This window comes from Chelonus insularis, unplaced genomic scaffold (genome assembly GCF_013357705.1).
Source record: "Chelonus insularis isolate UGA/USDA-ARS -01 unplaced genomic scaffold, ASM1335770v1 contig_311_pilon, whole genome shotgun sequence".
Taxonomy (NCBI): Eukaryota; Metazoa; Arthropoda; class Insecta; order Hymenoptera; family Braconidae; genus Chelonus; species Chelonus insularis.
Genome location: NW_023276484.1, coordinates 43,983 through 187,061, shown reverse-complemented (window position 1 = coordinate 187,061; position 143,079 = coordinate 43,983). Strand labels below are relative to the sequence as shown.

At 30.2% G+C, this 143,079-nt stretch overlaps 15 protein-coding genes and 1 long non-coding RNA gene across 22 annotated transcripts; 10 read left to right on the top strand and 6 right to left on the bottom strand.

The window, feature by feature from the left end:
- The first annotated feature begins 56,713 nt into the window (after positions 1-56,713).
- Positions 56,714-71,430, top strand: CycD (cyclin D). The gene is made up of 5 exons (XM_035080777.1): positions 56,714-57,593; positions 60,472-60,687; positions 67,480-67,645; positions 68,560-68,705; positions 69,446-71,430. Exons 1-5 carry the CDS (start codon positions 57,396-57,398, stop codon positions 69,641-69,643), a joined length of 924 nt encoding a protein of 307 aa, XP_034936668.1. The 5' UTR covers positions 56,714-57,395; the 3' UTR covers positions 69,644-71,430.
- LOC118065478 (uncharacterized) lies at positions 62,884-64,064 on the bottom strand. The gene is made up of 3 exons (XR_004690167.1): positions 63,700-64,064; positions 63,330-63,625; positions 62,884-63,220 (listed from the first exon to the last, which is right to left on the bottom strand). It is a non-coding gene; the product is annotated as an uncharacterized lncRNA (long non-coding RNA).
- Positions 71,431-72,038: 608 nt separating the features above from the next.
- pns (pinstripe) lies at positions 72,039-85,383 on the bottom strand. 5 transcript variants are annotated; one of them, XM_035080774.1, is made up of 16 exons: positions 85,079-85,383; positions 80,508-80,617; positions 80,038-80,258; positions 79,656-79,850; positions 78,336-78,807; positions 78,125-78,261; positions 77,643-78,006; positions 77,331-77,542; positions 77,030-77,236; positions 76,880-76,888; positions 76,491-76,665; positions 76,082-76,346; positions 75,867-75,902; positions 74,788-75,049; positions 73,643-74,611; positions 72,039-73,516 (listed from the first exon to the last, which is right to left on the bottom strand). In XM_035080774.1, exons 1-16 carry the CDS (start codon positions 85,194-85,196, stop codon positions 73,327-73,329), a joined length of 3,942 nt encoding a protein of 1,313 aa, XP_034936665.1. In that variant the 5' UTR covers positions 85,197-85,383; the 3' UTR covers positions 72,039-73,326. The 5 variants fall into 5 exon arrangements, with proteins under 5 accessions (XP_034936665.1, XP_034936662.1, XP_034936666.1 ...); XM_035080771.1 differs by lacking the exon at positions 75,867-75,902 and adding an exon at positions 75,401-75,517; XM_035080775.1 differs by lacking the exon at positions 75,867-75,902 and having other exon boundaries at positions 72,044-73,516.
- Positions 85,384-85,530: 147 nt separating this feature from the next.
- Positions 85,531-87,885, top strand: LOC118065450 (TBC1 domain family member 23-like). Its single transcript, XM_035080744.1, has 4 exons — positions 85,531-85,957; positions 86,018-86,459; positions 86,532-87,443; positions 87,552-87,885. The coding sequence occupies exons 1-4, from the start codon at positions 85,708-85,710 to the stop codon at positions 87,856-87,858; spliced, it is 1,911 nt and encodes a 636-aa protein (XP_034936635.1). The 5' UTR covers positions 85,531-85,707; the 3' UTR covers positions 87,859-87,885.
- A 293-nt stretch (positions 87,886-88,178) lies between these two features.
- On the top strand, positions 88,179-93,570 carry Ac13E (Adenylyl cyclase 13E). Its single transcript, XM_035080748.1, has 6 exons — positions 88,179-88,898; positions 89,014-90,290; positions 90,365-90,789; positions 90,869-91,024; positions 91,106-91,305; positions 91,385-93,570. Exons 1-6 carry the CDS (start codon positions 88,612-88,614, stop codon positions 93,147-93,149), a joined length of 4,110 nt encoding a protein of 1,369 aa, XP_034936639.1. The 5' UTR covers positions 88,179-88,611; the 3' UTR covers positions 93,150-93,570.
- A 1,609-nt stretch (positions 93,571-95,179) lies between these two features.
- On the bottom strand, positions 95,180-101,010 carry Ranbp21 (exportin-5-like protein Ranbp21). Its single transcript, XM_035080746.1, has 7 exons — positions 100,505-101,010; positions 99,387-100,085; positions 97,254-99,224; positions 97,043-97,166; positions 96,540-96,876; positions 96,058-96,427; positions 95,180-95,968 (listed from the first exon to the last, which is right to left on the bottom strand). Exons 2-7 carry the CDS (start codon positions 100,071-100,073, stop codon positions 95,807-95,809), a joined length of 3,651 nt encoding a protein of 1,216 aa, XP_034936637.1. The 5' UTR covers positions 100,074-100,085; positions 100,505-101,010; the 3' UTR covers positions 95,180-95,806.
- Nup37 (nuclear pore complex protein Nup37) lies at positions 100,593-102,215 on the top strand. Its single transcript, XM_035080747.1, has 5 exons — positions 100,593-100,809; positions 100,895-101,063; positions 101,203-101,400; positions 101,502-101,869; positions 101,940-102,215. Exons 2-5 carry the CDS (start codon positions 100,914-100,916, stop codon positions 102,190-102,192), a joined length of 969 nt encoding a protein of 322 aa, XP_034936638.1. The 5' UTR covers positions 100,593-100,809; positions 100,895-100,913; the 3' UTR covers positions 102,193-102,215.
- A 129-nt stretch (positions 102,216-102,344) lies between these two features.
- On the bottom strand, positions 102,345-106,719 carry rig (rigor mortis). Its single transcript, XM_035080745.1, has 2 exons — positions 106,583-106,719; positions 102,345-106,468 (listed from the first exon to the last, which is right to left on the bottom strand). The coding sequence occupies exon 2, from the start codon at positions 106,445-106,447 to the stop codon at positions 102,386-102,388; it is 4,062 nt and encodes a 1,353-aa protein (XP_034936636.1). The 5' UTR covers positions 106,448-106,468; positions 106,583-106,719; the 3' UTR covers positions 102,345-102,385.
- Positions 106,720-106,885: 166 nt separating this feature from the next.
- Positions 106,886-108,945, top strand: Sou (required for meiotic nuclear division 5 protein souji). Of its 2 annotated transcripts, none has more exons than XM_035080766.1 (6): positions 106,886-107,045; positions 107,135-107,418; positions 107,812-108,248; positions 108,325-108,427; positions 108,517-108,671; positions 108,732-108,945. In XM_035080766.1, the coding sequence occupies exons 1-6, from the start codon at positions 106,910-106,912 to the stop codon at positions 108,811-108,813; spliced, it is 1,197 nt and encodes a 398-aa protein (XP_034936657.1). In that variant the 5' UTR covers positions 106,886-106,909; the 3' UTR covers positions 108,814-108,945. The 2 variants fall into 2 exon arrangements, with proteins under 2 accessions (XP_034936657.1, XP_034936658.1); XM_035080767.1 differs by having other exon boundaries at positions 108,750-108,848.
- Positions 108,946-109,139: 194 nt separating this feature from the next.
- Positions 109,140-110,136, top strand: LOC118065475 (uncharacterized). The gene is made up of 3 exons (XM_035080770.1): positions 109,140-109,550; positions 109,678-109,879; positions 110,004-110,136. Exons 1-3 carry the CDS (start codon positions 109,242-109,244, stop codon positions 110,096-110,098), a joined length of 606 nt encoding a protein of 201 aa, XP_034936661.1. The 5' UTR covers positions 109,140-109,241; the 3' UTR covers positions 110,099-110,136.
- A 266-nt stretch (positions 110,137-110,402) lies between these two features.
- On the top strand, positions 110,403-116,112 carry LOC118065470 (soluble guanylate cyclase 89Da-like). 2 transcript variants are annotated; one of them, XM_035080762.1, is made up of 12 exons: positions 110,403-110,541; positions 112,036-112,235; positions 112,602-112,795; positions 112,884-113,017; positions 113,379-113,615; positions 113,702-113,904; positions 114,086-114,362; positions 114,479-114,622; positions 115,064-115,217; positions 115,300-115,409; positions 115,750-115,839; positions 115,918-116,112. In XM_035080762.1, exons 1-12 carry the CDS (start codon positions 110,500-110,502, stop codon positions 115,993-115,995), a joined length of 1,863 nt encoding a protein of 620 aa, XP_034936653.1. In that variant the 5' UTR covers positions 110,403-110,499; the 3' UTR covers positions 115,996-116,112. The 2 variants fall into 2 exon arrangements, with proteins under 2 accessions (XP_034936653.1, XP_034936654.1); XM_035080763.1 differs by lacking the exon at positions 110,403-110,541 and adding an exon at positions 111,924-111,960.
- On the bottom strand, positions 116,023-120,779 carry LOC118065473 (trypsin-1-like). Its single transcript, XM_035080768.1, has 6 exons — positions 120,279-120,779; positions 119,779-119,953; positions 118,489-118,651; positions 117,992-118,400; positions 116,384-116,438; positions 116,023-116,255 (listed from the first exon to the last, which is right to left on the bottom strand). Exons 1-6 carry the CDS (start codon positions 120,459-120,461, stop codon positions 116,140-116,142), a joined length of 1,101 nt encoding a protein of 366 aa, XP_034936659.1. The 5' UTR covers positions 120,462-120,779; the 3' UTR covers positions 116,023-116,139.
- Positions 120,780-121,762: 983 nt separating this feature from the next.
- On the top strand, positions 121,763-126,307 carry LOC118065467 (transmembrane protease serine 9-like). Its single transcript, XM_035080760.1, has 13 exons — positions 121,763-121,905; positions 122,263-122,425; positions 122,513-122,672; positions 122,752-122,957; positions 123,046-123,251; positions 123,330-123,387; positions 123,464-123,590; positions 124,558-124,672; positions 124,935-125,037; positions 125,120-125,282; positions 125,492-125,700; positions 125,838-126,089; positions 126,180-126,307. Exons 1-13 carry the CDS (start codon positions 121,834-121,836, stop codon positions 126,296-126,298), a joined length of 1,953 nt encoding a protein of 650 aa, XP_034936651.1. The 5' UTR covers positions 121,763-121,833; the 3' UTR covers positions 126,299-126,307.
- Positions 126,308-132,791: 6,484 nt separating this feature from the next.
- Positions 132,792-139,567, top strand: LOC118065466 (transmembrane protease serine 9-like). Its single transcript, XM_035080759.1, has 19 exons — positions 132,792-133,046; positions 133,110-133,206; positions 133,300-133,462; positions 133,525-133,742; positions 134,333-134,535; positions 134,705-134,880; positions 135,273-135,294; positions 135,437-135,509; positions 135,606-135,771; positions 135,860-136,065; positions 136,571-136,776; positions 136,863-136,960; positions 137,750-137,843; positions 137,924-137,969; positions 138,174-138,342; positions 138,420-138,628; positions 138,773-138,966; positions 139,047-139,104; positions 139,179-139,567. Exons 1-19 carry the CDS (start codon positions 132,987-132,989, stop codon positions 139,301-139,303), a joined length of 2,583 nt encoding a protein of 860 aa, XP_034936650.1. The 5' UTR covers positions 132,792-132,986; the 3' UTR covers positions 139,304-139,567.
- On the top strand, positions 135,199-137,196 carry LOC118065474 (serine proteinase stubble-like). Its single transcript, XM_035080769.1, has 7 exons — positions 135,199-135,294; positions 135,437-135,509; positions 135,606-135,771; positions 135,860-136,065; positions 136,571-136,776; positions 136,863-136,920; positions 137,003-137,196. Exons 1-7 carry the CDS (start codon positions 135,214-135,216, stop codon positions 137,125-137,127), a joined length of 915 nt encoding a protein of 304 aa, XP_034936660.1. The 5' UTR covers positions 135,199-135,213; the 3' UTR covers positions 137,128-137,196.
- Positions 139,568-139,724: 157 nt separating the features above from the next.
- LOC118065471 (trans-Golgi network integral membrane protein 1-like) lies at positions 139,725-141,971 on the bottom strand. The gene is made up of 4 exons (XM_035080765.1): positions 140,700-141,971; positions 140,582-140,617; positions 140,323-140,483; positions 139,725-140,213 (listed from the first exon to the last, which is right to left on the bottom strand). Exons 1-4 carry the CDS (start codon positions 141,691-141,693, stop codon positions 140,064-140,066), a joined length of 1,341 nt encoding a protein of 446 aa, XP_034936656.1. The 5' UTR covers positions 141,694-141,971; the 3' UTR covers positions 139,725-140,063.
- Between the last annotated feature and the right edge of the window lie 1,108 nt (positions 141,972-143,079).

Sequence of the window (143,079 nt, the reverse complement as noted above, 5' to 3'; positions counted from 1 at the left end):
ACAAATTCTTTCAACTTTTTCTGAATGTTATCAATGTTTATTTCTAATTATCAATGCTAGAATTCATTTACCAAAATCTTTATTATCTGATCTGATTTAATAGATTTACTCTAATTACAGTTATCTTAAAATGTGCTTTTTTTATTATTTAGATAACTTTCTTGAAAACAATGGAATCAAGAGTGATCAAAATTTCCAAACTCTAAGTTGATGAAGAAACTGATGGAATGCAGTTGAAATAACTGCACGGAAGTATTGGTAACTCCTACCACGGTATTACCACGAGTTTGAGTATATCAAAGAGGAACAGAGTGATGAAAAAGAAGCATATATATATATATTATGTACATATATATATATACATATATATGTAAGATGATGGTAAAGAAAAAGCAGAGTTATAGCATTCATAGTGACTTCGTGGTATTCATCCCTTCTGTAGCTCAAATGGTTTTGCTTCATTCTCTTTCTCTCTTTACAAATAACTCGGCATCGGCACTTAATATCGTAATTGCAATGCCAAGTACTTTACACACTGACTGATCGTCATTCTGACCGAAAGATTCGTTAACTCTTAACCGGAATATGACAGCATTATTCGAATTACACATTTGTTTGAAATTAATTAACTTTAACTTCAACTATGACTTTCAATAAAAAATGGAATTCGTCTTCTAACTTTTTACGCTCAAGTCATACCTTTCAACAACCGCCGACACTCTTTTGTGTAGTTTTCTCGTTGTTTATTACACCATTGAAGTTGAACTTTTTAAAAAAATTTACTTGTTTGTTTGTTTTTTTTTCTTGGTGTATTTATTTTGGTATCGAAGAAGTGGAGACACTTCATGATACTTTATGGATTTTATTTGAAGTTGTGTAGAGGAAAAAATATCCAGCCCTTATTTGAAACTTTCAGGAATGTTATTAACGATGTAGTAAATTATAAATTAAAGAAGATTCCTAACATTGTTTATATGACATATTTATGACAGAAAAAAATTCTAAAATATTTTTAAAAGCATGTTTTTAAGATAGAACTTTCCTTGAACATAATCATTTTCTTGGCAAATTTATTTTAGGGTAAAAAAAAATAAAAAAAAGATCAAATAATTACTTGTTTACAAATTCTTAATTTTAAAAAAAATTTAATTAAATCTCAATTATAATTGATCAATTACATTGAACCATGTATAGCTTAGTGATATAAAAAAATGAAAGGTTTCAAATACTTCTTTACCAGAAAGACGTTTTAAAAGAAGCGACAGAGAGTAAGATAATTTGATAAAAATATTAGCACAATGAATGAAAATGTTAAAAATTAAAAATGACGTCAAGTAGGTTATTGAGCCAGACTAAGTGATCACAGCACTTGAAAATTGATCCTGTGTTCCACAACAATACCTAGGCAGAAGGACATTAATCGTGATACTGTGAGAGAGAGACATTGAGTGTATGACTGAAATATTATAAGGGTCAATAATGTGTGTTTTATGATGCTGAAATATGTAGCATGGAGAGAATTTGAGTGAGGTGAAGTAGAAGATGGATGTCAGTGAGGGTAACAAGGGGGTTTTCTTGATATGAGGGAGAAAACAAATTTTAGCCGCCGTGAAATATACGAACTATACTCTCCAGTGTCACACAAGACTGCCGCGCAAATGTCTCGTGTTTCGCTTTTCGGATTTCCAAGAATCATCTCTTCAGTTTTTGCTTCTGCTTCTCTATATGAGCTGCTTCTCTTCCCAGACTAGTAGATTTGTCTTGTTCTAACCAACCGATCCCCAGCTAGCTTCATCAAACTAACATTGTCTACGTCTGGAACAATACACTTCAGCTTCTTTTACTTCATCTCCAGCTCTTTAATATCACATCTCCGGACTTCAAGGAGGTATCCTTCATCATGTGAAGTATATTAAATTAGGTAGAGGACTAAGTTTCTTTAGAAATAAAGAAAAAACGACTTTTTATTTAAATTTTATTTAATATGTCAGGTCGAGTCATTTGCCGACAAAAAAACCATTTCATCCTAAACACTTCAAATAAGGATATAAATTAGGATATTATAAATACAGTGCTTTCAATAAAAAGGCTAAATTATTTCAACAATTTCTACTGAAATTTCAACCGTTACTTTATTTATTTATTTTCATATTTAAATACCAAAATATTTTTGAATTTATTTAATTAAAATAGAATTAAAAACGTAAAAAATCCTGCTAGAAAAATTAACGAAATAATTACATTAAATAAATCAATTGTTTTGTTTGAATAAGAACAGCAATTATTATTTTTAATGTTTCATTAATATATTAATAGATACATGATAATCCTTGAAGTATTTTTATCATAAATAATAAAAACATAATTCCTTATCATGCAAAAATTCTAAATTCCCTTTGACTCCAAGATTTTCATTAGAACATCAGTGCTAAGCTTATAATATTAATGTTATGCATTAATTTCAAACTCTTCTGACTCATTGCAATAACAGATGCATCAAGTGATAGTACATCATTTATATTCTATCAAATATTCAAAATAACGCATTTATTGAATATTTGCAAACTTTTTAAAAGCGTATCTTTAAATTATGTCATAACAGATATTTTTGAATATTTTCTCAAATTTTTAATTCGAAAAAATTTTAAAAGCACTCATTTATTTAATTGGTACAAAAAAAATGGTTCTTTTATAATAAATATATTCTCATTTAGGTAAATTAATTTTATTAATACTCAAGAAATTTAATTTCCAGTGTTCATCTGTGCACGTGCGTACGCTTATGGACGCATAAACGGGTATGAATTTTTCATCAGTGGTATTCTGACAACAATTTAAAGAATCTCACTTTTTTTACAATTTATTTCTCTTTAAGATAATGTTTAAAAATCATATACATAATAGCAATTAAAAAAAAAAGTAATCAATAAATTAAACTTATTCAATACTTCTTTTTCTTAGAGAAAAACAATTAAACTCTCATAAACAATTAAAAAGCGAAATGAAAGTCAGAATGGATAGTTAAAGATAAGATGAGCAAAATATGACTACTCTAACTTGATTTCAGAGCAAAATGAAATTTCTCGTTATTTTATTTTTTTTTTACCAATGCTACATTATCAGTCATATTTTTCGTTATCTTAAACAGATTAAGTTGCGGACCTAAATAAATAACTTTTAAAAATCGTGAGAACGTAGAGTATAAGATACTTACTTGAGCAATTTATTCAGTGACAATCAACATAATGTACTTTTAAACTTTTTCATCGTCTTTTAAAAGATAAGCAAAAGAGTCTGAGAAAATATATTTATAAATGATTATATAAAATAGTCATTTATATTTTTATGCACATCACCAAGTGCATTGACCTATTTTTCTTAGCTACATAATATTATTCCGTAAACTCATAATGTCAAGACTATCGCAAAATTATTGCTCATCGTTTGAGTACCTACGGGCGGTATTTCTTTCTGATATGTTGTCATTTTTCATGTTTCCGTAAAACGATAAGGAGCGAGAGCGATAGTATGACCAATCGCTTTGTTTCCTCAATATAACGATGAAAAGGAGGAATAAATAAAAAATTACAACTACTTGAGAGACAATTGGCTAAGAAAAATGACAAAATGATGACAGTGGAAGTAACAGGATAAATAGCTTAAGATCCTTTAACAGCCGTCAACAGGATTTCTTCTTCATTCTCTAGAGGCTGTTTGACTATTTAATTATTATGGTCAAAAGACCTCTTCTAATGACTTGGAAAAAATTCTTAAAAACAAAGTGTCTTTAGTTTCAGCTATTGGTCGGGCAAAATGTTTGATCCTACGACGATGGTTAAAGCAGAAAGATTTTGAAAAAGGATTCTAACAATAAAAGAGATAAAAGGTAGAAAGTAGATATTGCAATCCGGTCAAACGAGCAGCCACATAATAAGAATCACTACTAACTAGATTAACCAGTAAGGGAGAGAGACTTGTTGTAAAATACCACGATGCTATGCACCAGCTTTAAAGGATAATTTTAGTCTGGTCTTCGTCAGACAATTAATAATACTACTTAACTGCTGATCACGTAAATAAAAACAAAGTAAAAAAATAATTTAGATTGTTAGCTGTTGTCATTAGCAGTCAGTTGAAATATTCTTTTCTTCAGTTCACATGTAAATTCAGCAAAAGAATGAGTTTGTAGCGCGTCATTTAACAGCAATGAGGAAGGTGTGATATGGAAGAAAGAAGAAAAAGGAAAAAAATTAAGTGAGACATACGAATAACAAAAGTAAAGGAGACTCAGTTCCGAGTGTTGCAGAATTCCAAGGTCAAGGATGCGTCTCTTCTGTTACTTGACTATAGAGTAGAAAGGACCTGTTACCTCCCGCATCGCTAGATTCCAGATAAACCAGCGAAGCTACATCCCATCAGTAACAGCCGCCAAGTTCCGTAGCCGGTTCCTCCTTCTCTCGCTCCTTTCGCCGGTCCTTTAACCGCGATCCTGCTCGCGGAAATTAACGTGGTTAAAGGGGCAGACTGCCAACAGCCGGGAATCTCGAGAGAGAAACATCTTACAGATGGGAATTAAATGCTAACGTCATCTCCACACCAACCAGTAATCCCCAATGTAGGCAAAAGATCTTGACAAAAAATAAAACAAAAAGGCTACATAGTAACACTAATTGTATAATCATGGTCTAAACTTATCTTGACATTAAGTTCATGATAAATGATTAACTTATGTTGTAAAGTTTCATGAGAATGTTAATAAGATCTGTCTGGATTCCCTTTAATTAATTTTCGTAAGCCATTTTTTTTGTTTTATTAATTGATTTTATTTATAAAATGTTATGTGAATATGACAGATTTAAGATGTAGATGAAGAGGAGAATCAAAAATGAGAGATGAATTTGTGAATATAGAAAAATGTCGTTACTTAGTTGGTTATATGTATATAAATATTTCATACAAGTTATATCCTGTATAATCTTGATCTTTATAACTGTCAGGTGTAATTAATTCAAATAAATATTTCAATCAATCAAAAATGAGTGAACAAATTGTCAATGAAAAATTTCAAATAATAAAAAAAGTGAGAGGATATTTTTTAAATTCCATCAGTTGAAAAAAGAATCAATAAATATAATTTTTATGATTTAATTAAATTTTATTCATCTTGGCATAAAATTTTACACTTTCCATCAAGAATAAAATATACACATCCATGATAAACCTCAAGGATCATCCAACATGAAAAATATTTTTTCCAATTTGATAAACTACTTGTAATTTAAAAGTCATCTACACTATTTCGATTTCAACAAATTATTTCAATTCCAACAATTTATCAAACCCTTTGAAAATATTTATTATCCTATTTATTTCAATGTAAAAGCTCAGCTCGTTAAACCAAAATAATAAATCATCATAATTTAAATGCACTCATAAAATAGTTTTATTCGATTCTCCAGCATTTAATTACAAAGAAAATATAACTAAAATTCCATAATTAACAAACAATTTTAAAATGACGATTAAATGCTGTTAATAATGAATTTATTTTTGCCTGATCATTTATAATGATGGCAAATTGATATTCATGATGTTTTACTTGATGAGTATACTCAGTATATTCATGTTGGTATTACAGCATAGAAAATGGCAGGTAAAGCAGGCGAGAAGTGTCTACTTGCAAAGTCGTTCGCCTCTTGTATACGTGGAAAGATGACCAAGTCTGTAGGATGTTTCTCAGTGTGGCTCGTGATGGAATTGCCGAAGAAGAGTGATGGTAAAAACAAAGAAGAAGAAGAGGGATAAGCAATGAGAAGAAGCCGATGAGACACGACGATATACCTCTTCTTGCATCAGGACCTGAGAGTCATGTGCTGTACTCTGTCTGCCTCGTGATCTGAAATCGAGAGTGAGGCGTCGTTGTTAATCTCTCTCATGTGCATTCCAACGAAGGATCATCGTGAATCACCTGTTGAATAAAGAAAAATTAAAATATTACCGTTATTCTAATACTAATGAATTTGAGTAACAAACATATGCAATATGTAATATAAATAATTTCAATAAAATAAATAATGATTACATATCATTCTTGATTCTGTCTATCAGTTTTATTCTGGCAATTTATTGGAGCGCTTCCTCTTTGGACTACTCTCTTACATCCTGTTGATATGGTGGTCCAGTAAGTTTGGCATGCCTCAAAACCTTGGCTGTAAGTTGAAGGCCACAGTAAGGCTGGTTTACACTAGTTGCACAGACGATCCTGGAACGACAAAAAGGGAGAGGTCTGGATCTGGCAAGTGTAGATGGGCCTCGCATACCAGACGTACTCAATGAACTGAGAGCAAAGGGGAACGAGGGAAGAGCCTTGCCAAGAGAGTATTAATGAACCAGCGTCATCTCTCTCACACTCTTCTTCTTTTTCTTCTTCTTCTTTTCCTCCACTTTTGCTTCTTCCTCTTCAATACGAAATCTCTTTCGGATTAAGTGATGACGATGTTTGTTACTTTTATTTTTTATTTCTTTTTAATTTTGCCTCAAAAGCATCATGACACACCTGCAGACCACCTTCAGAATCATCTTGATCCTCGTTAAAAATTTAGTCCTCGTTAATTGGCCCAAGGAATTTCGTGAAATATTTTTGTGAATCATTTAAATGTCAAAACAATTTTTACTTTTCTACCTAATTATGCATTCTAATCTGCTTATTGATTCAATAGACTATTTTCTCCTTCTTTTTTGGCTTCATCTCTAGACCAATTCAGAAAGTTAATGGGAATTTTTTAAATCATTCAGCTGCATTTGTGAGTGAATTCAAATTTATTTTAAAATATTTGTTTTTTTTATTTACAAAGCTTTCTAAATGTATGTAATTTTAATTTAGTTAAATTCATTGAAAAAATATTCGCTGGATGTTGATCATCAACATAGAACACAACAATGTGATGAATGATAAAAAAAAAATAGTTGGAGTTGCTAAATAAGAATGTTAGAAGAAATAAAATAACTTTGATCATACAGATAATGGCAATTTCATAGACTATGATCACAAAAGATACAGTAACCAAAACGGTAAATCTACTTTACTTTCTAGTCATAGTCGAGATTGCCTAATTTTACGGGGGAAGTGAAGAGAGGAGGGTGGAAAGGCTGATTTAGAATAAGATTACTGAGTAGGAAAAACTAGGACAAAGTAGATTTAATTCTCGTAAAGAATCCAACCAACAATTTTTATTTAAAAAAAAAAAAAAAAACTACTTGCAAAATTATATTTATTATTTAATGATCTATATCCCATAATTCATTGGATTACTTTTGAAAATAAACAATTGGCTTAATGAATCAGGATTTAAATTTTCAATGGTATAATAAATTTTGCAATTTTTCAAGAGAAGTCATCTTGTCCTAGAAGGTCATCCTGTTTTCATTTTTTCTAAATTAATAAAACTTCTCTTTATATATTTATTACAGTCGATTATTATCATTACTTATAAAAATATTTAGCTACAAATAATCTAAAAGAATTGATAACATAAAATTAATTAACTTTATTATTCAACTCTTATTATGAGCTTCAATAACTTTGTGTAATTTGTTATGGGCTGTTGACAATAAAAATTTATTAAAATTATAATAATAAAATGATTGAGTAACTTAGTCAACCTTGATCTTCCCTGGTAATAAAATTGTCTCGAGTTAAACTGAAATAGAAGTAAATTTTGCCAGACTTGTAATTCTGTTCCTATTTGTAATTCTCAAGAAATAGAAAAATAAGGAGGATTGAAATGATTTAAGATTTTAAATCTTGAGTAGTAAAATGAAGAATCTTTTTCTTCGACTCCCTCAATAAATATTTTACATTCAAAAAATTCATAGTCTCATAAATTCTAATAAATTACTCATTAGCATAAATAATATATAATTTAAAAAATAATTAAAATCAAATTTTTAAGAAAAAAAATTTTGAAAAAATTTGATCTTTGATTATTTCTATTCATTTGGCAATTTAAATCAATCAAATAAATCCAATGAACAACAACAACAACAACAACACAATAAATAGCTAAGTTTATTGATAATTTTAGATTAAAATGAAATAAAGAAAAACGCAGAATTGACAATAGAATATTCAGCATTATATGTACTTCCGGGAATACAGTTATGTTGGAATTGTAAGAAACACGTGCTACAACAACAGGACAACAGTGATTTTTTTTACCTATTGAAAGAGCTGTTTCTTGGACTTTCTCTCTTTTGACCCGAAGATGAATGTCCCCTTTTTTGATAATATCATGGCATTTCTTCCTTTACTAATTGAACGCCATATGGTGTTCCTCTTTTGTTCAATTGCGGATGTGACAAAGGCACCGCGAGGTAAATTTCATTAAATAAAATTACTTTTTTATGCAAGGAACAAAATTCCTTCAAAAGTTAGCAACACCCGTATCAAATTGCAATTCTTCCAGGATCATTAACAAATTAATTAATTATTTCCTCAACATTATCCAGCTTTGTTCAATGCCAAATTGAAATGAGCTCAATACAAAGATATATTGCGGAAGTAACGAGGAAAGTATAAAGTTCTGGTTGAGTGCTTGAGCGTCTTGACCATCACCCCAATTGTGGTCAAGCTTGTTCGTGTCTATAGATACCACTAATTCTTGAAGGAAGTGCGGTAAGACATAGGAATCGTGGCTAATTACTCACTAATTTTAAATCTCCACCTGTTGCATCCTTTTCATGACGCGTCAAAGTCTTGGTACTTTAATCAATCTTGAAATTTTTTTCAATCATTTCCTTCTGTTACAACTAACTCTTGAGTTCCTTTGGCGTGGCAATGATTTGCAGGAACCTTGAGAATAAACAGCCAACATTATTATTCTTAACTTTCTAGCAGGTTTAAAAGACCCTTATAGTGTACATACATTGTTGCATTCTCAAGCTTTAACGAACACCATACATATGAAATCATAATCTTTGATCATACCGATTCAAAAAGTTTAATTAAACTGCAATTAATCGGGCAATATATGATGTTGGATATAAATCATATCATACAAGACATGAGTGCTTATGTCACTCAACACTCATTTCTTTCATTGGAATACCGTACACCCTATAAAGCATACTGCCAATTCTCCATGTTAAAAAAATGTATGTGTGTATCACTGTTAAGCTTTTTGCTGCTACAGATCAGAGAACTAATGGCACAAGTTCTTGCTGAAGCTCCCAAGACTCCATACGTCCTTGTCCCGGTGGAAAATACTCGTAAACGTGAGGAGTAAACTTCATCGTAAACTATATATATTCTCACGCAATAAAATAAACGACAGGGATAAAAGATGACATGAGTTTTAACTTAACAGATGATGTCAATTGATGGTTGGACACTCTCACCACTATTATCTTTAGCAACATCTATCGGGGCTATTTTTCTTGGTATTTTTCCACCCTCTTCTAATTATTTCTTGGTCACCTCACACTTTTTTTCAAGATAAAATACTATTGAAGTGTTTTAGGAGAAAATGTTGGTTTCCCTTATTTCACGTTCTAATTGGTTTATCGGTTTCTATTTTCCACCTATTTCGGGGTTAACTGACAAAAAATTTCGTTATATGCTTTCGTTGAATTATCTGATGAATCAACAGTTCTTCCAAGTGGTTATAATTATTGTCTTATTCGAAAATTGCCTGGTAAGGTGGAAAGTGTCTTGGTATTTTTACTTATTACTTAATTATTGATGTTATTAACAGAAAAAAATTATGACTTATTTTATTGTGGGAGAAAAGTCTTAGAAAAAAGAACATATGGCTTTTTCGTTTACCTAAAAAACTTTTCTATATCAAAATAGTAAAAATATAACTATTGTTTATAATACATAAATATTTTATATACTCCAAAACTTGAGAACTCCAAAGTTTTTTTCAATTAACTAAATATTATTCTCATGGTTAAGAATGACTAGCATTATTTACATCAAGATCTCATTACCTCAATTTTGTTCTGCATCTTATTTAATTATTACATTTAATTAAGTAATGTGCTAAATAATTTCATCATCTCTATAATGCTAATATTTATTGTTTTTATATTTAAATCCATTAATAGAAACATTTGTTCAGTATATTATACTGAAAATATGCCATTGAAAAATTAAATTACATTGTTTTGATTACAGAAGGAAACAATTTTTATAATTACAATAATTTGTTATCTTTCTCCACATGAAAAATATTCCATTGAAGACAACAAAGGACTAAGAATGTTTACTTTGAAAGTAAAAACATGCGAATGAGACAAGATGAAAGTTATGATGAAGAAGACTTGATTAGTGACATACATATTCTTGAGGCTCAGTTGTACATAAAGGCTACCGGTAAACTCGACCGGAAGAAATTTCAATGGCGCTTGTTTCGGTTCGTCTTCAAGGACTATCCCACGCAAGCACGCGAGAAATGGCTTCGTTTATATATATCTTTCTCACAACAACGGTTGATTTTTCTATGGTCCTGCCACCAAAGTGAAGGATCAAAATCAAGCTCGATATTCTCTGGAATCCATAGCAGTTTCCTTTTTCATCTACGCTTCATTGACGTCTTATGAAGCATCTACGAAGTCGGAGAAGTACGTGGGAATCTCATTCGAGTCCTCTTGTGTACTTTATAATCGGGCCTGAGAAATTTTGGCGGGTCTCAAGGTAACCTGACTCTTATTTCCTCAAGATCTTCAAATTCTCTTCCTGTTCAATACTACGGTTAATTTTCTAGATTCAATTAAATACATTTAAATGCTTCCTCTATTAACATTTCAACAGTATAGATAAACATTTACCCAAGATGCTAAAATATATCTAGACCTTAGTTTGACTATTCATTTTTTAAAAAATTATTTTAGTTTACATAAACTGTGGACGACAATCATTTACATATAATGACGGCTTTTGGGCGGATGTTGGCACTCCTATAGAATTAAATATATCTGTGCATGACTCTTTGTAAAAATTACCAATTACATACTCTTTAAGAATACACATGAAATGCTTCTTCTAGGATTATTTCTGCGAAGTGTACGTGGTGTCAAAGACTGTCATGTATGAGAACAATACGAAAGCATTTAAAAACCTTCAAATGATAACCATACACTTGAAGAAGGGGTAAACTGTAAAGGTTCTACAATCTAGACCTTCAACCCTGCACAGTCTATCACGTCCATCAAGACAATGTGCTTTGAAATATAATGATCATTTTTGCACTTGACAAATAAAACAATAGAATATCGAGAATGATTCCCCATGTTAGGTAGACCATGTGGTTTTATCCATTTAAAATCTCTTTAATCATTAAGGGTTTCTGCAAAATTGTTTTTTACAAGTAATTTCCCTTTTTGCAGTGGTAATGATACAGTGTGATAAAAAAAAAACGGTGTGAATTCGAGACCATATGGTGCTGAATTAAGCTACCGATTTTACACCACTGTTACCACTACTAAATTTTTGCTGAGAAAAAAAAAGTTATCAAAGATTTTCGAAAGTATCACAGGATATCAACAGAGGGTTCTTTTTTGCATTTGTATCCGTTTTCAGTTGCAAATTGAAAATATACAAAGACTACGGGAGGTAACGGAAGGCAAAATAACATACCTGAAATACGGAAACAGTGATGAATAAAACGGACTTTTGAACTCAGAAGTGTGGTTTGTAGTGAAAGTGGATTACTTTACCTGCTGGGGCTGCTTTGATTTGCTTCTTCAGTATTACCTTCAGTTTCACAACAGATTTAATTAAGTTTATTATCAATTCTTACTGATATTAACATTCTAGTTATATTCCAATAACAATAAAAAAAATTGCATTACTTTATTTAGTTAAAAAAATAAAATGGAAAGACCTCATCAAGGAAAATATATTGGATGATATTTCATTACACAGCCTAGACTATTGATAAACATGACAAGTTTATCAAGCAATCCATCCTTCTGATGATTAAAAAATAATTTTGCTAGTTATTCAATATAATAAATAACATTTTATTATTATGAGGAAACTAATGATGTGGCCTTTCAATAGCACACCTTGATCATGGTCTGCGAACAATTTAATAAGTTTTCAATGTAAAGTAAGAAATTCATTAGTCTTCAACAGTTGACAGAAGGGCGTGATAGTCAGATGTTCCTGGATCCATGAAATATATATTATCTTTTCCTCAACGAAAGCTACAAGCATCGTTACATCTGTAAGTTTAACACCAGTCCCTGCTTCCCTAATATACAGATGAATTCCTACATTGGTTTTAACGTAGATGAGATTTATTAACTATTAAGAAATGGAACGTGTTTAAACAAGCACCGAATCATTGCTGTTTTGGCAAACGTTAAATGTAGTGTGGTAACAAGAATAATGATTGAGCATCTAATATTGGGCTAGAGTAACTATTTGAGTAATAACACACCTCACAGACTTGTAAACACCCGAATTTACAACATGACAAATAATGTAATAACGGACATTTGTTAGGGTCAAGTGGGGTAAATGTGAGGCATAGGTGAAACATAATTGGTACCTATCAAATCATTTTTATTTTTATGGTTAATAGTTTTTTTATTTAGTAAAGTAGTAGAAAATAATTTAATTAAAATCAATAAATGATCAAAATATTGTTATGTTTATTTATTTTATCTGAATGATAAATATTATTTATTGTTGAAAAAATGTTTTATTTTATGTATGAATAATTTTAATGCTAAGTTATAGTGTTGAAGAGAATGAAATGCAAGAAAAATTGAATGAATGTTTTGAGTGCGAAATTAAATGCACAGTCATTAATGCAGATGCATCAATATTTTGATTTCTTCATCCAGATGCCAGGTGGTGAATATTGAATTATTATTTTACAATTATTTAGTTTATTATGCATTTGTAAATGTATTTATTCAATAAAAACTTCAGAGATTGTTTTAAAAATTTATTTTAAATTTTTTTCTTTTAATTTTAAAAAATATTATAATGAATTATGTAGGGAATTTGAAATTTACAGCAAAAAACATTGTATGAATTTTGATTTGGTATAAACAACAAGTAGCTGATGTATAAAATATTTTAAGAATGTACTTGCACCATAGTTATATGTAAAAAAAACCCTTTAAAAAGTTAAGTCCTGATAGTGTTGATAGAATCAACCCTTGAATAATTAAATTATTATCAGCCCATCAATTAAAAAAAAACATTTATCTCATTAAAATCCTATCATGCACGAATTTCACTGAAATTACAACTTTTTTATGCAAACGTGTTAGGGAATTTATTAGAAGTAAGTGAGAATTAACTGTACCAGAGTCAACCCTAATAAAAACTTGTAGAGAGAACTTTTTATAATAGACTTCAGATGTTGTGTAAAAAATTTTCAGTTACTTTTTTTCAACCGACAAAAATCTGTGCTTTTCTGTATACATGAGATCAAATGTATCTCGTGACCCTTTTCAAAGCTAATATTTACTTTAATTCACTACTGAACAATTTTTTTTTCTATCTTATAGAGTATCGTAAGCTCTTTTTCTTATTTGCCAAGTGGTAAAAGTCGACAAAATATTCCCACCGCATTCTTGTCATGCACGCAAATAAAATACCCGCACTATGATAGATTAGATGGATAAATAAAACCAAGATCGAAGAGGTAAACAGACAGACAGGCGAGGAGAGGAGAAGTAAAATACCAACTAGCTCCATGGGGTACACACTCAACATCTAAGATAATTCTCAATACATTAGGGTGACTGTGAGCTTGTAATTGCGTATATGCAGGAACCAAATAAAAGCAGATGCTTGCACGACTCTGCTCATCCCTAATGTCAAACGATGCGTAACTTCTGTGAAAGTATTTTTTTTTGTTACCGTAGGGCTGAACTTGACAAAACGACTGTGCAGCATGCACATTCTGGACTGCAATATGGGAATTTGAGGGACCCAATCCAATTGTCATGGTCATTTTCTCTGGTCGTTATAGATGCCTGTGACCTATGACTCGCCTGTTGATCATTCCAAAAAGTGATAATGAGCTTGTTTATTTAAAATTTTAAGTGCATGATGATTTGACAGCATCGTTGATTATTATTTGGTACGCTTCATGTCAATTGACTGACAGTTTTATTGAATTTTAATTTCCAGCTGGAAAATAAAAACGTATCTCCCATTCATTCTTGTAGATATTTACATTTAAAAACGAAATAATTGTTACATAATAACAAATCAGTGGATATTAATGAATATATTGAGTATGAATATTAAATAACAACTTTATTCTCAATAAAATTAATTAAAATATTTCTATTAATTTTTTAAGGATCAAATTAGTGAGCTAATGATGAATATGAAGAAATTTTTAATAGAAATATGAATAAATGTCATTCAAACTAAATTAAAAGATTGCCTCTTCATAGATTAATGTAATAAAAAAATAATCAAGATAAAGTTTGTACCAAATGAATATTTAATTTAATTTTATAATATCAAAAATGATTATTTTAGAAAGTCTAGACTCTAGACATTAGAAATGAGCAAAGATATTGAGAATATCTCAGCAGAAATTCCCATAAAATGATAACAAAATTTATTCGTTGCAAATAAGCGTAATAGAATGTTATGAGATTTCTTAATTAAATTAAATTATCACAGCTAAGTAAATTCTTTGATGTTTAAAATAATCCCACCGTCTCAAGAAAAAAATTTGATTATTATTTATAGTAAATTTTAAAAAAATCCATAAAAGCAATTAATCATTATGTAATTCACGTAGAAATCTTCTGATGTCTAGATAGTATCGCTGTCAGTGTATTTTTTATGTATCCACAAATTTCATTTATAACATACGATCTAATCTCTATTGGTTGAACCTACATATTTTTTTCAGACCAAATGAAAAGATCATATTTTTTCGACCGTTTAGGATAATCTAACGCAATTACTGTAATCACCCCTAAAATCAAAAATTCAATGTCTTGTACTTTTTACGCTTCAAGGTCCTAGAACATTCTTAGATTTTAAAAAAACTGTACGTATAGGTAAATAAGTATGTACGTATGTGTGTATAGGAGGGGAAGGAGCCAAGGTAAAGTGAGACACTGGGACACGATTAACCAAACATGACTAAATTCGTAGTCATTTCAGGTGAAGCGAAACATCTACTTTTATAAACGCATTTTTTTTATTAAAAAGAAATGTTCGTGATATTTTTAACTTTGTATTTTCACACTTGATTTCTACTGTGATAACACAGGTATTCTTCGATGAAGGTAAACCATATTTTAATTTAAATATTTTCAAAGAATGACCAATAAATCCTAATTTTTTGAATGAGCGATAACTGAAAAGGCAGACATTGTCTGGTAAAAAATAATTTCTTGTTGACAAATTTTGAATTTTTTTTCTCATTTGTAGACGTTAAACTGTGATATCTTGATAAATAATTTTATAAAATATATCTTAGATGAACATCGGAAAATAAAATCTATTATTATTATTGAGAGTTTGATCTACATCCTTTCAAAAAAAAAACTCAAAAAATTCAGGTTAGTAAAATATGGAAAAAATATTATAAAATTAATAAATGGATTTTTAGCCAATTTTTCTCCCTCATTAATTTAAAAGATACTTTTTCAAGTCAACAAATTATTCATGAAGCTTGAAGGTCATATGATCGTCCTTGATTGTTTAATATTAAAATGACGATGAAATACTATTAATTATTAATAGCAGCATAAAAGCTAATTTAATAGCAAACAATTTCTGTGAATTGATTGAAATAAAATTCAACAATCCAATTAAAGCTCATTGTAAAATACCTTGATGATCAGAGTAGAATCAAAGGTATCAAATACCTCCATAAAACCCTAAAAAAAATTGCTCAATTTTTTATTTCCCAAAACATTCATTCTGATGCTCCAACATAATTGTCCGTCTTCCAATGTTCCTTGATGCATAATTTCCCATCTCTTCATCCGATGATTCTTCCTTACAACCCACTCAACCTCTTTATATTACTTCTAACTCACCATAACAACCACATCCATAATTATCCATCTCCCTTATGACCCTAGTGTTCAAAAAAATACTCTTCTAATTTTAGCTTCTTCCTACTGTCCTAACATTGCCAAAGACATGATACATTATGAGTCGTGTGTCTATTGAGACAATTGGCAATTTTCACTACCGAATATCCGTCGGAAGTGATGTAGCATCTACGGTCAACTCTCTCTTTGCCCTCTCAGAGTCCAAATTGTTCACCCAGACGATAAATTGCAAACGTTGTGAGCTAAGTTAGTTGAGGATGGTACGTATGATGGTGACGAATCTCTAAGGACCGCACGCAGTAACATTACATTTGGTCGCAGACGAATTCATTGAGTATGCCACGAGCGTCTTCCGTTCACAGGCAGAACAGTTGCGGTCAAGTTCAACCTACTAGATATCGTTGTCCAGAGGCAAATGAGAGAGGAGAGAACGTTGACAATCGTCATGGACTTTGCTCTTTGTTTCATTGACTCATAACTTATAAAATCAATGAATGTGTGACTATGTATATTACTTTTTCCTCAACAATTTGAAGAATTATTAGCATAAATATCATTAATTCTGACTCTAAAACAGCACCGCATTATTTGCCACTGCCAAAAGCATCATTCAGTCAAAGAATGAAAAAGATACAAGTAAAAATTGTGGTTGCCGTCACGAGATCGGTAAAAATTGCCAGAAATCCATGGGAACCAACGAAAGCTGGGGAATTATTGTAAGAGTCTGTGGTTGTTGGAAAGATTTTACTGCCTGTCTAATATATAATCCACAATTTGAATAATATACATGTACTTCGGAGATACCCGAAATATAAAAGATGTTACTTTCGCTTACAATGTAAACGAAATTGAAATTTTTATTCCTACAAATATTTTTAAATTACTCATATATATATACGCGTGATAGAGAGAAGCAATTATTGATTAATAAAAATTTATGATTTTAAAAAGAATTTAACTTGAATTTTAATACTTTCAATGATAGAAGGATCTTTTTTTCTTATCATCAATTACGATATTTATTTGATGTTATTTTTTTAACTTATTTTTGTAAGTGTCAAGTATTTGGTAAACTTGAATTATGAATTCTCTTGATAATTATTTTTTCGTAGTTTTAATTCCAGCGAAAGGTATTTTGATGAGACAACTTTACGCGCAGGTTTAAACGTCGAACGGACAGCCGGTTACAAAGGGCTAATAATTTTTTAAGACACGCGACGATTATTTTAACGCTTATCCATAATTTCTCAAAGAGATTTTTATTTTATTTTGTTAAGTTTAAGACATCAAATAAATTACTCATTGCTCGCTTTATTACATGCTGCGAAGTATGTATGAGAAAATTTGGAAAAGAAACTGGATAAAATTTTTTTATTTATTGTCTAATGAAGTAAAAAATTTCTTTCGGGAAGAGTTAAATAGCCTATAATTAATACATACTTATATAAGGCTTTTAATTTTGTAATTTGCTTGAAGAGTTCTACGATAAGATTTGCCCAAGGAGGAGGTATTAAAAAATTTATCAATGTCATTGATTGAGATTTATTTGACATAGAGTGTGGTAATTAGTTAACAAAAGAAATGATATTTAAATTATTGGAGAACAGGATTTGTAAATATTTTAAATGATAAAAAATTTTTATAAACCAAGCAGTAAAGTATAATTTAAACAGAATGGAATATCTATGCTGATGATATTCTCGTTTTTATTTCATTTTATGCATAAAAATTTATTTATTTATTATTTTTTTATTTTGATAAACCTTTAGAGTATCAATTGAAGTGACTTGTTTTTAGAATTTCGGTTGCAAAATACCCCATTTCTTAAATCCACTACACCTTCTTATTCATTTTTTAATTGCAATTTCACACAAGGTTCTTTGAGTTTCACTCTTCATCATCCAGAATAATTTTCCAAAATAAATAAATCAATAAAAATCTCCAAAAAACGATTTTTTATTACAACACCTTTGAAACTCTTTTGTTTACTCCATTATTTTCACAACACCAAATTTATTATTTTTTTATTACACCTAGCTTACAAAGCTGCAGTCAAAAGATAATTTTATGAATTCTTCTCAACTAAAATAAACATAAACAATTTATTATAAGAATGAAGTTTCTCTTTGCCTACATTCAGGTTTATTTTCACTAGTAAACATAAAATAAATTACTAAAGCATGACTGGTTATGTTGTGTGTATGAACAAATCTGCACAAGCTACATTAAAAACAAAGGAAACAATTTACAGTTTGCTCAAGAGGAAATGACTGAATATATTTGTGAATTTCTATGTATTTACATTTTTATTAGCATAAAACCACTCTTTTATGATCACGAGCCTTCAAGTATTCTGATTGACTATTTTCAATTAAACCACAAAGGTACCGCAGCAATTATGAACCCTTGTTGATGGATAAGATCAAGTGCATATATAAAGATGCTGAAAGGAAATCACGTATGTACTGATGAAATGAAACTTGTATTATATTATACCCTCAAAAATATTTATTCTCATGGGCTCGTACGCTTTTCTTCAATCAATTAATCAACTTCCACAGCTACTCTGATGCATCATTAAGCCTGTACAAGTAACGAATTATTTCAGCAGGATACATAAAGCAACAAGAAGGCCAAGTTAGCCTCGAGAGGTTGAATGGTCTACAGCCAATACAATACAATTTTTATGTGGGCTCAGGGCACCCACATGCACAAATTCACGGTCATACAAGTCACAAAAGTTCATGTGCTATCCATAATTGATTTTCACTATATGTGTAAAAATAAAAAACAACTATCTAGAAATGTTTTTTCACACGATAAAAACTGTGATATTTCAGGTTTAAGAATAGATGAGAATAACTATCAATTATTGGTTAATTGTTTTTTATTTATAAATTTAGTGAGAAAAGGTAATTAAATATTGTTCACTAAATAATTTATGGGAGTTAGAAAATTTATTTTATTGACAACTTCTACTGGACAATGAACTTTATTTCATCTATTTTAATATCTGCCATATTTTATTGAGGTATAATTGAGGGTCTCTTTGGTAATAAAATTTTAATTTATTTTTTTTTTAATCACGTAAAATTAATTTAGTGGAAAGAAAAATATTTCAACCCTTTTTTATTATGCTAAGTACGAAAATTATGACTTAATTTGATTGAGATAACTTATTATTCAGACTAATTAGGATTATTCATTTTTATTTAAATATATAGAGAAAAAAATTTTTGATTTTCAACACAATCATCAACTTCATTCTAAATAATGCAAAAAATTTTTCTCATTTCTCACTTAATTTATTGATAATAAACTCTACCATTATTTTTTACAAAGTTTTTTTACTGCTCTTCAAAAGTAAGTCACTGATAATTGCTAAAAGCAGTGTAAAGATAGTACCATGTATGTCACCGATTCATATGGCATGTAAAGAAAAATAGCATTTCAGAGACATCAACATTTTAACACATATATTTGTTGTTGATTTATTTTTGTCATGTTAATCTTGGTAACTTTTTCTAGTATTTAGGTGTATTTTATTTTTTCAAATTTAAAGTAACAATAACCCAAGCTTTAAGTAGTTATAATTTCATTTTAAATTCGAATCTGATATTTGTAGCACAAAACAATGTACTTTTATGAATTACTATATAGTAATTTAACATATGTTAAATAATCTAAAAAATTTCATCTGACCTTTCAAAACCATGAAATCATTAAAAAGTTTTTAGCTGGATTTTATATCTATTGTTTTGATATACAATAGTTGCTGATTGATAAAAATCCACACCAAGCATAAAAAATCAAATTTAATGGTTTCGACTGATCTTAAAGGTCTCTAATTTATATTTTCAACATAACTAAAAAAAATCGCATTAAAAACAGCTGATTATTAAGAAGAATAAGGAACAGCTTTCATCCATGGAAATAGTCTTCTATTCTTTTTATGTTTTTAGTTTCGTTTTGCATTGAAACTCAAATGATTAATAAACAGATAGTCATTTCCTGTAATAATTTTGCCGACAAACCGTCAGAGAATTTAGAACTCTGCGTGGGGTAAACAGCTGAGTTTATAACGATAAGGAAGCACGAATGGTACTTAAAGACTCTTGAAGAAAACTGATCAGAGAATATACGATTAAAGATAACTTTTTTTTATCTTAGTTTCTCCTGTACATTAGTCAACCTTGAATTTTCTTTCTCATTAAATCAAGTACTTTTTTAACCTGACCTGGGTTATTTTGAGTAAACTTTGATGACATCTACTTGTTTTACAGACACTCAAATACGGAGAATTTATTGAAAAAGTCTTCTCCATGTGCTATTTCTCCTGTCAACTTACATCTCGTGGTCTAAAGTTAACCGATCTATGCGCATAATTTTTTCACTCACTTTGTCGGTGTATTCAATCGTTTGAATATTAAACGAGCCCTATTCAATGACTAGCTCTATGAGGAATATATTTGTGTGAATAGAAATCAAATTTGACGAAAGAATTCGATTCATTTTTTCTTGGAACACCCAAAGAAACACCTTTTAGATTATTTATTAAGTAGTAAAAATTACTTTTAATGACTTATAACACACACTTATACTTGTGTCTCTGATCAGTGAATGGAATTATGGATATTTCATTAAAATTAATTAGGATGATAAACACAATCATCATTACAAATTCATTCACCATTTTTAAAACTGTTGGGTTTTATTTTATTCAATATTTTAAAAACAATATTTTTTTTTTGTGATTTTAAAGATTCTTGAAGGAAGAAAAAGCAATAAATATTCCTGTAAGAGTAGGGACTGATTATTTATTTGACATTTCTATCAATTTTATGCTACTATTAGCATTGATATTAAAGTGATTGAGTCTGATAAAGTGATAAAAAAATCAAATAGATTTTTTGCAGAATTTTTTTATTCCTTGATAGACATCTAAGTTATAGCTATTGTTGGAGACTTTGATGACAATCAGGGATGATCAGGTTGAAGAAAGTCCAAAATGTCAGCAGTGGTTTTTTAGATAAAATAAATAATATAGAAAAAAAATTATTGAATGAACAGATGAGAGGTTGAGCTGTGTGGGTACAATAAAGCTTTAAGCGTATCAGAATTTAATAATCGCTCCAGAGGGATCATCTTTTCTCAAGAGGCTATTTTGGTCCGATTTATTCTCCTTTTTAACACTTTAGTTATGAAGAAGTGTTGATTTGGTGAAAAATTGATTCTCAGTGGTTTTTAAATTCTAAGATCTATTGAATAGTGAAAAATAGTTTCTCGAGTGTCATCTATATATCTAAGAATGTCAGACAATCTGGTGCATGAGTCAGCAACCACCCTGCAAAATTGGTTATTCAAAATAAATCAAAAATTGGTCAAGATTTTATGGTTGGATGATTTAATGATCTAAAAAGTCAGCTGATTAGACTTCTCATTAAAAAGAAAATACAACTAATTTTTTTTAAATTTAAAACGAAAAAAATTTTTATTAACATACTGAAGAAGATAACATCAATATGAATACAAAATACTCCTCATTATTGTTACTTCAATGATTTTTGTATTTTTCATGAATGTTTATGAACCATCTGGTGAACTTATGGACATTTAAATAGCATTTAAATAAAAAGATGTCATACGGTTTTTAAACTCATTTCCATTGTTATGCTCGATTTAATTCAAAATTAAAAAACACAACTTTTTTTTTAAAATAAAAATTTGTTCATTTTTAATAATAAGCTTCATAGCTGATTTAATTTATCAAAAGACGATTTTGCAACGATTTTCTCCATTTTAATCTCATATCTCAATAAATCCTTATAAAAGAGGGGCTTAATTCGAACTGTAGGGGATTTTTTCTTTCAACACCTCGAAAGATTAAAATACGTTATATCAAAGCAAAAAAAATGTTATTGTAAGCTATCAGATATTTCTATAATTCATATGAATATGTTGGTGTTACATCACTGGAAAGAGGCAAGTCATTTGAAAAATTGTCAGGTAATAATTATACTTGTTGCTTATCATTTTAACAACTAAAACCAGAAATGCCTTAGCAACGAGCTGATGTAAAACGTCGTCATCTGGTGAAGGTGAGAGTTAGCCACGCGAACAGCACGTGCCTTATGCCGTCAACTTGGTAATGATACTTATATGCACCCTAAGTACAAGTAGACTGCCTTATGTCGAAGACGGTTTGACTGACTGGGTTGTTGAGACCCTATTGAACGTTGTAACGAGAGGGGTCTCTTAACGGACAGCGAATTCAGGAACCAAAAGCTGTGCTGAGGTGTGCCGAATGAAAGAAAAGAAACCATCTCCGCAGGTTTTCACTTTCGAACATAACTTACCCAGGGGACAATTGCTTGCCAACGACCGTTGCGAAATATTCAAGTTTGCTTTTCATAATAGGGGTTGCAGTTTTTTTTTCTCTTTTAGGAAACTATTTTAAACTGATATTCATAAAATGAAGATTTTTATTATCTATGAGCTTTGCAATTTTATGGAAATAACTTGTAATAAAATGAATAATTTATTCTTTAATAAATACTTTATTATATTTAAAATAAATTTCTACATGTTGTTTTAATATTACAATTTTTTAATTTTAATTTTTTTCTTTACATTCTTCTTCTTCTTCTTCAACCCTTTTCGCTCCAATATTTTTTTTGAACATATTTACACACTTTAAATAATTTATAAATAATATTCCAATTTGTTGAGGTAAATTTTTCTTTCTATTTAGCATGGTTTCTAAAAAACGCCATAAAAAAATCATAAGATATAGTGTCCTCAAAAATATGTTTCTTTCTCCGAAAACATATATTTTATGGAAGTCGTGAAAATAATTGTGGTCACCCTGAAATATTGTTAAAATTTCCTCTAATATTCTTGTAATGTCTATTCTAGATCGTAGTAAAAAATCCTCTGCTGGAGGGTAAATATGAGTGTTGTCCTACAATTATCCTGAATTGCAGGGTAGTCCAATTTTTAATAGATAATTTGACTCATGTGGTAAAGTCAAGCTTAAATAGTACCTCATCATTTTTTCATGCATGAGTGTTATTAATAGATATTAACTTTAATCCTCACTTTAAAACAATTTTCTAAAATTCCCTTAAACAACAAAAAATACCTCAATAATTTTTATTCATGACTTTTGAAAAAACAACCATCATTAAAATCAGCATAAATATTTTATCATTCAATTTTTTTTCGTTATTTTTATTTTATTATAATTTTTTTTACAATTTAGTTTTTATTCAATTCAAAAATCAAGGTATTTTGCAAGTATAAGAATGATTGGGTTTAATTAATCAACAAATCAAAACGCATTTATCTCGAATAAAATGTAAAAAATAGATAAAAAAGATGAAATGTATTCTCATCAAAATATCTGCTGGCCAATGCAAGCTCAAAGTCGCGTGCCAAAACACCTGCATGTTTATATGACCGAGGAATGAGCAAAGGAGACGAGCGTCTTGAAGGGGGTTTGAAGACTTCAGGATATGCTCCTCGACACCTGGCTGCGGGTTCTTGGTCATATGCCTCAAGAAAAAACTTCAAGGAGTGTGTACTAGAATTAAGTGAAAATTAAAAACTTTTTTTTTCAAATATTTATTTTTTTTTCTTCATTTAAGAATACACTAAAAAAACGTCACGTGTAAAGGCATTCAATAGATTAACAAGAAGAAGTGAATAGGGAGAGTCAGTTGCAGGGTAGAATGGTCAAACCCTCTAAAGAATAGGAATAAATAGTATGTATGTAGTACCAACGGCCAACGAACTTGCAGTCATTAAACGGTTCTTAGACGACACCCGCGATGTAGACAATACACAAGACACCTGGCAGCCATGCCAACGGATAGGATCCTAAGGACTTCGTAGTGCAGCTGCACATTTTGCTCCGGTGATAATAATGTTTGTAGAAATAAATGACGAGAATTCAAAGTTAAATGACATATAATTTAATTTTTCTGTTTTCTTAGGCTTCCGCTTCTCAATATTTTGAAAATTTCCTGCTCCAGGATATTTATCATCTGGTCTTTTGTTATTCATCTATCTTACCTTTCTACATCTTTTCAATATTCAAATATTATTCAAAAAATTTGTATAATATTATTATTATCGATACAGAGATCTGAATACTTATTTTGATAGCTTTATTAAAAAAAATAATAACATTAAGCACTTTTAGTTACAACACCAAATTGAATGCTAAACTATTTTCAGAATGTAAAAATTTATTATTAAGCCAATTTTTTTTATAAATGAAAGGACTAATTAGTTGTGTATTTATTTGAATGACTAGAAAAATTGGAATAAAGAATATTAATTTTTTTTTAATTTATAAACGAGTGCTCTCATCAAAATAATATTCCTTCGATGAAATTTATGACAGGTAGGTGGATGCTAATAAAATTCTAAATTTACGATTTTTAAAATAGAGGAAAAGAGCTCTTGAAGGTTCTTTGGTTCATTTAACTCGATAATTTTAACGAAAGTGAAGACCCCTGAAAAGAAATTCATTAAATTTACTTCCAAGTGATTTTAAAATTTCTATTAATTTTCAATGTTTAAATGATTTTTTAAAAACCCTGTGCTATGATTTCTTTAAATTATCATTGTTTCAGAATAAATCATAAATAAAAATTGATTGGCAGACACGTTTGAGAAGTCATTGAACTACTTATTTTTAAACGATGGGAATTTTTCAAAAATTTTTACAACTCATGCAACCCCATCATTTAAGTCTTTAAAAAAATTGCTTCAGGTAATCTGTAACCCTTGCTTTCTTTATAAATTGTGATACAATTTTCTACCCTTTTACTGCAGCCGCCCTAAATATTACTGGAGCAGGTCGTTGTTGGATTTCAATAAATTTTACAGGAAACTATCTCAACAGATCTCATGACATAATTATAATATCACACATATATTAATAATTTATAACTAATTAAAATATTGAAAGGAAAAATTTGAATGATGCAATATATTTTTTTAATTTCATAACCCGATGTACTATATAAGATTTTACACAAAAGACCTCGTCAAGCAACAAAAGTCTAGCCCGTGCCTAAAGAAATAATGGATCCAACTACTTGCAAGGGGAAGAAGTAAAACGACAGCTGCGAATATTTTTTTCAGTACTTTTACTCTCAAGATCTCTTATGAAAAGTTTGTAGTTTTACCATAGAATAAGATAAAATATATACTTTGTAGCTATTATTTTTTTACTTATCAAATGAAATTTAATTCAAGGGAATAAATGAGTGTCATTTTTGACGAGAAAATTTCAAGGAAAATATCCATTTGATGACGACAGAAATGAAAAGTAAGTCAACACGACACCTGGATACGTAACGGATCTCCAAGGGTGTACAGTCGCGTGAAATGACGTGGGCAGTAGTTACCTAATACTTATACACCAGAGAAGCAGACGGTGATATAGCAAAAGACGTTACACGTTGGGGCCCAACGTGGTTTGATCCCTTAACATGACAATAAGGACATCTGCTTGGCACGAGCTTCTCAGCGAAGGGTAGTAAGGCGTTTCTGTAACAGCTATTACGTCTACCAACCCCTCGACCTACCTTCGATCACTTCTTCTTGCACCCAACATCGATCGCCTCCAAGTAATCTGTAATAGAATAAAAAGCTACTCGGTGTAAAGAAAAGATAGACACCACCTGGATGATCTTGCTCGACTAATCGAATTTCCTTTACCTTCTGACGACCTTCCGATTTATTTTTGAAAATCAAATTTATGTAATAAAGCAGAAAATCTGATTTGAGCTTTTTTTAAAAGATTTGATAAGGTTTTTATCATCACTGGTGTTATGGTCATGACCAACTGGCTGGTTGGAGTGATTGTTAGGATTTATGATTAATGGAGGAATGAGAGGATCTAGGATTTAGAGGGATGATGGTTTGAAATGTCTTTAAAAAGTAATCTTTTTTAGGGATTTTTGATCTTTGTGTATTTTGGAGTTATTTATTGTCAATTTTCCCATTGACAAAAGGTCAAAATATGAAAATACTAGATTCGTTATGATTTAGACTAATTCATCATGTTTTAAATTGAAAGTCTGTGAAGAGAATAAGATTCTTTATTTTTTTTTATTCTAAAAGTGAAGACTTATTACGTGGTGGTCTAAATATTGATCAAGTGAAACAAACCAATAAATAGAACAACAAATCTTAAGTGAATAATAAAAAGTGTATTTCAAAGAAAAAAATTAAATACTTTGAATCCAGAAATAATTTTATAGTCATTATATCAAAATGAGATTCCATCCCAACTTCAAAGTATAATAATTTTACAAATATAATAGTAAATAATTTTTTTATAAATAATGATCTAAAATACTTTCCTCTATCTTGAATTTACTATCAATAAATGGTATGAACTGATCTTAATTGTTGGCGTGGATTAAAATTAAAAAATTACTAATCCCTGTTAATTTTCAACCAAACTCTCACTAGATAATTAACAGATTGCAAATGATTGTTAAACTACTAATTATCAATGATAACTTATATTTTGAATTCAATTATTAGATAAAAATCATCTAAATAAATTCTCCAAATGAATTGATGTTATTAAAGCTCTACTCGTGCACAATCGATCGAAGATTTATGTTATAGACTTGGTAATATGGAGTCTCATACCTATGTAAATATTTTCCCTCCATCGTTAGAGGGAGACTCAGGTAGGCCAACATTCAAAGGAATTTCATGTATTGTTTTTTCACAATGACTTTTAGAATTGCAAAAAGAAAAATAGTTTATTATTACAATGGTAATAATGATAATATAATAGACCATTTTGAACAACTCAATTTGTATAACAACAGATAGTTAGTAACATCATTACTGGATGACATAAAAATATTTTTGTTTTCAATACAATTAATAAATAAATAATTTGATTATCTAATCATGACCTTTATTGAAGGAATGTTTGCAAGAGTAAATGATTTAGTATATGCAATAATACCTTCAATAAGTTAGACATGTCTTGATATGTTAATTAATTAATATTATACTGTTAATATTTTTTATAATACTCTAATACCTTTAGTCAATATTAAATTGCAAATTTACTTTACTTTTCATCAAACATTTTTCCCCATCTCAATTAACGACATCATCTTCTATACTTTGTTACAGGTTTTATGTAAACTGTGTTCATTTTCAATGTTATCCCAAAAATGCCACCAAAAGCAACAAAAAGGGCGATTAATAAATTTTTATTTGCAATTTAAAACCAGAGAAATAGCAGCATGATCAAGTTTTTGGAGTATATTTTGAGTTATCATCCTTCATGAACTTGAAAATTATCTGAAATAACAAGTCTTTGATCATCATCCATGTCTTTGCGCATTCTCAAACACCATCGTAAATTTAAATGGATTCGAGTGCAGCATCCAAAAGATGAGATTAATTAACAACATGCCTATACAACAGAACTGATTACATATCATCACATTTCTGTCAAATAAAAAATAAACTAAACACTTTTTATATGATAAATGAGACCAGCTGCAACAAATGTCTGCTATTACTTTTTATTTATGTACTTTAGGCGTTCCCACACTTGTCTATAGTCTCGTTGACAATCAACCCTTTGATCTAACTTTGTTCAGTAGCAGATTATCAACCAACTATTATCAATACCGACACGGAAATTATCTCTAATTCCTGCAACAGAATTATTTCATGTTTAGGAGAAAAAATTAATCCTTCATGTTTGTCAGTTAATAGTCAGTTGTGAGCAATTTTTTTTAAATTCAAGCACAGCTGGAGCAAAAAAATTGGTGTGAAAAAACTGTCAAGTGATAATTAAACTATTTTTTAATTCTCTAACCCTCATAAAGTGAAAAGAGATTTGAAAAAAAAAATTTCCCTTCAAATTTCTCCAAAGAATTTCACCCTCCCTGGAGTGCATGTAAGATAGTTAGCATTTCAAGAAGCAACATTTCCATAGACGTTACAAGAATTTCAATGAAATTTTTTTTTTTAGTTGGAACAAACGTCAAGCTTCAACCAAACATTGCTCATGTCTTCAAACATCATTGTAACCCTTTTGCAAGCACAGAAGTGAACAAAAAAAAAGGTGGTGTGACCTTAAATCAAGTTTTTGAAACTTGATTATACACATTAACATATTCGTATTACACAAATACATAGACAAGCTTATATTGAATAAATGAAATGAAAAAAATATGTTTAAAACGTGATGCATGCGGCTGTTACGGTTCATATCGTTGGAGAATGTGCCCGACGGTGCAAATATTTTTTTTTCTACGAATCAACTCAAAGAGGCGTCAGTTTCCAAGAAAATACATGTAACAATCATTTCTTTGAAGTGGAAAAAAAATATTTATTCTCAGTTGATTGACTGTTAAAAAATTGACTATTATAAATAATATTTCAAAAAATTATAATGACAATATATATTAACTTTTTTCAAGTTGTTTTTCTCTAACAATAGAATACCATATCAACGTAACAAGCCGCAGTCCCGTAGCCGACCTCTAATCATGCCTGAGAATTTACAGCCTCCACTGACCAAACCAACGGATCCACTTTCTCCCTTCTCTTCCCTGTTCTTTTGCACAAACACAGGCAGAAGGGACCATCTCCTCAGCGTTTCGAATCGGCGCCTTTTCTCCTGCTTTCAACCGACATTCGCACTATAATCACATCCCAAAGGGGTTACCCACGAGGATTTCATATCATTTGGATGTCTTATCCAAGAATCTAAATTAATTCCTATACTCAACACTTTGTTTTTTCACATTCTGGAATATTATATGCTACACACGTCCGCATTTTTTCAAGTTTCAAAAGGTTGTTTTTAATTTTGTTGGAGGATTTATGTGATATTGAGCAATTAATTTACGTTATACTTTTATTTCTTTTGAAGGAAAAAGATCTGTTTTGGTACTGCATACAAAGAACTCTGAGAAAAACAGGGCTGTTGATTTTTAATTTCATAGGTTGGTTATTAATTAGGAAATTGTAATGTATTTATAGAAGATACCAAGAAATTATCATTCATTGAAAATAGTTATGAATAATTTCAATTAAACATCCAATAATAGCTTGGTAGCATTGGAGATGTTCAGTAACATATGCTGATTTAATTTATGCAAAAATTCCAAAACGTTCAGAAAAAGTTGCTGCATTGTTGTGTTGCATGATAATTTAATTTCACATCAAATTCTTGGGAAAATATATTTTCTTTTCTGTTGAGTAGTCAACGAGATGTTATTAATTTTTAATGAACTGAAAATACTTTTGATGATAGTAAGAAAAATGTAATTTTTTAAATGCTTATAGTTAATGTTGACGTAAGATGAATATTAATTTCTTTTATTCTCTTCTGACTTGGATTAAATTTCAGAGAAATAATTTCTCTTTAACTGTGTCAATTGTAGTAATTTAATAGTTGTCAGGTAAGATTTTTCCCACATGATTCAATATCAATGAAATCAAAATATCACTCGTTGAAATTTCAAAATTAAAACTGCTGTTTTAGATATTTCTCTTGTGTCAGAGAATCGTATTTCTTCTGGAGTAAATAGTACAATTATCAGCAGGTGTATAATTGTTGACATTTTAACTGTAGAATCTGCAAAATAAAATAAGACAAAATGAATGCCAACAAGTGTTCTGAACATGCGAATTATTATGTAACTTACTGCTCTAATATTTATTCAACAATAATATTAATAAATAATTATTACTTACAATTAATTGAATATTGAAAACAATTTTATAGATAAAAATTCTATAAATACAACTAATGAAATGTAATAATAATTTTTTGCAAGATGGATTTAAAGTTTGATTTTAATTGATAATATTTTTTATTAAACGTTTCTTAGTTCTTGATCATCAAGTGGAATTCATGTAATTAAAATGTTTAACATTTTTCCACAATGTTCATAATAACACTCCAAAATTAATTATATTACACAAAGTAATTAAATGATGAATCATGTAAATACTAATTAAGATCACTAAAATGGTCATCATTTGAATCATGAAAAAAATTAAAAATGGATTTTTTTAAAGGATCAATTACATTATAGTCTCACTACTCTCACGTGTCTTTAAATATATAATTATTTTAATTAACAACGTAAATTTTATGTGTAAATTTATAAACTTTGTTGTTACAAACCTTCTTCTAAAGCTTATCTTTCTTTAATTCAGTAAATATTAGCAACAAGATATGTACGACATAAAAACGTTGGAAGAAAATGTACATTACATTTTAAATAACACCTCTGTCATCTGCTTGTCCAACTTTTTGACTTAATTATTACCCTACAACCATGCAAAAAAATAAAAATTAAAAAATATTTTTCTTGCCACCCACCTTACATTGTTGTACAGAACTTTTTTAGGATACAATCGCATACTTATACTCACCTTTTTTCTTGGAGCACCATAAATCTGGTTTTGCTTTTCGGCGAGGACACACCTACGATTCCCAAAGGAAAAAGTATCCTGCGACCGTTGAGATTCCACAAGCAAACCCCATTAAAATCGTGCATTGGATGGAAATCTTAGGACTTACAAGAGAGTCCTTATGAAAATCGGCAGGTTTTGTGGTCCTCTTGTTGTTAAAATTGTGTAGCATAGTTTTCAAGATTTTTCTTTTCTTTCATTTTTCTGAGAACTCCTTCTCATCCCCACTATAACCTCTATCTTGACTAAGCTATCTTCCCTCTCTTCACTTCTTGACCAACATCTCCAAGTTTTTCCTCACTGATCTCACGTCGACATGGGACCTTGCGGACGCGGTTGAATCCAATCATGCGGGAGTTTGGCTTTGAGCTTCGTCGTTGAAGGATACAATGTCAGCTCTCTTCCAACAAAACAGTTTTCTTTTTCATTATGCACTGTTCTTTCTTTCAATAAAACCAAATCGTTCCATCATCTGGAGACTTCTTGATTCACGTAAGTATTCATTCTGTTTTCCTGTTTCTCAATATAACCTGGAAAGTAAAAAAATAGTAATTGAACTTCCAGAAAACAATGATACTTTGACTTAACAAAATATTAAATAGAAGCAAGTTGAAGTATCCACCTGAAAGATGAGATTGAAATAATGACAATCAATAAGCTTCTCTCTTGTTGACCCGCGAGAGATTTAGCGTCTACGGAGTCACGTATAGGTTCTGGAACACACTGAAAGAATGGCCAGGAACAAGTGAGAGGAGAGAAAGAGAGAATCGCGAACGAAAAAGCACAAAAGAGGAGTTGAGCCGACAATGCGGCAGGTACCTATCCTGCAGGCATTCCATCAAGATGCTATCGAGGGTGGAGGGTGAAGAGGAGGCGAGTCGGACGGCGAGAGATATTAAAGGATGTTGTGCCGCCGTGGAGTAAGGGTGGGAGAGAAAGAGAAAAGAATCCTGTGGTGTGGTGGGTCCTGGGACCAACGAAAATCTCCAAGGCCCAAAATGCCACTTCAGGCACTATAAACCCGATCCAAATTATTTCAACACAATAACTATTTTATTGCTCGTTAAATGTATCTATAATTAGAGTAATCTATGCTTTATTCCCTTCTTATTAATTGCCAGAATTTTGCCATATGTTGGATCGACTGAAATTTTAGCTCTTTTCACTGGAATGTCTTCCTACTTTGAATATGCTAAAAAAATAATTACTTCATTAAATATTAAATAGCCCTAATCGCTAGAAAAAAAATCACAGAATGCATGTGTGTCTTTATTAGAAGTCATGGAGACTTTCGTGAGATAATTTTATCTTAGGACAAAATTACTTTCGATCACACTATAGTATTGTTGCAGATATTGTATTGAAAACTGTATTCTCACTCGCCAATTTTTTTTTTAGCGGTGTTTAAAGTTTTTGTAAATAAAAAAAGGAAATTATGGGCTTTTAAATGATGAAGAACTTGATATTTATCATCTTATATAGCGTGAAATAGACGAATTTCAATAATTAGTAGCTTGTCATGATGAAAGTGAGACTATATTGTCTTCATCTTAATTAAAATTTTTTACATTTTTTACAAAAATATAAATTTAATTAACAAATAAAAATTGCCAATTAATTTATTGCTATTTAAATTTTAATTAAACTAAAAAAAAATTTTGTCATAATTGTGATTAAACATAAGAGACTAAAAAGGTCGATAAACAATACTGTTTACAATGCTTTATATTTTAAACAATTAAACATTTATTAACAACTTTAATTGCATTCTCTTATTTTTTTAATTATTAAATTTAATAATAATTATTTGGATGGAAAAAGAAACAATAGTTTTTTTAGTGATAAAAACTGAAATTTTATGTTGATCATTGTTGATTAATTTTGACTTTTGTTAGAAAAATTTTTGTTATGATTCATTTTCCTGAATAATGCCAAGAAATGGATATTCGGCTTCACTGAAATGACTAGACATTTTCTCTTCATGAGAAAATTCTTACGCCTTTGATACACTTGAGTAAATATTGCTATGATTAACAAAAATATTTCTGTTCAAAAGAAAATTATTCTACCATGAATTAAAAATATAATGAAAGTCAGAAAAAATTGTTTCAAAAATTAATGCAAATAAAAAAAAGTACATTCCACCTGTTTTGGTATTTTCAGCAAAATTCCCGCACTCGAATCATGATGAAAGTAAAAAAAAGAAATACTCTTCAAATCAAACGCAAATATTTTACCATGATGGATTGACCAAGCGAACAGATCAATTACAAAATATAGCGGTATTTAATTCTAAGATTGATTGAGGAATACAAGTACAAGTGCAAGTGATGCACTGCTAGACATAATATAATGGTTAAAGGGCCCGCACGCAAGAAGGATCGGATTAAAGGTCTGTTGGCATCGTCTGGGCACGTAGGGCGGGGCGAATGGTTTCGGGTGAGACAAGAAGAGAGGAGGCCAGAGGTATGCGACTTGTTCATGTGTACCACGCAACTTGGCCTTGTCTGTGTTGCATATAAGCCAACTACTCTTTTTTTGGTAGATGTGTAGAGGTGCTCACATTGCAACGTAACCCTGGGACCTGTCGGGGCCCACCTTCGCAAGGTGATTCACTGTCCACTTCCAGGCGTGCTCAACCGTTAAAATCAATGTTTTTAATTATACCTGTAGGACCAATCAATAAATACATTTTTTACTTGACTTTATTTTTCAAAATTCCTTTTTTAATCTTCCATTTCAATTTCTATTTTTCTTTTACGTCATTTTCTTCGGGCTTTTATCAATGTTTTTTTTTAAAATTCAACACCTACCAATAAGGAACTTATTTAGCTACATTTATTGTTATTAACAACAAAAACAAGTGAATAATTAATTTCTTAATGAAAATTGTTATTCAGTATTTGAATGAAGGAATAATTTTTGGTTAATTTGTTTGAATGGAAAATATTACAGTTGAAAATGTCTTTAAAAAAAAAACGAAAAATAAGATGGAGATAAAGCAGCAGTAGTTTTTACAGTCATTGATAAAGGACTTTAATTATTTATCTGACGAGTAAAATTCGCAAGGACAGCGCAAGGACCCCCGGTGGAATGTGCAAGTTGAAAAACGATACCCAGGCGGTTGTTAGTGGGTTCTTGGTAGGGATTTAATTTATTCGAAGGTGCCTGCGAACACACCGCGCACTGATCTCGTGACCCAAGCCTGCTACGGACCTTTAAAAAGCACCGCCGAAAATCTCCTTCGGATGAAAAATGACCGTGGTTTTTAATCCTTACGATGGCAATTAAATTGCAAAACTTACATAATCAAAAATATTTCAATAATAATGAAATAAAATATATATCAACATGATATTTTTTTTAAATATTTGAATATTTTTATATTCTGAGAATGTTTGTAGTATCACTCATGAATTCTTCGAGGTCGTTAATTGCTTAAGAAGTTTCATTAACGAGAAGACAAGAGAGTCCTGTTATTTTAAAGCTCTGACAATGATCGCTTGTTATCGACATAGTCGTTTTCAGAGTCAACTTGTTAAGAGTGAGAAGCAATGAGAGATGCAAACTTTGGTACTTGTTCTTTCATCCCTATATACGAGTCGTAACCTTTTGGTGATAATTATCAGTGTGAGAAACATCATGAATCATCTGACAGTATTCAAGAGAGTTGGAGAGAGACTTGATGAAAAAAAATGTAGGAAATAAAATAAAAAATAGTCAGCTGAGAAATGAAGGTGTTAAAGTGGAGAATGATGAGAGCAAGACGTGATTTACACATCGGTCATTAAATCGTACTGTTGGAATGACTTTTAAGAATTTTCTTAATAAGAACTTAATTATAGAGGATTTGAAAAATATCAAATCATTTAATAAAAAGATTTAAAATAAAATATAAAAATTTAAAGCCCTTTTGAAGGTCATTTTAATCAAAGATCTATCGAATATGTTGGCCTCGCTTCTTTCTCGAGCTCATTCTCTCTCTTCTTGCGTCTGCGAAACAGCGATTGTATTGGCGCGCATCTCTCGGGTTGCAGCCGACATGGAATGTGGTCCTGGTAGGGCCGACGGGATTGCGTGGTCCTGTGGTCGTGGTGCCGCTGTTACCACGAGACTCTCGGGAGGATCCTGGAGTAGAAGTTGGTCCAATGGACATGACGATGCCAAGAGAGTAGTGTAGAGAGCTACACACGCGGTATGTTGAAGAAAGGAACATCCTGGAGTAAGAGTAGAAAGAGAACGATTTCCTACTGGTTTATTTTGGCCTGTTGCTCTGGCTCTTTTGGCACTCCCAATCTTCAAGGATCAAGGGAAGGGAGAATAGGACCTCCGTCGTGAGTCCAGGGAGGTCCTTTGAAGCCGCCAAACAAGAGTTCAGAACTGAGAGAAGCTTGCAGGACGCGGGAAAAGGAGGTACCAAAGAATAGACATCAAAGGTTTGCATTTTTGCAGTTTCTCTTTTTCTTCTATTATTCAATTGATGCTAATGTTTTGCTTTTTCTTCTCAGAAGTGCAGTTTTTTTGGTGTTGTTTTTAAAACCTTTCTTATTGACAGTGAATAAAAATAATTAGGTCTTTTAATTCTTGGAAGATCCAACCCAAAACTTCCTGCCTTCAGTGTCATAACAATTGGGTAGAAAAGGTACTGAATAGTGAGATTTTTAAGATGTTTTTAACAACACCAAGTTTGTCTAGAGTAATCTAAATCAAACGACTACATTCAGATACACATTTATTGCATATTAGCTATCATTAGCTAGCATAATTAATTTAAATTGTTTTCTATGTTTGATGACTTGAAGTTAAATAAAAAAAATCAATACCCTAATTGATGACATGTCGTTGTTTTTTTTAAACATGACAGATAATCAAAAATAATCAATTATTTATAAATAAATTAAAAGAAACAATGAAGTTAAAAAAGGAATAAAATATTTCCGTCATCAGCTATGCCTCTCTTCTTTTATTCTTCTTGTGTATCTCTCGGTTGCGACGAGGTTGAATTTCGGCCGCGCCTGTTTCTCTCCCGTCGATCTGACGCCGCAATCGAAAAATTTTATCGATCGATCAGCATACCCTGTTCTTGTTCGGCACATTCTATTTCGTCCGTGGGAGTCTTTGGTCAAGGGTCAGACTGGCATAATGTATCTGGAAGTGTTTGAGTTCACTGCATGAGTTTTATCACTTTTATATGTTTAAATTCACTGTAAGATCTTTGATGAATGAAGCAGTCCATTTGACAGTTATCGCTGTATGCAATCATCGCTGGAGGTCTTCAACGCCTTTTTGTTGTCTTTAGTAAATGCTTATGATCATGAGAAATAAAGTTCAATGATAAATTTAAAAAATGAACAAGAAACTTTACAATTGCTCGTCATGTATTAATTGTTTTCTTGATTGAATAAAAATGACTTTGACAGGTTTTTAACGAAAAAAATATTGCGTGCACATCAGCCCATGGGTATTCGAACCACCACCACGATCATGTTTGGACCACCAGCATTTAGAAACTCTTTCTCTTTCATTCGCGGCGGTTTTTCGCACGATCTCCATCTTCAAGCCTCTGGCAAATCATTTCGCGACGATTCTCTTATATTTTTTCTAATACTTTTTTTTTCACCTTTTCAACAGTTTTTACAAAGTCATCCAGACCATTGTAATTCATGTGTCCATTTACTTTAACTGCTTGAATTTATGTAAGAAGTGTAATTGAGTAGATGAACCATATACCCTTTCCAAAATTACGATAATCAGAAGCTTCGAAAGTATATTAAATGTTGTCCTGCAGCGGAAAAGGGAGATAAATCAGAGATAATTTTATGAGAAGATTCAAAATTGCACGTATACCATATGGGGGAGGGCAATGTATGTATCATAACAGAAGATTAGGCTCTGGTTACTTCCGTTGTGTTTGATCCGACAATAAGAGTTTGTTTTTGAAATAATAAAATTAAGATTGAGGTTTAAATTCCTTCTTGAAGTCTCCTTGATTGGATATGGCAGATTTATCTGTAGATATAATCGTGGTGTATCACCATATCAGTTTACTATTTCAAACAGAGGTTATATTATTATAATTACATACTTCATATAAATAATCTCATAAATATGCATTGGAGCAATATATTTATGTGAATGTTAACATGGACAGTGCCCACAGCAAAGCACAGGAAGGTATTAAGTTTCTTTGTGAAATATTTATATTAACAAATTCATAAAAAATTATTGGATGGATAAAACTACTTAATATTTCTGAAGGTGATTTATTTTTATTTGATATTAAGTTTATTTTTATATAAATTTAAAAATTATTTATTAAAAAGAGAATTACTTTCATCTGATATTGAGTTCACTCTTCCAAAACCACAAAATAAATTTACAAAAAATCTCACTATTGATCCAGTTATGAATATAATTTCATTTTAAATGGATTACTCATGTGTAAAAAAATAATAAATAAATTCAAATATCAAAAATCAATTGAAGTAATATATATATATATTTTTAAGAACAAATATCTAATTTAAAAAGAATTTAAATAATGTTTATGAATTCCATTTAATCATTTTGTTTTATTTTTAAAAATTAATTTAATTAATAAGTAAAGAAAAAATACCAAAAGATTATTTTTAGTATCAAAACATTTTGGTATCATGAGTACAAGCATTAATTTTCTCACATGACTTAATTACAACTGTAGCAAAATCATCCCTCCACTAAATGAAAACGTCTGAAGATGATTCCCGAGAGCATCCCTAAGTAATGAGTCAACAATTAAAGCATTGGGCAGTGTATTTACAGAATGAATAAACTGACAATTAGTAAGTGGTCAAAATGAGCAAGCGACCGAAATAAGTTGGCATAATTACTTAATCCGACCAAGTCGCTGGAGAAATCGCTGGGTGATGACACAGGAGAAGAAAGAGAAAAGGACAGTAAGATGAAAGACATAAGAATAAAAGAGATGTAAGTGCGCATTTCACCAAGCATCGGTTTAAAAGCAAGGGAAACGATTTGTTTAAGGTTCATAAAACAGACGCGCGTCTCAGAGAGTTAAGCTTAATGGAACAATGGAGTCGGTGTCGAGACCTTCGCGCCATGCCAGACTCGAGTCAATGAATAATCTGCTGGCCTTTTCCCATATACTTTAGTCGAGCTTCTTCATTACTACTTTTTTCCTACACACATGCTATTGTTTATTCGCTTGTCTAATAACTCATTCTGCTATCTTGAAAGTCAGGTGAAAAATTTAGGTGATAATTTAGAAGATGAAAAGTCAAGAAACAAAATCAACTCACACTTTTTTTTCTATTTCATTCTTGACATACTAGAGAACTCTTAGTAATTCATCGTATAAATCTTAATTTATTATCTATTATAATAAGGTATTTAATGTATTTTTTGTTCAATAAAGCAAATTAAGTCATAGTTTTCTGAGAAAAATTTAAAGAGGAAATTCCAAGACTCGAAGGTTGAAGAATGATCAACTGATAGACAAACTAAACGTTCACTAAACTGTCGTCGTTGGCTTCCCATCAACTAAAAAAAGTGTTAAATTTATTTATCTCCAGGATAGCTAATAATTCAAGATTATTTTTGGATGTTTTTCTTTATAGTCATGCTACTGTCTAGTGTCTACAAGTTACAACTGATCAAAGACAATGTCAAAGTTGATAACAAAGTGTTTTATGCACAATTCCAATATTCTGAATAACATGAGGTTTTAAACTAATCAAATGATCAACAAGGTCAGGATCTTGATTTAAAAGTCTCATCAATATAATATTAAAAGTAGGATCTTTTTTTAAATCAGCTCTTCTATTTGTCTTGACGCAGTACCAAATTAAATATTAACCGTTTACTTTTTAGTTGCTGTGTGATATTTCAGAATGCGCTTAAAATATTGAAATAAAACAAGCGCCCGGTCTTCGGCATGACTGAACGTCTTTTCATTCTCCTGTTCTCTTGTTCGTCTTCTCAATAAGGAACGCAAGAAGATGAAACCTTTTGTAGGCCATAGAGCGTGAGAGATTTGGTTTTTTGAGCTTGTTCATATGCCATTGGACATGAAGGTATAGCTCAAGTGAAAATAATGAATTCTTTTTTACCAAATTTTTCATTTGCTAATGAAAAATCTCCAGATAGCAGATGGTTTTGAATTTAAATGATGCGTTTTAATGGTTTGATTAATACAAACTTCATCATGTAAAGTCTATTCATGAAAATCTCTCTTCATATCAATGGAAGATTATGAAGTGAAATCATAAGAAATTCAATAGAGATTTATGCAGAATTCTTTAATGAAATGAGGTAATACAGGTCACTGGTTTCAAAATCCATACCTTTATAATACTAGAATATCAGGCTGTATATTTTGTTGACAATCAATAGCATGCATTGGATTCAATTGTCCAATTATTTATCTGTTGTGCTCGTAAAATCTTTGTCCAGCTGTAGACAAGATGTTTTGGTTCATTTTTATTACAGGAAAATTCTCCATGAATTGTTAATAATTCTTAGCTTATGTTAGCTTTCGATATTTGTAGTTGGTATTCATTCAAAATTTATTGGGATTCGAATTTTCCCAACCTTTTCTATCCTAAATTAGTTTATTACTCTCGTCCTTTATTTTGGTTAACATGGGTTAACCATGGAATTTCCCATTAATTGATTTTATTGTAGGACAATAAATAAACCAATCAAATGAAATGGTCAATTTTCAGCTTTTTAGTAGTGAAAGTTTGAAGTTATCACGTCTTTGAAATATTTTATTTAATTCACCTTATAACTTTTTTATGATTACAGCTTGTGAGAGTTTATAATTTAGTATATTAATTTATTTAACTGTATAGGGAAGCATAGTCTCCAAAAAATAGATTTACATTTTGAAGAATTAAGCATTCAGAACTGCATCATCATTAATCAATGGAACAGAACTTGAAAAAGTCTTTCTTCTTGTAAAAAATTTTTACATTATTATTATTATTATTATTTAAATGTTCATACACTTCATGCATACGCTATGTACCTGAAACAATAATTAAATTTTACCAATTAGCATTTTTACAAAATTGAAAATTCCATTTTTATCAGATTAATCGAAAATATTTTTTACATACTTTTCAAAAATGTGTAGATGTCGACTTTTTCTGATAAAGTTTTTAGCTTTATTCTGAAGAGTTTATTTACCAACCAAAAATTCAGCCTTGCATTATATTATTCGAAATATTTTTAATATTTAAAAACTTCCGAGAATATCTTTCCAGATGAAACATCAAAGCGAAAAATTAGCATGAGGCCCTCGAGGGTCAGTAAAGAAGGTGTGTCGATAAGCCCAGTGTAGTCAAACTTTATCTGTATTTCAGTACACACCCAAAATGTTGTCTGCATGTACGCGCATATGTAAAGCTCTCTACAGGTATTCCTTTTGCATCATTCCGGGTCCGTCGACCGATTCACTGTTGGGCGTGAGAGAGCCCAAAATTCTTTGCAGTTCTTTCTTCCTTACATGATCCTCACATCCTTGAAGATAAGCTCGATCCTGATACTTACTTTTATTCACAGAAAAAGAAATGAGTTCTTATAAATAAGAATGAATGAATGGATGATGTTCAAATAATGAAGAAAGTGAGAAGGTTGTTAATGAAATAAAATTTTACATATGGGACCAACGCTGAGAGGATGATGATTCCTATTGCCATAAGCACACGTGTCCAGACTTGCAAAAATGCAGCTCTTGATCTTTTTTACAGGAACGGTATCAGAAAGAAGAAGAAATAAGTCATAAGAAAGCCACATTTTCGTTGGAGCTGCAGTCCAATCTTGCTAAGATGATAAAGTGGATTAAGTAGCACGTGTTGGTAAAAGGAAGAGACACTGACAAAACCACCGGATGCTTCATTTTTGTCCTTGGGTATTAGCCGCAACCTCGATTTTTTTCTAACTATTTAACTAAACATGAGAAGTATCAAATAAAACTATCATCGATCATTGCATCAATTATAATTTATAAAATAATTTTAACAGCATCATAGACGCTGGACTAATTTGTAATTCAAAATTTCCTTGAGATAACATTTCATTGCAGCAACATGAATGATCAATATTAGTTTATGCATAATAACATTTCATGAAATTCTAAATCAACAAGTTTGCAGCTGTAAATAAATCCACACTCATCAGTACATCAAAAATGATAACTGTAATTGGAACAAGAACTAAGTATCAAGTGTAGTCTCATCATTATTATAATTATTGTCAATTACTCTAACAAAATGAATCACATAGTTTAAAAAAGAAAAACCTTTTATCAGGAAAATTTTTCAGTGAATCATCATTCAACTTTTCGGTTTTATCAACAAATCAACTTACATATTCTTGGAGAACCAACAATTTCTTTTTCACTGAACAATATTATTTCCTTGAATTTAAAATTCTCTCTGTTTTCAATTATTCATCAATTTAATGAGAGACGTAAGTATTTTTGCTCATTTATATTCTATCGCTGAAGCATGCTGCAATTATTTAACAATATGGGATATAATGTGTGAACCAATCCATGCAAGCAATCCATCCATACTACCTGCTCCATTTAATTAACAAATTATTTATGGCAAAAATTTTTGTTTCTTATAATTTATATTTTTAATGGATGATTTCTATAAATTATTAAAGTACTCATCAGAATGAAATATAATAGATCAGTCAGTTGCAATTTCAAGGATCCTTTTTGGCAAATCTTGAAATGAATTTTTATCTTTTTTTTTTGTCAATTGACACTATTAATTTACTGATAAAAAATTGATAGAACGATAAATGTTACGCTTCGAAGAAAAAGAGTGTTATAAAAGAGCTTAAGTAACATAAAAATAGAAAGAATTATTTATTTTTTATCATTTTTAACATTATAAGTAAGCCTAATAAAGTTATCTTAGAAAATAGAGTTATTGAAGTGGAAATAAAATACATATCTAATACCAATGGAGAAGCAACAGGTGAATTTTATGCCATCGAAAATACCTCAAGTATGACGTCAAAAAAGTACGTTTAAATGTCCCAACCAGAGAAAATTATTTAAGCAATACTAATAATTAATTAATTGGTTCAACTGATCAAACAAGATTTATTTTATTTTGTAGAGTCAAGTGGGATAGATTCAACTGGTAGGATAACACTTGTTGCCATTATAACTTGTTAAAAATTATTTTTACAAACATACCAATGGAAAGCCGTATCAAAAAAAGCACATTATTTTAATAATAAGTATTCGCTATGTTAAAATTAATTTAATATCAAATTACTAATAGTCTAGTAAAAATATTGAAAGAGCTGGACTACTTCTTGGATCAGTTTTAAAAACTGTAAGTCCATCATGAATATGAATTTAAAATACATCTGTACCAAATGATTATCTTTATAATACGTCACTCTTATCGTATGATTTCTGGGAATAATTGACTATACAAACTCGCTTATTATTAGCAACCGGACGTGCCGGAGTTATCTCTCTGCGTGCACTACGTCTCTCGTTTCATTCGAATGATTAGGGGATTTTCGGCTGGCTTAAAGTTTAAACTTTAAACGCATCCATGTCTTGATTGCACTCAGCAGTAGACGTAGTGTACTATACAGTTCGTTAGAGAAAGAAACAAAAAGAGAGTGAGAAAGAAAAAATTGAAGCAGGCGAGGGAGGGATGTACAGACACGCTGGTCTGTAGGAAGGGGCTTCATTCATAAATGCTTTCTGGTGAGGCGTCAATGGATGCGCCTGTAAGCGAGTGAGACAGACTTCCCCGCTCTCTTCTCCGCCAACTTTAACAACAGCCGTTCTTTCATCTTCTTTTTCTCTCCCTACCCTTGTCCTTTCTCTCTTCCTTCGGTACCCAAGGATTCTCAGGCAAATCCTTCACAGGTTCTCAAAGAAACCAGGATATTAAATGTATATCGTCTTTTTATGAATGAATTTTCAGAGGCCTCTTCAATTTTTGCTAGCTATTTCTCTCTTAGGATTCTTCTTTAAATTAAATTCCTGAAAAAAATATCATTAATATTTTTTTCTTACATTTTAGAAAATTTAAATGATTTATATCAAGTTAATAAGTTGAATAAAAACTTACTTGTTGAAAAATTTTGCATACTGTAATCCTGATAGTACTTATAATGATTAGAAAAAGTCTAAGGACTCCATGGTAAGCAACTACGTCGGCGGCAAAACACGATAAGTGTGTGCCGCGAAAAACGAGACACCGGATGTGACATCATCTGCATGTTATGACCAAAGGCTGGTTAAAAGAAACATGTTCAGGTCCATACAGAGACATTTAAAGAATTAAAGGACATGGGTATGAATATTCATGATTTAAATGATAAAGATCGTAAGACACACTCTATTATTAGAGTATAGTGCTATTCTTTTCTTTTGTACGTAGCTGGGTGGTAAGGATATTAAACCAACATTCATATCATAAAAAATTTCATTTTATGCAAATATGCATACATGAATAAAGATTTAACAGTCAGCTGAGGAACATATTGTCAAAGCAAACCTGAGAAAATTTATTTTTTTTAAAAAAAAACAATTATTTATATTATTTTTTTTACTGATCAGCTCTATAAAATTACTATTTTTATAGAGTTTTGAATTTTAAGTTTTGCATGATTCCTCCATGATCATAAGAACTCTGAAATTAAACCATCCTGAGCAGTTCTGGGAATCAGTCAGATAAGATAATCACATGACATAATTGGGAAGAGATAATTCACTGACACAAATCAAATAGCTAATTAAGAAAAAATATTATTGTACAAATAAATGGAGAATGTGAAGAAATTATTGAAATATTGTATCTTATTCAGTCTTATTTAAATTTAATCAACACTTCCAACTAGAAATGATAATAATGATTATTTTAAATTTAATAATTGATGAAAGTTAAAATGAAAGTATGTAATTATAAAAACAAATATCAATAGTTGATATTGAAAATTCTAACAACATTACTAATAATCAATTAACATTTTTGTCAGTTTATCAAGCAATGATGTATGCTTTATAATTAGGCATTGTTTATCTTCAAACCTTTTCTATAAATATCGCTACTTCTATGAATATATAAAACGTTCAACGAATGAATAAAAAACACTATAAAAGTCAATCTTGACAAAATTCTTTTATTGCTTCCTGTTTTTAAACTAAATTTTTCGAAATTCCTTTCTTTCAACTGTTAATGCGTAAAAAGCAATTAGCAATTAAATTCAATAATCAACTAAAAATAATTTTAATTATTTCTCAAGCTTTTATCCAATATCCAATGTATGTGTATTCAACAAAAAATTATTAATAAATTTATAAAAAATTTTTAAAATCAATTCTTGATCAGAACTCATACTTTGCTTATCATTGTAGTTATGAGAAGTAAAAATAATGTTCTGCTTAAGTTCAAATTTATTTAATATAGTGATTGGTTTAGATAAGTAAACCTAATGAATTTTGAATATAAGAAAGTTAGCAAAAGAATTTCTGATGCCATGTGTGAGGCCTCTATATATTTATCCTGACATTGTGGCGCGCGAGTTGGCATTACATCTTCTCTCTTCTTTCATCACTAAGCTAACGTTCTTTAGCTGTCCTCTGAAGCAGTGTAAGAACGTGAACCAGAAGAACATCCAAGGTGCTCGCGTGTATAAGGTATGTGCTTGTGTATACATGTCTTATGTACCTACTGTAGAAAAAAGAAACGAAAACGAGGTGCAAAAAAAAGAAAAAAAGACCCAAAGCGAGACAGAGAAGATCAGTGGACCCGCGAGGGACTCGTGGGTGTGGGAATGCAATGCGCCTTTACTCTTCTCTTTTTTTTTCTTCTTATTCTTCACACACATGGACATTCAAATCCATCAGTCACACACTTTGATATCTCCAGGTACACACGCAGTGTGAAAACAATTCCAATTTGTTGTTTAGTAATTTTATACTTTTTAATCCGTTGACGATGGAGATGATTTTTTTCAGAATTAAACAGACAGACAGAAAGGCATTAACATGCATGAGTCGATATAGACAATGAGATTGAATCGTGAATAAATTACAATACTATCGCTTACACGTTTTCCACGTGAAGAGACATTTCACTTGGTAATTGCATTATCAGTAAAGGCGCCTGGTAATTCCAAATGATCTGGCACACGTCGACAGTTTTCCTGTCATTAAAAATTATTCCACGATTAACTTAACGATCGTAAATTTAAAAAACTGCCGTAATTACGGTGTTACTGTTAAGAAGGAAGCCCTTTAAATTTTGCGCTCCAATACACACCAGTACTATAACAAAACAATTCTCATTTCAATTTACTAAAGTGGATTCTACCTACTTTAAAGGGTTGCAATATTCATTATTAATAGTGTTATTACAACTAAACAAACTTATTTATTTTTAATTGCAAGAAAATATAATTTCTCTAAAATTGAATTACGCTTTTATATTCTCTTCATGCTATGGTGTTAATGATGTGAATGAAAATATTTTTTTATCATCAAAACTAAATTATAGGACTTTTTTAAGTCACTTGACATCACAGACATTTTTTATTAAGTGAATAAAATTTACTATTTTTCGATCATGTATTTGTTAATAAAATATCACTTACTAGTTTATCAAAGTTGGTTAGTTTTTATCACATGGATTTTTTTAATTAATAAAATTTCTCAAGAATGAAATAATCTAGCTTTATGCCACCACAGTATGACCATAAAAATTAACAGTAATCAAATAGTGCTTAAAATAGCAACATCTATTATCCGATAAACCATACATAATCACAACATAGTTTCCAGGATATTTTCAATCTTCAGAATGGTGTGAGAGTTCAGTTGTTAAGCTCACCACTTCCTCAAAGTAAATATGATTAAATTTATTGTAAAATATAGTTATTGAATAAATATCAAATGTATGAATGACTTATTCTAAGAATGAATGACAGACTCATGTTTTCGGAGTGCTTAGTACTTACCGAAAGGATCTGCGTTGAGTTTTGCGAGCATGTAAGGTGAAGCCACTGCATATTTTAAATCTTACACCCAACTTTAAAACTCCTGGCGGTGGAATGGCGAATGTACGTGTGTAGTAATCAAAGTTCTCCACGTCTATTTAACTTTGAGCTTATGCCTGGACAAGAAAACAAGAGTCATTTTAAATCTTTAAAGCAATAAAATTTTTCAGGAAATCTTACGCAGTAAATCAGCACATGTATTTTTTTTGGATCGCCTTTACCTTTTTGCCCATGTTAAGCAATAAACTTTCTAGAAAGAGTAAAAGTTGAAAAAAAATATACAAAACTTCAACATATGCTGATCAGAACTAACATTTGAAAAAGTTTATCTTCCTAAACTAATACAACAAATTTTTGAACTCTCTATTGATTTGTTGATTTTGGGAAACAGTGAATTTAAATATTTTTCTTATTGGATTGTATTTTTCAAAATATTTTAAAGAATTGAACCGAAGGTTGGAGATGGTTTTATGTGAATGGAGGAAATTCTTGGATTAATATAAGATCACACCTGATAAGAGTCTGATCGTAGTGAAAAAATATAGTCTGATCAAAAATCCAGGAAACCGATAACATAAATTTGAACTTACAGAAGTACTTAAATTCTTTTAGATAGAATGATTACATTTTTCTTCTGTATATGGAGATTCTTTAATTACGCTGGTTTATAAATTGAATGAATGAAAATATATTCGATGAGGTGATGATAAAATGGCTTTTTGCCTTTATGATTCTGATTTTATGGTTCAAAGTCAACAAAGAATATAAAAAACAGTAAATTCTCTGCATTTAAGTATAAAAAAGAATTATTCAAATATAATAAAATCAAACTGATACCAGGTCATTTTTCCTCATTAAAAATGGGACTTTTCAGAATCACACAACTAGAAAATTTACAATTGATGACTTAAGTAGTAATTTCACCCATGTTACGATACCATCATATGTTCCATTTCTTCTAAAATTTCCACATCGATCTCAACTCATAATGAAGGACGTGTGGCTTACGTTACGTCAGCATCTGTCCCACATGTACTCCTACACTTTTGGTGACAATTAGATGACCCACGCAATAAATCAGCACATGTTTTTTACCATCTCCTTTACCTTGTTCACTCATGTGGAATAGTAGACTTTGGAGATAAAGTAAAGCAAAAATAATAGAGTCTTACCAGCTGGTACTTGTGTTGGAAGTTTAAATAGTCTTCCTGAACTCTAGTATTGACATCACATGGCGCTAAACGTATGGCCAAATTCTCAGGCATTTTTAAGGCAGCGAGGAAACGTAGCAAAACCTGAAAAAGAGAAAGAATGAGAAGATGAAAAAAAGAAAAGGCTCGAGCAATAACCGAAAGCTACGGGCAAATAAACAATAAGAAAGACAGACGAGAGAGAATGGAATCGGCGGCAACCTCTCGGCGGGTTTCTCTGCCTGGCCTTTGCCCGGTCTTCTTAGCCATAAGGATTTCTCGGAAGTGCCGACCGTCCGAAAAGTTCGTTGGAGTCTCTCTAGCTAGGATGGGCGGCTGTTTAGCAGTTAGCTTAGGCTATATAGAGTGACTGCTCCCTTCGCCAAAGCGAGAGATCGCGGTGGGATTTTAACTGGAGCCGGTTCTATCGCTCGATCTCGCATGTAATTTTACTAACACAGAAACCTCGTTTAGGATCCTTAGCTCGTGGATTTAGTTTAGAGCAACCCTTTGGATTGGTCCCAGTCACTACCAGTTTGTTTCACCACAATTTACTAAATAACTATCAGTTGGAATAGAAGCTAGTCTAAACCAGCTACGCTAAATCTTTGCCAATGACGTAATTGATCATCTGGAGAAAAAAATAAAGATATTTTTCTTGTTCATATTTGATTTTGCTTACTTTTCTCTATCTCACGGCCAACGGAAATTCTTATCAATCGATAGTAGAAGCTTGATAACTTGATTTGAGGAAAATATCCAAAGGGTGTGGTTACAATTATGAATTAAAAAATAATTTTTAATCTTAGATTGTTAATTATAATGATTAAAGTAGATACATCATTTATTAACTATTTTGATAAATTTTTATCAGATTATTTTATTATATGCATTTATCTCACATATTGAGGAAAAATTTTATCAAGACCATAAAAATCTAGCTAGATTATAAATGTTAATACATGGAGACAATTCGTTACTTTTAATAATAACTATTGAATATTCATATGTTAAAAATAATCATATCTATGTACATATTTGAACGATAAGTTTAAAATATTTATGAAAAACATATTTGCAAAAAATTCTCATAGTTGAAACATTTTAATCAAGTAAATTTAACTTCCATAATGTCAATGGATAGTATATCAGATAATATTAATAATAAGTCATTTGAAGAATGATAATACCCGTACATAGACAGAGAATAAACGATAAATTTGTTAAAAATAATTAAATCTTTCTTTCTCCAATTAACATTCTCAAGTAATTAAAAAGTTTTCAATTTATTATCAATTAAAATAAATCTTTACTTATACTGAACAAAAAATTTTTTCGGGCTTTATAAACTATTTTATCTTTCATCAAAATTGATTAATTTTCATCTAGCATCAATAAAAAATTTATTTACATTTCTCTGTACAATAACAGTTAAAAATTTTGTTCAACTTTGACATTTTTTGGCAAATATTACTCAAAAGCTACCGAAAGCCAAAATAAATAGATGTTAAATTAATTAAGAATTCAACAAGTATTGCAAAAGTGTTGATTTATACAAATTCTTTTCAAATTATTCCATCATCATTATTTACATCTTTCTTATTTGTGGCAACTCAATAATGAATGGCATAATTGATTTGCCTCAAGGCAAATGAATAAAGTTAAAGAAATCCGCGCGAAAATCACGATGACGTCTGATTGTCAGTAAGATAGACACACGTCAATGTAAAAGGGAAAAAGGGGAAACAGAGATGCCATGCATTTAATAGCCGTCGAAGACGTTCTGCCAGCAGAGGAACGCGCGGTTGCGTTGTTTGAAAGCGAGATTCCATGGCGAACACCGGCTTGCATCCCAAGCAACCGGACCAAAAACTTATTTGCCTCACAGCATCATTTAGACACGAAAACTGAAGACGATGTCATTACTTTACAAGTAATGGTTTACTGTATTTGTTAGGTTGTTTTAATGCATTCAACTCTGTATTTACATGTTTATCAAGGTGACACATTTCTGAATGAGTTGACACATTGATGATAAAATTTTCCTGACATTTAAATTATTTAAAACAAGCGTGAGAACCAACACTTCCGCATTTCTGTATTGCCACTTGGAATGTTAGAAATTGAATGTCTTGGATTCCGAAAGATTGTTCAAAAAACTTGAATGCAACAACATTTAAAGGACCGCACACTGGGAATGAGAAAGAAGATTAAAGAAAGAAGGATATATTTGAACGATGATTGAATTTGGTATTAAATTCACAACGAGATTCCAGTATTGGCGACCAAATGTGGCCCGATCAACTCAACGACTATCTTTCTTCTGATCAAGGATTTCACAAAATTAATTATACTCAAGTATTTACTTAATACTAAGAAATGAATGTTGCAAATTAAATCCTACGTTCAAATATACCATCATGAATATCACTAATACCATCAATTGTTTAAACAAACCATTTTTTAAATAACCTTTGAGAGTTTTTTTATCTGATAGAATCTGAAAATCAATATAAAATATCTTATCTTTATTTTTAGATTTCATCAAGTACAAAACAACATTAATATTAATGTTGTTTTGTTAATAAATTTAAAAACTGAGAACTTGCTTTATTAGTTCCAAATGAATCACTATTTTTGCAACAGTGTCCCTAGGTCAAGAAAACAAGTATTTATAAGAACTCCAGTTGTCCTTCCATATATAATTTACAACATAAATAAAATGTAAAACTTACCCTCATACTAGTTAGTGTTTACATAAAAGTCATCTCTTGAATACTTTAATTATCTTATTTAAACGATAGCCAGTCGAAAGCATCCTGCTGAAGACTAAAGTCAGTGGAGATTAGCAAATATTGAGGGTTCAGGTGATATATAAATAGGAAATACCTGCCATTTGGTAAACAAACACATAATAGAGGTTAGACCACTTGAGTGCAGGCACATTGTTTACCACATTTTGAACAATGTGACCTCGAGTGGAATATAAAGGGAATTTTATGTACGTAGACTTGAAACTTGAAGAATTACTTCAAAACTTCTTGCTAAGTCTTAAAGTTTAGGACTTATACCATTCAATGGTTATTCCGGATGCTAACACTACCTGTGGTGCTTCAGATTGTCCAAAAAAGTACCTGATTCGTCTCAATGAATTTGAGGGTTTGGTAGGTTGGCACAACTTCATTATAATCGACAATACGCGTCCGTGAATATTTTCTAGTTGAGGACCTACAGGATTGTATTTCATATGCTTCTTCGATCATCTTGTTCTCCTTTCCAAGAAGAATCAAAACTAACCACTTTGTCAAAGAAACATCTCGTTTGCCGCCACTAACAATTGATATATTGTATATGAATCGAACATATATGGACAATCGTAATTGTTATTTTCATTCTATTCTTATAACATTTAGTATCACATCCGATTTATTGTGGCTTATATCCATTCTACGATTTTTTTGTCGTTACTTTTTCTTGTTAAATTCCTTCTGCAGCTGACTTCTTGAGAATTTACCAATTTACTGGTGCAAAAGTTGAAAAGTCTTTTTTAAAAAATACTGTTAATATTTGGATACATTTTTTGATCTGGGAAAATTCGTCCACTAAAGACATTTAAAAGTATTTATTAGATATATTTACATTTTTAAAGATCTGTTAACAATAGACAGAATTAGTAGATACGGTATAACTATTGTAGATATGTTTGGATATGAACTCTGTGGAAACTATATTATTTTTATTACGACACGTGGTTTTGTCAATTGATGATCTAACTTCTTTTCTTTTTAAAAGATAGCCAACAGGTTCAAGGTACTTGAGTTTTATTTTTATGGAATTTTAACTTTTTCAAAACTTTTGTATCAGTTTCTGGTTTTTTGAAGAATGCCTTCTATTCAAAATTTATATATTTACTGCTCCAAGTTCCTGATAAAGAACTTTTGAAATACTAATGTAGAGTTTACGTTGGCTGGTGCTGGCAAAAACTAACCTAATATTAGGATAAATTTGGTCCTTTCGTTAATCTTAGCTACTTTTTTCAGGATTTGTCAGTCATCTTTTCAATATTATGAGAAAAAAACTGTTCTCATTTTAAGCTGATTTTTGGAAGCTTTTAAATAGTGTATTTTAATATATATAATAAATAAAGTTCTGTAGCATAATTTCTACAAATAAATCATGATTTTGATCTTTAATAGATTTAACAATGACGTAACAATTCAAGAAAATGTTAATGATTTCTTAATAATGTACTCAAAATGTACTCGTAAGATGGTGAATATTAGAATGCATTTAGTCGTTCCCTGATCTTTTCTAATCCAGGATGGCTGGTAGAATTAGATTAGATTCTTAGCAGGGTTCGATCTATTGATAATCAGATTTCTTTTTAATCCACTTGTATATTGTGTGAAACTATCGTAAAAAAAATATAGTATTTTAAAAAGTTTCATTTGTAAAAGATATAAAAATAGTTATTGTTGGTTTAGAAGGCTTTCCAAGTAGCTGAGATGTTCATTCTTGAGTGTATGTTGAGATAATAATGATCCTGAGATCCATCAGGTAATTTAGAAACACTTTTCTCTTATGTGAATATTTTTCACAGGGTTCTTTACAGAAAGTTTTAAAACTTTTAAACCCTACCAAGTGATTTGAAATCATGTTTTTTAATTTTAGGTTCGAAGAAAAAATTTCTGAATCATGCCGACCAACTTATAGGCATCAGTAGTTAGGACTAAGTCCAAGGAGAATATCTCTACGTTACTTGATGACTTTTAAAAATATTTTCCGTGCAGTATATACTCAGAATATATATGAAATTTACCTTAGAGATAGCTGAAGTTTACGTCAATTATTTTGACATATTTTTGATTGTTATGGTAAGTTGATAAAGTCTTGATATAAACAACATTGTAAACAATCGCTAGAATTATTATCGATCTTGATATAAATTCCATAAAAATAATATTTAAAGTTAAAAATAAACTGTCAATCTGTCTAATATCTACGAAAGCTAATTTCTGGTAAAAGTGAAAAATAACAAAAGTTGAAACTTTCAGATTTAGCCCCCGAGGGCCAAGTAGTTAATATCTAATTTTTCTTATCATGATAAAAATCGTTAACCACAAGACTTTTTTGGTAATGAACTTTTCGTATACAACACATAGGAAATTATTACTTTCTTGGTATCTAAAACCCGTGTGGAATTTTGCACTGGAAAATGCCTTTCTTTGCTTGGGGCATACACCTCTCGAGGAGACAGTTCCCACCCTTGAGACCTAAAGACCTGCGATCTTCCTCTCATGACCAAATACAGAGGCTCGCCCTCCACGGAAAGAGCCCAGTCGCTAGTGTTTTTGCACTGGTCCAACCCGCTCTCTTCCTTCTTCTTCATCTCTTTCTCTTCTTCATCAAGCTTCCAACGCAATATACTTATGGAGCCAGCCCACTTCACATGCTCTTTCTTTTCATGCTCACCGTTTCTTTCTGCGTTCCAGGGGTCTAAGAGCCCAAGAATCTCATCAGGATCCAGCCAAGACCATTTCTGCTCTTTTAAATCAACTGTTTGATGAGAAATTTTCATTAAATCATGGAAATATCATCGACAATGATTTAATTGATGGAAAAATTATATTTTGCACTCGTGAAAACATATAATGGTGTATGTCAATGGCGGATATGGAAGTCGCAAGGTCAGACGACTCCGAAAGGCGAGACTGTAAAGGTGCAGTTTATTATAGCAAATACTCACGTTGGAATTGTTGATGTTCTGCGACCAGTAATTTCAACTTACAATCATCATAAGGGGTAATAACACTCGAAGCTGTAACTATACCCTATTACTGACGCTTCTTGACTTTTCGTTCAAGCACTTGATGCTTTAATACACTACTCACCAACTCTCTCTTCAGTATTTCATCAGAATTCAAATATACTGGCTTATATAGCTTTTGAGGCATTTCTCCATAACACTGCGATGATCATTTAACACTTGTTCGACACCTGTCTGTCAATGAACCTCTTTAAACTTTATAGTCATAATTAAAATTTTTTTTTTAAAACTCAAAAAAATTAATTTTCACTAAATGTCATCATAAAATTAACAGTGAACGAACGAAAAAAAAATACTCAGTCATTTAATGTGACCTAAAAAAATTTTGCAAAGATTAATTGTTAAGTTATTTGGTAAATAGTTTTGAAAAACTTACACATATAGAAGAGTTTTTAGGATATTTAGCGATTCAGAAAAAAATAAAAATTGTAGGTCAATGAATAAAGAATTAAATGAATGTTTAAGTGATACAATAATGTATGACTGGTTAAGAATTTATTTTTTATAAGTAAAATGAAACCCTTTAGCTCTTTTTTATCATCACTGCCGTGTTATCTAATATTTGTAATGAATATCTAAAGAATTTTCCATACTTCCTGCACAAAAATGTATTACAAGTTGACTTGGATACCTCTATATTCAGCAATATATTCTACAACTCCATACGTGATATTAGTTCCTGTATACTTAGGCCATATCGGCGCCAGTTTGAAAATCTTGACTGACGTGACACAGGCCCTGATGTTCCAGCTAATTCAAAACACTTCTTGGTGGTCTAGATGACTGAGAATTTAGTCTACTAATATTACACTTTTTTCTCATTTTGTTCATTCTTGTTCTTCATGCTAAAGTCAAAAAATAATAACAACAGATTAAATTTATAAATATGAAATCATAAATTATAAACTTTCACCTATTAAACTTACCTACCTGACAAAAGGCAAAAGTTAACAAGAAGCATTAAAAGCGAAACAATAAAATTTTATTTCAATAATTTTAGATTACTGTGAAAATCCAAATTGTACTGAATATTTATGACAAACTTATTACTTAGGCGTGAAAGTATTAAAGACCCGGGACTTTTGAAGGCAATTTAGGTCAACAATGATCGATTGTTTCCAACATGGTAATAATTTTTTGCTTTACAAATGAAACTTCTTCACATGTTTCAATGAGCTACAATAAAAAAAATGCCACATTTTCTTGCATCAAAATAATACGAATTTGTGTCATAAACAATTTCACAAATCTCTGCCTGCGAAATTTAAATGAAAATAATTTTTTTCAAATTATATACAGCACAGTAGGACTGTAATTTTGTAATGTTTTACTTGCATAACTTGTAAAATAATCACTTGTCATTTTTAAGTTGAGTATGGTCCATCTCTTTAGCACTTTAGAGAAGCCAAATGGACCTATTTCAGCAGCTTGTAAATTGTGTGATAATAAAAACAAGTGACTACTTTACTCTAGAGAGATATTAAATTGAGGGGCGTGAATAGAAAAAAAAAATTTGTATTAAACTAAACGCAAGAACGAAGTCGAAGTGGAATATTCAATTGCACCGTCTGGGCTCTTGGAAATGAAACGGAAACGAGGAGTGTGGGAGGTCAGAGGCTACGTGCTGATAATGACGTCACCGAGTTTAAGAGCCTGCTTGACTTTTCTCACTTATCATAAAATTATTAGGTCCAAAAGGAGTTGTTCATGAAGACTTTGAGGTAGCTTGCTTTAAAATCACAGATTTTCCATTTAATTGATGATAAAAAGCAACTTGTGATCATTAGATGCTTGAAACATTCATATTTTAAAGCACTAGAACACATCCTTATTTCAATATCTTAATTCCGGAAACTTTGATAATTTTGTGATACACCTTCATGATTTCCTCATTATTTAAATGATTAATTTTTATCAATTTTGCTGAAATATATTCATACATAAAAATTTTGGATTGTTCTAATAAATGATTATATTTAACTTCGTTATCATTTGAAAGTTCTTATCATAAAGGGTATCTTAGTTCCAAAAACGTTTTCGATTAAAGAATTAATTTTTTCACGCTTCTCAGCTTATCATAAAATGAACATTCTAGTGCGTTGGAGGTTGAAACTGTTAAGTGGCTTGAAACGGAAAGTTCTCAGGACTTTTGAGGACGATAAAAAGTAAGTTTGTCATCATGCAGATGATGCTTAAAAATATAATTTCAAACAGCTTCGAAGGTATCTTATAATTCCAAGACTGGGTATCCTTGATGTCTGAGGTTCTGATAAAGTTTCATACAAATGAAACATCCAGGTAGCATAACGAAGTGCGGCTTCCTTGAACGAAGACGATCTTCGAAGCGTATCGTCGTAGTGGGTAAGCACCATCCAGAACATTCACGGTCTAGTGGAATTAAATACGAGAGCGTAAATTTGCTCCAGTTGTTTGTGGTATTTAAATAAGTAGATTTTTATATTGCGACCTTCGAAATTATTTCGAGGATGTCCTTGATCTTGTAGAGCATCATGACATCATCGCACATCTGGAAGAAGCAATCTTAGTTGAATAGTCATAGATGTAACAGCATCAATAAGGGCTTATTCACAATTGGAGGTCCGAAATTGGGGACATGGATTGCACGCACATCCGGTGGAGGGTCTGCCTTAAGAATCGCGTGGTTACTATCATAAATGTAGTACAATAACTTGTCATAGTAGGAATAACGCAAGCCACCCATGAGTTTCCAACACGATAAAGTACCTCTTTTGCTGCACTTTTTTTTATCTTTATCTTTATCTTTATTTATTTGATAGAAAACATAAGGGAGAACACTTAATGATAAAATTACCTGACGGAAATCCTCGTTTTCCTTGGACAACTTGTCATCTTTTGCGGTGTTATTCATTTTTATTTCTTGTTGTATTTTTGATTAACTTCTCCATAATCCAGCACCAGAACGACTTCTAGATTTGAATTAACTTTATTGTTATTTCCTTTGTTTGATTTTAATTCTAAAAATAATATTTTTAATCTTAAGAACTTTTACAAAGAATATGACTAAATAAATAGAGAATTCATTGATATTTTAAAAGACATTACATACCAAAGGCACTTGTTAGACAGATCCATCATACTTTGACTTGCTTCCTCATTGAACTGATGATGGAAAGTAAACGTGCTTTTGTCCAAACTATCAATGAAAAGTAAGGACACTTTTATGAAATTAAGAATGAAATGAAAGAAGATCCTGGTTGGTACTAGCGGTATTATAAGGATGCTCTGAAGCCCAACGGGATTTTCCGCTTTTTCAAAAAGACCTCCGAGGTACCAAGCATTTGAAATGGTTCTTCGAAAGCCTACAAAATGCTTCGTCATTAGGATATAGGCTACACGGCTGACAGTTTGCTTTTGTTTAGAGTTGAACAAGTTTGCTAGATCTTCCCACCAGTCATCAGAACATTGGATGCTGAGTACAATTTTTTCCATAGCATCAAAGGTTTCACAGGAAGCGCATAAAGTGGCAAAACAATGAAATGGAAAGCTTTCCAGTTGATTTCCGAAAGAAATTAAATTCATCAGTCGTCAATAAAACAATAAAATACTTTTTATTACAAGAAAAGCTTCTATAACAGCTTTCAGGGTTATCATTAAACTCAATTTTATCACTTTTCTCATGACAACTTCAATTCCTCATGCTTCAATAAATTCAGGATCGAGCAAAAAGTTTAATACTTTTTATCAAATAATTGAAAAAAAGGTTATTTTTTCATTTATGTGAATTGAATAGACACTGATAAATACAATTTATAGCAAACAATGTATAGAATGTTATTCACTTCTTGTAATCCATCTGTTTTTGCAGACACTGTCGATTTGAAGTCAACAGTTGTCATAGTTGTAGAAAACAGTCTAATATAGGTGAGTTAAATTTGACAAAATTGCTATTAAATAGTTTCAAAGCTTCAAGTCTAGGCTCTAGAGCGGCAGCAGCAGGCGCCCCTCAAATTTCTCCGTCTTTAGAATCTTCAGACTTCATTCGAAGGTCGAAAGAGTGGGGATCAAGTCGGTTCATATCACGTGGCACTAAGCTGGCGCCTGGATGGTGGGGAGATCCCAAATGTGAACAGTACGTTTAGTTTGATCGACGAAGGACAGCATTCTGACCTGGTAAGCCGCCAGTGTCTGATCGTGTAGAAGTGCACGAAGACTCAAATCATATGTTAGAATAAACAATAACTGTTATCATATCTCCAAAGGATACAAATTACGCTTATTTATTAAAAATTTTCCGCAATTTAATTTATTTCTTTAGTGATTTATAATTTAAAAAAAAATCAGTTAATAAGTCGTGCATTTATCAATTAAACCGATTAAAAATTATCAGGAATAATAATCTATCAAAGAGCCACAAAGAAAAACCCAAAAAAAAAAAATGTTTGTGCACGTGAAGCTCATGAGATAAAATTACTATAATAAACATCTTATGAAATACAACAAGAAGGTGAAGGTGTTGAAAATATTAATAGTTGCAAAAATATTTTGTTTGTGAACAAGTGTTTAGTGTGGTCTTTAGTCATTTTTATAAATTGAAAATTCAAGTCCACTGTCAGTGAGCTGAAATCGTTATACGAATAAAGTCGTGAGTGAAAGAAATTCCGAGCTGAGCCACGTGGAAAACAATCTCTTCGGCGTAATAGATTTAGCTATTGCGTGTTTTTAAATAATTTTTTAAACATTCGAAATAATTTCGAATCCATTCAAGTCTATTTAAGACTTTGAATAACGATAATTGAAATAAAATGGATCTTCTGTGTTGCGAAACAACGGAACTCGAGTGTAGAGCGTATCCAGATCCAGCACTTCTTGGAGATGAAAGGGTTCTACAAAATCTACTCAAGACCGAAGAACGATACGCTCCTAGCAGTTCCTACTTCGATTGTGTACAGAGAGACATTACGCCGCTCATGCGCAAGATCGTTGCCGAGTGGATGTTGGAGGTGAGTCTCGCTGATTTCCGGTACACGTGTCGATTAAATACAATCGGTGCATTGTCCTCCTAATCATGTCTGAATAAAGAATAGCAAAAGAAAGAGATTATCAACATCTCTCGAGACTAAAAGTCTAAAACATTCCAACGTTATTCCTTTTAACTCACGTCATCATCGTCAGCCTAGTCGGATTGAGGATCAAGCACGTGCGCGTATATTTCCAAGATCAACTGGTAACGTTATGTTCCCCTGCTATTTGACTCTACCAACTACTTGTCGCTTCGCTTTTGTTTTATTTCGACCACCTATCGTTATTTCGAAAGTTCCATATCAAAATTTACCAGTTATTTCTAGTTTAAATTTTAGCACTGACGTCATGATTGGCATATTAAATATCCAACTCCACAAATGCTAAAGAAACAGCTGAAATTATTGTTAAACCATTTTTGTTGACATTTCTATCAGTTTTTATCTCTAGAAACAGCTAAACTTCTTCTTTATCTTTTCGGTAAATCCAATTAATAAAGACTTTTGTATCAAATTACGTTCTTTAATTTACAAATATCCTGTTTGGATTAATAACAAAAAATCAGGCTGTGATAAAAAATATGAAAAGGATCCTTTTAATTCATTTTTCTTTCACGACGACGACCTTCGATGTTTTTTTTTTACCTCTTTGAGAATTCCTCAGGGTCCGCAGGTATGAAACTGCGAGTCAGCAAGTTGAAAATTCCATCGTACTGTGTTTCTTCTTCATCTCTTTACATTTCTTATTTTGTATTTCATTGCCTGGAGACAGTCTCCAGTCTTTTGCTGTTATATTCGTACAACATAATCAACTAGTGCCAGACTTCCTTCTCTACTCACTATGGTAATGAGTTCCGGACGTTTCCGGACGGATTGTGTCGACTGAGTGAGAAAAAAAAAATCGTCTACAACATCCGCATTTCCTTTTATATACCGGGAAATCTTTTATCATTTTTATTCTCAATAATCATTTTGATTCTCTCTTATTTATTACTTGTCAACTTTTCTCTAATTTTTTGATTAATTGATTTGCCAGAAATGAAATGTGTATTAATGAGAAATTGAATGAAATCAAATGGTGAATTAAAAAGCTGCTAAACGAGTATTTAACTTAAGTAAGATGAAGAGGGATATAGAGAAAAAAAAGGACATTATTTTTTGTGAAAGTGTCTTTGAAGTTGGCTGAATTGACGAAAATTCTCTACTCGTCTTCGTCGGCAAACGTGGTGTAATTATGATTCCTGCTGCTAGAAATGTTTGTAAGGATGACCTTGGACTGTAGAAATAGAGATAGAATTGGTAAGACTTGTAGAGAGAGAAAGAAAGGGAAAGATAAGATGAAAGAGCTGGAAAACGTGACGAGATTATTTAAGCTAAAGGTTTATTGGCATCAATTCCTGACGTTTTGCGTCAACTTCTTTAAGCTATTTGTTATAAATATTCCAGTCACGTTATTTTATTCCTTGTAAATAAAAAGAAAGATTTACAAATGAATTTTTGTTGCTATATCGATCTTGTCGACACATACGTTACGTCTCATCATCGTGTAATCATTATAACAGAGAGACATACTGATATAAGACAACCTTTAAGACATTTAATCAACTCAACTGTCAGTATTACTTATCTATTGATGTGTGACTAATTCCAATGAACATTTTTTTAGCTGCTTCTTTTTATTAATCAAATCATTTTATTCATTATTTAATTAATGTTACAATTTTTTATTCATATATAAATAAGAGAATTTAAACTCAATAAGTTATTGATGAAAAAAGCAAGATAAAGATTCATTTGAAAAGTTTTTGAAAATTAAAATAAACTTTTTCTTTATTTAGACTACATATAATATTGTCGATAAGCCATTATTTTTAATTAAAGTACTTTAATATCAGTATTTCAATGCACTTGATTTCAAAACACGTAAGCGATATGAATCCAATCTACGAACTATTCTATCGTTGCTCAAGCTAATTGCCAAGATATTTTTGTCCAGTATAATTACTATGAAAGGGTGCGAGGAAACTTGGTCACGCTCATTACCCACCCCTGTATTCATTTTTACCTTCTTCGGACATTCCACCCTCATTGCAAAAATAGAACATGATAAAGAATATAATTCCACTTGATAGCATGATAAGTTATGAAACTTTTGAGGATTTATCACGGAATAAATCCGATTTCAAGTTAAATCAATATCAAGCGCCATCAAGACTCGAGATTGAATGATAAAGTTGATAAAATTTACTACTTGTTGCATTGTGATTCCCATATTTTTATTATATATGTACAATTAATATAAAATATAATTCCTGTGTTCATGATGTGTAAAGTTTGTCGGAAATGGTAACAGTGATTTTACGCTTTACTCTTAGTTTAGTCTGAATTTCTTTTGAATATAAGATCCTTTAGGAACACATCAGTGTTCGTAAAGCAAAACTAATGGATTGAGAATAAAAATTATGTAGGAATGTTGACTCTATTCAATGAGATTACAGAAGACATACAGAAGAAAAAGATGATGAAGGTGAAGGTGAAGAGATGGAATGAATGATGTTTGCAATTGCTAGGCGGAACTTCAAAGCTTGTTAAAAATACTATTTCATTTCTGTTAAAAAAGAATTCTCCTTTTTCATTTTTATTTATCAATATTTTTTTTGGTAGATTAACTCACTAAATAAATAAAAAATTTACCATTTGACTTCATTATAAAATATTGCATTTTAGTTTAGTTAGGTCCTGTGGTAGGTGGAATAAATAAACCACTTTGAGGTCAGAATATTTTGGTAGCTTGAATAAGAATCTATAAGTAATCCACAAATATTAATTGAAAACTAATATTTGTCTTTTTGTTTAACAGCTTTGTGAAGATCGAAAGTGTCAAGAAGAAGTATTTCCCTTGTCGATGAACTACCTCGACAGATTTCTGTCCATATGTCCAATTAGAAAGACACAACTCCAACTTCTAGGAACAGCATGTCTTTTGATTGCCTCAAAACTCAGAGAAACAAGGCCACTTACTGCAGAACGTCTTGTTTTCTACACTGACAATTCAATCACACTAGATGATCTCTGGGTAAGTCTGAAAAAAAATTAATAAAATTCATCCTAATATTCAGTAAAATAAAAAAAAGAGACAGAAGATTGTATTAAAGAGATTGTAGAAGGTATTGGAGTGGATTTTAAAATTTAAAAAGCATGTGTACCACTTGGTTAGGTACCGCTAGTTTAGAAAAGAAACAAAATTTTGCAAGGCCGATAGTATCTCTCTATAATGAAAAGACTATATAAGATACGATGAGTTGGGTGGCATAGATATATGTATATTTTGCGCAACAAGGCTTCATTGATTATCTCTTATACCGATAGTTGTATTCTAATCGTCAATCGATCGTTTTAATACCATGAAATTTTTATAGGAGAAATTGTCAACCTTCTTAGGAATTTTTTATGCTAATTTATGAGAATAAGAATTTATTTTTTCATTCAATTTTTCATGAAAAAAAAATAGATTTAATTTATGTGAACACTAAATAGTTTGGATATTTGGTGACAATTTTTTATATAAATAGACTGGAATCAATTTAAATTTAAACTCTTTTAATAAAACAGTGATAGAATGTGAGTTATAACTTTCTAAATAATAAAGTGAACTAAATAAAATAAATAAAATAAAGTTTAAATACCAGCGCATGGAATCAGTAATGTAATACCAGCAAGTTTAATCATTAGATTTATTGTTTTGTAATCTGAATCTTGCTCTTTGTCGCCCCACATATGACCTCATGTTCATATAGCTTTAGTGTGTACGAACTCACACGTTCATTTAGACTTTATGAATTATGATGTGAATGACGAATAAGCATTCCTAGCTAAAGAAATGAAGAAATTAATGAACGAAAAATCTACCTCTAAAAAGTCATTAGACATTTAGAAATCATAATTGATGGAATTTAAACAAATGTCTGGATAATAAAGCTTTTTCATTTAAGATTAATGATTATACACCTGATATTACCTTATAGAGTTGGCAGAACTTTTAAACAAATTTCTAAGAACTTTAAAGCGCCAGCACTTGGGTGCTGAATAAACATAACATGCGATAGCCCGTATAAGACTAAATAGATAAGAATTGTGATATGGCAACATTATTTAATATCCTCAAGACAAATCTACACTCGCGGAGAAATACTATGGAATTTTTAGTATTTATTTTATCATCAAACAACTTAATTGCAAATATTAATGCTACATTTAATAAAATGATACTTACGTGAAGCAATATAACAAGCTATTGTTTTTACTTGCAATAAAATTAATCTTATCATTAGTTTTTGTAAACTTTATTATGATTTCCAAGTCTTAACTTCTCTGATGGATTTAAATCATTTTCAAAAGTTGATTCATTGTTTTTATACAATTATTTACAACCTAGTGATGGAATGTTCAAAGAAAGAATTATTTAATCAAGAGCTGATGATCAACAAACAAAGAATAACTAAATAACATTTGGATAATGACAGACTTTTGAAAGAATGAAGGAAGGTCAGCCTTCAAATAAACAATTAAGAGACCTGACGGATAGAAATGACGTAGAAAGTGAAAATGCTCTAAAAGGTGCTTCCGAAGTCTATTTTTAGTTGATGCATCAAGTTGTCATTACTACGTAGTATGGAAAAATGTTAGTGCGTATGAATAGTGGCCCGGTGGGTCTTCATCACATAGATCTACAGGAGCTAGAAGTGGAAGCAGGGAAGCAGGTGAGAGCCAGGTGGTGTCTTCTAGAAGGGTGGTGCACCGGGCCCGTGCTCAAAGTTAGCAGCTGCTGCATCAGACATTTTACACTACACCCCTTCTTTTTCTCACTCACTTAGATTCTCTTTCTCCGTCGCATTCTTTTTATTATTTCTCTTGGGAAACGAAGGAGTCGAAGGCTCGCGGGGTCGTGACAAGTCGAAGCGTGCCTTGCTATTCTTCTCGACAGCTGCACTTCCTTTATCATCTCCATCCACATCATCCACACATAAAAGTAGTTTTCCTACATGCAACCATCACAATGAAAACCTTAAATCTTCATGTAAATCAATAGAAGATGTGTGGAAATTGTAATTTTTTGCTCTCAATAATTAAACAGATGTTGATATAAATATTCCTTTTACAATGTTAAACATATTTCTATAACACTTGAACATTTTTTCAACAATGAATTTCTGATATTTTTTTGAAAAAGAAATCTTGGTACAAAAAAGCATTTAAAAAAGGATTTAAATTTTAAATGGTGAATCATTCAATGGAATGAATAACTTTTTATTTTTATCTGGCAAAAAAAAACCATTCAAACTCTTTTTTTAGTGAGCAGGACTATTACCCACCTGCCCCCGCAATTAAAGAGCAGCACGTGACACGAGAATATTTCCAGTCGACAGTCTAATTTAGAAACAAGTCGACGTATCTCCTCACCTGCTCTTTATGTTCTTTACCTCTCCACATAAAGCTTACAATCAGTCATCTGCTCTCGTTTCCTCCCTGCTTTTTTTCCAATTTACAAAGATAATAACATCCTGGCATGCTACAAAGTTCAAAAATTTTTGACCTGTTGCTAAAAATTCCTGCAATTAAATAAAATCTATTTAAATGACTAGAATAATTATTGGAGCAAGGGTACGCTAAGCAGCTGAGAGGGTGAATGAGAAAACATTGGAAAAAATATTTATTTACCTGATGAGGATGAAGAAAAGTCAGAGATAAGAGGATATAAGTAGGATGCACCTTAAAAGTTGTAATACTGCACCTGTCGGTGATGTATAAAGGTACCTCAAGGTGCAACAGGTGCATTCATTTATGTTGTGGTTCAATTACAAACTAATCTTCTCGTGTAAGAAAACATATGGTGGCCGGAACTTGGTATTTTTGAAGATATGTCCAATATTGAATACACCAATGTGCCAAAGCGGAAATGCGCAAAATATAGTATTGATCCAAAATATTCCAAACTTGACTTGAACTGAAAAGATCTGAAATCGAAGAAGGGGAATAATCAAACATCATGTTATTTTTGACTTTGATCAATATTATTAAAGAAAAGGACCTGTAGTTTAATTAATTCTTGACTCCACGTGTGGCTTGAAAGATGTTGAAAAGTTCTAGTTCCAATTGTGTCAAGTAATTCTTATTCAAATTTTCCATTTTACAAAATAATTGAGAGTTTATTGATTCAATTTTTATATTTAATGGTAATTGATCTTCTTGATGAATGAAAGTTGTCATCATTCAAGTGGTTTTTAACAAAGCGATTTAAATTCAATAAGGTCGAACGTTTCTCTCGAAACGTCACATCCGCACCAGAGAGCTAATGTTAGAAAGCCCATAGTCAATATGTATATGTATCTACGAGCAAATTTGTGGCCTCGTGGCCGGTCAACACTCCCACTCTTGTTGAGAATAGTCAGGGCCACTCACATGATGATGGCCTCATAGCCAAACTATTCCTAATATCATAGGAATGAATGTTAACTTGTGTTAGATTCTCTCACGTTAACGATAATCAAGCTAATTGATTGATGAATTTCATTATGTTTCCTTGCAAAAAAAAATTACCTTTAAATTTATTTATATTTATAAAAAAAAAATTTCTCATATCTATTCCTATTTCTATTATATTATATACCACGTTTTCCTTGAAACATTAGTATGCCTAATGTCTTCTTTCTAATGGTCAAAAATTTCATGCGAAAGCCTTGAGGGCATTTTAACTGCGAAATTCCATCCGGTTTTACGATCCTTGGTGTGGTGTCCAAATCCATGATACAATAAAGACCCTGAGAACACGATGGAGTTGACTGATGACGAGTGTTTCATCGGTTAGCGGTCTCTCATGTGTATCTCTTCAATACAATTTTTAAAACATGAGTGAGTATAATCGAATACGTTTCGCACGACGTAGTAGAACGGGATTCGTTGGAATAAATGTGTATTAGAAAGTTTCAGTGATACCTCACCAAATTTTTCTCATATTTTACCATTGGTTTTATCAACAGGAATCATTAACAAATTTGAACAATTTTAATGCCAGTTTACTTTTATAATGTACCATGTAATTAATTTATGATGACATTCAGCAAATAAATAAATTAATTCAGGCATGTTATGGCTGACTTAGAAGGCAATTACATGGAGTTACAAAAAAGCATATCGATGAATAACAAACGAAATCCAGTTAGTTTATTAATGTTGATCATCAGTCTTAAAGTGAATTTATCATTTATTATCTTGTTCTTCAAACTAGTAAGACTTATTTTTATTAAAAATTACTTTCCTCGAAATAGTTAATATTATAATTGGGAAATATATAAAAAGCTTCTTACAAAATACCTGTTGCCATAAAAGTAAACATCAGTGAGTTACAAAGTACAAAAACCCAACCACAAAATGATTATTTGTGATAAACATTTCATTTCTCATGGGATTAAAATGAGGATAAAAAAAGAGCAAAGCAACTGCGAGAAACGGTAACAACAAGAGCAGATGTGTCACCAAGGTAGTTCTTAGAAGAAAGGATAATCAAGCGGGAAAGAAAAATATTAGTACCTATTTCATCTAAGACGGAAGAGGAATAGAGAAGGAGAAAGAGAATTTCCCTTCACTGTTACATCTATGGAGAATTACTGGCAAAGAATGTGCACAAGCGAATCTGGTTTTTGTTAGCAACTACGTCCGTGTTCTTGCTTTGTACTTTATTTTTGGCTAAAATGGTAAACACCTTGCTCACAGGCGCCGCCCTATGACTATCTTTGTCTTCAGCTTTTATATTTGTTCCTCCTTCTCTTGCTCCCAATGCTATACCACATATTCACAGGTATAAATTTACTTTTTTTTTTATTTTTTCCTCATCCAAAATACTCTCTTCCTCTTTTTCTCATACGAAATCCTATCGATTGCTCGTCGCTGGAACCAGATAAAAGGATCTTCATTTCTTGGAACTGCTTCTCAGGTAGAAGCGTTAAATTTTTGCCAGACTTCGTAATCTCACGCGAAAGTTTTGCAAGTAACTTTGTAGTCAAGAATTATTTTAATAGATGGTCAATTAATGTAAATATTTCAATGGATTTTATCATGGACTTTAATTGTATTAGAAATATGTAATTCAATAAATAAAGGATGTTTTAAATATCTAAAAAATGATATAACACGAAATATTTCTGTACATGACCAATAATATAATCTTGTAAGTATTGATAGTAGTTTAAAAGTAGACATGATGATTCATGGACTTGGATTACATTGCCATTTTTGTGTCGTAAAAGAAATAACATTTTGTCGCCCACATGTCTGGCAAATCTCGTAGACTTGGAGAAAGACATTTCAAGCATTGTCATATAAACTGCGTGAATCAAGCTCTTCCTTAACAGCTACTCAATTTAGACTTCCAACTTGCTCCATGTCTTGTCCAGATTTATAACTTGACGAACTTCTAGGTTCCAACACGTGCAGGAGGACTAGTTATACTGGAGTTCTTTGAAGAGGAACCGTGTTGAATATGTAAAGATATAAAATCGGCCTCGTGCGAACCGATCTACTTACATTTTACCACGCATGTGACTTCTACAACCTGCTCATACACTTTTACTACTTCAGATACAGTCATGGGCAAAAATATTACAGCCATAACTCTAAAAATTCATCATTCCAAACCCACATAACCTCCATCTTCTTTTAAAAGGATGACCTATAAAATACATGCATTTATTTAAAAATGAGAAAATTTTTTTCGAGATAAAATTAGGTATTAAAATTTTTCGCTTTCAAATTATAAATAATGTTCGAATAAAGAAGTCAATGGAAATAATCTAAAAATTATATTTTAGTCGACTTTAAATTATACCATAGGAAGATTTGAGGTAATTTGTAAGCAAATGATGATAATTCAAAGTCATGGTAATTTTAATTGAATCCACATTAATAGGCTTCTTAATTTCAAGGTGTATTCTTTATTAAGACTTGGATGATTGTTATAAATACCTCGGTGTTGAAGAAAATGTGTAGATATGTGGTAACCACAGCCAAGGTGTATAATAGCCCAGTGCCCTCGAGCTAGATCGTCGACTCGAGTTAAGATCAAGCGTTTTACTCGAGCGTACGCAGTGTACCGTGCCTTCATGAGTAAAAAGGAAGCAAGAGGGACAGAAAAGAAGTACGCGTAGGCACCGTTGTGTCGAGCGTGACGATCCCGTATCCTTTCCCTCTCTAACCTCTCTTTACATGCCTTTGTTTCATTCACCTGAAGTTACACTTACTACTCATCCACGTACGCACATCAACTTCTGTCTCTTTTTTAGACTTTGCGTACGCTCGAGTATCGGAACGTATACTACAAAGGCTCGTATATTGCGATTCGCTGATTATTTTATGGGAATAATAATATAATGAAACAATTGTCACGCATGTATCTACACGTCCCTTTAATTATGTGCGATAAAATTCTTGATAAAATATGTTATTTCATATTTTCATCGTATCGACGAGCGGTTTCATTATACATACAAAGGAAAAGATAAACTCCAGTTCTTTTTTAGGTAGATACAGTATTGAACAAAATTAACCTCCGGGTTGTGACTTTTAAATAACTACGCCTTTTAAGATTATTAAGTGAAATTAATGACCTAAAAATTGCTTAATCTTCGTATCCATAGGTTAAATATGAAAAAACAGAAATTATTCAGCGCTAATAAAACTCTAAAAGGCAATAAATGTCGATTTTACAAAAAACATTGACTATTGTTTGCAAAAAAATGTTTACTGTTAATTAGAAATTAAAATGAAGTCTGTTGAATATTTGGTCAATTTAAATAACTATCGATTTTTTTTTTAGAGGTGGGAACAGCTAGTGGTGTCGAAATTGAAGTGGGAATTATCAGCAGTAACGCCAGGCGATTATATTTTGCACATTCTCACACGTCTACCAGTTGATCCACGCACATGGGACTGTCTGATGATCAAGAGACATGCGCAAACTTTTATTGCACTGAGCGCAAGAGGTAAGGATTGATAACACCGGTTTCACTGATTTTTATTCCTTCTTTTCCTCCTTATATTTCAAGTTATTTAAAATACAGCTAGAATACCAGGTGCTTTTATTTTCATAGTTGCCACGACATTTCAAGTGATCGGTTGATAAAATAAATCATTCTAATTGCAGAAAATTTTTTATTTAATGAACACTTTTATGTGATAAAAGAATATTACTTTTGTTGTTAAAATGCTGAAGGGAGAATTTAAAAAAAATTTTTTCGTTAAATATAAAAGCACAATCAATCAATTTTATGATAAACAATAAAGTCGAACAGAATGGAAAATTGTTAAGGATAACAAAGCGAGACTTACTGAGCTTTAAAAATGAAGGATATAAATGTCTCGATGTCTAAAGTGACCGCAGAATGACGGTTAAACATCTACTGTCTTGCCCAACACCCTTTTAGATGCTCCGGCGGTTATTATTACAGCCACGGTGGCAAAAACAAGCCAGGACCCGCGGTCTCTCCGAGATGATTGCTTCTCACGGGTCTGAGGATCTACAAGACCAAGTCATTCTTCTTTATGAACACTTGGACTCTTTTCTACCCTTTGAACTGACGCCATGTAGATGTCAAACCAGTCTTGAATCCTTGGCGTTAAAGAAGTCGCGATAGATAATTGCAATTTGAGACGGTCTATCGGCTAAGTCGAAGGCCAGACTCGACGTAAGGGGAATGCAGACACCGTCTGGTGCTCAACCGGTTAAACATACATCTTTCCATATGAATACAAATTTTCTCGGCTTATCGGCCTCCCGACTTATCTCGTCTTGTTTTAAATACCTTCATATGAAAACTTGCTTGCTTCTCTCGACTCTGAACCCACAAAAATTATCGACGTAGACGTTGCTAATTTGTGTCTATTTATTTTGTTACAGAATACAAGTTCTCCATGTACACGCCGAGTATGATTGCAGCTGCGAGTGTCGCGGCTGCTCTTCATGGACTTGATTGGACTGGAAAAAGTGGTTATGGGCTTTCTGGTCTCCTTGATCAACTCACCCGCATCACTGCTATCGAACAGGTTGGTAAATCTAGATTTTTTACAGCATCATAGTTCAGTAGTCACACGAAAATTTTTATCATTTTATATCATTAAGAAATGTACTAAAAAATCTGATAAAAAGTCATAAAGCAGAAAATTAAAAAAATTGGGAAGATAAAAAAATAGGGTTGATGATAAATAAATCAGGAAAAAAGCTACTCATATCAGATGTTGAACATAAGTGAATTAGGATAGATTCTCGGTAATTTATTCGGTATTGGGATGTAAATCGCATCCGCAGGAAAAGATATCTAACAAAAAATGTCATGGGATATTAAAGAGCAGCAGGTGCCGGGCATATGTTTTCGCATAAGAACATCTTCTTGGAGACAAACGATATTCAAAGAATATGAAAGTAGATGTAAGCTTTAAGATAGTATATATAAACTGATATATGAATGACTCGGCATGAGGTCCAAGTATTCAATCATCGTTTTTGAAAATTAACTTTTTAATCAAATTGATGACATTCTTCATTTTTTGCACATCTTATACAATATTTCAAACTTCATGAGCCAGTTATATTTCTGAAATATTCACTTTATTCAAAAAAGTGAACATTTAAAAATGATTATCATTTATTATTTTTATGATAAGCTTATTTAAACAAATCTTATTTGCATTTACTTTCAATTAAAATATTTAAAAGGCTAATTCTAGTACATCTTGAACCAAAATCGTACAATTAATAAATAAGATTCGTTTTGTTTTTTGTTCAGGACTACTTGCAAGGATGTTACGAGCAAGTTGAAGACATGGTATCACAAGCAAGAATCAGCAGTCTTCAATCGGCAGGTTTGGGTAGTGGAATAGATGCACATACAAGACCTTTGGGGGACTACAACACGAGCCAGGACAAGATAATGGAGCATGAGAAAGCGGGCACGCCCACTGACGTCAGGGATGTTCACTTTTAAGGCTGGCTCGTATGAAAATTGACGTCTATTTCAAATCATTGGTTGATGATTACAACAATCATAAAAAAAAACAATTTTGATAGTGAAAGATAGCACATCGTTCGTGCTCTACAGCAAAATAATTTTTGCTAATGATCCAAAGATCACAAATGACTTTGGAACTTGAGAGAAGAAGATTCAATGTCTCCTACTGATTGTAAACAAAAATAACGACATTGTATCAAAAAAGATTGTAAACGGGGGACGTTTCAGGGGAAGGCTATGCAATACGCTTTACACATTAATTAATAAGTACACTTAATTTTTAGTTGGCGATACTAGTTACTGTATAAGAAAAAAATACATCATATGATGTCCGACACTAAAAGATAATTATAATAATAATTATAAATATAGTCATACCCAGTCATTTAGGATTTGTATATACGTGAAACACAGAAGAGAAGCGAATAATTTTGATATTTTATGTATCGCTACTAGTGTTTAATTAGATGTTTTTTTGTCTTATCAGGAGTGGTGTAGAAATTGAGAGTATCGACTTTGTAGTCGGCTAATGGTATACGAGAATGTGTGATTGTTAATCGAATGTATTGTATGAATGTATTTTGTTAAAAAATTCATATAAAAAAAGTTAAAAAAAATCCAAGAAAAAGACAAAGTTGTCTGATTTTTTTTACGTCGTTTTTCATTGTTGAAAAAACGTTGTATGCAATTTATCTTAATGTTTATTTTGAAAAAAAAAACGGGAAAAACAAAAAAAAAAAAGAAGAAAGTTACGTTTAGATATTTAAATATTCCCGGTTGTACATATTTAAAGTATATAGCATGTTCTTATAACTAAGAATTTGTTCTAAGTATGTATGCTGTTATGAAAATAATAAAAAAAATTCTTATTATTCCGGCAAAGTTAATCGGTCAAGAATGTTCAGTGTATATTGTTATAAATTGAGAGTGAAAGTATTTTAAGATATTAAAAGATACAGGCGAGATCTGAATGATTTTAATTCATTAAATAAAAACAGAATAATAATGAATAGCCGTGAGAATTGGTTAGTACTTAATGAATAAAAATAGACAGGCACGAGAAAAACAAGATTTCGAAAATTGAATTGAAATGCAAAGATATTTTTTTAGAAATAAACACCAGATTGATGCGATAAATTTTTTAACATTTTTTTATAAAGAAGCCAATTTCTTTTCTTCTTTTAAAATAAATTCTAAATTTATTGCAGGATTTATCATTTGAAATTTTCCCACAGGAAAAAAATAACAGTCGTGCCGATAAAAGAAAAGTTAGCTCATACTTTTTATAACCAAATTGTAGTACAATTTAGAATGTGAAGTAATATAAATATTTCGGAATGAAACGAAGATGTACTATGGATATTTCAGAATACATCTTGAATGATAATTAGTTGTGTTGTATAAATAATATTATCATAAAGTATGCTTTATAACTGCCGAAAAATCGAGTTCAATTATTATTCATAGACTCGTTAAAAATAAAATTTATTTATTATTTATTTAAGATTTTTATTATATTAAAATTCTTTCAATATTTTTTGTGAAATTAGCTAAACGAAAACTAATAGGTTGCAAAATATATAATATATTATCTAATTTCGCAATAAAGTCTTTAAAAGATTGTACTAATTAAACAAGCCAAAATTTATGCATGAATCTAGGGATTATTTTTTACGAGTCCATGAATATTATGAATATCGAGAGAACATATATAATGATCTAATATACGATCTAGTGCCTCATTAAATACAAAGTTAAAAAAAGTTATAAATAAATATTGTCCGTCAAAGCTATGTAAAAATCGCAGCGAAACATTTATTTTATTAAATTATAGTCCATAGCACACTGGCTATAAAATATAGGACAATTATTTAAATTATTCGTTGTTTTTTAATTACAGTGTCATAGGTTTTCAGTTTATATATGGCACTGATTCATCACCATATACAAAATTTTTTTCTACGATACATGATTATCTCACTTGATCAGTTTTTTCACGCAATAGAACCGCTGATATACCTCAAATTGCACAAAATACACGATTCTGTTAAAAACTTGATTGTTTTACTATTCGAATCATCAAGTTATTTTTAAATTTAGTCTACATAAATATTTTTGTTTTTTTAGTAGTAATCGAAAACTTGTAATATGTAAATCAGAAAACTTTTTTGTACATATCATGTGCGCTACAATACGCATAGTCGGTGAAAAATAAAGTATTGGTATTTTATACAAATACTTAAACCATGTTTTATTATTCAACTTCAACCCTAACTTTTACAGTTTACTTTACTTTTTTCATTAAAATTAAAAATGATTAATACTTATGATCAATAATTTTTTTATTCATTTCATTTTTTTATAATCATTACCTACTGTACAATAAAATGTTACATCTACTTTTATGTACATTTAATATATATATATATGAGTTATTCTCTTAAAAAAAATTACGTTTATATTCCACTTTTACGGTATTTATATACATATTATTGAATTATTGACAAGAATGGCGACAAAAATTTCTAAATATCAGAAATTTTGTTTAAATGTATGTGTCAAATACATTAATTTAACTATTGGAATTTACTGAATAACTGATAGTCCATTTGGCATTCAAAACATTAAAATTGCACTTTGTAATCATTGTGCTCATAAAATATTTAATTATTAAAATGAAGCTATTGAAAAAGAAATCCATTATGAATTTTAACTATATAAAAAACTTAACTAAGTTCAATATCAATTGCCTATCTTTAACTATTAACTATGTATTGTGCATTTGACTCACTCACTTTCACTTAATTGATGAGAAAATTATACTATCACACATCATTTAAATTATTGCTAAACATTTTCTGTATAATTAAATAGCTTTACAGCAACTGTATTATAGTTTAAATTTTATTGATTACTTCATTTATATAAATTTTTATTGTTCATTTGTAGTTATATGTCAACACAATGAATATAATATACATATGGCGTGTGAAAATTGGTTTTTTTTTGTATTATGTTGAGAAATATTATTGTTTTTAAGAGATTACTCATTATTTTAATTAATTCAAAAGTCCAGTCTAACTGAAGTCTACAACTAATTAATTATTTAATGTCATGTGAACATTTTCTAAATCACAATTATTGGCGAAGTAATATAATTTTTTAAAAATAATAAGTTTTATTATTGCTAGAATCTAACTATCAATTCGACGAGTATCATTATAAATATTTATCTTTGGTTTTAATTCAAAATTAATTAAAAACTCATTAAAATTCATTACAATTATATGTTGTGACAAGTTTGGTCGGGTTTGGTCGTTAACATTGTTGAAATTTTCAAACGCCATTTTATAAAAAAGTTAGAGTCAGAATTTTTTACGACTGACAATGTTTCTATATTATTACTATTTTAAATATTTATTGGACAGTCTTTGTTTTCAACGATTCATGCCATTAGATTGCATTTAACTCGTTTCAACAGATTTTTCTTTCAACATAATCTTTTTTATTTACGACACAAATTTCAATATTTTAGGACTTTTCTGATATATAGTTATATATTTTTTCATTTTTTTCTATAGAAGAAACACTTGCTTCCTCAGGTAACGATTGTTTATAATCATTTAGAAATTATATTTAGTTTTTTATGCTTACTTATTTTAACATATACTCGAGATTCCATGAGTTAAACTTTTTTCAAGGACTATATGGAATTCACTGAGTGGTTCAAGAATGTGAATAAGGAAATTCAACAATGTAGGATTTCTCAAGAAGGATGATTCTTCATACATTTCAATTGTAGACCGTGCATCACTCATGGGACGTAACATGGGGTGAAGAAGTTGTTCCCTAATTAACATTTAAAATTCTATTAACTCTTACTTAATTAATTATGTGGTAGAAATGAGTATTGACTTTCGTCTTAAGATCTTAATAATTAAAAACTTTTGATATATTGATGAGAATTAATCTTACCTTGCTGCAAGACAAATGAACAGTTGGAATTTCCCATCCTTCCCTAGCGTATGACTGAAGGTATTGATTTGATCAATAAGATGACAGTAACACCGAAAAATAGTGAACCTTTGATTATTTTCAGCATTAAATCGTCTATCTCTATTTAATCTTTTTGAATATTCATCCATTTCTTCTAATAAAGACATCTCGAAATTTTCTTTTACTCTTAAGAGATAATCCCAAACGTAAAAGTTTCTTCCAAATATCCGTTGATTTTTAAATCCATATAAAAATGTCTGTTCTAACGATGGTACCAGTCCACCTTCACCACATAAAAGAGCAGTTAATGAACCATCTTGAGGATCTCGTCTATAGTGAAATTTAACAATTGCATTTACAGCTTCTCCAAGCATGTGTTGAAGTTCATCTGGAGAAAGTGTGGGTTTGCGCGGTATACTTGGAGACCTACATCTTGGCGGAGTTGAACAAGTTTCAACTAATTCTTCACTATCAATACTACGAGGAACAAGAGCTCCAACTAATAATCTCTCAGTTGAGCCATCATCGATTCCTCGGCCAAGCCAACGTCCGCAAGGGAACTTGAATGTATGTCCTGTGACTTCGTTTCTCACAACTACATGCTCTACCATCCACTTGGGAGATAAACCGGAGTTATCGTGACCAATTCGTAATGTTGATAAGACACCAAGATTTTTATGATGGAAAACAAACTCCAAGGCGCCTTTTGGTATCGGAACTGGGTTAGTTTCACATAACGTTCCTGAAATCACTACCCAACCATTCGCAGAAGTCGTTGCAGCACTGGCTTTTCTACTTGGAAAAATGATAACTCGATACGGCAGTTTAGTCGTGGGATAATTGTTGGTAAAGCAAAAATAATCCACAGCATTCAAGGTCAATAAGTGATATAAAAACTGCTCTTTTTCTTCTTCACATCGGAGAAATGCTGACCTTTTATATTGGCTCCTATTAAAAGATATTTTTTTAATCAACTAAAAAATATTATAAAAAAATGTGAATAATTTTCTTTTCAATATTTTAAATAGTAAACTAAACAAATATTTATTAACAAAGATAATTTATACAATAGTCAACTTAATAATAAGAGATACACTAATTGTAGAAAATATCTAAATAAATACCTTAACAATGTAGTATTCGATAATAATGTCTTGAGGTGTCTGGAAAGAAGTTTCTTTTCAAGGGCGAGCCTAACCCATGCTCTTGCATAACCAATATGCGTTTTTATTTCTGTCATGGCTTGAACATTTCTTATGTCAAACGTCAATGAATCTGGTAAAGGTCTCAAATGCTCTGGTCCAATTGATTTTTTTTCACCAGTTGCACGTTTCTCATTTCCTCTTGTAGGAGATACATCCGTTTCCAAAGCTAAATTTGATAAATCTGCAGAAAGAAAAATTTATTAAAACCTTCCATTATTATATTCTTTCCATCCAAATCCTTCAGTCATTTTTTAAGCAAAAGTTGCATGGCACATCACGATAATTTAAATATCAAGTCATTCAAATTTTTACACAGACGAAGACAAAACAAAGCATCTTATATTTACAATAAAACATGCTTCGTGCATTTTACATTCCAAAGAAAACTTATCATTGTTGTAAATAAACTTTAATAAAAAGTCATCTTTTTAATTTTTTAAAACCCCGTTTGCATAGCTTCTGATGCATTAAAGTATTATTACTTATGTAAGTTTTTACTGCATCTAATGGCAGAAAGCCAAAATAACTTTACCATGAAGATTTTCCTTGATACAAGAAGCTATTTCATAAATATTTCTCGTCTTAATCGATGATACCAGACGATCCCTCAATGTATAAGATTTATTTGTTTTTATCGATGGTTTTGGAGCTATTTATATAAAACATTAAAAAAATATACATAAAAATAATAATAATCTAGCCAAAAAAATATTTGTTTTTAAAATATTCATAAAATATCGTAGTTTAAAAGAACAGTAACAACTATTTACTCCACTCATGCGATAATATCAGAAAAATAATTTCGAGTGATAACATAGATCAATAATAAATAAATAACAACATTGTGCTAATAAATACGCTCAAGACTTGTGCAATTTAGAAAGTTGCTACGTTTCATGTCTTAAATAAATATAAATTAAATAAAAATGAAGTCACAACAGTGCTTAACATAATCATTGCTACGTAAATTATGTATTTCAATTACATAAATCACGTACAGTCAAGCCGCTTCCGTAGCACGCACCAAGCGAGCGCTGCATTTTAAATGTGAAGTACAATTATTAAAAACAAAATCAATTCGTGTTATAATAGTTGACATATGTTTCGTTTAGAATAATTTATTTTACTTTCATTGTTGTAATAGACTTGCCTAAATTGAATATAAGACATCCGATTTGCGAATTATGAATTCATAAAGTGTTGTGAAACTTACCAGGTGAGAGGAAATGAGGATCTATGGATTTAGCGGAGTCATTGCATTCATCTAGTTCTTGATACATCGATAAGTGTGACCAAAGCGCACTTTTCCCTTGTTTATTTTGTAGTCCATGACTCCAGACTCGCTCTAATAAATCACATAAACTAGCTACTAGCGTATTTTCTTCAAGATCTACGAGAGATTCTGTTCCATGACCAAGAGCAACTGCTTCTGACCCCATTTTCTCGACTAGCATTCGTTTTGTTTTAGACTTGCAGTCCTATAATCAATAAATTACATCGGTTTTTGTTACTTTGGAATTGAAAGTATTTAATAACAGTTTTTTATTTGAAAATGAATGATGATAAAAATTAACTTTCTTAAAAAAAAAACTGATCAGCTAAAAAAATTGTCAATTTATTACCTTGAGCAATTTTTCAACAAAGGTCCAATTTGCCTGAGCAATAAGAGCAGGACTCATATCTGCAGATAGTTTCGCTTGTGGCCTCGGAGATTGTGTTTCTTGTGGTGTCGGTGGTTTTCCGTTGGTTTCCATAGATTTCATTTTATATTTCCATTGCGTTTGGCCTTTCCGACTACTGTAAATCAAATTAAAATATTTTTTATGCGCCTCCATTATTCTTTATGATTGAATATCTTATTTCACAAGGTTAAGCTCAAGGAATAAACCTTGACTGTTTACTTAAATGAAATGATACTTTATATTATCCTCACCAAAATTTATTCGATTGACAAAGAAAGTTAAACAGAAAGTTAAATTATAAAATAATGTTAAGACGGCTCATTACTTACCGTAATATACTATCCGTCAAGCGTAATAAATGAAAATGAAAATTATTAGTATAATTTATTGGTTACGATGTATGGATAGATTTGTAATGGATATGAAAAGGTTCGTAATTATGAAAGCAATTAATTATAAATGGAAAAAAAATGTTTTACCTTTGGGCAGGCTCTTTATTAAGTGCAACTGAATCAAGAAGCGGAAAACTTCTAAAATATGCAGCACGATGAGGTACTATTTCTATTGGGGGACTGGCTTCAAAGTCTACATTATTCAACTTGTGCTCTAATGCCTTTTGAGTCTCTATTGTATGATTTGAAATTTCATAGCGTGTTGATCGTATTATTCCATCCCCGACCTTTTTCCTGCAAAATTATAATTATTTTAATTAGTATGTATAAAAGAAATGTTTATCTATCTTTCAATAATAGTGAACAATTATGAATAAAATGTACTGACTTTATTAATGCAATCCTTTGATCGAATATCTTAATGTTTGAATCTAACCCACTCCATGAAGACATCACTTTATTATCAACAAGAGACGCAAACATTTGAGTTTCAAGAAATCGTGACAAAAATGGCAGATGTTGGGCGGGTTGATCAGACAAAAATGTTGCTTTGTCAAACACATGCATGCTATCACGATTATTTAACCATTCATCTTTATCCTGGAAATATCGATAATAATAAGAATAATTTAAAAACTTTATTTATTGTACTAAAAATGAGAGCAAATAAATATAATCGAAAAAATATGCTGATATTTACTTGATTCGGATGAATAACAAAATTTTCATATCCAGCGAATAATTGTACAAAACGATTTAAGAAAATTTCTCTGACAGCATTGTTGAATATAAGCGTCTTTTGGTATTCTTCTTTTGGTGTAAGTATTTCGTCTTTGGTCATATTTTCTATCGTATCCATATCTTCTAAACTGATCTCGGTTTTCTTGACAATATCTACGATCCTCTGTATTGCATCAGATTGAGGTACAGAATCAGATTTATCCCAATCTAATACATCGTGCAACGAATGTTTTCTTCGAGGCATATAAAAGCCAGAACCAGGTAGCGTTAAACTACTTGTCATGATATCTGAGTTTATATAATTTATGACCATATTGTCAGTCCTGAATAGATATAAAACCAAGAAAATTGTATAGTTAATAAAATCTTTATAAAAATACTGAGAATTATAAATTAGCAATAAATTTAAAACTCATCGAAATCCAAAAGACTTTCACTTACTTTTCTGAATGGGATATTTTGTACTTATTCAAAAGCGTTCGAATCTCGGCAAGAAATTGCATTTTTCGTGGAAAAACTGGTAACTCTTCTGGAAATTGACTAGACTGTTTATCAATATCTACGTAACAAAGATTTGCCTGTAAAAAAAAAATTCGTCAATACCACTTAAGGAAAAAATACTTCAATGAACAGAAAGGAAGTAATTACTTACTTCACTAGCTATTTTTAAATTACTTCCTTCACTTTGTGCATGTAAGCCCATAATAAAAGGTACAGGAGCATCCAAGAAGTGATGAAGACTCGCTGGTAGAATAGGTACATACACATGTTGCCAAGTAAACGGAAAAAGAAGAGCAGTTATACATTCAGCAACAACCATAAGTTTGTGAAAGTCTCGGCTTTGAAGAAGTACTTGATTCTCTAACAGCACACACGTGAACAACTGGATTACGGTCTCTGGTCCAAGCCAAGTAAACACGTCTTTCAGAGGGTAGTCAAGAAGAGGAAGTTCTGTTGAAGGGGATGGGTAAAGGATAACAAGCTCCAGGGGTGATTTGGCCGGCTCATCATTCGGAACAAAAAACTTCAACGACTTTCCAGGCAGAGGAACTGGTACGTTGTATAAGAGGTTGTACACGTAGGATTCTAAACTTAATCCTGGTCCTGGATGTCTTGGAACACATCTGGAATTGTTCAAAAATACAATACATATTATTAGCATATTTATTGTTATTCTAATTTACCCGTAAATTATAATATAATATTAGTTCATTGAGAAATAAAATTTTTATTAATTCAGAAACACTTGTGAGAGGTCTAGAAATAAGTCAAAGTTTCCTAACTTTTCTTATTCTTCCTATAGATTCATTTCTATGAATACATTTGATGGATAAAAGTAACAATAAAAAAAAAAGTTTTTGATTGCTTTGTTACATTTCAAGACAAACTTATCTAGAGAATAGGCTTAATATTTTGAAGAAAGGATATATTATTCAATCAAAATGAAAACTTTGTAAATATAAGTAAACTTTCAATTGTTTGTAAATATTTGATTCGACATATAATTAACATAATTTTATGAATTCACTGATAAGTTGATTTATGTAATATTGATAGATGTATTTAACACGAGTAAATATGTTTTTGGTAACTTGCAATATTTATGAAGTCAATCTACAGTTGAGTAATCAATGCTTCATATTACAAATTATTATTACTAAAATTTATAAACATTACAATAGTAATGTTGTTTACTAAATTAATTAACTCTTCATAAAAAATAAATCACAAAATCCCAACTTTTTCTCATAAAAGTTTACGATTTAATCCAAGAATAAGAGGATGAACGTAAGAACAAAAATTTATTTTAGTATATATATTCGAGAAATAATACTTTCAATTTCTTAATTATCCTTTCAAATTGCTCCAATCGTTCACTTAGCATGCACACTCAAGTAACTTCGATAGCTTTATTCTTAACTGAGTTAAGACTTGGTTTGAATAAACCATAATTATGTTCTATATCACTTACTTATATAGATTAGTGAGAAAGGTTCGAGCAGCGTGAAGATAAGGCTGCTGACAAAGGAGAGATATTGATTTGGTAACTAGTAATTTATCTTTGGTAGAATCATAATAGGCCATTGCAGCTCCAGGAGAGTGGGCAGACAATTTAAAATGCCTGGGTAGAGATCGTGTGTTGTGAGGATCCTGTCCCCTTCTTGGTCTAATAAAACAGAACATTACATTGCTTATTATTTACAGTAATCGAAATGTAGAAGTCATAATTCATCATTTATATTTATTGACATCATCCTGCTCAAGTAAATAATTGAATAAAAGCTTAATACTTAAATAAAAGACGTTTGAGCTCTTCTAGTGTTTAGATTTAGAGAGATTGAAAAACCACTTACGCTGGTGGGGTACCATTCTGTCCACTACTAAGCTCAGTGATAAACATAGCTTGGAGGGTTTGCATTGCTGCACAGATCTTTCGATTTCGGCATTCTTCGAAGAACACCAAGCTAAATCCGTAGGTTCTGTGGCCATCTTCTTTTGTGAGGACAAATGAGTGGAAGGACGGTTCAACTGAATGTTTTTGAGTACGGAATCGGAGTCCACTAGGTAAACATAGCTAAAATAGAAAATTTTTATAAAAAGATTACTACAGAAAAATATCATTTTTATGTATATATTAAAAATACGTTTTAAAAGCATTTACTTTATAAAATTGTAGAATATAGATAAAAATTCAATATCAATTAATTTTTGTTTACCATTATTACTCTTTTTTTTAAATAATAAATTATTTTTTAATGTACTCGTTAGCATTGTTATTGAATTATTCTATCATTATGACGAGTTATAGTTAAAGATTAGTTACCATACAAACTGCATGCTCATCAAATGGATTCCAAGGAACTGAATCAGGGTAATGTCCCAAAACCTTACTTTTATAGGCACGATCTAGTGGAGTACATTGCAATGAATCCCCTTGAAATAGAAGAAATAATATAAGATTAGTTGATTACATGGATATTTAAATGAAATATTATATATAAATTAAATAAGTTATTTCTTGGAGATATTAAAATGATAATTATTCAATATACTTTGAAATACAAATCGACTGCTCTGATTGTTATCCAATTAAATCTATAATAGACATATCTAACTTTAAATGTAATATCCATTTGAAATTAAGTTCTCAGAATGGAATCAAGTACATTAACTTCATACTTTGAGCTGAATCGATTTAATAGAGGGAATAATTAGCTGAATACTGATAATCGTAGATTTTCTAACTTTCTATATGTTTTTTTTTCTATTTCTTCAGATCACATTTATAAAACAACTAATAAATTAAATTAGTTAGAAAATTGCGAAAAAAATAGTTTTGCTTCAGAATTATATGAACTTTTGTACTATAATGACATGTGAGCTTTTCAATGTAACAACTTCATGCACTAATAAGTTGATAAAACACATATATTATGTTGTTTAAGTTTTTTCATTTGATTAATACTTAGCATCAAACAATCTAGCAATGATATGAATAATTATGATATGGCTCATGAATACAATAGAACTATAATTGTAGCAATTGAGAGTTTATTTACTCCATGTTTAAGATAACAGTCTGTTAAAATAGCTTTTAATTTAGCAAGTTTCATGTCGATTCTATAGTTGAAGAATAAAATTAAAAAGATTGAAGGGTAAACTTTTAAGAATAAAGTATAACTCTTAGTTATTTATAGCTAATTATGAATATTTATTATAATCATTGACATTGAAAAAACTCTCTTTACTGCATTAAAGATTCAGAATATAAGTTTTTTTAGAGAACAGATATCAGTATATCAAAACGAAGAAGATCACTTTAATTTTTCGAAATGAGAACAATTTCTCTAGAAGAATCACATTGATGTGATCATGAAATAAAACGAAATTAGATCTTGTATCAACCAATCTTTTATTTGAAGTTTCTTTCAGTTGTTGAAAGAAAACAACGGTAATATAGAAGCAGCTGAAGTAAGATTGAACCCTGAGGCAAAATGGCTCATATCTGAAAAATGCCAAAATCAATAAAAAGTTCTTTTTTGGATTAGCTTTCATCTAGGAAACCTATTTGTTTTTGAAACCATGAAGATTAAATATCAAATGAAAAAAAATATATTTTTGAATCAGATATAAAATTTAGCAAATGATTTCGTTGTAAGTTGATAAAATCTTCAGGGGTAACACCTTGCACTTGTTTCCCCTAAAAAATTATTGTGCATTTTGAATGATAGTTGTTTTCATACCACATATCAGTTTATATCAGTTAATGGTGATTCATTCTATTTGATTAATTAAATTCATTTTTCAATCCAATTTTTCATTTATTGATTTAATTTATCAATCTTTAACCAACCCATGTTTTTTAATTTATTCTGAAAGTTTTTTTTATCGAATAAATGATTAAACTTGGATTGAACAGTAAAAGGAATTTTACTGAATAAATTAAGATTAAATGGAATACTTTATTTAATTTTTTGATCAAACAAAAATTTGTTCAATGAATCACTTGAAATACTTCCAATGCCTAGAAATTATTGGCTATTTTATTTTTTTCATAAACTGTTTTAAGATCGAGTTGGAAGCGCAATTAAAGGTTCTTCCGCATGAGTAATGAGGGAGGAAGTTGAATGCTCAAAGGGGAAGCCTTTTATTTCTGAAGACTGCAAGTCCACTGTCATCACATATACATAAATAAATTATTTACATACATATAAAATACGGTATAAAAGCAGCTTATGAGTTTATTTTAATAAGACAAGAATAAAATACAAATCAGAAAAATAAAATTTCATTTGTGAAAGCGAAAGGACATTTAGTTACACATGCACACTAATTTCTTTTCAAATTGTGATTAGTTCCATTTGGATCAATCTCCGTTTAGAAATTGAATTGGATTCCCTGAAGTTGTAGGCTCATACATATGTTCTTTTTTGTTTTAATAACAAACATTGCTGATTGATATCTCTGTAGGAGAAGGATAGTTATATCACACAACAAACAATGATAGGTGAAACGAGTACGTAACGTGTGTATTCTTGGGACAATAGATTGCTTCCTTAAGAAAATTACATTGTCGTCAGGGGAATTAATTGACCATGGACAATAGCTATGCAATTTTGTGGTTAAGCTCCATACTTGTTTGATCATCAGGAACTAAAATCATTCACTACGAGCCTTTTCAATCTATCACATAAACCATTAAAGAAAAGTTCATCATACATGTTGACCTATGGACTTTTAGAAAACTGAGATAAACAAGTGAAGAACGTAAACTTTTATCTCCCACATTTTTTTTTTGTTACAGTAAAGCACTTACATGTTATTTCAAAAATAAAAAGAATTTTATCAGAAAAAATACCATAGTATTTATCTGTCTTTTCAATAATAATAAAAAAAAATCATGTACTCAAAGCGTAATAAACTCAATAGATTAATTTAATTGCTAACTAAACCATTATCTCATTTATTAGCTATTTTATTTTTATTATATCAATGACCTTTAGAAAACTGTTATATATTTTTATCATTAATTACTAATTAAAAATAAATTAAACAATAATCAACAATAAAAAAAAAATGTGGTTTACATGAATCTAATCAATAATAAGTATCATAAGCTCAACTTCATGATTATGCTCTAAATTATAAAGATAACAATGTATTATGCAGACAAAAATATGTAAAAACTTTTAAATGAGTAAAGAATATTAAAACGACAAAGTTTTAGTTCACATGTAGATGATTACCATGTATTCGATATGACTCAGCTTAGGGCACTTCCCTACTGGTTCCATATATACAACATATCGTCCCTGAGTCTTTGAGGGAGTTCTTGAACACATTTTAAGGGACGATATTGAAAGAATTATCACCTAAAGACCATTTAGTCTAGATGGACAGCATTTAAGGAGTGGAAGAAATAAATACTTGCCATCAATAGCATGATAAAATTGAGAAGGGAATTATTTTGACCTTCTTTAGAACTCATCGATGTGAATCAGAGGAAATAAAAGTGGATACTGAGTAAAGAGGTCAGATTTTTAAAGGACAGATGTGCCTAATAGACCAGGAGAATAACAACACTCTATAGTATAACTAGTATAGTAGAAGTAGTAAGGTGATCCTTTTTGAAAAATGTTCATTCTCAGAAAAAATACACCAACACCCGTCTAGGAAGTTTCATCTCAGCAAGATCTGTTGCTTCCTGCATGCACATTGTTCACGCATGTTTCAAGCATCATAAATAACGGAACAAAGATACTTCACTACCTGAGTATTAAAAAGGATTTTTATTTCAGCAGAAGTTGAAAAAAAATTTAATCTTCAAATTTGATTTGCAACAAAAGTATCAAAAAGAGACGTTTTTATATAAAAGCTACATCCTGTTTACTTGAATACAATTTCAAATTGTATGAATTCATAGAAGTCAAGTTAAAATTGAATTTATTAGTTAATTATTAAAAATATTTATTATTGATCTATTATTAATAATAGTTAACAATAAATCAATAAGTAAAAATGCCTTGAAGACATTTTATTAACAGGGATTATTAATGATAAATAATAAAGATTAGTCAAATTCAAGGTTTCTTTTGTCTGAATTACTTCTTTTTAGTTAAAAATATCTGATGATACATTAAGTAGATTATCGTAAAATTTTATTTAAAATATATTGAATAACTAATTCTTTTTTCCGGATAGTAAATAAGAATACTAAATTTATTCATGTAGATAGTTTTTTATGTTTAATAAAAAAAAGCATTGATATTCGATAGAAGCATAGTTTAAAAATAATAATAGTGTTATTATTTCCATTATTCCAATAATCAATATAAAAAATAAAATCACAAATAAAAAATTAATAATATTCTTCAACTTGACGAAATATGCGGTGAAAAATAAACAAAGAATTTATTTCAATGTACATTTTCACTAAGAAGTTCTCAAAGTTGTAGTCATTGTTTACTGACAGTTTTGGAATTATTTTTACTCCAAATATTTTTTCTATTGTTAATTTTAGGCAATGTGCTTTGTTAAAGGATCAATCATTGTTACTTGAAACGTGTTTTAATTTATCTTTAGTAGAGATTTTATTTTGTTTTTTCATGAATGATTGAATCAATCGATTTGCTCTGAATAAACACGACACTGAAGCTTCTCCTTTTTTTTATCCGATTCTCCCTCTCTCACAAAATTGACAAATTCATCGTTAAATTTTCATCTGCGCAATCTCCATCTTACAAATTATGCAATGAATTCATTTGCTTTCTCTCAATGTTCTGCGATTTGAGTACGTTTCAAAATATTTCACATAGAATCAATAATTTCAGTAAAACAATGACAAGTGAAAAAATAAACCCTGGACTTAGGTTATGCAGTAATTAATAAATTTACCGAAATAACTGTCAGGTTCTAGACCAGAATCCTTGTCAAGACCACAAATGACAAAATAATCTGCGAATCTCGCTGGATGTTGGTCTGGACCACGATGCCCTCCAAAACTTCCATTCATTTTATTTCACTTAACTCACATGAATAATCAACGAAACTTATTTAGCTGTTGCAGCTCACGATTCTCAAGACATTATGTTGTATGTCGAACACATTTTCCTTTCAACTGTCATTTCACGCGGTTGCAAAACAACAGCTGATGTCAATGTGAACAAGACAAGCTTTCACTACGAATTACTCCAGATTACTCTGAGCGATTGGAAAAATTGATCTTTACTCACAAACATGAAGTCAGCTGCAAACGTTTATATCAAGAATTTACGATAATAAAGCATAGATGGAGACTCTACAAAATTCTACTATTACGCATTTGAAGATACGCGGCCAGCTGACAGCCTAGATTTCACAATATCGCTATTTTCATATTTTTTCTAGAGTTATCCACACTTTGAAAAAATGTCATTTACTCTAGAGATATATTTTACAAAATGTTAAAGCTTCTAGAATTTCAGTCACCTTGACACACACTTTTTTGAGTTTTCTTGAGGAAAGTTTATTTTTGGATTGTATCGATGAGTACACCATGTCAACGTTCATCTACGTCTTCAACCAACTCTTCATCAAGTCTACCAGAAAGTAATTCAACTAAATGTCCAATTGTATCAAGTGAAATAATACCTGATGATAAAAGATTAGATGTTTGGATGGCATGTTTAAATATTCCATGTGACAATAATAAGCCTCTTGAACGTCTAGATTCTGAAGAAATGGATACGGTGCCCAATTTAGGAGAAATTGTAGATTTTGCTACTGGGGTTGCTGGTCAGTATTATAATACAGTTTCTTAAAAAAGTTAATAAATACTCTGTTTTCTCATTTTAGATCGAATTGAACTCGCTGAACATATGAAAGCATCAATGAGATTCGAAATCATTAGGATTATAAGCTACCACTGTGGAGAAACACAACAAAAATTTAATCCAATAGATGGTTGGCATGATTTATTAGAACCAATTATTTACCTAGCAGGTTCAGAAGTTTTAAAATATAAAATATTCAAAGCTATATTAAAACGTTATATTCCACAACATGATTACTATGAATCAATAATAAGATTTCTAGTGATTTATCATGATCCACAATTACATACGTTTTTGAAATCAAAAGAAATGACACTCCGAAATTATCCTTTTATTTGGATTAATAGACTTTTTGCTGGCCTTGTATCACCACCAGTGATATTCACCATGTGGGATCGTTATTTTATTGAAAAAAATCGATTTTTAATTTTTTTCTTATCAGCAGCATTAATGATAACTTTTCGGTAAAAATGTTTCTACGACTATTAAATATTAGAATGAAAGAATATTAATAAATTATTATTTAAAATTTTCAGTGATGACATCATGAGTTACAAGAATGAAGATAAAGATACTTTAATATTCGCACTATGGGCACTTCCAACTAATATAAATGCTGAAAATCTTTCTGATTTTTTTGCTTTAGCTGACCGTTTAAAAAATACTACTCCCCCTTCTTTTATTAACAGATTGTGTCCAGTGATATTTGATGATAAAAAAGATGAAAATTCATTATTCGATACTATATGTTGGTCTGTAACTGTTGAAGAATTAGTAAAATCTATGGAAAAAACTTCCATATTATCAGCTGTATCAAAAAATATCCGGTTTTTCATTATTGATTGTAGATCTCAAGAAGAATTTGATGCTGGACATTTACCCACAGCATATTTTCTAGATTATAACTTGAGAATTACTAACCCCATAAAGTTTTCTGATAATATTGAAAAATTACGTGATTTACAAACAAGTTTATTGAAAAATGATATAAAAGCAAGACACTTTTGTTTTATAGATAGTGGTCGTGAAGAACATAAGAATTATACAGATATGGTGATCAGATCATGCCAACGAAGAGACATTAAATATATAAATTTACTCGTGGGTGGATATAAAGCATTGCACGAATATGTTGGAAATGATGTTGATAATTTTTTTGCTAGCCATAATGCTCAACGATGTGCAGTTTGTAAAGAGAATGCTCCTCCTGTAACGATGAATAGATTAGAAAGATTGAAGAGTCAAGGAGAAGAATTTGTTAATCGTTTAAGAACTTCAAAAAGTACGTATAGTGTGGAAGAAGAGACTCCTGGTCCTTCAAGGATGGCTAGAAGTAAATCTATGTATGAAAATCCACATACATCTATTTCGAAATGGTTGGAAGATCCCAATTTAGTTACGTATTTTGAGTGTAAAGAATTAGATAATTCTAATAAGCATCATGATTGGTAAATTTATTTGTTTTTTATACATATATTAAATTATTAATCAACGAACAAATTATAATTACAAAAAATTCTTAAAAATTATGAATTTCTGATTAATTTTATTTTCAGTGACCTAGTAATTACGAAAGATCATTTAATTGCTTTACGAAAAATGCGTAATCGAGAAGATGCAGCCGAAATATCAGTCAGACGACCCTTGACAAGCATTATAAGCATAAAGGCAAAAAAAAAGAATAAAAATGTCATTGTAATTAAATATGATGAAGCATCAAAAGCAGATGACTTTGTTGTAAATAATGCAAGTGAATTTTTATTTTCTGATTCAGCAAAAGCAATGCGGTTCTTTTCTGGAGAATATTTCAGAACACTTTTAATACCGTATTCCACTGAAAGATTTTTTAACCAAAATAACTAATAAGATTATGAATCTTTGAAAAATTAATTATTTGAGTATAATTTTATAAATTATTATGATGAATGATTGACGATTGAATCGAATATCAATAAATAAATTTACTTTATATAAATAAATGTGTTAATTTCTTTTTCATTATTATAATTATACTTAGAAAAATTAATTTATTGTTTATTATTGTTGATAAATGAAGCAAATTTTTAAACAAAAATTTGCTTAGAACGTCGATATATTACCATTAGTTGATAACAAATCTGACAGTTTTTCTGTATTGAAATTTATTTTAATTTTACTCCAATCCTTAACCTATATTTTTTAATAGCAAGTCTACTTTTGGTTTGGATATAAGCAGTTTATTGAAGTTTTACCCTTAGTTTTACCTGCAAGATTTAACCAAGATGGTCGTCAATTAATTCGAATATTTTTAAAAATTTTATAATTAATGATTTTAAAATTACTTATTACATTTTAAATATGTTTTTAAATCTTTTAATAGTGTTTTATACAATAAAAATAAATTAGTGCAATACTTAATTTTACCACAATATTTCCAACTCTAAGTATGGAAATTACTGAGATCAGATCATTTTTTAACAATTCTATCGACGATCTTCAAAATGATGGCATTTCAATTTTTTAATAATCACGAACAAGTTTTTTAAACTCAAAATTTAAACATTGTGGATTTTGCTCGTAAACACCATATCAAGGATTTTTTATTTTTCTAAATCTTCAGAGAAATAGAATACTTTTATGATCACAATGACTTCATCAATGGATAGAAAACGAAGTTCATCAGTCAGTTATACACCTGGAAAAGATGATGATAATGATAAAGATGAAATTCACATATCATTAGCACCGTATATTCAAAATTATTTAGTGCACAGTAGTCAAGGATTGGGATGTTGTGGTATTGGTCTACCAGTACCATTTGAAAGAGCAGCACGAGGATCTTGGTGGAATCCTAAATTTGATTCTGAAATTCTTGAAGAGCAATACAAGAGAAGTGCCTTTCCACAATTGCGTTTAAGATTCAGGTATATAACTCTTATTCAAAGCATTTATTAATTAAATTCCTAGAAAAAATTTTTTTATTATATTTAAATAAAAAGTAATCATTTTTAACTTGCTATAATCAAATTTTTATTTCAGATATGCACTTTTTTACATTTTGACGATTTCTTTATCCTGGTTAATTTATTTTTTAATAATGAGAACAGAAAATGAGACATCAGCATGGCCAACAATAGTGATAATATTCAGTACTCTCATCATAGTAATGTCGTCAGCATTATATTTAACATATACAGAATACTACAGATCATATATTGTTCCAACGTCTTTGGCAGTTGCAACGCTTTTATGTGTCCTGTCATTATTATTTCTTCTCTTAGTTCCACCTCACACCGATGGATTAACATTAGTTGGACACTTTGCATTATGTTCTGAAATTTTATTATTGATTTATACAGTAATTCCATTACCATTGTATGCGTGCATTGGTCTTTGTACTGTATATTCTATTTTATTTGAATACTTGACAGTATATATTTACGATAGACGTCAATATTCAATTGGATTATCAACTCATTCTTCTTCAGCAATTGCAGATGTTAATTTTGGAACAACTTTAACGATAAGAATACTTATGCAGATGTCAATTCATATTATTGGAGTACATATTTTAATAATGACATTCGTAAGAATGAGAGGAACTTTTATGAAAGTGGGACAATCATTATTAGTTCGTCGTCAATTAGAAATGGAGAAACAATTAAAGGAAAAAATGATTCATTCAGTGATGCCACCTAAAGTAGCAGATTGGTTAATGGAAGAAAGTGAAAAAGAAAGAGAACGTGAGGATTCTTTAAAGAAAGGATCTATTCCGTCCAATAACACGGATATTAGATCATTATTTCGCCCGTTTAATATGCACTCTATGGAAGACGTAAGCATATTATTTGCTGATATTGTTGGTTTTACTCGAATGAGCTCAAATAAAACAGCAGAAGAACTTGTAGATATTTTAAATGATCTTTTCGAAAGGTTTGATGATCTCTGTGTACAGCATGGATGCGAAAAAATATCGACTCTTGGAGATTGTTATTATTGTGTATCTGGATGTCCAGAACCGAGATCTGATCATGCTAAGTGCTGTATAGAAATGGGATTAGCAATGATAGAAGCTATTAAACAGTTTGATATTGAACGAAATGAAGGAGTAAATATGAGAGTTGGCGTTCATACTGGAACTGTACTTTGTGGAATTGTTGGAACGAAAAGATTTAAATTTGATGTTTGGTCTAACGATGTAACGTTTGCAAATAAACTTGAGAGTACAGGGAAACCGGGCCGGGTACATTTTAGTGAGAAAACTTTAAGTTTTTTGGATGATCAGTATTTAGTTGAAGAAGGAGAAACTATCAATGGTTAGTAAATAAAAAGTATGTTAAAATATTATAGAATATTTTTGAGTTCTAATGAAAATGATTTTGTTATTTAGGTGTAAAAACTTATTTTATTAGAACTCGAAGGAAAGATTTTATTAATGAATTTATAACAAACGTAACTGCTCCTGTAAGTATTTCTCCATTAATGAATACTCGTCATCGACTTGCCTCTTGTAGTAATCAATCAAAACCGCGACAGCATTATCTTCATATGGTTACGAATATTAATAATTATCGCATGAAGGCTAATTCACTGCCAAGTATTTTAGACTCTGAGCATGAGGAGGATGAATCTGCTGAGAAGAAGGAAGATATAAATAAAAGTCCTTCTTCTACTGCAAGTCATGGGAAAAAGAAAGTGAGAAATAGACCTTGGAGATATTTGCAGCGCCAAAGAACAACCGATGAGATGATGCCATTAGATATGAATGAGAGAAGAGATATCGGAGATTTTGACACAGCCAACAGATACAATGGAGTAAATATTAATTAATTAATAACCCAATAAATTTTGCTTTTTTAATTCTATAAATTAATATGACTATAATATTTTTAAGGTTCCATTAATGAATGGTATTGAAACGGATCCAAATCCTATTCCTTCAAGTCCGTTATTAGCCGGAGACGATATGCTGAGTCATGCGTCATCAATTTGCAGCAGAAAAGACTCTGGAATCAAAAGTAATAGTAGACGAAGCAGTATACAACAACAGGTTTCTAAAATCATTCATTAATTTTATGCTATACTTTTCAACTCATTCGATTCTTATAAATGACACAATATTTTTTTATAGTTATATTTTATGAATGGCATGGTCCAAGGTGATTTATTGGGCCACCGAGTCAGTGGATATTATACGTCAAGTTCAACCTTGAATTCTATGCAAGAACCTTCGTCTTCAGGACCACCTTACCCTTTCCCTCCAGTAATTACTGATACTTTTGGAGCTTGTTTTCATAAACTTCGAAAACAGTCAGATCTTCAACTTATAAGGTAAATCAATTTTATCGTAAACCTGAGTTAAGAATTGCAATTTCAATTATATAATAAAAATAATGAATGTTTTTTCCAGGTGTGTTCAAGATAACGTCAGTTCCCAAAGCTCTTATTTCGTAACACCTCCACTATCTAGTGTAACTTTATTTTTCAAAAACAAAGAGATAGAAAAAGAGTATCGAGAAAATGCTCACAAAGCAAATGAAAGTTCTGGAGATAGTCCACCAACTCTTGCTACAGCTAGATTTAATACTTACTTTGATATTTTAGTATCCGCAATAGTTTACTCCGCAATAACTGCATCTTTATTTTTACTTTGCAAACCAACAACTTCTTTCATTGTATTCTGTGCAATAGCAACAACAATTCAGGTATCTGTTGTATCTTTATGCATTCGTCAGCTAGTGGATCCTCATTCTATGTACGCAACTTATACTCAGAAGATCTTTAAATTTTTCACAAGGTGGTATCCTTGGCATGTTTGTGGTGCTGTTTTGGTTGGTTTGCCAATAATGTCGATATTAATGAACCTCACGTGTAACAGCTTTAAAACAACGTTGAACAATTTCGAATATTATTACAGCTACCTCATTTTTGTCGGTCTCGTACACTTCTGTAACTTTACTCAATTAAATTGCTGGATGAAGAACTTTCTCGTGACAATCACCGCGATCTTTTTTATCTGCTTAGTTGCAAGTAATATTTCGAATCATGATAATCTTTCATTTAAAACAGCAATGAATGTTACAGAGTCTATGAATCAACCACAAGTTAATCTTAAAGTCATCGAACCAATTTTTCTAAACAGAACTCGAAGGAATATTGATCCTTCTGTGCCAGCCAATTCTCAAACTGATGAAGAAGACAGTAAACCATATGTGCCTGCTGATATTATTCATCAAATTGATGGAAAATCATCTGCAACTGCATTCATTTCTTCAACAACGAGTACAATCACTAACGATGATATTAAAGAACATACACAAAAACGATACAATGAACGATTATATGATACAGAAATATTTCTTGATATGATTTTACTGCTTCTACTTGTCTGGTTTTTAAACCGAGAATTTGAAATCAGCTATAGACTGAGCTTTCATGGAAATGCAGTCGCTGCAAATGACAAAACACGGGTCCAAGCTATGAAAAACCAAGCAGACTGGCTTCTACATAATATCATACCTAAATATGTAGCAGATCAATTAAAAACAACTGCAAAATATTCTCAAAATCATAAATCTGTAGGAATTATTTTTGCAAGTATTGTAAACTTTAATGAACTCTATGATGAATCTTATTTAGGAGGAAAAGAATATCTTAGAGTATTAAACGAATTAATTGGAGACTTTGATGAATTATTAGAGAAACCAGAGTTTTCCAATGTTGAGAAAATAAAAACGATCGGTAGTACTTTTATGGCAGCCTCTGGATTAAATCCACAAGTTAGACAACAGAATCATCACGAACACTATCACCTATTTCAACTTTTAGATTTTGCAATGGCAATGCAGAAGGTGATATATGATTTTAATAGAGACTTGTTAGGCTTTAAATTGATTTTGCGAGTGGGTTTCAATTATGGAGATGTAACAGCTGGAGTTATTGGAGCCACAAAGTTGTATTATGACATCTGGGGCGACGCTGTTAACATTGCTTCAAGAATGGACTCAACAGGTGTACCTGGAAGAATACAATTACCAAGTAGTTGTATTGATGTATTATCTGAAAGATATGAATTTGAACCACGCGGCCAAGTTTACGTAAAAGGCAAAGATAATATGGATGTTTTCTTATTAATTGGAAAGAAGGCATCCACTATAAATGAGCCAGTTATTTGAGGTTCGGTTAATCGAGCAAGTTATTTATCAAGCCAAGTTTTCTATTATACTCGAAAAAAACTTGGGTGGGCTCGATATTTAATTTATTTCTGTTTTGGTAGAAAAATTTTTAGACGGGAGGATTATATCTAATTAAATGCTTCACAATGAGCATGCCTTAAATAAATGTCTACTCACAGAGAAAAACTGTAACAAAGTGTTTATTTAATGATATTTATTCCGAGATATTGTATTTTTGTAAATATCTAATTTGTAATTTATTAAGTGGGTTAGTGAGAATAATTAAATAATTGAAGCCTTCTTTTGCCAAGTACAAAATACGAGAAGATTTTGTTCCAATCTTCTCGTCTCAATTGTGTTGTGCACAAGCTAACGAATATTTTATAATTATAATAAAAAGTTTCTCAATTATGAAAAAAAAGATATATTTAAAATTATTGTAATAAGTATTTTATATTAATTTTAATATCAAATTATATATAAAAAAATGCTGTTTAGATATCAATTAATATTCTAAATGCTTATAATAATTTAAATTAAATAAGCTATGTGAAATAAAATAAAATTGTGGATAATTGTTTTATTATAACAAAACATTCCAGTAATGTTACGTGTGAAATACTAAAAAAAAGATTACTGTGCCATATTTATAATCAATAGATATGTATAAATATATAATCACTTGTTAATTATAAATCGATAATTACATAGGTATAATTTATATCATTTGTTTAATTAGGAAATGCCTGCTTCGCAGAGCAAAGTATAATATTTATAAAAATACATCTTGCAGTTACTTTAATCACACATTGACGAATTTTAAAAAATCAGTATTTAAATTATTAAAAACATTATTGCATTTTATTTCTCTAAACAAAAAAGCAAATATGAATTTTAATATACTAATTAACAATGCGTATAAAACAATCACAAGAATTTTAAATAATATTTTATAATTAAATAAGTATTTTTCAATCATTTGGACAAAAAAAAATTTTTAAAAAAAATAATGATAAAAAACTTTATATGACAAAAATGCGTATTTTTCAATTCAATATGTCAACACTCCAAAGAATATTATAATTGCATTTTTGATACATTCATTATACATATTTATAGGAGATAAATGGAAAAATAAATAAAGTTAAAATGTTTAGCGATAAGTAGTAATAATGAATAATTGTCTCCGCCGATATTTGTTTGGATATTATGACTTGTAATGTTATGAACTAATGAATGGAAAATAATTGATAACTATGATATGCACATAAAAATCTAATTAAGAAAATATTACTCATAATTGTTAACTGATGTAAATTTATTATTATTGAAATGGTTAAATGTATAAAATGAATATTTATGGAAAAATATATTATATATATACATAAACTTACTTAAACTAATCGATTGATGTGGTAATTAATTTTCAATATTTTCATTTTATTTTTTTATTTTTTACATTACAATATATACAAGAGTTTTGCTTTTGTATCGCTTTATAATCGAATAACGATGTTTAAAAATTGGCAGCTTATCAGACATTCACTTTAGCAAGTATTAACGTTAAAAAATGGTCTTATCATTTTTAGTTTATTAATTACTACTAACTAATAATTAATAAAGTCTTCTAATACTCCGCTGTTTATATATACAATGTGTAAAAAATGTGAGAACGAGCAGCCGTTCTATTTCTTAATCGATGTATAATTACAACAGTGGGAATTGTAAATTATTACAATTTGTTTCATTTTTTTCTTTTAAAAAATTGATTTTTTTAACGCCTATTTCAAAACGAATCTGGTAACAGAAAATTTAAATCGATGAACGTATAAAAATCTAAGGTTCTTGAAATTTCATTATTTATTTGTGATTTTTATAAATCAAAATTCACCAACTAATTTTAATAGAATTTAGAAGATTGAGAATACGTTAAAAATATATTTAACAAATATTTAAATGCATTAATTATAATTATTGAACGAAATAATCACAAAAATTTAATCATAAATATTTTTTTGTTTGCTGTATAACGAAATTAGAATATAAAAATGTAATTTTTTATAAAGTTTTATAAACAGCATATTGAAAAAAAAAAATCACTTCGTAATAATTTTCATCGTGAATTGAAGTTATTAGCGTTAATATCGCTAATGTTTTTACATTTTCATTGTACAGTATTTGAACTATTAATCAATAATAATTTATAAAATTTCTAAATGATTTAGATCTTGAGATAATCAACTTCTTCATCGAGCTTTAGTTACAAAATAAATAAAAGTAAAAGTCTAAATATCATGGGATTGCTTTTCCTTTTTCAATTATTTTCACTTATGATAACCATAAAATGGATATATATCTCAATTTACTACCAATTTTTTGTTGAAAATAATTTTAAATACCAAAAATTATTTGAATAATTAAATTAAAAAATTTTGAGCCGTTCGTCGACCAGCAGCGAAAGAGGCTCGCATGGCATTATCAGAAATGGATGAAATTTTAATAATAATTATTATTTTTATCATACATATTGATTATGAGCATCTTTCCTGCGATTGAATTTCACGTATTTTTTTCGATATTATAGACTTTTATAATAGCTTATAATTATTTATTGAATCGGACCAACCGTATAAAGTACGGTTGTCAATCTCTCTTTGCTACGTAGGGCCAGCAAACAATGCAGTCAAACCTGTATCAGCAGAATTTTTTGAAATTTCATCAACTCGTGGGGTTTGAGACTTCCCAATTACTTCTAGTTGTGGTAAATTATCAATTTTCACTTCTTTACGGAATAATTGTCCGATACTTCTGCCAATTAACTGAAAAAGAATAGAATTTTCACGTATAAAGTTATTTTTTAAGTCATAAACCGATATGCATGAATTTTTTAAAATGTATAAGTATTTACCTGATTTGTAATTTTCTTGAAAAGTTCTTTCTTGCCTTTTTCAACTTTATTTCCTTTCGTACTAGTCATAGTCATTTTTTCATCAAAACGTTGAAGATCTGCTGGGTTAACACCCGGTACCTGTTGCATCACTTCGATGATATTTGGGAATCTTGGTCGTAAACATTCATAAACTTGAGCTCCAAGAGTGATTAAGGAGCCTTGGTTAGCTTCATGTTGTCCATGAAGCTGAAGACCTTGAAGAATAGCAACCATGATGTGTGATGCCATTGCTGGAGTTAAGCTACCATCCGCTGCAAGAGCTCTTACAATTGGTCCAGTCAACATGGTTGCTCTTAAGCTGGCGTTTGAATCATTCCAAGCTAGAGCACTAGAGAACAAAATAACATAATATTAACTTTTACTCATAATGATTTTTTGACAATTAATAAATATTGATTCCATTAGCATAATAATTAGGTATAGGTTAAAGAATTGCCTACCCAAGAACACATAAAACCACGCTATGGCAAGTAGAAGAATGTCGAAGAATAAATGCACCAAGTTCACTAACAACCTCAGCAACTATACTACTTCCTCTGACTGGAGTTTGATCAACAGCCATGCCTGTATTATCCTGATCCATCGAGTCAGGTGGTGAAGCATCACTTGCTGTTCCTCCGACCAGGGTAACTTTGAGGACATCAACGAAATCCCTAGTCAAGTTTCGGTTGAGCATATCATCAATTACTTCTTGAGCATTTGTATTCTCTTCATCTAGTCCCCCGGATTCATAAAGTGCGGTCATATATTGCCATTTTGTACTCAATCTGTGGCACACTATAATAAGGTAATTTAATTAAATTACTTAACATGCAGCTAAAAGCCTTAGGGTGATTGCCAATTTTGGGATCCCCAAAGGCATAGTAACAAACACATTCAAATAAAGAAATAACGTTTATCAAAGAATAATTTAGAAACTGTCGATAATAATCTGAATACTTACTATGTGTTGAAACATGAGTAATTATTGGTACCAAAACACTTTCGTAAAATGCTGGCGGACATGAATAAATAAATGGCTTCAAAAAAACACGGATGATTGGTCGTAATCTATGATCAGGAAGAACCTGAAAAATTATAATAATACATAGTAATTACTAATATAACTTGATAAATATACCATAGATGTCTCAATTGTATAGAATTTATTTTACCTCTAAATTAGAAAAAACAGAGTTTAGAAGTGCTGGAGCTAAACCAGGAAGTTGGTAAAAGTCTCGTCCAATTGTATGACATCCGCTTCCCAACATATGATAGCAATTATCATGAATAGTTGTTAAAAAGTGTTGCATACGAAGCAGTGGAGCATGCGAGAGTTGATCAAACTCAGGAGTGTGATCACCATTATTACTGATATGTAGTCCCATTAAATGAGCTTTATCAGATTCTAACAAGTCATGAGCTTTTTTAAAATCTTCCGATAATAAACTTAATGCTGCAGGAGTAAATAGAGCATTCATTGCTCTCATTAAAGCAAAAAGGGTAGGTAAAGCTGGAATAACATGAGGAGTGGCAGGATTTCTATATACTGGATTTCCGCTTTCACTCAAGGCTGCAACGAATCCACCTCTTGCAGCACGATCTGGATCTTCTGGAATAGAGCATCGTTTTACGACACTTAAAATATTTGAAATGCAGTACATTAAATTAGCACGATTTTTTCCAGGAGGATCATCAGCTCCAATAGGTACTGCTCCATGATCTAATCCGATAAATCTCATCAATTCTAATGGTCCTTTGAAAGCTTCTTGCCCTAATGAAATTAATTTTGCGGATCCTTCGTTTATTGTTTCAGCAATAAACCTCGTTTGTCGATCATAATCACAGAAATGATTAGAAATCAACAAGAGAGCTTCATATAAAGTTACACTCTCCATTTTCGTAAGTTGGCTAGGTTCTCTCATTAATCCTTTCACAGTTGTATGAATTTGTTCAAAGACAGGTAACAGAATTAAAGGATACTTCAATCCTATTTTAACCATCAAACTAGCAGCATGTCGACGAACACATTTGGTACCTTTAGATCTATTTCTTTTAGACTCTCCAGGAGTTTCATAGACAAGAGCTGCAAATATTTTTTCGAGAACTCTGGGAAGTATTGCAACTCCAGGCATTGCCATAGAACCTGTGCTCATTGACAGAAAAACAAAAAGGGCACTTATACATGAAAGAAGGGCTGAGAGTAACCATGGGTCTTCTGGAGAATATCCGAGACATAATTCTAGTAATTGTAATCCGTTTTGGACATTTGGCCGCTCATTAACAAGAAGGATTCGAGACACAACGGAATCCAAAGCTTGAGCTAAAGCTTCCCATTCTAAATACTCAGCATCATTTGGATCACTTTTGTAATGAATGTTTGTCATGCCTTTAGTAATTTTTGCCGTAAGCCACTGTTGAACATAAGCAAATGTAACTAATGGGGCGACCATTGTTGCATGTCTTAAACCTTCTAAAAGATCCATGCGTAGACGATGACGAAATACAGCAAACTCTTCTTCAGAGTCATAATCACTAAGACAATAAGCAGTCATTCCATTGGCATTTTGTCCATTCGGATAAGCTACCTTTATTAATTTAGGTGCTGTACTTTCAATGTATTTTGGAACATAACTGAGAAGTAGACTATCAACTTTCGCATGTTCATGTCTGAATAACATAATCCAAATAGCATTAGCTAAATGATTCAAAGTCAAACTTGAGTGCATTGTAAATGACAACACTGTGTCTAAGAAAAAGTTAAAGTGAGTTGGCCGTGTCATACTCAGATCTTCTTTACCCCAGAGCATGCATAACTGAGTTGCCATTCCTGTCAATATTTGAGTAAGTTTCTTTAGAAACAAATAATGGCTCTCGTGTAACTCATGAGAAGTAGCATGTGGTGCTGGAGCTATTGCTGATGAGTAAATACACCGCAGTGCATCTTCAGTAAACAAAATCATTAATTGTTTTCTATCACTTTTGTTTTTGCGATTTACAACTTGAAGAAGACATTCTGCTGCAGCACATTGGAATGTACGATCTCCCAAGAGTACACAGAGGATTTGAAGGAGGCGTCCATCATCGGCCATTATGTGGTTTATGGATACCCACTCCACAAAACCAGTTAGAGTTAGTAGAACCACCTGATGTAATAAAATGCAACATTAAGTTTTGTTAGGTTAAAAAAACTTTAATAGCAAATTATAATCTACTATGATGGTAAAAATGTAAATAATAATACTTTTAAATAAATTGAGAATTTTAATAATATTTCGAAATTAAAATTTGATATTTTTATAGCTTACCTGAACTACTTTACTATGTGCGGCAGCTTCAGTAACATTACCAAGAGCACTTTTCTTTTGAAATTCTGAAAAATGTTGCTCCATTAATTTCAAAAAGAATGCAAAAATCTCAGCCATGTTAGTTGTCAAAGCTTGATAGATGTCTTTCCTTCTTTGATTTGATTCTAAAGTTTGTAGCAATGCTACATCTTCAACCAGTCGTAAAAATACTAATAAAACAACCTCAGTTTGGCTCTCACCACGAGTACAGGCTTGACTGAGTTCTGCTAATAGTGTTGGCCATTGCTGTGGCCATTCTCTTTTAATCATTTCTACAATTACACGCGAAAGTGCATCTTTGATATGTGTCTCTTCTTGCATCATTGGTTCTGTACCTTCTTGAAGAAGTTTCATTGCATTTTCTTTAATAAATACTTTCTCTGTTTGAGATATTTGTGGCCAGCGGTATTTTATAAAATGCTCCATTAGTTGGAGACCGAAATGACGAACAATTGAACTTCTATTAGGTGATTTTTGTGCTAGATAAAGCCCACATTGTGCACAAAGTGGTGATGTTTCTTTGAATCTTTCACAAGCATTATAAACATCTAGACGTTGCTGATGAGGTACATCAGGAGACATCATAATTTCAACAACTCGAGCAAGCTCCGCAGATATTTGGGCAACATCGCCCGCACCAAAATCCATCTCTGCGTTATGCTGAAAAATAATCAAAAAAATGATTTCAAAAATCTTATTGTAATTAAAAACTAAAGATACTTGACAAAAAGTTGACAAACAATTGATAAATCCTATATATTATAAATGAGTTGATAATTTTATATTTGTAGCTACTTAATTATTTTAAAAATAAATCCTAATGTTTTGATATAACTTTAGATCTTTTTAATGACTCTATAAATTCAAAAGTTACACAAGAATTCAAAGCAGCTTGGAAGATTCAGAATGATAGAGAACACGCTGACCATGCCTTGACAGAAACTATTTTCTTTCGTTTACTAATATGGGTCTCGGTGTTTTATCAATATTAATTAATCAATACATACTTTAGAAAATGTGTAATTATTCATAGATTATTATATTGCTAAAGAAACTCTTAAATAAATAGTAAAATTTACCCGAGCTCGTTTTTCAGAGAGATGCGGCACGTTGGACAATCGCGTACAAAGATCCGTAGAGATGTGGTGCCCTCTTGAAACGTTTTGATCACGTTCTCATGCACACATACGATTTCAATGGAAAAGTGTAAAAAAACTCGAATCACCGCCTTTTTTTTACTATTTTCACTGTTTTTGTTTTTATTTACAACGTTTATATGAGATTATTTAAGACATATCAATGTTTAAATAATTTGAATGATCAAAATTTTAATTAAAAATTATTTAAGGTTGGATCTTTTACTATTTTTCTAGGCTAAATAGTGGTAAGTAGCCTTTTATTTACCTGAAAATAGTTTAGGTTATGCCGGTTGAATACTTATAAATGAATCTTGTGTTTGGTGCTTTCAGATAAGCAAAAACAACTAGAATGGATGAAGCAGTTCACTGTCCACCTACTTTTAAGCTTAGTTTTACGGAACAGGTTTACGCCGTGGAATTTTCACCATTTGAATGGTTACAAGATTTAATTTGTGTTGCTTTTGGTGAGGAAATAGTAGTTGGAACTGTCAAATTTCAAGTAAGTCTAGACAAATTAACTTGATCGTTGCTTGTTTTATTCATTTTTAAACAAAAGAACAATTCTAGAGTACTTATTTAAATTTCAATGATACTCAATGAATTTTTAATAAAATTAAATTTTTTAATTTTAAATACAGGATGATGACGACGTAGAAGACAATATTACTTATACTCCAATAAAAACATTTCATCATGACACTCGAGTACAATCTATAAGTTGGAGTCCAGAAACTTCTTTGAGTGTTGTTCCAAAGATTGTTGCATTTTGTGTAGCAGGAGCTGATTTTAAAATTAGATTATATCATAGTAATTTAAATGATGTAAATATTTACGAAGTGAGTTGATCATTTGTTTAGATATATCGAACTATTGAAATTTATAAGAATAAATACCTGATTAATGTATTGTAAAATGCTTATAAAAATGTTTTTTTAAGATTTTAGAAGGCCATAAAGATTATATCAACGCAATAGCCTATGAAGCTGAAGGAGAGCTTGTTGCATCAGTTTCTGATGATCATACCTGTAAGCTTTGGGCTATCAAGGAAGATAATAAATCTGTCTCAACATTTTATTTGACTTCTCCAGGAGTAAGTGTTTGTTGGCATAATGAGGAATCTGGAAAATTATTAGTCGCTGAAAAGAATGGATTAATTCATTTATACAATGTAAGAAGTCAACAAGCTATCATGTCATTGGATGCCAATATCGTACCTTTAGTATCGGCTGACTGGAGCCCTAATCCACTAAAAGTTGCCTGTGTAGCAGCTGGAGAGTTACTCGTATGGGATGTATCAAGACCTAGGTAAGTTATAAACATAATTGTATTTTATAGATGACTATTTTTTTTTTTTATTAATTATAAATTTTTTTAGCCGACCAATACTAAATCACACAGTTTATGTGGAAGGTGGATCAGTGATGAAATTTTCAAATGGAAATGAGAACCTCATTGCCTGTATTGGTCGTCCAGACAATGCATTAAAAGTAGTTAATTTAAAAAATAAACAAGTTATATTGAGTGGGAATGTGAAATTAATTGGTGGACTTACTTGGCATCATAAACTGCCTTACGTTTGTGCAGGAAGTGATAGAGAAGTATTTTTCTGGCGAATTAATTCCAAATAAATAATATTATATACAATATTTAATTATGTATTTTTTATTTTCACGAATTGATAAAGTTCAAACCATTTTTACAAAATAAAATACGAAACTTTTTTATAAGAAAAAAAATAAGTTTTTTTTTATGAATTTCATTCAATAAACATGTAGAAAAATAAAAAAAATTAGTATTATTTATTGTTCATGTACAGAAAATTTAATATGTAAACATTGCTGAAACGTTATTGTTCCATAATTCTTGAACACGTTTTTCCAAATTTGTCTTTATATTTTGGCCCTGCAAAATATTCGACAGTTCATTGGCTTTTCCATAAACCATCATTGGAGAAGGAGCAGTGACTCGTTCGTCAATAAATTTCTTTCTTTCTGTACGAATTTTTTCTAACCTTTTAGACAACTCATCGTGATCAGTTACTTCTTCTTCAGTCTTGTCACATTCTTTTTCGTCTTCTGTACACTGCATATCATTTTTAATACCAGCAATCATATTTTCTAGTTTTGTCATTTCTGTTGGTGCTGTCCAATACTGAATAGCTTCAAAATCAAACGCATCTTCTAGACATCGTTCAATAATTTCAATAACTAAATCTACAACAATACTATCTTCACTTTCATTTTGTTGCTTTGTTAATGTATCAACTAACCATTGTACTATGGCAAAACAAAAATAAGCTCGTAGGCTTTTGTGAAGACCATTATTGACTTCACTTTCATTGGGATTAATAAAAAAATAAATATTTGGAAATGTAACTAATAATAAACGAACTAAATAACTGATACGTAATTCATCCGTTTTAAAGTGACTTATCATTTCATATTGAGATATAATACCACATGCAGACACAATATGACGTAATTGTTGTTCTTCACTAGGAGCAGATGCAGCTAATGCTATTTGATGACTAATTATCAACCAAAGCATTTCATCATTATCTGGAAGATTAGGATAATGAATAGTATTCAATTTACTGTATACAGAGAAATCATTCAATCCCAACTCACTAAAACGAGTCTTTAAGGACGTTATTAAATCATGTGATAGCTCATTACCAATCCAGGCACTAACAGGAACATTGATTTTTCGAATTTTAATAATATTTTTGTAAGTTTCTACATGGGCCAATCGAAATCTTACACTCGGGAGTTTTTGAATAAAATACTCAGCTCTATCAGGATGATTTTTACGAAGTGATTCTGTCACTGCTTCGTTAGCAATTGATTGACTTAATTCTTCGTTATTACTCCATTTTGCTAATATTGCTGCGGTTCCTAAAAAGTAACTGTCCTTTCTCTTTGCTAATATTTTAGCAGCTTTTTCAAAATTTTCAAGAATAATATAACATTGAGTAGCGTCTTCATAATTTCCAGTTTGTAATGCATGAGCTCCCCATTCTGTCAAAATATTATTTAAAATAGCATCTTGAGAATCTAACTTACATTTACCAAGTACATAAGCTTCTCTGAACATCTTTGCTTCTGTTAAGACTTCAATTGCTCGATAAATTTTATGAATACATAGAAAATAATTTACAGCTTTACTAATGTTGGATTCGATCACAAGCTGATTACCATAAGCTTCACACATTTCTTGCCATGTTTTTACTGATAGCATTGGAGCTAAGGAAACCATGAAATCATTCAATCGTCGTTCTTTTGCAGCATCTTGGAGCTGTTGACGGAGGTTATTTGTCCAAATACTTAATTCAACAGCCGCAGTATAATTATTTTGTTCTTTGTAAGCAGATTGTTCTTCACTTAATATGGTTAAAATATCGGATTTATTTCCAAATATTGAAACAAATTCGGGGTCAGTTTCTTGAATTTCTCCTTGCTCTTTAACTTTTTTTGCTAACTTTAAACAAGAATCTAAGAAAACATCAGTTCTATTCATCTTTTTTCGATAAAGTGGTAAAAATGATTTTTTATTTTTATTCTTCTTCTCTTTATTACCTTCCTTCTTTTCTTCGTCGTTAATTTTACCATTTACATTGTTCTGTAAAGTAACTATACCATTATCATGTCCATTCATCATTAGTTCTTCTAATGTGCTATCAGCCTCACAAGTTTCAATTTTGAAAGATTCAGATGATTGATGTAGAACTATAGCTTTACTAGCTTTTGATTTCTTTTTTTTATTTTTATTTGTTTTAATGTGTTCCACCGGAATCACTATTTTTTGATCAGAAAGTTTCCAAACTCGAAGAGTGTGATCTCCAGATCCTGTCATGATATAATCTGCATTCAATGGGCTCCACATGCAAGAATAAACTGCTCCACAATGCTCGGCATATGATGCAATAAGTTGAAGCGTATCGATTCTCCATACATGAGCTACTCTATCAAATCCACCGCTGACCAATTGTCCCGTGATGTGAGGATTCCAAGCAAGACAGTAAACTGATCCTACATGACCTTTCAATGTTCCTACAATTCTATATCCAATTTTATCATCATTTTCTGTATTAACTTCCGATGAGGTATCTTTTTCCAACTGTTCTATCATTGGCGTCATATCAAAAATAGTAATATCCGGATCATTTATAGCTACAGCAAGGTAATTTCTCATTAGAGATAAGTCTTGATCTGATGTTGTGCTTTCTGGATGCCATATCAAACGTGTAATAGATTTTTTTAATAAATGAATAGGTTTACCACAAGGTTCCAATTTACGATTAACAAATGAAATAGTACCATCCTCAAATCCTAGAGCTAAGCATTTAAAACTTGGATGCCAAGAAAATTCGGTACAATTTTTTGCAGCAACAGTAGGATTCTCATCAGGTTTACTATAATTGTAGTAAAAAAATTCATTACCAGTAGAAGCGTAAATAGTATATGAATCATTCAATGGATTTGGACCCCAACCAAGAGAGTAAATAGTTCTACAATAATGATGACGGAATAATAAAGGAGGTTTCGAAGAACAATTCGTATCAAGTATACCAACTCGACCTTCTCCAGTACCGAAAGCTAATATATTTTCTAATTCTGGGTGCCAAGCCATTTTAGTAACTTTTGCTTTTATGCCCTGCCAGAAAAAAGTTGTATGATATTTTGAATCGTGCGGTTCTGAAAGATTCCAGAGTCTAATGTTAGCATCACCACCTCCATAAGCTACTAGAGACGTTTCCAATGGACACGCTTCTATACTATAAATATATCCTGCGTGAGTTGGAATGCAATAATCTATCTCACTATGTCCATTTTCAATAGTACAACAGACAATTTTTCTGTCTTGAGCTGTAGTCCATACTCGATGTTTGGTAGGAATTCTCCAATTGTCTTGATCATCAACTGTAAGTTTTGGAACTTGAGTGATTGTAAATATTCCTCTATAATGTACACCATGAATAAAACGCCAATTTGGTTTTTTCATCGATTGCATTATATCAAGAGATAATAATTCTCCATAAAGTGAATTAACTAATAATATTTTAGGTTCTAACCAGCAAACTATAGTAAATAACTCCGTTTTTGGGCCCAACTTAGATCTGTGATGGTCAGAATTCAACGGATTTGGGGGTAAAGTAAATTGATTTTCAAATTTGCCATCACTAGCTCGACAAATAGAAATAGATTTGCCTTTTGATCCAGCAGCGAATAAAAGATGATTTTGAGATTCATCGGTTGAACTGTCTTTAAAAATATTAGTATTTGTTGGACACCAAGATATATTAGTAATATCCATATCACTTGTGCGAATTTTATAGGATATTGAACCTTGACCTTTAAGATTTACAATATAAGTTAAGCCAAGTTTTAATCCAACAGCTACTATGTTTGATTGATGAGGACAGCACGAAAGACAAGAAGCTGTTACTTTGCCTAGAGGAATCTTATGACAATAATTCACATTCAAATTCCATGTTAAAAGAGTTCCATCCATAGTAACGCTACAAATTAGATTTGAATCACATTTAGACCAATCAACTCCAATAACTGTTTGAGTAGGATTCGAGTAGCTTTGTGTAAGCACAGTTTCATAAGTATCTAAATTCCATATTTTAATATTGTCACTACCTCCAGAGACTAGAAAATTTTTTTCCGGTTTACCGTATTCTGGAGAAAATGCTATTGAATTGGCGCTATTTGCATGTGTATCAAGAATAAAATGAAAATCACGGATCTTACTGTCTTTGCGTGGTTTAGATATTGTAATAATTGCTTTTGTTAACCATGCAATCGTTCCATCGTTGGCACAAGCAAATGCTGTACTTCTAAACCAATTTGGTGCTGGTGGTAAGACTACTTCATTCATTCTTACTTTAAAGATTGAATTCTGTAAAATAATGAGATGGAAAGGTTAACGTTTGCCGGCTTGACAAAAAAAAGGTTTTTTGTGATTAATTGGATATAAATTATTAAATAATAATTGATTATGGAGTACAATTACCTTAACAACGTATCAAAACGTATTCTAAGTACTTTATAACAAAATGGAACTCCAATTCGTTATGCTACGCATTGATATAAATGCCAAAATGAATGTAAACAAACTGACATACCTATCAGAAGCGAATTGGAGATGGGAGATAGGATGAATTCTTGGAAACTCATTTTTTTGTTGAAAATTAGCGCGGCAATCGCAACACACAAAGTCCCTATTTTATTTACAGGGGGCGACACTTGGTATTTCTAGTTTTTTATTTCTTACGTTGGCTAAGCTGTCCCACAATGACAGGTCACTAAAGAAAATCCTAGAATAAATGACAAAACAATAATGGAGGCTTGCAATACTGTCGAACGTGAACTTGATAAAGTTTTATTGAAATTTACGGATATAAATCATCAAGCTGGTGCTGTGCTTCGAGATCTCATCAATGATATTGAAACGATCAAACGAGAATTGGAGGAAGGTAAATTTTGTACAAATAATCTATTGCGCTCTTAACCAATAATATAAACAAAGGATCCATGTCAATGATTGTCTTAATCATATTTTTAGCTCCTCCAGACCAAGAGTTAACGCCAAGTCAAGTACAAATGTTGAAACAATCTATGAGCAAAGTCCGTGATACAGTTCAGCGTTTAGCTACAGATCACCGTGAATCTCATAGTACAGTATCCAAAGTTGGCAAAGCAATCGATAGAAATTTTATCGCTGATTTCGCAAGTACCAGTAGAGAAGATGTCTTTAGTGGCCCTGAAAAGACTCAACTCCTCAATCAAGTTATTTGTCAACATTTTTATAGACAAGGAATGTTAGACATCGCTGAGGAACTTGCAAAGGTGGGTCTCATTATTTGTTGTATACTGTTTCATCATATTACAAAACTTTTACTTTCATGTCATTTACATGATTGGAAACACATTGTTTTGTTGTGAAAATTAATTCATTTTTTATTTGTTTCATCATTTAAAATGTTATCTTTATTTTTTCTGTCAACATTGTTCGATTTCGATCAATTTTTATTTGGAGAAATCTTATTTCGAAGTGTTACTGTACCTTGATATATTTTCTCATAGTAAGAATGTACCGTTAGAGCAATGCCCTATTAGCATTAGTTATGACTAGAGAAACAGGCGTAGAATCTTTCCTACAATTTTCTTGTTATTGTAAAAGCCATGCAGTAGATAATTATTAATATTTATTTAATTATTAATAAAATTAATGTTTTTCAGGAAACCGGAATTAAGACTGACGATTCAAAGAAAGAACCTTTCACTGAATTAAATTATATTCTAGATTGCCTAAAACAGAGAAATTTAGAACCAGCACTTGAATGGGCCAAAAATCATCGTGATGCATTATTAGCACAAAATTCATCCCTAGAATTTAAATTACATAGATTACAATTTATAAGACTAGTGCAGCAAGGTCCAAGTAGTCAAGCAGAAGCTGTTATGTATGCAAGAAAACATTTAACACAATTTGTATCTCGTCATGAAAAAGAAGTACAGTCATTAATGGGTACTTTGCTTTATTTACCAAATGGAATCCAATCTTCTCCTTATAGTCATTTGTTAGATCCAAATTTATGGTTGGATATTCACGATGTCTTTACCAAAGAGGCTTGTACGCTCTTAGGTTTAAGTGTTGACAGTCCATTATCTGTTTGGTAAGATTTATTTTAATTTCTAATATTTTTATTAATCAAAAACTCTGACATAAATTGAATACTTTTTTTTTTTTAGTGTTAATGCAGGATGTACAGCTTTACCAGCTTTATTGAATATCAAACAAGTAATGCAACAAAGACAAGTTACAAACATTTGGAACGGAAAAGATGAACTTCCCGTATGTTTTCTATTTTATTTATTAAACATTTAATGATTTAAAGAATAAATTTATTTTCTTAAAAATACATTATATTTTCAAATTTTCAGATTGAAATTGATCTTGGAAAACAAAGCAGATATCACTCAGTATTTGCCTGTCCAATATTGAGACAACAAAGTACAGAAAATAATCCACCAATGAAGCTTGTTTGCGGCCACGTGATTTCCCGAGATGCGCTTAATAAACTTACCAGCTCCAACAAGTAAGTCGTTCGAATAGGATCAAACAGAAGTACATTGATATCGAAATCACTTTTTTAAAGGAACCATTTTGTTTCCAGACTCAAGTGCCCCTACTGCCCTGTTGAACAGAATCCAGAGGATGCCAGGCTCATTTATTTCTAAGAGACTGTGATACAACTTTTTTTCACTTCACTAAACACATAAAAAAATTTAAATTTTCAGTACATCAGGGAATTATTTCAATTTTTACGCAAGTCGATTTATAGATGAAATTAATATTATTATAACTGTAATTATTTTTATTATAGAAACTTAGAATAAAAATGTATAATAGTGTTAGAGAAGTAGATTTTCATGGAAAATATTTATTTGAGTTTTTTTTTTGATTTATCAAAAAATTAGATAGGACGAGAGTTTTATATCTTATGTGTTGATAAACAATTTTATAGGTAATATAATAAGTGTACTCATAATAAATATTATCAACAAAAAAATATATAATTGTTTGATATGAAGGTTACCGAATTATCGATTAAACAACAGTTAGCTTAGCTTTTAGCAGTTTTCATAGTGAAGTTTGATATTTCATTATGGATGCTAAGAAAAAGAATAATTTTAAAAAATGTTTTAATATAAAAAATTTGCACAAATCGATAATATTCAAAAAATCTCAACATGAATTTTTATTAAATAGTGATGAAAACGATTTTAACACAAATTTACTTGTATCAAAGTCAATCTATGATATTGACACGTTTTCTGCAGATGATTTACGAGGATCATTAAAACGAGCAAAAGAAAATCCGATAGAGCCATTTAAGTTTTTGACGAATATTGATGGAACTTATGACAGTGTTAATTTAAATGATACTCAAATGTCAAAATCAACAGATATTGATGTAATAATCATTTAATAATCACTATTGCATACCAGAGATTGATAAAAAAAATTTAGTTTAATTTTCAAAATTTGTTTTTTTAAGTTTAATTTATTTATAAATTTTCTACTTAGTGTTTTCATTGCAGATCCGATTAGCGTCTTTATCAAAGCGTATTCAACTTAATAAATCGCTGTTGAAGAAAACTAGTCAACGAATGAAAGATATTAACTTCATTACTGAAAAAAATAACTCGATAACTTCAAGAAACTTGAACAATAATTTTTCTAAGATCGATGACAAAAATTCCGATGAAAATTCGTTGATTATTAAAGATGATTCTAGAATTGGTAAATGTTTATGTTTTTATTGAATTATTTATTATTATTTAATTTTTTTATTTATTCATAGATAGTTGCTTTTACACTAATAGTTAGTAGTAAGATATCTAAACTTTATAAATAAAATTTTCAGACGAAATGCAACGAGTTCTAAAAAACACTATTGGAGTATTGAGTCGAATGAAAGAAATAGTGTCTAAAGAATCAGTTTCTGAACAATTAAATTAATAAAGCTAATTTGTATTTATCAAACAAACTTGTCCAAAAGATATAAAAAAAACTTCTATATGGTCAGGGAAGTTTCCTTGATTTTTTCAGTGCGCACGCACTGGATTTGGATTTTCAGAGTTCTGGACCACCCCTTCTGCAACGATACTACAATCAAGTTCCCTTTTGCGCTCGCCCGAAACTCAAAGTCTCACGTGCGGCCGCACAGTTTGAACGTACGGTGCTCTCTCAGAAATTACTATCATATTAAAAGTTATAACTCTAGTGAGCACACCAGCTTTTCCCAAAAGTTTCTTCCGAACATGACGTGAAACTTTTTAAACTTTCAATAAAAGCATTAAAAATAGTATCACAATAATAATTCTTGCTTTAAATTTAGTTTAAATTATTAAAAAATAAAAATGTATGGAATGTTATTGGAAAGTGTTCAGCATTTTGTGCAGGTAAATAAACAACCAAAAATATAAATATAAAATTAAATGTACAAGTACATTAGTGAGCTTACCTGCCAAACTTTGAATGAAAAAAGATTGCAAAAAGACTTCCGGGTTGTCTTGAGCTTGATAAATTGTTAGACTCGATATATTCTTATTGTTGTGTTAAAGAAGTAAATCACGAATTTTTTATCTTCTTTATGATTGAAAAAAAAGTCGATACCATTGAAATTTGACTAATCGAAGGATTTAGATGCGAGAAAAGATTTGAATGTGTAACAAATAAAATAGGAATATCTATGGTGATAGCTGTAATCCTCTTTTCACTGAAGTTGATAATATTTGTTAAAGTGGTAAAAACCTTGAGCATTTTCGATTTCCTTTACATTCATATTATTCAATTGTAAAGTAGTCAGTAATATTTATGCTTCAAGACCATTTTATTCATTGATTATACATATAGTTTATTTAAAGAATCAGATTAACAATTTCAGTCACGTTAATGACTACAATAAAATTATCAGCGAAAGTAATCAAACCAATTGTATGGAGATTTTAATTGAATTCATACATTTTTCATATGCAATTTATTATTTTTAATTTGAAAATAATATTAAAATTTTTTCTAACTTTTTAATTAATTTCATTTCCTGGAGTTAAAGTCATTTTTTTTTTGTAAAATCTTTAGAATTATTGTTTCTTTAATTAATTAACATACAATATACTTAATAAGTTATATTTTAGTAGTGTCAAAGAAGGAAATATTCATGAAATAGTTTTCAGCTTCTTTGTGATGTTAAATGTTCAGCACACGTGATTACTTAATTTATTTCTCATCCGTTGAAATTCTAGATTTCCTTTAATGCTTAAATTCTCATAAGAACAATTGTAATCTCCACATTGAGCAGAGAATTTGTATAAAATGTATTAAAATGTGAATTTCTCTAGAAAGAATTTACTTTTCATGATTAAACTTGCTCACATTTCAAGAAAATTGAATTCAATTTACAGATATATCTTTGTTTAGACAGTCTTATATAAATTAAAAAAACTTGAAGATCTCTAAATTATTGTAATGGAAGATTATTATGTAATTTATCTTTTATATTATTTAAAATTTTTCTTTTAAGAAGAAAGAGTAGTATAATAATTTAATCATACGGGCATCTTTAGTATATCACTCTGAAAACCCAATACATCTCTGTTCCTGTAATTGACAACACTGGTATAATGAAATACATTTATAGCAGGATATTAACAGAGAATAATAAATTTTTTTCTATTACAAAATGTCTCAACCTAACATACTAGGAAATTAGAGAATTATTTACACCTGTTCGTTGTTTAAAAATTTTAATAAAAAATTAATTTTTATTGGAATGAATCTAATTCTAGATGTCTTTTGAATAATATTTAGAATACTGAAAGGTATTATTAGATTCTATAAGAAATAATAATCAAACTTATTGATAAAAAATCTTTAATTCCTAAATTTTTTTTCAGTTGGAATACGGAGAAGAAATGTGGCTAGAGATACTCCAAGAAGCAGGAATAAAATTTACAGTGTTTAATACAAGACAAATATATCCTGACAATGTAATCCTAGATTTAGCAGCAGCATTAGCAGAAAAAACAGGAGTTTCGATTAACAATACAATGCATTTTTTTGGGAAATGTTTTGTTCGTTTTTTCAGTAATTTAGGGTAAATTTACATAATATATAATTATTGTTTTCAAATAAATACTTACACATAATAGTATTTATTATTAATTAATTACTAAATCAATAGTCTCTTAATTACTGAGAATTGTCTGTTATTTTCTAAACAATTGATAGTTTTCCGGAAGGTTATCGATTGACATCAACCCTTCTCTCTAATATATAATTAGGGCTTCATTGCTTGAGTTCATTGGTTTTAGACTTGGAGGATGTCTAAATTAATTCTGCCTTAAAAGAAAAGAATGGAAATAAAGATAGATTAGTTATAAGCTGAAAATTAAATTTATGTATTATTTTCAGCTGGTGGTGTTGGAAAATAATAATAAACTATTTGTTTGTACATTTATAGATACGATTGTATGATTAAAGCAACTGGTCGTTATTTTTGTGATTTTCTCCAGAGTGTAGATAACATTCACATGCAAATGAGATTTACATATCCAAAAATGAAAAGCCCCTCGATGTATATTACTCATATCGATCCTCATGGGGTTGTTTTAATTTATCGAAGCACGCGACAAGGTTTTACTCATTATTTTATGGGTAAGAATCAATTAAACCCAATTGTATTATTAGTTAATTGAAGTAGATTATAGTCAAGTATTGGTTAAAATGATTCTTTTTAATTTAGGCCAACTTTTTCAAATTGCCAAGGACTTGTATGAAACTACTCTTGATATTAGAGTACTTGAGTCATCAAACAATATTCCTGGATCTCGAAATGTTATGGTGAAATTTAGGATTGATTTTGACAATCGAGATTATGTGAGTTGTGTAAAGTTTTAATGAAAAAAATTTTTCCAATTAATTTCATATTCTTTAGCTTTGCATATAATTATCTAAAACTTTTTTCCGTTTGTAAAAGTTGTCTTTAAGCCAGTATGCTTGGGCAAATAGTTGTTCAACTATTTAGTTTTTAAAGAAAGTTTTGGAATATTGTTTTAAGAAAATTAATAAACTATTCATTTTAAATGAATAATGAATTTTTAAAAAGAAAAATTAATTAAACTTTCAAGAATATACATTATTTAAATCGAAAAGCTGTTCTTTATAATAACAATGTTAATTCTAATGTCATGTTTCATGTTAATCATTAATTACAGTGAAATAAACCTTAATTATTTAGGTCGCCAAGACAAATAGAATGAAAACTCCTATCGGCCAAGAGCTAGCACCAGTATCATGTGGTCTACTGTTACGACTTTTTCCTTTTGGTGTAGTAATGAATTCAGAAATGCGAATCGAAGGAGCAGGAGAAAAACTTTTGCAAGTATGGGGAGGCAACTCATCTATATTAAATAGACATATTTGTGAAATCTTCAAGTTACGTAGGCCTAAAGGGATATCTTTTTCATGGAGAAATGTGAGCTTTAGTGGAGATTATGTTCTCCAATATTTCCATACTTATACATACGTGACTGGAAATAATTTATTGGTGTTATCTTCCAGGTTATCTACTTATATTCGGTGATGTTTGAGCTTGAATTAATTAGGTCCAACGAAGTGATTTCGTCTTCCCAATCATGTCCTGAGAATCCTGGTAGCTCAGGTCTTGATAGGAAAGGAAGCCAAGGTGCTCGTAGTATTCTTTTGAAAGGACAAATGCGATACATTGATGATATTAAGGCTATCATTTTTTTATGTAGTCCATTGTGAGTATTAAAATTAAAATTAAATTATTTTTAAGTAAATAAAAACATTTATTATGACTAACAAAAAATACATTAGCAGATAAAGTAAGCATTTTTCTCAATAAGTAATATTCATAATCTAGTAATGAATATTCTGCAAGTTTTCAATTCTTAATAAAAAACGTACTGTTCGATTTCCTAGAATAAATAGTCTTGACGAGCTTCCAAACATGGGCTTGTATTTAAATGACCTGAATCCTCACGGGATGAGTCGGGAAATGGTTCTTGCTGGCTGGCAACATTGTGATAGATTAGAAATGATGTTTGAAAGGGCTGAGCAACGATCACATGAATTAGAAACCAGTTATGCACTTCTTGATCGGTGGAAAAATAAAAGTGATGAATTACTTTATTCTATGATTCCACAAACGGTGGCTGATCGATTGAGAGCGGGTGTCAATCCACTTGATACATGTGAGGTAAAGAATCCAAAAAATTCAATTAATAAAAAATTATTACAATTGAATTCTTATTAATCCATCAATTCTCACAATAGAGTATTTTTAAATTGAAATATATATTTTTTTTATTCTAGTCTTTTGAATCAATGTCAGTTTTATTTTGCGAACTATGTGATTTTGATTATTCGACTATTGAAGGAGTTATGGATATTGTTTCATCAATGAATGCTGTTTTTTCTTGTTTCGATTCATTAATGGATAAATTTAATGTATACAAGGTAAGCAACATATTTTTAGTATCAATCATCATCTAAGTCAATTAAGATAATGAGAAAAGTTGTTACTGGTATTTTTTAAAACAGTCTTGTGTTGTTATTTTTTAATTTAAATAAAATAATTTGCTCTCTTGATTGCAATGATCAGATTTGAAAAAGAATTTTGAAATAATTAGTTATTATTTTCATGTACACTGAGTTATTTAACTAAGCCAACTAAGCTGTTTTCATTCAAGGCATTTTCTCTGAGGAAATCGAATTTTAAACAAGTTAGTTCTTGAATATTAATAACACTTTGAAGCAACTTTTTCTCATATTTTGTAACTTGAAAAAAAGATCAACATTGAAGGAAGTGTTGATATTAACTAATGAACAACTACAAGTTTTATTTAATTGAAATAAATAATAGTAATAAAACTAATGAATGCATTTATGATTTCATAGGTGGAAACTGTTGGGCGTATTTATATGGCTGCAAGTGGTGCTCCAGATCGTACAAAAGATCATGCCAGAAATATAGCAGACGTATCACTACAACTCATCAACTGTGTACGCTCTCTGAAATTACCGTCTGGCATCGATATACAAATCAGAATAGGTAAAAATATAGCTTTGAAAGAGCTCGTTAAAAGGAAATTGACTCCACACTTTAATGGATTCTCTTTCTTCTCTATGTATAGGTATTCATTCAGGTCCGGCTGTAGCTGGTGTCGTTGGCATTAAAGTACCTAGATACTGTTTCTTTGGAGATACTGTCAACACAGCTTCACGAATGCAAACAACAGGATTGGTAATTTATTGGTGTCTTACAATTATTTATTTATTTTTAATACAAATTTGTTGCAAGTTTATTTTATTCCCTATCAGTTCTAATGTTTTTTATGTTTAATTTCACCTTCCATAAATTATTTAAACTTATTTTATTAAATTGATTTATTTTATTTGCCATTGGATTATTTGAATGAAAATAAAATGGTCGATTTTTATTTTATTAAAATCGAAATAGAAGAAAATTTTTAATTTATATGCGAGAATGTGAAATGAAATACTCAAAGGAAAAATATGCAAAATTCAAATAAAGAAATGGAAGAAAAAAATTTTAATAATAGAAAAATTAATTAACTTCACAGCCTGGAAAAGTTCACATTTCACCGGACACAAAAGCACTTCTTCCAGTCGATCGTTATCACACTGAGTCTCGAGGTGTTCTTTGGGTCAAAGTAATGGACAAATTCTTATCTTGTAGGCTTTTCTCTCTATTGTTTTAGCAAAATTATGATGATTGGAATTTTTTTTAGGGCAAAGGAAATATGGAAACCTATTGGCTATCGGAGAACAAGAATTCTCCAAAGAATAATAATTTAAAAAAAAAGTAAAAATTTCAACTACCATTTGTGCCTCAATGTTGTTTATATTTGATATGCTTGTAACAATTAAGAATACAATAAATAAAAAAGATAAATAAATCAATAAAATAATAATTTAATTGAAAACTAGTTTTTTTTATTACTTATCAAGTGTCAACAAAAGCAAGAATCTCTTGTATTTCGTTCTATCCACGTTATATATCGATTGACTCGAGAATAAACTCCGGGATAACCAGGAACGGCACATCCCTCACCCCATGATACTATACCTGAGGGAAAGAGATACGAAAATTTGTAGCACGTTTCATCAGATCTTATTGGTCATAAGCAAATTATAGGAAATTTTATTGGGTTAAGTTTTTTTGCGTTCGATAGAATTGAAATAATTTTATCTTACCTACTACTTTGTAAATTTGGTTGTCCAGGACATGTAAAGGCCCTCCACTGTCACCCTAAAAATTTTCAAAGATTAATAGTCGAGGAAAACCAATAACATGAGTGTATTCAAGTGAAGAGACATCACTTTGTGATAATAAATGATTGCTTGAAGAGAAATTTTTCTTTCACTACTAAAAATTATGAAAATATTCGATATAAATTATAGAGTAAGCTGAAATAAAGTTAAATATTAAAAAATTTATTGCCATTAGTTTCTAAGGGATTTATTGGTCTTTCTTTTGATAAGTTTCTTAGTTTGATTGAAGTCAACATCTGATGGAACTAATTACTTGTAAAAGAGCAGAGTAATTTGATTTAGCACATTGTTTGGACATTTGGTTTGCTGAAAAAATAATCTAGGTGATTTCACACTTTTTCAGAAAATTCTAATCCTAGAAAATCGATTCACTTAATCAAAAAATTCTAAGAATGTTATTTTTAGATGCAAATCAAAAATAAATTTAAGCTGAATTAATTTTCAATTGAAATGATGAATGATACTCTAATAATGTATTTTACAACATAAGAAATAAAATTGAAAGAAAATGTAAAAGCTCTTCAATCTTTTATCCAAATAAATTCTTATGCACGAAGAGTAAAGAATAGAAACAATTACTATGCTACACAGAAAAAACCAATTTTATCGGCTTGGATGAAATTGTTTTTCAAGTATCAGACCAAATAGTTCTTTTTCTTATACAAACGGAACTTATAAATTATAGCAATAGAATTCCAAACATTTATATGTTTCTTTCAACTAATGCTTCATTTGATAAGAAATCTACAAGAATCTAAATCTAAAAGAATATATAAAAAAAAGTAACTGATTTTTTCAACATGAAAAAGAGATTTACAGTTCTTCTTTAACCCATCAGTTATTAGTTCATCATTTATATCATGGCATTTTTTGATGATGATCGATTGACATGATTATTTTACATCAAATATTGAATGGTACGTTAATGAACAATGGTTCAAAAAACTGAGTACATTAATAGAAGATTCAAATTAATAGTAAATATATAGTACTCATTTATTTTTTCTAAACTTAGTTATTATGAAAAAAGGCAGTAGATTGAATACTTTTTTAAGTCACTTTAAATTACTGTACTAACATCCGAGGTCGTCTTATAATTTATTAGAGTAGTTTAGATGATCTTTTCTTGGTACATTTACATTTATTTTCACCAAAGCTATTTAAATTCATCTCAAATTAAAAGATCTTTTTCTTCTTGTCTAATTTATTTTAAAACCGAAAAAATTGGATAGAAAACTTTTGATCGAAGAAAAATGATTTGAGATATTCTTTTAAATAAAACGCTTTCAATCTTGCTCACTTATCTGTCTCTTTTTGCTCCAAAGTTGTAGGTGAATCAAGTCAATAAAAAATAAACTATAACAGATTTTTAAATATAAATACTTGTAAGAGAGAAGAAAAACTTTTTTGTAAAAAAATGGCATTCAATGTCAGATATTAAATAAATATTCCAATTTTGCACACCATCCTGGTGTTCCACTTTCACTTTATCTCAGCTTCCCCTATATTGACCCTATCTAAACAATTTACCTGACATGAATCCTTGCCTCCTTCAATAAAACCTGCGCAGATCATATTATCTGTAATTTTCTTTGATGGATATTTAGTAGCACGACACTCAGCGTTGCTCAAAATAGGTACAACTACTTCTTGTAATGTATTAGAAAGTGATCCGGACTCTTCTATAGCTCCCCAACCAGTAACAATACCATTTTTCCCAGCAAATGAGCTTCCCTTCTCTGGAAGACATACTGGCCTCATTGATCCTTCAAATTTTATTATACCTTTGATTTTGATTAATGCAATATCATTATTGTAATTTTGAAGCGAGTATCCACTGTGTTTCATCATAGTCTGCACTCGATATTCAGTTTGAGATCCTGACGTACTGTTTCTCTTATGAACACCTACTTTTACTCTTATTTGTGATTTATCAAACCTAAAAGAAATCAAAGAAATGATTGATTACTTGATGCTTGCTTATATAAGAGCCAATTTTTTACGATCCGTTATAATAATCTTTTTACCGATCCACACAATGTGCTGCAGTCAGTAAATATCGATCACTAATTATTGTAGCTGCACAGTAGAACTTTCCTTTATAAGTTAAGTAAGTCATCCAAGGGTATCGAAGTACTTGGGCATCTTGACCACCGACAATTCGATTTGGATTGTTGGGCATTCCACATTCTATTAAAGAAATTGTTTTTTTTTATCTTAGTTATGAACCAATTACTTATGAACAATAATACATATTAACACAAAAAGACTATAAAAGGGTCAGTAACTAAACTGTAGATCATGATGCCTACTTATTTTATCTCTCATGCTAAAATCGATGAACAATAACATTTTTTTACTTCCAAGAAAACAATGTTATCAACCAATCAATAGTAAAAATCAGCAGAAAAAAAATTATTCCAACCATGCTACTGAATCTTACCATCATTTTGCTGAAGGGAAGTTTTTTGAATATTTCAATATTTAAAAGTTTTAATCTTAGCATTTTTGAAAATTAAATATTGAGTTTATTTGATAAAACAGATGTGCAAGTCGTAGAATTATATCACTGCTTTAAAAGATATAATATTTGTTATTAAAATTAAATTAGTGTTTCACAACACTTGGAGCAAAAAATTGTCAGGTCTGTTTGTCCTGAAGGAAAATATCTAAGACAGTAGATTCTCTTAAAAATGGTTTTAGGTTAAAATTTATCATCAGCACATCTTATGACAAAAACATGTGAAACAAAAAGTATTTTATCAAAACATGTCTATAATCAGATTACACTTATATATTTGTCTAGTCTTTACTTAATCCCTGATTTGATTAATTATTACTATTATTTTTTATGAGTACAAGGTCTCATAGTTATTTTCGACATACTTAATATTACAGCCATGAAATTTTGTATTTTTTGTATATTAGATGATTAACCATTATTGGTAAGAAAGTTTCTATTGGAATTCAGCATTTTTGTTGGTAAAGAAAAGATTAAGTGGTGTTTTATTTATAAGTAGATAATACCCAAGTCATCTATTATGATGAGAATATGACATTAGATTAAGAATATTTCTAAAAATTGATTAGCTTGAAAAATTTTTTTTAAAAAAAAATTTTGATAATCAATTATAAATCTATATCTACTTTTTGGATAAATGAAGAAAAACTAATACTTATCAAAAAAAATATTAATCTATTTTTTAAAACTAACAATAGTATTTTTGAATTGTTCTGTTCATAACATTTCGGTTATCAAAAATATGTTAGATAAATAAATAATTTTATTATTAAGATCAATGAAAATCAATATTTACTACATTGTGAACACTCTTCTGGAGAAGCTAATATTGGTGCAGCTGTCGTGGTTCCTACAACACTCTGAATCCACTCTAATAAAGTTTTATCTGTGGTTTGATGGCCATTTTTATCTGTTATTGGTTCATTCGTTGTCAATTGTCTAACAGGTGTATTTGTATTATTCTGCTCATTCTGGAAACCGAAAAAGGTTATCCTTTTAAAAATCACAATTAATTCAATTAATTAATTATTCAGTGATAAAATATTGGAATATTAATTATAAATCCATCGAATATAATATAATATTTGATCTGATAATCTGTTCACATCTTGAATCAAGAATTTATTCTACCTAATTTCCATGTAACTTGATTTATTGGTTTATTATCAGTTAATTTTTTACAACATATAATTGTCCTAATTAGAAATGGGTAATGATAACAAGTCTTAAAATCCGGGTCATTTGATATTAATATTATTTGCTAATATTATTAAGAATTGATAAAAGCATTGTTACCTTCAAATTTAACAGCCCTAGATCTCCAAGGCTGAGTGATTTATCCTTTTTCCAGTTGATGAAACTAGAACGTCCCGATAAGTTTATCGATGGATCCGTGACTTTGAAATAAAAACTTGCATCAATCCTTACCACGATCATAAGATTCAACACTATATTCATCACAAACCACTTCATTATCATGTATTTTTTTTTATATCTTTTATTTATATAACTACACAACTAATCACTGTATTATTGGTCTATTAAATAACTAAAAGTATGTAATCTTCCTTAAAACTGTAAACTCAGCCTACCAACTCGACGGACACTTTCACACAAGACCTGCTCACCTGTGCCACATCTTCATTTATACGGAATAGTGGACTGACGAGTAACAGGTTAAAATTTAGGCTAGCCATATGTTAATTTTTCTGCTAATAATCCGGAAGTATTCTTTATGGCCTAAACACTATAACCAACTGAAAACTCTTTCCAAAATCAACATAAAAGCGACTTTTGAAAAATGAATCCAACACCTTTTTATTGATCATGCTTTTTAGCAATGACATAAAAACATTTATGAGTTAAGAAACTCAATTACAAATGAAATGGTTAATTAAAATAAAACTCAAAAATAGTGACACCTTTTGAAGATGGTTCAAGACCTAAGACAGTGGGCCAAGGTATCTAGGTCACATTGCCCTCATGCGGGTGTCAACTGTATGATGATACTCCACTACCTTATTACATTATTGATCTATCTCAAGGTCAAATGTCTGGTTTGAGATAAAATAAATTATTTGACAAGGTCAATTCAGTTTGACATCATTTTAATATTCAATTGAACCAGCTATTCAATAACTTTATTAATTAGCAACTCATTCTACAGAGCAGAAAGTCATTATCTTGAAAATAACTTTTTTCTACAATACTCTGAATGAAGTGAATATTTCATTGACTAATTACTCCTTTTTTATATTACAAAATTTTTTGTCAAAAGAAATTAGCTGAAGAAACAGAATATTATGTCATGGGATCACGGTTGTTAATAATGGAGAGAAGTTATGTAAACATTTCCGGTGATAACGAAAGGTGTTAGAAAGAGAGTAGGACAAATCCTTGAGGAAAATAATAAAAGCAGCAATGAATCATGGAAGAAAGGTGGGATAAGTTTCCTTGACAATGCATGAAATGAAGAGGATCCCCAATGAGATGCAACTTTCATTTTCAATTACGAAATTGACATTGATCTGTGGGCCGAGCTCATACAGAGTTGACAGAAAAAGGAAGGGAAGGTGGATTACAAAGGGAGGTGGTCGAGAATTGCAACACGCTGTAAGCTGAAACAACTACAACGAATGATTTAAAAGCCTGACGGTACATCTGCCAATGCAAACGCACCGACCAAGGTAACTCTTACCCCACCATTATACCTTTATTAGTTATAATTTACTATAAAACGGCAAAACAAACTTGAACCTTTACTTAACCGCCAACGAATCTCCAAACGTAGTGGAGACCCGGCGAAGTCTTTGATTTTTGGCCCAGCTTCTGCCAACATATTTTCATCAACATGAAGAGTGTGATATGTTTTCTCGGATTTTTTGTTTATTTTATCAACATTTCCACAGCTCTTCCACGTGTGGTAAGTCGGATTACGAGTTGGGGGATGAAAAAAAAGTGAAAAATATTAAGTGAAATTTAGTGAAATTCAAAAATGTTACACTGGACTAGATCAATTAACATTCATTAATGATAACTAATTGTCTCAAGTTTCTAAAACAGCTTAATTGTTGGCGAAATTTCACCAATAACCATATCTTGATTATTAATTAAATAAATTTAATCAAAGTCACTTTCGATTAAATAAAATTTTTATTTAAAGATTGAAAAAATTCGCCAAAAAAGTTTTGGAAGCAATTTCAAACTTAAAAATTATTGCAAAATTGTTACTTAATATTTAATCTAATTCTAAATTTTTATGTAAATTTTTTATCTACAGAAACGCAATAGCTGGGCCACTTCGCCGGATTCAAAATTCCAGTCACGATACAATTTTACATCAGAAGAAGAAGTAGAGTTACCAATAGTAGACGATGATACATTTAGACTAAACCCTCTTAAAATGGCTTATCCAAAAATGCCGAATGTTTGCAATGATTGTGGTAAAGATTATATTTCATTTTTAAACATAAATTCCACCAATGAATGAATAATTCATTTAATTGATGCATTAATTAATCCCACATCAGTCTGTGGAGCTGGAAGGAAGAGCAGAATAGTAGGAGGGACAACAGCAGCAATTGGAGAATTCCCTTGGATGGTTGGGATGACAAAAAGAGGTCAGTTTCACTGTGGTGGAAGTTTGATAACTCGGCGGCACGTCCTAACTGCGGCTCACTGTTTGGAAGGGTGAGTTTACTTCTGAGATTACCGCAATCTCTTGATGACAGTGATGGAATACTGTGATTAATAACATTCACATGATTAGATTTGATAGAAGATTCTTTGAGCTTTATATGGGCAATCCAGAGCTTGATATAAGCAGTCCAGACATTATTAGAAGACGTGTGAGAAGCTGGACCCTTCATTCTGACTTCAACATCTATAATCTTAATAATGATATTGCTATCGTAGAGTTGGATAGACCTGTACCTCTAGAAGGTCTAGTAAAAACTGCATGCCTTCCTGAAAATCGTAAGAATTGCAAAAAATATTTAGAAAAAAAATACACATTGAAATGATTCGATCAGTGATTGACTAATTTTTTAAAATATTTTTTCAGAAGCTATTGATTACACCGGATCATTAGCAACAGCAATTGGATGGGGTAAGACTTCTGAAGGAGGGGAAATAAGTAACACATTACAGAAAGTCAAAGTACCTGTACTGTCAGATGAAGAGTGTGATGAAGCTGGTTATCAAAAATCTCGAAGAACTGAAAATATGTTTTGTGCTGGCTATTTAGAAGGAGAAAGAGATGCTTGTTCGGTAGATATGAATTTTTCTTTTGATATATCTAATAAATCTAGCCTACTTTTTAATCAAAATAACTTATTCTCTTTCTAGGGTGACAGTGGGGGTCCACTTCTAGTTAAAGGGCCATCAGGACAACAAGAAGTGATTGGTAAATAAAGAAAATTAATATGTTTGTCAACATATAATAAACTTGGATAAAAAAAACTAATTACATTACTTCATAGGAATTACGTCTTTTGGACGAGGATGTGCAAGACCAAGATATCCTGGAGTTTATACGAAATTGACGAATTATCTAGGCTGGCTGAGAGACAATTTAGGTGGAGAATGCATTTGTCCACCATCTTATTAATTTGAAAATAGTTTAAGTAAATGATGGATTATTTAAGCAACATGATCTAGTCCTTATTTTTTAGATAACATTTAAGAATATAAGAGATATTTTTTATTGTGATTGTTAATTGTTTATTAATTATTAATTGTTTATTGATTATTAATTAATTAAAACTTCATAATGAAAATGAAAAATTATTTATGACCTCAAGATTATACCTCGAATCAGTAATCGGGTCATGATACAGAAACGTTTTGCTTTCAACTAATGAATCTAGGTTAGTGAAACCATCCAACCGTTACACTTATAATTTTTATTAATTTACAATTAATAACTAATTCGATATTGATAAATATTTTATTAAAAATTTACACTTTTTAATCCATAACAATAAAATAAGTGAATCATTGCAATTTTTAAGGAGAGAAATTTTGAGTAATCAATGCTTGATATATTTGTTATGAAATTAAAGGGAAAGTTTGAAAAAAATAAGTAGGTAATTTTGTGTTTTTTTTTTTTGTTTTATTTCAATTTAATCTCGTTTTATTTTTCTTTCTCTTTTGAATTATTTCGTTATGGTAAATATGAATTCAAAGTAAAAGTGAATGAGGTGAGGGGAGAATATTTATCATTTTCTTCTAGTAGTCCACTCCCATAAACTGACAGTTTTGCTGGCAGGAGGACGAGTCGTAGTTGGCATCCGGTTGGAGAAAGAACTTTCATCAAGGCCGCGTCAAGCACCAAGCATCAGTCTTGCTTTAGTTAACGTTACTGGAGAAAGCCTCCGGGTTATTGGTCCAAGTATAATTGTTATTTTTTTCTCCAGTGATTGGAATCAATCAAAAATTGAGTGAGAAAATAAATCAATGATTGTAATAGGATTTATTATGCAACACTGAAGAGGATCAAAAGTGTTGAGAGTGTCAGGAGAGAGAAAGTTTTGTGAAAAACGAAAGGGAAGAGATAATTGTGAATAATTTGAAGTGAAATAATGCTAAATAAATTTGTTATTTTATTATTGACATGTTTTTCTTTAATGTCAAGTTCAATATCCTTACCTCAAGTTATGTTGCCATCAAATCAACCACAGGTTTCTACAGTGAGTTTTTTTTTTTGAATAAAAATTCTTGTCTTTTTGAAATTAAAATAACAATTAGGATGAGTTAATTTTTTAATTGTTATTGAGTGGTTTTGTAGAAAAAAAAATGAAATAATTGTCAAATAAAAAAGATGGATTAAAATTCAAAATTAGTCAAGTAAAGCCATGACATACATTTTTATACAATTCTTGTATATTCTTGTTTCTATAAGTACACCATTAACTGCAAAATAATACTTACTACTTTTACTTATGTCATCAGAACAATCGTACAAGTCGATTTCTCTTTGATGAGATTTTCGGAATTGACGTCACCGCAGGTGATAATGATGGCACTGAAGAAAAACTTAGGAATTGTACTTGTGGTAAAAATAAGTTGTAGAATTTGACCTTCTTTTTTTTTCATGGTGGAAAAATGACAATAATTGGTTCTATTATGTAATATAGAGTGTGGAGTTTATAGCCAGGAGGATCGGATCGTTGGAGGGAGACCAACCGAACCTCACCGTTACCCTTGGATTGCTAGACTGGTTTATGAAGGTCGGTTTCATTGTGGTGGCAGTTTATTGACGAATGATTATGTTTTGACAGCTGCTCATTGTCTTCGCAGGTACGTTTACTATTGATACTTATAGACTTCAGTCCTTAGCAATAAATATGTCTTTAAAAATGATTTAGAGTAAAAGAATTTTTAGCAAAAACAAAAATCAATTTGGTGATACAAATAGAAGAAATATTTTTTAATTATGCTTGAGTAAATGTTTTTCCAAATGAGTTTTAAATAAATGGAATAAAAGATTTTTAATAATTTTGTTGAAGATTGAAACGATCAAAACTACGAATTATTCTTGGAGATCATGACCAGCATACTAATCTGGAAGCTAAAGCAGTGATGAGAGCTGTCAGTGCAATTGTTCGTCATCGTAATTTCGATCTTAATTCATATAATCATGACGTGGCTTTATTGAAATTACGTAAGCCTGTTGAATTCACCAAGACAATAAGGCCCATTTGTTTACCTCAAACGGGTAAGAATGAATTATAATTGAAATAAATATTTTTCTTTTATTCAAGTTCATTGTATTTATTCATTGTTTTTGTAAATGGAATTATGATATCCATTGCAATTGAATAAATTGACATTTCTTATCAATTTTTCTAACAGGATCTGATCCAGCTGGGAAAGAAGGAACAGTTGTAGGCTGGGGACGAACGATGGAAGGTGGTATGCTACCAGGAGTAATTCATGAGGTCAAAGTACCGATTTTTAGTTTAGAACAATGTAGAAAAATGAAGTATAAAGCAAACAGAATTACTCCAAACATGATTTGTGCTGGAAAAGGAAGCCAAGATTCATGCCAAGGAGACAGTGGAGGACCATTACTTGTGCAAGAAGGTGATAAAATTGAAATAGCAGGTAAATTATTGTGCATAATTATTGAACATAAATGAAAGCTGAAAAAATATCTTTGATTTAGATGAAAGTAACTTTAATTTCAATTTTTAGGTATTGTTTCATGGGGGGTAGGTTGTGGCAGACCTGGATATCCAGGTGTGTATACAAGAGTTTCAAGATACCTTAATTGGATTAATACCAACATGGAGAATACTTGCTTATGCAAATAAATTTTTTTGTGATCCATCATTAGATATTTAATTTTATATGTACATAAGTAGGTCAAGTATTGTAAATATTAAGAAAACACTAGTGTAAACATTCAAATTATAAACAAGTTCATTTTTTATGTAAAGCATTTATTTTTATCATGAAAAAATCAAATAATAATTATTAAAAATTTATTTTTAACAAGATATGTTGTCTGATTAATATTCATTAGGATCAATAAATTATTAAGGTAATACTTTTAAACATGAAAAGCTTTACTCATTTACATTTACAAGATAATTTCAGTTTCACTAAAAAATCGTTGAAATATGTCATTCCAAAACTATCTAAAACTATTAGGAAATTCCCATAAAAGAAAGTTCTATCAGAGAGTTGCTAATAAACTTTGATGATCAACACTAGAGACTATCAAAAAAATAAACAAGTAAAATACCTGTATTTATTACAACTTGATAAATACCAGCTGGTTAGTCTTACTTTCTTTTAATTTACTGTAATCATTACAGTAAACTCTAGAGCATTATTAGAGAACATAATTTATTACTTATAATTAATATAGTCTAAAATTATCTTTTTATTTATAAAATAAACTAATGAGTTTTTTAAATGTTACTAATTAGAGCAGGTTGTTATTACTTATTTATTTACTGCATAGATCACAATGTTGATTTTTTATTAAACTGATCACATGTCTATGATAAATTTTTCTAACTCGTGTACTCATTAACTAATGAACTTGATAATACATTGTATTTATGTTGTCTAAGGTCATGGCATTTAGATAATCTATACGATTAATAATCGTCAAAGGGTTCTATCAAAGAATATATCATTGTGGTAATACGATGAATGATCACCTATTTTCATAATGAAAAACATTAGGTTTACACTACAGTTGTATTCTAACAATGTGATTAAACGTTCATAGAATCTAATGAATGTTCTATAAATAGAAGATTATTAAAATGAAGATTTCTTTAAAATTTTCAATATGGTTCATTTTAGTGAACAATACAATGAGTTTTAGTAAATTTAAAATACGTAGTGGTTTTTATCAAACTGTCACCGTCAATGATGTTCTGGTAAGGTGAAAGATGCTTAGTATTTTTTGTATCTTTCGTTTAAATTTATAATTGGGGAATCACTAAAGAAATCACAATTTTGTACTAATTATATTTTGGGAGCAACTAAAAATAGATTTCAGTGATTTGTCAATTTTTAAGCTCTTTAAGAGTACTTTTTTGACAGAGTTTTTCTTTCAAGATCCAAATATTCAAAGTATGCAATACAAACTATAAAAATATATTAATATATCAACTTGAAGGATTTGATGAAATAGTACCAGACATTTTATGGACTCATAAATATTTATCTATTGTAAATTTTGATGGAAGATCGATAATAAACAAAACGACAGTTCAATATGAAACAAAAGTTGATGCTATTTTAATAATCGGTTATTCATTAGATGAATTGCAATATTTTATATTTACTCTCAAATCTGTACCATGGTGGGAATTTTATATTCCTTTCTATATCATAGATAGATCTAATACATACTGTTCAAAAGTGTATGATGTTTTCAAATGGATTGATCTCACTGAAGTGTTGAAGGCATATTTTATTTGTCAGAATGCAATGATGGAGTTTATAGTCTACACTAGTAATCCTTTTACTGATTATGCTCCTTCATTATGGACTAAATATCACAGACGTGAAGATGATTCGACTAAAAAAGTCGACCTCTGGAGTCCTGACTTTGATATAAGTAAGATTTTGATTGAAAGAAATATATTTAATTCAATTTTACATCAACATAATCAAATAAATCTGTAGTATTATATTTTTTCCTCAGCGAAATACGAAAGGCCACATAATTGGGTACTTTATGAAAGAATATACAATGCAGGTAAATAATTCTAAATCTTGCTGAAATAAATTTATTATAATTCATGAAGCTTTTTCAATCTCAATATTGATATAAGTAGTATGTTATGATTATAGTGAATGTATTTACTTGATAAATTCTAATCAAATGTATATCTCATGCACAATATACAGATTTTATATGTGACGAATTTGATTTTGATCGAACTAAGTTTCTCAATCAATACCCAATTCGACTCGGAATTCAAGTACCTTCAGTAGGAGCAGCTTCAAATCCAGAGGCATCCATAAGATTTCCAATGTTTACATATAAAGATGATAATTATTTAGATAAACAAGATCTAAAAAAAACTTTAAATGTTGTTTTTGACCCACAACATATTGATGTACCATATTCTTCTATTTTTACTAATTTTACTGAACTATTTGAATACTTTCAACATCTTCATGACAGTTTTATGCCTGTTGATCTTATACCAACAGAAGTGAATTATCTTGACAAGTGGACTTACGATAATACTTTTCCAATAAAATGGGCTAGATTTGGTATTTTATCACAGCATAAAGGATATAAAACTCCCTTGGAGAAAATACGCGATTTTTATGGAATTTGGATTTTAACTTCTATGATAATTATTCTTTCAATGACATTTTTAGTTATTTGGATGGCTAAAAATAAAAATAAGGGATTTGCTGGACTTGAAATTCTTCGTTTATTAATAAATACATCAATATTCATAGAGATCAGTACACTACCACGTAAGATATTTTTTTGTATGGTTTTTCTATACTTTATGATCATTCATGCAACATTCAGTGGACATCTAGCTGAATTTTTAACTAAACCACAACTTCAGGATCATCCTGAAACCCTTGAGGATCTGAAAGATCCAAAGTATCAAGGAATAGCAGTTACAGGATTAGGAGCTAATATTTTAACAGATCAAGTACTAATTGATAAGATGATTGTTTTTGTAGATCCAGTTGAATGTATTGATGCAGTTTTAAAAAATTCTTCTGTTGTATGTATTGAAAGATATGACAATTTACTTCAAACAACATTTACTCATAATTTGCACATCAATAAACTGCCATTTGGTTTGCGATATACCACTTATCTAATTCGAAGACGTTGGAAACTCAATCACCGTATCAATAATTTTTATATCAGGCTGATGGAAAACGGCATTGGCGAGACACTTTATAAACAAGAGTATGAAAAGTTTATAAATCAGATTAAAGTAATGAATGCTAAAACAGATGATTATTTTCGACCTATTGATATCAAGTCTGTAAATTTTGGGTTCTTGATATTAGGAGCTGGATGGATTGTTGCCACAATTATCTTTTGTATTGAACAGTTGATACAAAAACAAATACTCATAAAGTAGATATCAGTGAATGTGAATAAAACTGTTGAAGATATCAGCATTCTCAAAGTTAGCAATAATCAATTTTTTTCCAAAGAAGCTTTTTGTTGCAAAATTTTATTGTAAAATAAATAAATGGTTTGAATTACCTCAATGTTTTATTTATTCTAATTTATTTTGCTTTGAATATTCAACTCTTCAATCTATTTATCAGTGAACATAAACTAGAACAAACATTTATTATTCAACATCATTATTATTTTTCAATACCAAGTATCAATTATCCTAGGATAGTTTATACATTGTTATTCCTTAAATTGAACTGTATAATAATGTTAGCGTGTGGAAAAAAATTATAAAAATTGACCAAGTATTATTTCAATTGAATAGTTGAGTATTTTAGTCATCAATGATTGTACTGTTGGCCATAGTTGAGCATGTGGATTACTCAATCAGTAGTAGTTTATTAAAAATTTCTTCCAATAACAACTAAGAAGGATATAAAATATAATTTTTTAATATTTATTAAAGCATGCAAAATCAATAAAATGGATAATTATCACAAATGTGTATATTTGTTGATTTTTATTTACTTTAAATTTTCACCAGTAATTGGAAGTTCTAAAACTCTCCAAACTATGAGTTTTAATAAATCATCTGAATTCAGCAAAGTTATGGTTGGTGTAAAAAAGTAAATAATTAAAAAAAATTTTTTTATTTTTTAATTTAACTTGATTAGGTTGAAATATTTACATCCTGCAAGAAAGAACATTACAGTATATTGTATTATCATGAAAATGATAGTGAAGACATTTTAAATAATTCATTTTGGAGTTCTTTATTCTCATCTGTTATATATTTGAATGAAATGTTAATGATAAAAATGGAAAAGAAATTGTTTGAGTCAAGAATAGATGCTTTTATCTTAATTGCACATTCAAAAGATAACTTGGAACAAGTTCTCCTCAACTTTGGTTCGACATCCTGGTGGAATATTATGATTCCATTTTACATTTTTGATGAATCAAACACCAATTGTACAAGAGCATTCGAAAGTTTTAATGTGATTAATAGCATTGGGCTATTAGAAGCTTATTATGTTTGTAAAAATTCTAAAGGACAACATTCAGTCTATACGTTTAATCCATTCACTGATTATGCTCCTTACCCTTGGGAAAAATATGAACATAGAGATCAATCAGCAGGTAAATATATTTTAATTATATTATAAGTTGAATTGTTTAAAAAATATTGAAACATAATGAAGCTGCTAAATCAATTTTTTTCTGAAAGACAATCTAGATCATTGGGTTCTTTATCATCGTTTGTATAACAAAGGTAACTTTATACAGATTTTTTTCCAGTTGTTTTTATGAACTGATATAAATTTTTATTACAATAATATAGGTACGCTTTGTGATGAATTTAGTTTTGACCGAACTAGATATTTGAATAAGTATCCTATAAGAGCGGGAAACCCAATCTTTAATGATGCAAGTGATATTCCAATGTTTACTTATAGTGAAGATAGAGAAAGGAAAGAATTTATAGAAAAAACACTCAATGTAGTTTTTGAGACTTTTACACTCGAGTTACCTAAAACCACATCTGAACAGAATCATTCAGAATTATATGATGCTTTTTATTCAATACATGAAAACAAAAATCTAAAAATTAATTTCATTCCAACAATGGTAAATTATGTTCATAGATGGTCCTTTCAAAATACGTTTCCAGTTAGCTGGACAAGCTTTGGTATCTTAACTCATAAGAGAGGTTTTAAAACTCCCTTAGAAAAAATTCAAGATTTTTATGGAATTTGGATATTAATTTCTTTGACACTTATACTATCATTAACTTTTTTTGTTATTTGGTTTTCTAGCAAGAAAAATAAACGAACATCTGCAGCATTTGACATTGTTCGTTTGTTAATAAATGCATCCATTTTTGCAGAAATAGATAAATTATCGTTAAAAGTATTCTTTAGTATGGTTTTTTTATATTTTTTGGTCATTCATGCAACATTTAGTGGACATTTAGCTGAATTTCTGACTAAACCTGAACTACGAGAGCTTCCCGAAACTCTTGATGATCTAAAAAATCCTATTTTTAAAGAAATAGCTGTTACTGGTCTAGGAGCAAGTATAATCATAGATCCTACTTTAATAAAAAAAATAGTTTACGTTATAAATCAAAATAGTTGTGTGAGTATGGTTGTAGATAATGCATCTGTTGTTTGTATAGATAATTATAATTACCTTTTACAATCTTCTATTATAAGTGAGTTACATTGTAATCAATATCCATTTAATTTACGATTTTACACCCATCTTATGCGAAAAAATTGGAATCTAAACCAACGTTTTAATAATTTTTACATGATTATGATGGAATGTGGTTTAAGCAATATATTTTCGAAAAAGAAATATGATGAATTCATAATTTCGATAAAAATGGACACTGCTAAAGGTGATAATTATATTCGTGCTCTTGATTTAAAGAGTTTAGATTTTGCTTTCATAATGTTAGGTATTGGATTGGCTATAGCTTTAATTGTTTTTATAATTGAATACTTGTATTTTTATTGTAAACAGTCATGGACACAGAAAGTTATTGTTATGTAATAATAAAAATGTAAATAAAACAATATACAATCACTGTTTAATTATATTAACTTTTCTATTATTCATTTTATTACACACTAAAAAAAAAGATTTATTTGAAATAACTTTTATTTAAAATCTTTTAGCTAAATTCTCACTCGTGTTCTTTTATCAGAGTGATAGATACAGGATAAAAAATAAAAAAAAAAGAAGATATTCATGAGAAATTTCGAAACACCATAATTCAATTTAGCACAATATTTAGATACCATGATGTGCGAGTTGAATATTATAGTGACTTAACGGTTTATCCAACAGTCTTGAGACCTTATTGACTCAGTGAAAGTCTATTAAAAGGATGAAACCAATGAATTATTGAATCATGAATGATGGCAAAAAAATGAATGTTTTCAAAGTAACTCAGAGTGCAATGATCTTAGAAAACCGGTCTCTCATCTATATAAATACGAATTTAATTATATCCATGATGAACGTATTTTTTTGATCGTGGTTTGAAGTTAAAATAATCATGATAGCAAGGTGGACTTTTAACACGATTGCAACGTGCGTCAAAGTGCGAATAGTCTTGCGGTCAGTGACAGGATTTGTCCATGAACGTGAACTCGAACTGGTCTTTGGTGTCCAGTTGGCGCCGAGACGTCCAGGCGTGTCTTCCTGCCCCACCATAATATCATCTTCAGCTTCTTTAAGCAATCTTGGTGTCTTTGGTTTAGTTTAGACATGATTCTTCAATCTTGATACTCTGTATCGGAATTTTTTTCATTTTTTCTTTCTTTATTTTCATTTTATTTAGTGTTTTGTGCATAATGAAGAGCCTAATTTTTATTCTATTGATTACAACACTTGCTGGAGCAGCTAAAAATGAAGTATGTATTTAAAAGAATATTTTTAACTTTTATTTAACTTTTCTAACATTAATATTATTTTAGCAAAAAGGTATTATTGGCGATCATATAAGGAATTTTTTTGGAATCTTTGGTAATAAGCCACCTAATTCTACTTCAACACTCGGTCCTTGCTATTGTAGTAAGTCTGACTTGTTAGACATCTAAAAACATCATCAATTATCTATTAAAAATGATTGCCATTAATAAATTTGTCAAATTAAATTTTTGCCAGGTTGTGGAGTGAGAAATGAAGAAAGTAGAATAGTAGGAGGGCAAACAACGAAATCAAACGAATTTCCATGGATGGCAAGACTGTCTTATTTGAATAAATTTTATTGTGGAGGGACTTTGATAAATGATCGTTACGTGTTAACTGCAGCTCATTGCGTAAGAGGGTGAGAATCCAATGATTATAATCATGTTATCAAATAAAATATTCAGTTATCAATACTCTCAGCCTTATTTTTAGATTCATGTGGTTCATGATTAAGGTAACATTTGGAGAGCATGATAGATGTGATGAAAAAAATAAACCAGAGACAAGATTTGTAGTAAGAGCTATTACTGGAGATTTTAGCTTTCTTAATTTTGATAATGATATTGCACTATTGAAACTTAATGATCGAGTTCCTCTCACTGAAGCCATTCGACCTGTTTGTTTACCAACAGTTAAAGGTACCATCTGATCTTGTCATAATAATAATAATTTATGATCTAATAAAAGTATTGCTGGTATTAGAAAATTTGATCTATTTCCAAACAATAATTTAACTTGATCAGAATATTATATTGATAATATAATATTCAAACGATGTGCTAATTAAAAAGTGATTCAATTAATTTAATAGCAGTAGAGAATGCATTGAATTAAAGTTGAATATTCAATAGCAATAAATATGATATTTAATGTTTAATATTTAATAATATTAACACATAAAATTGCATAAATGACCTGGTTATTTTATCACTTGTTATGTGATGCATTACTGCGAAGAAATCAATTGTGAGCACATACTATACGGGTATGGTGTATTTTTCCGTCAACACAAAGTACTTTAAATAAAAGAATGAACAACTAGAACAGTCTTTATGCATATGACAATACATAGATTCTCTTTTTTCTTTATTTTACTCTCATTTTTGTTTTATAAAAGCTTAGTACCATTTTATTATGCTGTTTACTGTTCAAATAGCTTAAGTAATTTTTCAGCACTCAACCTACTTTGTTAATTAATATAATTATAACTTTTTATTTTTTTGAATAGAAAATGACTACGTAGGAACCAAAGCTATTGCTGCTGGATGGGGAACACTTCATGAAGATGGTAAACCTTCTTGTTTACTTCAAGAGGTTGAAGTTCCAGTTATGAGTCTTCAAGATTGTCGAAATACTAGCTACAGTCCTCGAATGATATCAGATAATATGATGTGTGCAGGATATCCTGATGGAAAGAAAGATTCTTGTCAAGTAACTATTATTTCAAGTTTTTTTTGTAAAATAAAGTTTGATGTATTTGATATTCTTAATGACAATTATTTAAAGATAATGAGTTGAAAAAAATTGATGAACAGAGATTAATGTTGTGAAAAGTAGGAGCTAACATATAACCGAAAAATAATCATAATTTGTCTTTCAGGGTGACAGCGGAGGTCCTTTAATTGCTGAGAGACAAGATAAAAAATATGAAGTAATAGGAGTTGTCTCTTGGGGCAATGGATGTGCTCGTCCAGGATACCCTGGGGTTTATACTCGGCTGACTCGTTATCTCGACTGGGTTTTATATAATTCACGTGATGGCTGCTTTTGTGAATCGTGATCTCTTTTAACAATTGACAATGTATTGTTTACGTTAATTCTTTATATAATTTTGTACAACTATTTTGTATTTGTATCTTGTGATTATCAATAAATTGTATGTCAGTAAAATGATTGTATGTTTTATAAAGTAGAATAAAAAGTTAAACATAACGGAATTGACCGTAGGTCATCGACTGGTCACGTTAGATACAAAAAAAACAAAAAAAAAATCTTTCATCCTCTCTGCAATGATGGTTAGGTGGGATTGAGATGCGGGCAGTACCGCTATATTCTTGCAAATCCAGTCTCACAAGCTAACAGTCGAGCTTTGTGAACTCTACAGGAGTCATGAATATCCAAGAATACGTCAAGTATCTTATTTGTTTATTAGTCATCACCATCACTAGTTCAGTATCTCCAACTGGTTTGGTAAGCATTATAAAAATGTAACTATCATAAAATAATTTGAATCACAGAAATAAAAGTATCAAATCTGAATTTTGAAATTAGAAATTTTAGAAACAATTTTGTCAAATAAGTATCTAAGCAATGTTGGTTACTCATTTGCTAGGTTGAAGCAACAAGAGTGCAACGTGGAGTATTAGATTGGCTGTCGTCTGTATTTAGACCTTGCAAAGGATGTTGTAAGCAAGCATTCATTTAATTAGCTGTCACTTTTGTAACAAAGAATTGTAAGAATGACATTCAAAAAATTATCTTAATACTTTTCGTATTTTTAGTGTGTGGAAGATCAAATCGTAACACTGCAAGATTTATTGGAGGTGAAACAACATACTCTCATGAGTTTCCATGGCTTGTAAATATTTATTCAAAAACTGGAAACCAAGTCAGTGGAGCGTTGATAAATGACCGCTACGTGCTAACTGCAGCAAGTCAAATTATAGAGTGCTTATTTGGTTTATTTATATATACATATTTTTTTTAAAATTTTACTTAAATGTAATCAGGATTAATGTTGTCTATTATGTTTTAGCTCAGCTGCACACGAAATAAAAGTTTCTCTAGGTACATACGATCGTTGTGATATTGATATTTCTACAGTGAATTCAAGTGTCGACACCATTATTATTTATCCAGAATATGTTGGAGAAACACATGCCCATGATTTAGCGTTAATTAAGCTAAGTCGACCGATTAATATTGAAAAGAGAATTGCTCCAGTTTGTATGCCTAATCCGAGTGAGTATAAATAGTACCAAGCCTTTTTTTTATCTTTTATCTGTTAATAAGATATAATTATTCGATTGAATTAACACAAATGTTGGAAAAAAAGATTATTTAGTGAAGAAAATTGGAAGTTTATTGTAATAAAAAATTGATCACAGCTCATGTTTTTATCTAATATTTCTATTGGTGGTAAAAAAATATGTTATGTTAGGAGAACATATAAATTTTTACCTTCAATATTGAGCCTGACGTTATCTTTCATACTTGGCTGATACTCTACTAGTTTTCATGTTACTACCATGCTCAAGTTCAATTTATTACCTCGCACCTGGCTGCTTATTTACAGCTTTTTCAAGTCGATTTTTGTATCGTTGTGATTTTATTGATCTAAAACTATCTGGTCTTAAATCATAACTAATGATTAGATGTTGATCATTAATATTATAAAAAAAAATTTTAATAGTCACTCTGTAATTTTGATATTTAATATTTAAATGATTATTTATTATCGTTCAAGATTCAACATATCTTGGTCAAGTAGGAACATTTGCAGGATGGACTGAAGCTCCTAATAGTGAGAAAACGTTTGCCTGCTTACCACGCAAAATTGGATTACCTATCCTAAGTGGTAGAGAATGCATTAAATCTGGAGTTGAAGCAAACCATTTCCATGATGATTCCGGGTGTATTGGTGTACTTGGCAGTAAATCAATTGTTTGCAACGTAAGATCATGAACGTTTGTTTCGAAATTATTACTCAGACTATTAATGTCAACTAAACGCATAAGTAATTTTCATTTTCTTGATAGAATGATGTAGGAACTCCTGTTCACTACCGATCATACAATGGAATTTATGATCTAATTGGTAAAAATAATTTCATCACTTTTAGAACTTATAAATATGCGTAATAAATAATAACATTAATTGTTGGTCATTTTTAATGCAGGATTGTTATCAGACGGTAATGTATGTGGTGAAACTGCAACAAAGACAGCAGTTTTCACTAGATTAGGCCCTCATCTTCATTGGATTCTTCAAAATACCAAAGATGCTTGCTACTGTTCTAGATAATTATTTATATTATACATACACAAGTTATACATTAATTATATTGACATTAATGAAATGAACTAATTTTTCACTTTTATCACCCTTTCATGATACATCAATTATGTAAAACTAAATAAAGTCTGATAGGTAAATGAATTGAAAACATTTATTATTTTATTCACTAATTTATATACTACGCAAGGTTCTGGTTTTTTTCTCTAACTTCCATCTAGAGAAAAAACTTACATGAAGAATATGTGGCATCTCTATGGGGAATTACCAAGATCACTAGGCTTTTTTTACCTTTGTATTGTGCCAAAAAGGAAAGAATACTCTTGAGATCAACCTCAACGATAACATTCATTTATTTGCTCCTCCTATTTACTTTCTTTGCTCCATCTTTGTACCAAATAAATCTATCTAAGACGAGAAACATGGAAAACCTTTAAATATAAAAGAAAAAGTTGACAAATTTTAACAGAAAAAATTAATCAATACAACCAAATAAATATATAACAATGGTAAATTGTTTTTTTTTTTGCAAACTACTTCACTTCACGGCATAAATGCTAAGATCTCAGATAACGAAGTAACGACAGTATCAAAACGAATATGATTGTAAGGCATCGTAAATCTTGCTCAGTAGTATTTCATCTGCTTTGACGATCACGAAAAAAATATTCGTCATGAAATTAAATTCTAAAATCATCGTAATTGGGATTTTCTTTATCCTAGACGTTCGTTGAGAGTAATTAACAATTCAAAAAGTTAATTTTTATTTAATAAATAAAATAAACGAAAATAATTTTTATTTCAGAGTTATCAATGTCGGAAACATCTGCTAAGAGTTAATCGAGATTGTGGTAATTATTCTAAAATTTAAGACTCTGAGATCTTGCAAAAGATTAAACTCATTATGTTTTAAGCAACAGCAAAGAATTATTATTATTAAAAAGGAAATACTACAATTTCATAATATATATTTATGCATATGAACTTTCTAATTTTTCAACAGACATTTAGTAGAAAAAAATCATTAAATTGATGAAGAAGTAAATTTTTTTCAGAATGTGGTTGGTCAGGTGAAGGAATATCGAATAGAATAGTTGGTGGTCAAATTACGGTTCCGCATATTTTTCCGTGGATAGTGGCAATTTTTTACAAAGGATCTTTACATTGTGGTGGTGCTTTGATAAATGATCGTTATGTGCTCACAGCTGGTCATTGCGTCAAATGGTGCAGAATTTTGCCAATTAAATTTTTTTTCAATTGACTACACTTTTTTTATCAATAATTTAAAAAATCAATTTTAGGGTCGATGCAACCTTTCTAGATGTTGGTTTAGGAATTCATGATATAAAAAATCCTTCTGATGGTTATATTCTTCCAATTGATGAAGCAATCCTTCATGAAGACTTTGAGAGTGATTATTTACATGACACCAATGATATTGCACTTCTCAAACTACCAAATACAATCCAATATAATGACAAAATTCAACCGATATGTCTTCCGATGAAAGGTAATCTTATTCTTAAGAAAAACTATTTTTGTTGTTAATTGGAAATTAGATTTCAATGAATAATTATATTGTGGAATGAAGGGGAAGTTAATGAATGAAGAATATAATTAAACCATCAATTAAATTGATTAATCTTTTGTTCAGGTTCCGATTACACAGGACACCTGGTGAAAGTTGCTGGTTGGGGTCGAGTTAAAGTTTCCGGAGGTGCTTCAAGGTACTTAAGACAAGCGACACTTCGAGTTATGCCTCACAGCGTTTGTACCAACACTTCTTTTGGCGATCATCTTACAGCATCAATGATTTGTGCTTACAATGACAATACTGATGCTTGTCAAGTATGATTAAATATAATGACTCTATTTTATACAATACTTTCCCGTTAGTTTTATTTTCATATTTAAATTTATTACTTCAGGGAGACAGTGGTGGCCCTTTATTGTTTGAGAGATCAGATGGACGTTATGAAGTAGCCGGTAATATTTTAATACATATTAGATTAGAATTATTTTATAAGCTTCATTAAATAATTAAGAAATATTTTCTCTAGGTATCGTATCATGGGGAATTGGATGTGCACAACCAGGAGTACCTGGAGTTTATGTAAAGGTTACTGACTATTTATATTGGATTAAGAGCCATACAAAAAATGCAGTCTACTGTATGGATAGATAAAAATTCAATAACTGCTTGTGATAATGAAAATAAAAAAAATATATATATTAATTATTTATCTGTAAATTCTGAAATTTAATTTTTTATTAATTAAAAAAATATTATTGATACTAATACTTAATTAATCCAGAACTTAAACAATAAAAATAACTAATCTAAAAATCAATTAGCAGTTAATTTTATTACTGAAGAAAAAAATTTTGATAGCAAAAGTATTTGTTAGTTTGCTATTTTAATTGAATCGATAACGTTTCATGATTTGCTTCAACGGCAATAACATGATTACAAGCAATAAAATGGATGATGCATCAAAATTATGCACTATATTATTGAATGACTATGTTTATAAAAAATGACAAAGTTAACAATCATTCGATAAATTGAAATAGAACTATTCATTAATAACGGAGACAAAAGTTGTCGCAAAACGTGTTTTAGAGATATATTTTCATATTTCAATTCGTTATTACATACACTTTGTTTGTTATTAAATTCTCAGAATCATTCATTCGTTTAATAGATATAAATGTTTTATTATTTACAGTCGTTTTTATGTTGTAATTTCATTAATTTTAAGAATAGCAAAATCACATAACAGGAAGGCGATAAATACCCTCTGGATACTATAAGAATTGTAAAAATACTTATTGATTGCGTGCAAAAAAAAATATTTGTTTACTTTACCACAGAAAAAGAGAGAGAAAACATTCTTGTTAAGCACAAGTGATTGTACGTCGAGCCAATCAGTGACAAAAACGCTTTAATAAATAACGTGAGTAACATTAGCGTTACATTGAGATGTAACAGCTTCTTCTAAAGTGCAATCCAGTTTCCGATAGCTTGCAGTACTGGGTCTCCTTCGACCTCGTCCTCCTCGTGACCTTCGTCCTTCCAGAAGTATTGCTAATATCTAAAACAATTAATGAAATTTTTAATAGAATTTATTATTACTCGTAACTTGATCAAAAGTTTCTAAAATATTTTTAGTAATATGAAAATTTGATTGCTCGATAACTAACTTTTTGTTTGTGATGATAAGCAAGACAACCGCCGATACCAAGGAGCCCCAAAACAGTAAAATATCCAAAGAAATGTGCATCATCATCTTTTTCAATGTTATGATGAATTAGAAGACCATCTGTTTTGTCGTCAGGCTTTACTAAGGGATCTTGATCATTCACTGGAAAAATAAAAAAATAAGATTTGTTAATTACTTTAATCTAATATATTTCTCTTTTTTTCAATCAAAACAAAAATAAAAAAATAAAAAATTATTACTTTTATCTTCTTCATCTATTTGTATCTGGTCACTCTCTATAAGAAATAAAATAAAGAGTTTATTAAGTTTTTAAAGGCACAAAATATTCAATAGCATATAAAATAGTAGTTTATGTACCTTCTTCTGGAAGAAAATCACCTCCAGGATGTTGATTATTATCTTCTTCTATATTTGTCATTGTTTGATCAAAAGTATCCGGTTTAGCTACAGCTGTCTCACTATTTTCTTTTTCTTTCTCCAATGGTGGTACCTCAACTTTATTCGTTTGTTCGTTAATTGGGACAGTGGTTTTATTACCTGGATTTTCTGGATTGGATTTAGTTCCATCATTTTTAGGAGGGTTAGCGCCAGAATTAACTATCTTTGAATTATCAGCTACTTTTTCCTCCTTAACTTTTTCATTTTTGTCTGAATTGGGTTCGTTATTTGTAGAAATCGTTTCTTTCGATGCCACTGTACTTTGTTTTATTGCTTTTTCCGATCCTGCTTCTTTCGATGTTACAACAGAATCGTGTTTAGTTACATCTTCTTCTTTAGTATGAATTTGACTCATTCTTATTTTTTCATCGATATAATGAATCATAACACATAAAGGATTTATCGTTGAATTTTCATTTGTTCCAGCAGAACATCGATCTGCACAATTTTTTGGATTTTTAAAATAATTGTTAAGTTTATCTACGAATGGTTTTGTTTTATTGTACTCCAATATTAAATTATTTCCTCGAATTGCACATACTTCTAGCAATTTAGTAATGTTAGTAATAGTTTTATTTATTTCTTCATCAAAAATTGTCTGATTGAATAATTCTTTTTTTTCAGTAGTGTATAAATGGCAAACTTTTACGCTTTGGTCGTATAAAGTAGTGCACAAATATGGATTAATATTAGTAGTATTTTTTATATCACTCGATGCTTCTGGAAAACTAATGTTGCACGCTTGTTGCAGATATTTTGATTGATATATAACAGACTTATTTGCACAAGTATTAGAGTCATTAGCAATACTGTGAGTAATTAGAGTACTTTCTATAATAGGAGCTGCTTCAAATAAATTATATGAAAATAAGCCGGTGATGATATTAATAAAAAACACTAATTTAATGCCCATTTTAACACTACACACTTTGACTTCAATATAAAAACTTTATTAATACTTCAGTGAATATTCCATAACATTCTTCGTATTTTAAGGTTAACTTTGAAGATAAATATTAATACAATCGGTATTAAGCGTTATCATAATTCATTTGCTAAATTTCTGATAAATAATACTATTGAACATTAGGAAAACTAGTAAGTAAGCAATTTTCGTGATGTTATTTTTATAAAATACGCTTTTAATCACAAATAGACACGTCAGTGTTACAAAGCGAAATATAAACCAGAATAAATATGCGGGTTCTGAGAAACAAATGTTCGCATCGAGGTGGGCAGGAATTTACGTTATCTTTGGTCGATAAATAAATTTGCTGCTGATAATAAAGGAACTGATTTTTTTTTGTTACCTGTAAAGTAGATCTATTCAAAAAGTGGCGCCAAAAAATTGCACATCTAATCAAGCAGATAAAATAGCAATAATTTAAATATTTATAGATATTAAAAAAAAATTACAGAAAAGTGCATATTAAAACATACGATAAAATTTGAAATAGCATCTTGACATTAAAAATCGATAAATCCTGACTGTTTAACTTATATTTAAATATGGCTTTTGAAAAGACCTGATATTATTAAAAGATATTATTTTGCAAAATCGTGCAGTATGAACTTGTTCTATATTGATAATATTTTTTTAATATGTCAATTTATAATAAAAAGTTCATTAACAAACCACAAAAATTGATTAAACTACGTGTAACGACTTTAATAATACTTTGTATTCTCTAATTAAGAGGGCTACTGAGACAAAATAAGGATTGTATTCTTCGTAAAATTACCAAACAGGAAAATAATGTAATGGATCGAAAAAGGGGTTGAAGTAAACGTTGAGAATCACAATTGCGGGGGTGGATTGAGCCATTGCTGAGGGTGTGGCTCTTACTGTAGAATTTATTCTCTGACATCCAATCATATCTCTGTAATCCCCACTACGATCGGATTGTTATAAATCTCGTAAAATGCCGGCTTTCGCGCTTTCATACACTAATTGCTTCAGTTTTAATATCTCGTATGTAAAATGAACACTAGCATCACAAGGAGGAAGAGTTAGTAAGCCAAGTCTTTCAGGACACCATTGACTGTCGAGAGTTTAAAACTCTAAAGAAAGAAAAATTTATTCTAAATATATTCATTCTACTATCGAAATAGACAATGGCATTCTAAAATTTCACTATAATTAAATTAAATGAATCAGTGTCAGGGTAGTACTCAACCTTATGTAAGTATATAGTTAAGGTGATTCTATTGCTTATAAAAAAATACTCTAGCAAAAAGAAATAAATGGCAACAGCTTTTATATGTCTTATATAAAGCTTCTGCAATTATCCGGATAAAA

What these genes read in the sequence shown, in the direction of transcription:
- Ac13E (XM_035080748.1), top strand. Translation starts at nt 88,612, where the DNA reads ATGATCACAATGACTTCATCAATGGATAGAAAACGAAGTTCATCAGTC. An exon ending in AGAAGGAGAAACTATCAATG is followed by an intron (nt 90,291 to 90,364) that starts GTTAGTAAATAA and finishes TTTGTTATTTAG; the next exon opens with GTGTAAAAACTTATTTTATT. An exon ending in CAGCCAACAGATACAATGGA is followed by an intron (nt 90,790 to 90,868) that starts GTAAATATTAAT and finishes AATATTTTTAAG; the next exon opens with GTTCCATTAATGAATGGTAT.
- LOC118065466 (XM_035080759.1), top strand. Translation starts at nt 132,987, where the DNA reads ATGAAGAGCCTAATTTTTATTCTATTGATTACAACACTTGCTGGAGCA. An exon ending in AGTTTGTATGCCTAATCCGA is followed by an intron (nt 136,066 to 136,570) that starts GTGAGTATAAAT and finishes TTATCGTTCAAG; the next exon opens with ATTCAACATATCTTGGTCAA. An exon ending in GGATTTTCTTTATCCTAGAC is followed by an intron (nt 137,844 to 137,923) that starts GTTCGTTGAGAG and finishes TTTTTATTTCAG; the next exon opens with AGTTATCAATGTCGGAAACA.
- Nup37 (XM_035080747.1), top strand. Translation starts at nt 100,914, where the DNA reads ATGGATGAAGCAGTTCACTGTCCACCTACTTTTAAGCTTAGTTTTACG. An exon ending in ATGATGTAAATATTTACGAA is followed by an intron (nt 101,401 to 101,501) that starts GTGAGTTGATCA and finishes TGTTTTTTTAAG; the next exon opens with ATTTTAGAAGGCCATAAAGA. An exon ending in TGGGATGTATCAAGACCTAG is followed by an intron (nt 101,870 to 101,939) that starts GTAAGTTATAAA and finishes AAATTTTTTTAG; the next exon opens with CCGACCAATACTAAATCACA.
- LOC118065471 (XM_035080765.1), bottom strand. Translation starts at nt 141,693, where the DNA reads ATGGGCATTAAATTAGTGTTTTTTATTAATATCATCACCGGCTTATTT. An exon ending in TGATTTTCTTCCAGAAGAAG is followed by an intron (nt 140,618 to 140,699) that starts GTACATAAACTA and finishes TATTTCTTATAG; the next exon opens with AGAGTGACCAGATACAAATA. An exon ending in CTTATCATCACAAACAAAAA is followed by an intron (nt 140,214 to 140,322) that starts GTTAGTTATCGA and finishes TAATTGTTTTAG; the next exon opens with ATATTAGCAATACTTCTGGA.
- rig (XM_035080745.1), bottom strand. Translation starts at nt 106,447, where the DNA reads ATGAATGAAGTAGTCTTACCACCAGCACCAAATTGGTTTAGAAGTACA.
- LOC118065467 (XM_035080760.1), top strand. Translation starts at nt 121,834, where the DNA reads ATGAAGAGTGTGATATGTTTTCTCGGATTTTTTGTTTATTTTATCAAC. An exon ending in AGGACAACAAGAAGTGATTG is followed by an intron (nt 123,388 to 123,463) that starts GTAAATAAAGAA and finishes ATTACTTCATAG; the next exon opens with GAATTACGTCTTTTGGACGA. An exon ending in ATCAACCACAGGTTTCTACA is followed by an intron (nt 124,673 to 124,934) that starts GTGAGTTTTTTT and finishes TTATGTCATCAG; the next exon opens with AACAATCGTACAAGTCGATT.
- LOC118065470 (XM_035080762.1), top strand. Translation starts at nt 110,500, where the DNA reads ATGTATGGAATGTTATTGGAAAGTGTTCAGCATTTTGTGCAG. An exon ending in CGTTTTTTCAGTAATTTAGG is followed by an intron (nt 112,236 to 112,601) that starts GTAAATTTACAT and finishes GTACATTTATAG; the next exon opens with ATACGATTGTATGATTAAAG. An exon ending in TATCTTTTTCATGGAGAAAT is followed by an intron (nt 113,616 to 113,701) that starts GTGAGCTTTAGT and finishes GTTATCTTCCAG; the next exon opens with GTTATCTACTTATATTCGGT.
- Ranbp21 (XM_035080746.1), bottom strand. Translation starts at nt 100,073, where the DNA reads ATGGATTTTGGTGCGGGCGATGTTGCCCAAATATCTGCGGAGCTTGCT. An exon ending in CACATAGTAAAGTAGTTCAG is followed by an intron (nt 99,225 to 99,386) that starts GTAAGCTATAAA and finishes TTATTACATCAG; the next exon opens with GTGGTTCTACTAACTCTAAC. An exon ending in TACTCATGTTTCAACACATA is followed by an intron (nt 96,877 to 97,042) that starts GTAAGTATTCAG and finishes ACCTTATTATAG; the next exon opens with TGTGCCACAGATTGAGTACA.
- LOC118065473 (XM_035080768.1), bottom strand. Translation starts at nt 120,461, where the DNA reads ATGATAATGAAGTGGTTTGTGATGAATATAGTGTTGAATCTTATGATC. An exon ending in GCAGCACATTGTGTGGATCG is followed by an intron (nt 118,401 to 118,488) that starts GTAAAAAGATTA and finishes GATTTCTTTTAG; the next exon opens with GTTTGATAAATCACAAATAA. An exon ending in GAGGCAAGGATTCATGTCAG is followed by an intron (nt 116,439 to 117,991) that starts GTAAATTGTTTA and finishes GAAAATTTTTAG; the next exon opens with GGTGACAGTGGAGGGCCTTT.
- Sou (XM_035080766.1), top strand. Translation starts at nt 106,910, where the DNA reads ATGGAGGCTTGCAATACTGTCGAACGTGAACTTGATAAAGTTTTATTG. An exon ending in GACAGTCCATTATCTGTTTG is followed by an intron (nt 108,249 to 108,324) that starts GTAAGATTTATT and finishes TTTTTTTTTTAG; the next exon opens with TGTTAATGCAGGATGTACAG. An exon ending in AAACTTACCAGCTCCAACAA is followed by an intron (nt 108,672 to 108,731) that starts GTAAGTCGTTCG and finishes ACTTTTTTAAAG; the next exon opens with GAACCATTTTGTTTCCAGAC.
- LOC118065474 (XM_035080769.1), top strand. Translation starts at nt 135,214, where the DNA reads ATGAATATCCAAGAATACGTCAAGTATCTTATTTGTTTATTAGTCATC. An exon ending in TAGACCTTGCAAAGGATGTT is followed by an intron (nt 135,510 to 135,605) that starts GTAAGCAAGCAT and finishes TCGTATTTTTAG; the next exon opens with TGTGTGGAAGATCAAATCGT. An exon ending in TGGAATTTATGATCTAATTG is followed by an intron (nt 136,921 to 137,002) that starts GTAAAAATAATT and finishes TTTTTAATGCAG; the next exon opens with GATTGTTATCAGACGGTAAT.
- CycD (XM_035080777.1), top strand. Translation starts at nt 57,396, where the DNA reads ATGGATCTTCTGTGTTGCGAAACAACGGAACTCGAGTGTAGAGCGTAT. An exon ending in TCACACTAGATGATCTCTGG is followed by an intron (nt 60,688 to 67,479) that starts GTAAGTCTGAAA and finishes TTTTTTTTTTAG; the next exon opens with AGGTGGGAACAGCTAGTGGT. An exon ending in GCATCACTGCTATCGAACAG is followed by an intron (nt 68,706 to 69,445) that starts GTTGGTAAATCT and finishes TTTTTTGTTCAG; the next exon opens with GACTACTTGCAAGGATGTTA.
- pns (XM_035080771.1), bottom strand. Translation starts at nt 85,196, where the DNA reads ATGAATGGAAGTTTTGGAGGGCATCGTGGTCCAGACCAACATCCAGCG. An exon ending in TTTCTCACTAATCTATATAA is followed by an intron (nt 78,808 to 79,655) that starts GTAAGTGATATA and finishes GAACAATTCCAG; the next exon opens with ATGTGTTCCAAGACATCCAG. An exon ending in TCCTCATTTCCTCTCACCTG is followed by an intron (nt 75,518 to 76,081) that starts GTAAGTTTCACA and finishes TTATATAAATAG; the next exon opens with CTCCAAAACCATCGATAAAA.
- LOC118065475 (XM_035080770.1), top strand. Translation starts at nt 109,242, where the DNA reads ATGGATGCTAAGAAAAAGAATAATTTTAAAAAATGTTTTAATATAAAA. An exon ending in CAAAATCAACAGATATTGAT is followed by an intron (nt 109,551 to 109,677) that starts GTAATAATCATT and finishes TTTTCATTGCAG; the next exon opens with ATCCGATTAGCGTCTTTATC. An exon ending in TAAAGATGATTCTAGAATTG is followed by an intron (nt 109,880 to 110,003) that starts GTAAATGTTTAT and finishes TAAAATTTTCAG; the next exon opens with ACGAAATGCAACGAGTTCTA.
- LOC118065450 (XM_035080744.1), top strand. Translation starts at nt 85,708, where the DNA reads ATGAGTACACCATGTCAACGTTCATCTACGTCTTCAACCAACTCTTCA. An exon ending in TTTTGCTACTGGGGTTGCTG is followed by an intron (nt 85,958 to 86,017) that starts GTCAGTATTATA and finishes TTCTCATTTTAG; the next exon opens with ATCGAATTGAACTCGCTGAA. An exon ending in TCTAATAAGCATCATGATTG is followed by an intron (nt 87,444 to 87,551) that starts GTAAATTTATTT and finishes TTTTATTTTCAG; the next exon opens with TGACCTAGTAATTACGAAAG.